The following is a 128262-nucleotide window of genomic DNA, read 5'->3' on the forward strand; positions in this document are numbered from 1 at the left end:
AGTGGTGTGGACACACCTGGGACAACGGGACTCGGTGCACAGGCAGGCATGTCCGTGAGGGCTCCAGAGGGAGCTGCGTTTGCAGCATCACACGCCACCCAAGCGCAGCCAATGACAGACAGATGCGCCCCCGACAAGGACAGACTCTAAGGGGCCTGCCTTCCAGTACCATCTTGGGAGCTGTTATCACAGCTCAGAAAGTTCAGTGTCAATTAAGGACAAACTTTGTCGTAGTTACCAATTACCAAGAAAGTGGCCCCACGCCAAAGCTGGCCGCTTGGTGTATGAGCTACTGGAAACAGTGCACCCCAAGCCTGGGAATCTTCCTACAGCCTCCACCCCAAGTCATCAGCCGTGTGGCCACATTTGAGTGAGAGCCCCAATAACCAGTCATCTTGGAAGCAGCTTAGGCAGCAGTGAAAGACGCCATAGCCTTGAGCCTCCATCTCCTTTAGCCTAGAGGAACCACGGGGCGGCTGTGGGTTGACGGGGGCGGGGCTAGGGGTGAGGCTTTGGCAACAGCAACTCTTTGGGTTCTTCCCGGCCTCCTAGCCTCCGTCCGAGCTTTTGCATTCAAGAACTTCCTCCTGCCATTGAGAGCCAACTGTGAGCATTACTGAACTCTAATCTAAACAGTCTCCAACTTGACATCCTACAATTCTAAATTCCACAGAGGGGACAAACTCTAGAAAGTCCTATCATGAAAATATTGGGGATATTCCAATTAAGGACCAAACTCAGTCCCTAAGCCATCAACTAACTTCACAAACAGGTGGTTGCCCACCCTTTAGACAGAAATAGCATCTTCCCCAATGGACTGCTGGTTTAATGAAGGTCTTACCTACAAAATGGGCCAGCTGACAGGAACCACTGATGAAAGAGCTCACCCACCTCCATGGTGAGCAGATCCTCTGTGATCCAGGGATGGCAGACAGCTGAACGCCTGCAGCCAAGGACATGTGCAGTGGGATGGACTTCACATGGGACTTCTGGCCACCATCCAAGAACTTAACGAACAGTATCTGTATATAAGCTCATGGGCTGTCACCAGCTGTATTATCAGGTCTTTGGGCCACCAGGACGGGACTGGTAAAGACATACCATATATTGGGAAGATAAAACTAATTACAGACTCAATATTTATGTGCAACCACATCTAGAGAAAAGCACTGAGATAAACACATATGGAAAAGCTAACATGTGTGGCCACCATCTCTACTACATATCAATGGACTGTGCTCAAAGCCACCATGGGTATGGAACCACCAGAAAGATTGAGATGCCCAATGAGAAATTATGGAAGTAGCTCTTCCCTGCAAAGATTTGTCTTATTCGCCAACTACATAGGACTCCTCCTCATGGATGACTCCTGCAGGGCCAGCTGCTCTGTCTTCATCTTATTTACAACTTGCACAAGGTGATTACCTAGTCTGTCCACTGAGCTCCTAGGCACACAAGGGCTTTTGCACCTGCTTTGACTTCAACAGATAAATAGGTGGATGTTTCCTGTTGTTCAAATCTGTGTAGACAGAAAATTTGGACACTTTGTCCCAGACACTCTACGGCTAACCTCCTCTGCCCACTGTCTACCTACCATAGCAAAGTGGCAACTCCTGGGTCCAGAAAGGAGGACGATCTGGCCCATCCCTAAGGGGTGATGACAGATCTCAACTGATCAGGAGTTAACATGTCCGACCCCAGAAGGAGGCCCAGGGGGAAGTGGGCCTTCCCCTATTCCCCTTTTACAATTATGGACAAGTCTCAGATGTATTTCCTCTCATCTTCCAGATCTCATCATGTCCAATATGTCACCCCCACCTAACCCAGCTGCAGGGCCCCAAGGGCCAGGGGTGAATTAAGACAAATTTGGATGGCGCTGGAGGTTCATTTGCTCCCTCATTTGGTTGCTCACTGGAGAGATGACTCAAAGGGTCTGGGTTAGCACAATGGAAAAACACAGATTCCAACCCCCGAAGAGCCCTCTTTCCTAAGGCCCTCCTCTAGAGAGCTTCCATTTTTAGAGTTGCCTGATTCCCTGTTGCTCCCACACGTACACGTGGAGCACCGTGGGGCAGGGCCCCTCTCTGCGGGTGGGCCGTTTCTGTCCAGCACAAACTACAGGCTAACAAAAGCTTAGGAACTGCACACACTCAGCTTCTCATCTGCTTGATTCCCCCTAAAAGGTCATACTTTTTATGTCTACCGAGAGGCACAGTGTCATATTAAATTGGAATCTTTCCTTATCAGGAGAGAACTTTAACAACCCATTCAGTGAAGGGACTCCCACGTAGATTCACACTTGGGTACAAATATTCTTGAATCCGAGGAGCCCATCAACGGGGGGGCTACCACTCTTTACGGTGAGGGCATGTACTCAAGAAAGGAGCTACGCGGGTGGGATGTCAAGACAGGATAAAACAGAGGCCTGAGAAGCAAGTACCCCTCGGGGCTTGTCCCTCTTGCCCCTTTATCACTGCCCTGAGAACACACTCGGGCTAGTCTGCTGGCAGGGTGTGAGAGACACAGGGAAGAGGACCAACCTCCCCTGGTGACGGGGAGCTGACCCAGAAACACAAGCTTTCAGCCAACAGCAAGCCTGTGCCCAGACCACGAGTAAGCCCTACCAAGGACAGAAAAACCACGCAACCTAAACCATGACCCAGAGACTCATGAGCTGAACGCTTTGAAGTCACTGAACCTGGGGGTTACTTAGTATGCATCATTATCTGTGATGATAGACACAGAGGCCCCAGGGTGGTTTAAATTTCAGAGTCTCCAACTCTACCTCCTGCCCCACAGAGGCTGGTTTTATGAAGAGCTGGCTTCCCCTCTGCTGCCCACGTAGATTTTAGGTTAAACCCAACGGGAGGATTTCAAGGGCAGGAGCAATGGGTTGCCACTGGTTTGTGCAGTGCCAATAGCAGGTTCCAACTGGCTTCTTTTTTTTCTTTAAGTGGAGGTACTGGGGACTGCTCTACCACTGAGTTATCCCCTCTCCCTCTAACTGGCTTCTGGTGGAACAATCTTTTTGTAGATGTTAAATGCTCTGAAAACAGATGAGGGTCTCCAGAAGCTAGGCCAAGTGTACAGGTGGCCGAGTCAGAACTTAGGACCAAATAAAAAGGGCTGAGCTACTGGGAACCAGGAGTTATGAACCTCCAAATGATAGCAGTGACCAGTGTGAGAAAGATTTGGTAAATCCAACGAGGAGAAGAATTAGCAGCAAAACAATTTAGGATCTAAATACAGTAATCTGAAAGAAAATACAGTAAATGAAGTTAAAAATTCAATGGAGCTGCTATACAACAAATTAGAATTAAAAATTCAATGACGAAGTTAAATATGGCTTAAGAAAAAAATGAGTGTTTGAGGTTACCATCCAGAAAGTAGCACAGAGAGATAATGAATTAGAAATAGTAAAGTGAGAATAAATGAAATAGAGGCTGGACACCACACATCTAATGGGGACTCTAAACTAGGGGGAGAATACAGAAGGCTAATTTCAAAGTGAAAAACAAGTGAGAATTAAAAAAAGAAGTGAGTACTGAGGATAACTCTGACAAAAGATGTGCAAGACTTTTACGAAAACTATGAAGCGTTACTGAAAAACAACAGAGGACCTAAATCGTGGAGATTTAGTTTAGTTCATGACTGTAAAGTTCAATCACAAATCATTTTTCCCCAAATGAATCTATAAAGTCACTGCAATTCCAAGAAAAAAATCAACAAGGTTTTTCTTTTTTTTTTTTTAAGGAACTTGCCAAATCCATCTTAAAAATTTATAGTAAAAAGTAAAGTACCTCTGTAACCTTCCTCTCTATTGTAAACCTAAAACTGCTCTAAAAAAATAGTCTAAAATTACGCTGTACAACAGAAATTGACACACTGTAACTGACTATACTTCAATTTAAAAAGTCGTTAAAATTTAAAAAGTGCCAAAAATAAAGCCATTTTCAACTCGCCCTATCAGATATTAAGATTTTATCAAGACTGTGGTATTAGCATAGGTGGAGAAAAACAGCCCAAGAAAGTTAGCAGCAGACTCATGAATATTCATAAACTTGGTAGATGACAGAGGCAACCGTTTTCTATCAGAGGAGCAGAGTCTCTGCCTGAAACAATAAATCACAGGGTGTGACACATCACATGCAAAAATCAAGGCAGAATCGAGTACTTAAACGTAAGATGCAAATCCGTAAACATTTTAAAAAGTAAAACATCTCTGATCTTGAGGTAACCTCAAAAGCAAAGTTAAAATACAATTCACAGACTAGGAGAAGGTATTTCCAAGGCATGTTATAAAGGGTAATATCTATAATAAGCCAAGAACTCTCAAATAAGAAAAGCTCAATATATTAAAAAAAAAAAAGCAAAGGATATAATGAACAAATAAACCACAGATGTGTGGAAGCCTAAATGGTCAACAAACAAATGAAAAGCTGATCGGGCTCACTGGTAACACAGGGAATGTAAAACAAAATGAGGCCCGTTTCAGTCCCAGATCAGCCAAAATGACAAGACCAACTAAGGTTAAGTGCAAGACAAGAGTGGGGAAAACAGCACTCACACTGCTAATGCAACTATAAACAAAACTGGTTCCTCCACTTTGCAGACCCATTTGGAAATATTTAGCCATGATGAAACTGCATATACCCTCTGACCCAACGATTTGATCTCTAAGTACACTCTCAACACATTTGCACAAGACTTCCAAGAACGTTTGTTCAATGCAACACTGGTTAAAATGATCCAAAATTTTAAAAAATTTTTCCATCAACAGGGGAGTGATCAGTAAACTGTCACATATACATAGGATGGTGGCATATACATAGGACAGAACACCAAACAGCAGTTAAAAGGAATGAATGAGAGTTACATGTATCAGAGAGATTTCAAAATACTATTGATTGAAAAAAGCAAGCTATGAAAGGATACCTGTAACACAGATAGCACAAAATAATATATTGTTTATGGATACCGCTGTATACATGTAATATAGACAATTAAAGAAGACGGAAAAGCTAGCCACCAAATTCAAGGTCGGGTTTAAGCCATTATGGAAAACAGTATGTAGATTCCTCAAAAAACTAAAAATAGACTCACCTTATGATCCAGCAATCCCACTCCTGGGTGTATATCCAGAAGGAACCTTAATTCAAAAAGACACATGCACCCCAGTGTTCATAGCAGCACTATTTACAATAGCCAAGACATGGAAACAACCTAAATGTTCATCAACAGTTGACTGGATAAAGAAGCTGTGGTATATTTACACAATGGAATACTACTCAGCCATAAAAAAGAATAAAATAATGCCATTTGCAGCGACATGGATGGATCTGGAGAATGTTGTTCTAAGTGAAGTAAGCCAGAAAGAGAAAGAAAAATACCACATGATATCACTTATACATGGAATCTAAAAAAAAAAATAAAGACAAATGAACTTATGTACCAAATAGAAACAGACTCACAGACACAGAAAACAAACTTATGGTTACCAGGGGAGAAGAGGGTGGAAAGGGATAAATTGGGAATTCGAGATTTGAAGATACTAACACATAAAAAATAGATAAACAAGTTTATATTGTACAGCACAGGGAACTATATTCAATCTTATAGTAACTTATGGTGAAAGAGAATATGAAAATAAATATATGTATGTTCCTATATGACTGAAGCATTGTGCTGTACACCAGAAATTGACACAACATTGTATACTGATTATACTTCAATAAAAATTTAAAAAAAAAAGCAATCGGGTTTACCTTTGTAAAAGGAAAGAATAAAATTAGAGGTGGTAGTACTTTAAAAATATAACTTTCTTTTTTTAACAAAGGCCCTTAAAGCAAATGTGAAACAATATTGTATCTACTAAAGCTGGGTAGTATTTACAATAGGCATTATCCTCTGTACTTTCAGTGCCTGACGTATTTCGAAAATTGAAAAGTAAAAGTAGCCAAATGCAAAGATATCAGGGAAAGAACAATACTTCCCAGCTCTTATTAAACCAATTTTCTGTGGTACACATTATTTGTAGAACTGTAACTCAGCGTACACATAAAACAGTTTCTCTACTTTAAATTGTTTTGGGGTAGTCAGGCTGACAAAAATTTCTTCAAATAGGAATTTGATTTCTCCTAGCTGGGGCACATCCTCTACATGCTTATGACAGACACCCTGACCCATGGCCCCTTCTCTTGCTAACAGAACCAATGCTGTTCACATATCAGATGGCTAAATGCTTCAAAGGGTTTTCACAACCCAAGGAGAGGAATCTTGATTACTTTAAGCTGATCACAGCAATTCTAATCTTCATGGTAATGAAAGATCTAGAAATAGGCATTTGATGTCTTCTGGTAAGACAAGTAGGTGAAGTCCACCGAAGGGCTTCTGTGAAAAAGGAACACCTTGGAGAGATGTGGAATAAACAACCTCCTCTCTTCTGCCCTTCGGACAAGCAGACAATGCCTAGAGATGCCGCCACCACCTTGCTACACCCTTGAGGGTCAATCCAGAGGCCAAGAACTCACAGTAGCAGATGGACAGGCTGAGAAACATGGAAAGACACCACAGAGCCATGGAATTTACCAGTCGTGGAACCGTCCTACCCAGACTTCTTGTGAAATAAACTTTCTTTACCATTCAAGACCCACTTGGGTAGGTTTCCTGCTCCATGCAGTTGACTGCATATTGATAAAATCGTGCTCTTTATCAAAGCAAAACACAAAACTCTGAAGAATGTACAGATTCCAGTGAGTTCTTGATGACTAACTGTAAAGACCTTGTTATTCTCATATGTCTGGAGGCAGGAATTTTGCAAACTACACAAATAGTTGGAGCTTTATCAGAATCACTCTAGTTTTAGGTGGGGGTATAGCTCAGGGGTAGAGCATTTGACTGCAGAATCACTCTAGTTTTGCCTACATTTTCCCAATCACTGAACAGCCCAAATGAGAACGTGCCTGTTTTGTTTTTAGCACTGGGAGCCACACCAAGAAATGGATTCGATTCCAAATTTGCTTCTTAGGAAGTATTTAAAGGCGTTTAGTCCGTAACATTCCTTTGTAACTCTTCACACATGGCTACCAAAAATGTTGTCTGCGTGCATATTCCAACTTTTCCAACAAGAGGGACAGCCCACAGGTGGGCGCTGGACTTGCATCTTTTCTACCTGCGCCCTACACCGGGTAGATCCAAAGTCCAGAATTCTTCGCGGGGATTCTCCAAGGTCAGAGAGCCAACTCCTGGAACTCTGGAGGAAGCTTCTGTTTAAATGTCATGCTTTTGTAATAACTGAACAACCACAAAAGTATGAAGAAAGTGGATTTATTTAAAAAGAAGACTACAAAATTTGACATTGAGAGAGATATAAAAGACACAGGATACATAATTAATAAATACAAAAATGATTGGCTATAAACAATGTAAAAATACATTTCCCGGTCTCCAAACAGAACATAAGCATAGCAATTATAAAATTTTTCTACTATATGCACATTCCCCTTATAATTTTTAAGAACCATTCTAAACAGTTTATTTGTAAAATAACAAATTTACCATATCCATTGATTTAAAAAATTATTTTAAATTTGAGTTTTATATTGAGTTTGCCCTTTTCTATACATAACAGTGGCTTTGGTCCCAAGTTCTCCTTGAACTTTTTATTTACCACAAAGGTCTTTTTATTCCTAATTCCTTCTACAATAGAAGAGGGAGGCTAATCAGTCATGGATCTGGTAGAAAACAGTGTGAAGAAAGGTTCTAGAGGGGCCAGAAATACCGGTGAATGTATCTTGAAAAGGAGAGGATTGGGGGGCCAGCTAAGAGGTCCATTTCTGCACCAGTGAAACAAATGGAAGTGAAACCTCAGAACAAGCAGAGCTTAAGCTCAGTGTCAACGTGCTGTGTCTGTGAGGCCAGCTGAGGACAGTCTGCCAAACTCAACTAAGCCCAGTGCACGGGTGGGGTCCCTGAGGTGGCCCAGATGGTTTGCTGTGAATCCCAGCTGGGTGAAGATGGCACTTAAAATGACAATGGTATAGTTTGATATGAAATTCCAGAACTTGCCTACCATGAGCTGCTTATCTTTGAAACAGTCTTTATTCTTAGACCCAAGACCCAGGCTATTTCTCCTTTCTTAGACGGCACGCCCAGTAAGAGCAGCATCCATATGACTGGTTTCATTATCTCCCAAGCAGGTAGGGGTGGCATCACCACTAGCACTAGCATCCAAACTCTGACACAGATGGATAAGGTTCTGAGTCAGTAAGACAGAGCAGAAGCCATGTCTGGCCAGGATGACCCATTTTGGAGAACCCATTTAGCCATATTCACGCAGTTGAAACCCATCAACAACACACAAACGGCAGATGAGAAATTTAAGAAGGATGGGATCATTTAACTGTCTCACTGAAAACACGATTCCACTTGTTCAGACAGAAAACCTAGCCCGCCTGGCCCGGGAGACTTCCACCAAAGTACTGAAGGACCTGATGCATGGGCTCACTGCCTTAACCCTAGAGTCCTGAGTCAGAAATCTAGCAGGAGAACAGGAAAAGCCTAGTTTGTGAACAACTTGGTCAGAAAGGTCTCCCTCAAAGTGCCCTATCTGGCCGGCTCCAAGAGAGTCTACCAGCAACAGATAATTCTTCCAAATGATCAGAACTGGTTATAAAGTGTCTCCCGAGAATGGTTTGACTACTCCCTTCCCTTCCACCTCAATGGTATGAACCTCAGCAGGATTCTCTAGATATCCACTTTCTCAAGAAGGTCTCCTCCAAAGAGAAACCAGAGCAATGCCTAAGTGGGAACAAGAACCCTAAAGACCTGGCTGCACACTCTACGCAAGCACAAGGGCCCAAGATTCTGGACGACCTAAAAGACAACTGGCACCAAGGAAGAGGCAGAGCCACAGGCCCTCCTGGGCCAGATGCCAAAACGGTTCTGATACGGAGACAGAAAGGGGAGGTTCTCAAATGAAAGATCAAAGGTTAGGGCTTTAAAAAGAAGGTTGGTTCCCAAGAAAACACTGAACAGAACCTGCGAAGCTGTACCAATTTCAGTAGAAATGATAGTATAGCAAAAGGGAACAAACCGCCGTCTTGTAGTATGAACTCATCTCTTCAGACGCTGAAGAAGTGGCTGAAGCCTGCTTTTACAACTACTCTCACTGTATCTGCAAAAAGTTTATCTTTCTTTTCTTTGGTCTTTAGGCACAATACCAGTTTCTTCCATTTTTCTATGTCAAATTATATAAAGATTTTTTTAACCTGCTCTCAACAATCAAAGTGCAGTTTGAACATGGGGTTGCTAATGTTGTTGCTTTTATAACATAAAGTATCAACATCTCCCACACATTTTATGTTAGGCTAAAAAAGGTCTAAGAGTTAATTATAATTATCCTAAAATGTTACAGTATAATTTTAAGGCTGAGTGAGATACAGTAAAGCCTGGGTATTATATCTGAAGGAAAAAAACCTAGACCAGCATTTAAAATATTGATCTTGTAAATACACACGTGATCTAATCATCAAAAGCAACGTAAACAGTCACAGCTAAACAAATTAAAAAATGAAAAAAAAAAAGAATGGATGCACTTAATTAATCATGTGTTTCCACAGCTATAAAGCATAATTTGGAAGCCAAACCTAGTGACGATGACAGAATAATTTACCATCAATTGAGCTCTGTGATACTTAAGAAACAACTGCTCTCACCTCCAAAAAGCAAAACAAAACTTCATCTGACACAAGTTTCAACTATTACAAAAAAAAATTAAAAACCAAAAACAAAACCAAAACCCCTCTGGCCCAATTTGCGGTGACTGACACACTGTCTGATGAATACTGATCAAACGATCCAACCGCTTTCCTCTCCCAAAGAAGTGGTTTACCAACAACACAACTTACACACGCGCTGCTGCCAGGCCCCAGGCACCGCACACTCACCGCCGTACGTGACACCTGTTCCCTGAGTCTTTAAGCGTTAAGTGGTTCGGTGACATGCTCGCTCCTGGGGGTAGCCTCAGGTTTCCTTGGCCGGGGCTCCTGGAGCTTTTTACATAGCATAATGATAAAGTCCAACAGGAACATAAGACTTGCCAAAAATCCAAATACCTGAGGAGGGAAAAGGGGGCACAGGTTATACGGGGAAGTCTGGAATATAATCTCACCTTTCCTACTTGGCTCTGATCGTGTTTCATATAAGCAAGATAATTCATCAATTTATCTTATACACAGCATTCTTAACTTTAGTGGCTAAAAAAAGTCAAGGTCATCAAAAATGGAAAGAAGCTATGACAACAACAAAAATCCAGAGTAATGGCCATTAGTCAAAGTCTCACAAAATACAAATGTCCTGTCTTGCATGTGTATGCATACGTGTCAGGTCCCAATCTATGAAACTAAGGTTAACAGATGAAAAACAAAATCCTATAACATGGTACAAAACACAGGATTATTAGCAATGGGTAGACTGACCCACAGATAAGCTAAGGTTTGAAATACGTGAGTAGGCAGCTGAGCCTAGGTAAAAATGGAAAAGGTTATTAATAGCAAAAGAGAAATTCTATTCTGAGGATACTTTTACGTTAAATTACCTAAACAGTATTTCCCAGTTGGCTGTCACAGTGCAATGACACAGTGACATGACGCCACTACCTACTTCCTCTTCCTGAAACCACTTCCTCATTGTACTCTTCTAACATCTGATCAAACGTTCTGAGAATTCTGTCACGAGACAGAAGACCACGGTTCACATTTAGCTTCTTCACTAGCAAAACCCGTAAGGAAACAGAGGCCAAGAAGCGATCTGTAGGAAAAGAAAATCGATGTAGGTAATGGCTAACGTCTCTTCCAACCCTGACTACCTCTCCACGAACTGAAACATTTTGTCGTCTGCACAGTCTCTCACCCTTCACATCCAACCCCTCCACCCTGAAGAAGATGCATTCTGCCTCATTTCCCTGGACAGCAACCTGAGCTCCAAATCCATTCATTCACGTGGGTGTTCCCGAGACATCCAACCTAATGTTCATTATCAAGTCCATCCCCCCTCACCAACCCAAGTCTCTTCTCCCCTCTGGAGTCTTTATTTTGGCTTGATGGCCTCTATCCCCTTATTTGATCAGCAAATATTTTCAACACTTTAAAGGCAGACCAGATGTCACCTTGTCTATGATGCCATCTGAGTCCATACAGAGCCCTCCATGCCGTGTAACTCAGATCATCTACTAGCTCTTTTCCTCACATCACAGTTTTTTAAAAAATGGACTCCCTCACTCATTTAAGTCTATATTTTTTCCTAATTTAAATAGTTGCAAAAGGTAATTTCCAGCATATTGTAAATACTGAGTTTTTAAACTACCAGTCACTTTTAATACATCCAATGAAATCTAAATACTGTAACAATCTAACACATCATCTAATTTCAAACACATAAACAAGCTCTTTTTTAATAGCTGGGGATTTCAGGACATGCTTTTTCCCCCACCATGAACTCAACACTTCCTCACCTTCATTTCACTCTCAGCACAGGATTTTATAGTAATACATTTTTATATTAGAAATTATTTCACTCACCACCCATCACCCTATCATGTGCTTCTACAACAAAATATGATTATAAACCGAAATAGCATAAGGCTTTTTTTTTCCCTCTTCAACTGGTTCCTGTATCCATGGCTAAATACAACTTATTGCTAGAATGAGTCAAGGTTCAGCATTAATTTTATTTCTATGCTTTTACACGTATAACTGTTAAGAAACCGTGTTTGCAAAAATAGGTAGATACCGCTATCCAAGTCTCTGAACTCCTTTTGAGTTGTTTTGTCACAAAAAGCAGTTTTAACGATCTATTGGCTGACAACTCAATTACAACTTCAACTTTGTTATGAACAAAGCATTAGTTAGAAACCAGCTGACTTGGAAGAGGACTTACTAACCACCTGTTAGTTGTTCATGTTCACAGTACTGGCACCAATTCAAGCCCCTGATCCTTGACTTGCAATTCTGAAATCCAAAAAGCTACAAAAACTGTTTCATGATTTACTTGGCTCAAACTGACACAAGATAAAACTACTTATAGTCCTTACCTCTCTCTTTTACTGTGAACAGTCACATGCTTCAGAAACACTAATACGCTGGATTACAGGGGGCTACCCCAGGCCCTCTGAAGGTGTGTAATACAGGATATATACAGTATTACCTTTCTAAAATCCAGCATATTCTGAATTCTGAAAAAAGGTGGTCCCTCAAGGATTTCAGATGAATACGTTTACCTCTCTCTCTCTTTCATAAGCTGAACTTTTGGATCATTTCTCCTGTCTACTCTCTACGCCTAAAACAGCACCTGCTATGTAAGTGTGTTTCTGTTGAACTGAAAAGGGGAAGAATATAAGATAATAAAGTCAATTCTACCACTTCCATTAGCCGTAACATGTTCATATGTGGAGTAAATGGATTTTTATTAACAAAACTAAGTCAAATTCTAAACACAGGTTCTAGGTTTTTAAGGCTATCATACTGACTTCCTTTCAGATCTTCTATTCAAAATTACACTAAAAAGTCAGTCAAAAGATAAACTACTCTCCCTTATTGTATAATCTGTCAAGTACTTTCTAACTTCTCTATTTCTAAGGAAACAAACAGAAGTAAAGACAAAAGGTACTTACAACTGCAGAAATTTCAGCTGAGGTATTGTCATGTGTTAAAGCGAAAATGATGGATGCCAACAAAAACACAATTCCTGTTCCCAAAGTAATATAAAAATCCTATATATAAACATAAAACACAGGAGGAATACAGCACAGTTAGGCTGACTGAAAACAAATGTTTTAATTTTTAACTTTTAAAAATCTTTCATGACTTACCTTTTTTTCCTTGACCCAAACTTACATAATTCAACTTCTAACTTTTTAATAAGCCTGGTATTTGATAAATACCCTGCAAAGGAACACTATCCACACTTTGAACAGGGCATATTCAGAGAGGACATCACAAGATAATCTTTTAATAAAAATAGTTCCCCATTATCACTTATATGTGGAATCTAAAAAATAAAATAAATATGAATGTACCTAACAAAACAGAAACAGACTCAGAGACATAGGGAACAAACTAGTGGTTACCAGGGAGAGAGGCAAGATGGGTGAAGAGAATTAAGAGGTACAAACTATTATGTATAAAAATAAATAAGCAACAAGAATATACTGTACAGCACAGGGAAATATTTCAACCTAACTTTATGGAGTAAAATCTATAAAAACAATGACTCGCCCTGTTGTACACTTGAAACTAATTTTAAATCAGCTATATTCCATTAAAAATAAATAAAATGAAATAAAAAGTTCCCCAAGAGGTCGTGCAAGTATGTGTTTATCCTTTTCTCTAGGACATATTAAGATCATCAAACCCAAAGGATTTCTTAAATCCCGTACTTCCAGCAAAGAAAAGCATTTTTCTTCCCTTAAAAAGTAAGCTATGCTAGGATATGGCCTCTCTGAGAGGACTTCAGTGCTTTTAAAGTACTTTGGAAAAGAGAGCATCAAAAGGCCGACCCATCTTCAACTAAACAAAATTATGTCAACAATTTGTTTTTTAGACACTTAAGCTTTCTGGAATAACATGTTGCTTTCAATTGTTCCAAGTGGGTTATCCAATGTGAGCCTGTATGACAAGATTATCTCCTACATAAAAGCCTCTACATCTCATCGTAATGTAGCGGAAGGTGATGAAATTCTTTGTGGGTTTTCGAGCGCTCTCCTGGGCAGTACCACACAGGGCTCTCTCTCATCATGCCAACTGAAAACATGCTTGACATACATACTTGATGCAGAGGAGAAACTGGAAAAATGACAGTCCAGCCACTCCAAAGTGTTTAAGTCTGGTATTTTGTATTGGAGGTTTCTGAAATACAATCTTCACTAAACCTATTATCAATAAAACTACCCCAAACAGAATTCTTATGCTGTCAATAGTTCACTTAACATTTATAAAAAACTTCACAGAGATTTTCTCTTTGCTTCTAAAAGAGGTGTTTTTCTGCAGTACTGTTTTTCTATTCCTTTGAATATGATTTCAAATCTATTACATACAGATATAAAACTCTCTTTACTAACATTTGGAGTACATTCAAGGAGATATTTAAACAAGACAATCATTTTGAGACAGAATAACAGACTGTTTGGTAAACACAGGTTCCTGAGCCAGACTATCTAGGTTCACAAGGACTCTGAATTAGTTCCCTAACGTCTGTGTGCCTTTGTTCCTTCATCTGCAAAATGAGAGTAAGAATAATGTCGTCTTCACAGGTGATTCTAAAGATTAGAGTTAATTCATGAGAAGTGCTCAGTTCACTGCCAGACAGACAGTAAATGTTCCATAAATGCTGCCTTTGTCATTTGTGATATAATCTGACCCACAACTGCATGGGACAGAAAAGATCCTCTCTCCAACAAGATTACTACTCCTGCCTAGACATCACCACCACCACACACACAAAACATTCTCTCTGAAACAGAAAACCTCTCATATAAAAATTTTAAATTTAATTATGTTAATAAGCAGACAGGAAAAGTGATTTTTAAACCATTCAAACATATATGAATTCCTCATGTTTGAAAAGCAGAATGTCTATGATTACAACCATTTTTAAAAATTAAAAATCACCTACAAATAAAAAAACAAAAGAAACACAGTAAAATGTTTACAAAAGTTACTTTAGGATTAAGTGACTAATTTCTCTTTTTTTCTCAGTATTTTAAAATCAGTATTTACTCTAAAATAACTTTTTATATGCTCAAGTATAATAAGGGCTTTACATTTTGTTTAGTTTGACTGCTGTACTAAACTGCAAAATACTATAATGTTGTTTCTTGTCAAAAAGATCAATGTTCTTAAATGCTACAGACACAGCACTAAAAAACTAAATACTTCTAAAAATCTTTTCATGGATATTGATACTATTTTGCCATTAGGGGCTAAGAAATGAAAAAATATTTTCAATATTTAATATTTACAATATAAATTGTCCAAATCTTACTGCATACTTACCTGTATGCAGATTATAAATATAATTAACAAAAATGCTAAGGTATTCTCTGCATCTTCTTTTTAATTTGAATTTCATAAAATAAACAGGTTTTGCTGTCATCATTATGCAGACTCCTACGGTGACGATATTTGCCGTAACAGCATCTAAATCTAGAGGGCGAGGGTTCTAGTAGGATTCGGCCTCCGCCAGGTGACATACTGCAAGCTGCAAGTCCTCTCCGGGGTTAAATCTCAGGTTATTTTTCCCCTTGCTGTGTCACTTTAGACAAGTTACTTAACCACCCTTAACCTAAGTTTCCTCAACAGAAAAGTGAAGTATTACTGTGTGAAGATTCTAAGCCACAGCATATAAAGTGTCTGGTGCTCAGGACATGCTGACAGCAGTTATTACCAGGTAAGATAATGGGACAGTTGGATACTGGCTACACCAAGAATAGCACAGACGTGCTCATCAAAGACTTGATGGATTTGATTCAGGCTCCACCTGTGTTTCAAAGTTATTTTCTACCTGTCTGGGATCAACTTTTTGGTTTTTAATTTTTAAATTAAAAGTTATATACACATATATATCTTTTAAGTTTAAATATATATATTATATATAATTATACATATACATATCACATTATACATACATATAATCATATGTTACATATGTATATATATGTATGATATGACTGTATGTATGTATAATTATGTATTATATATAAATATATAAAATATATACACACATATATATATTTTACTGAAGTATAGTTGATTTACAATACTGTGTTAGTTCCAGTGTACAGCAAAGTGATTCAGTTATATTTTTTCAGATTATATTCCATTACAGGTTATTATAAGATACTGAATATAATTCCCTGTGCTTTACAGTAAATTCTTGTTGCTTATCTATTTCATGTATAGCAGTCTGTCTCTGTTCATCCCAGACTCCTAATTTGTCCCTCCTTGCTCCCCTCTCCCCTTTGGTAACCACAGGTTTGTTTTCTAGATTTGTGAGTCTGTTTTGTATAGATTCAAACTGTATTATTTGTTTAGATTCCACACATAAGTGATATCACACAGTATTTGTCTTTCTCTGACTTACTTCACTAAGTATAATATTCTCTAGGTCTGCCCATGTTACTGCAAGTGGCAATATTTTGTGTTAAAAGAATTATTTTAAAAGAAGGCAATAGATTGTTATGGCACAAAATTTAAGATGTACCAAAGGGTCTATAGAAAAAAAGTAAATCTTAGATGTATTTTAAATATATGACCCAAGGCTTGCATCCCGTAAATTTAAAATAATAAAATCTTACTGCTTTGTATTTATACTGTTCTCTCTTATTTATGATAGTTAAAAATTACTCTAATTTTTATCTTTTCCCTCAAAGACATCAATTATTTCGTAAATCAACCCTGACATAGTCAATTCTTCACAAACCACTCCTGATAACTAGAATGCTATTGAAGTAAACTGCTCAATTCTTTCTTTAAATGCAGTAACGATGTACATTATCTCACCTGTCACCTCACAAATTCATACTCTAAGCAAATCGAAACACAGGGTCAGCAGACTAAGTCTTTAGAAAGTTATACATCTCTAATTCTGTGAATGTAAAATTCTCATATACACTTTTATTAAAAGGGAAATTTCTGAACAATGAACTTAACAAATGTCTCCTTAATTCACTTGTAGACAACTTTTTTTTTCATAACAAATCCAAAGCAAAATAGATGGAATTACACGCTTTCTTGTTTAAATGCTCTAGACATACATCACGTTAGCTCATTACTCTCTCATGTCGAGCATAACGCCTGGCCTACAAGAGGTACACAGTGAATAACTGTAGAACCAATGAGCGATGCTCTGAAATGTGAGAGATAAAAAGAGATAAAATCCTAGTTTTTAAAAACACCTAATGTGAATTAGGTTAAATCACCAATAATGAAACCACTGGCAGCGTGCGTCACTCTCACTCTAATTTCATTGCCCCCGTCATCCCACTTGGCAGGGAGACCACGGCTGCTCAGTGGCAGAGCTGGGACAACAGGCAGTATCTTTTCCTGTTGCTGACTTGTGAAAACATTACTCTGGAAACAATAAAACAACACAAGACTCCCAGATACCCAAGTTCTTTAGGGATTGCGTTTTCTTATGCTTACCGATGACTTGACTTTCACGAGTTCAACCTTCTCGTAAACCGGCGTGCAGTACACTATCAGCATGAGGAGGCTCAGCAGAAAGGCACTGCAGCTCACAAATTCAAAAAAGTAAAGCCCTCCACACAAAGTACACTGTGACACAATCTCCTCACAGATAAAGGCCAAAAGAGACAGCACCTACAAAAGAAAGCAAACATTTTGCTTAAGGGCTTTTCAGAGAAACTGACCGTACCCAGAAAACACCATCCGTTCACTCAAATATTTATAACGTGGACACTGTGGCAAACAAGATTACTGTATGAACCGGATCGAAACAAAACTGACAGTCTAGCTGCCTTGGAGGGAATACTGGGACCCAGATAATCGACCACCTACTGTATGCTGGATGCCAGAACCCAAGAAACACGGGGTGTCGTTATGAAAGCACACTGAAGAGGCACTCAACCTGGGGGTCAAGAAAGGCTCCCTGAAGGAGAGCTGAGTCCAGAAGGGTGGCAGGGTCAGTATGGGGAGTGGAAGATAGGGGAAGGGTCCAAGCAGAGGAGCAGTGCAGAGAAAGACCTAGAGGTGAGAGAGTGTGGTGCCTTCCCACCCCAACCACACATGGAGATCCACTCCCCCAATGAATCGTGAAAGCAGGGTGATCAACGAGGCTAATGGGTCCAGTGAGAGGGGAAGGGGTGGCAGTACAAAAATGATGAAGTGAGACTAGAGGGGTCAGCAGAGGCCAGTTCTAAACTTCTACTGGTTTAATGAATCCGGATTTTAAGGGTTTAAAGCAAACAGGTGCCACCATCAGGTTTCTGTTTTTAGCAGTTCTCTAGCTACAATACGGAGAAGGGACTGGGAAAAGGGCAAAGCTGGCAATGGACCTCCAGTTGGGAAGCTGATGTCAGAAATCAGGGGAAAGACAGTAAACAGGGTAGTAGCAACGAGGAATGAAATCACAGAAAGGGGCAAAGCCTCATCAGACAGGAAGAATACAAACAGAAGAGGAAGTAAGATAATGTTATGTGTGCTTAAACACCTTAACTTAAAACAAAAAGCACACTGATTTATTCACCCATCTTTTCAGTATGCGCCTACTGATTGCAATTCCACCTCTTGTTTTCTGCATTAATCACTTCCATAGTTGATGACAACCACTTCCAGACTGATGTTATTTGAAGTGGAGCACTTGAGAAGCAACACGCAGAATCCTTCTACAGTTGGACTAGTTTTACCAGCCCTTCACAGTTGCCATGCTCTTACTTAATTCCATGGTATTTTAGTCACTTTTTTGGGGTCTTTCCAAAGAATTCAATTTATTTTCATAGAAACAATTCCTTTCCACATTCAGTTTTAGCCTGTGTAGTACTTAAGTGTTTGGCCATCAAAAGTATAATTTTTTTTATGCATTGAATGGAAAACAGCTAACTAGCTAACTCTGGCTACTTTGGCAACTCAATTAAATGCAAGTGGGTTTGAATGGCGTGTCCACTGTTGTCAACTGTGGTATTAACACACTGGTGCCTCACTGCAGAGGTCAGTCTTTTCTTCTCTTTAAGAGGCAAGGGTGCTGGAAAGAGAACAAGTCCCATTTTAAATTTGCTGTGTATCGGGGGTCTGCAGAAGTTAGATGGAGCGGGCTAGGATGCAAAAGGTGGGGGACAAGGAAGATAGCTCAGTGGTAAGAGTGCATGCACAGGGTCTTGGGTTCAATCCCCAATGCCTCCTCTAAAAATAAATCAGTAAACCTAATTACTCCTCCCCTCACCAAAAGAAAAACAACATCAAAGAAAAAGTAGGAGGCAAAAGGATAGCTGGGTCTGGAGCTCAGGGGACAGGTCTGAGGTGGAGATCAAGATGTGGGATCACCCAGAATGAGGAAAGCTGGCCTCGTGCAGGACTGTGAGGAAAGGCTACACAAAGGGGGAGACACCAGCAAAGGACAATCAGGAGCAAGGGGCAGCAGACCAAGAAAAAAGTCCTTCTACAAAGAGCAAGTAATCAAGAGCACTGACTGCTACTCAGAGGTCCAGGAAGAACAATACTCCAACACTTCCCCCAGACTGAGCCGCAGGAACACTGCTGGTGACAAGACCACCCAGGACGCTGGGACTACAGTACTACATGCTGGAAAGTGAGGGGGACACAAGGCAGTGGAACAGAGATGGCCAGTCACCAAGTGCAGCTTCCAGCAGCCAGATAGTAGCAGATGAGGTCAAAGCGAAAGGAATTCCAAGACAGGAGAGAACTGAGCATGTTTAAATGCTTAGACAGAAACCAGTAAGATTGGTGGATCTAAAGACAGAGGAAGACAAGCAGATTTCTAAAGGTGGGATTTAGGGTTCAAGGTGTGGGGCTGACTCTTCTCTAGAAATAGGAAGGGAGAGAGGAGAGAGGTTCATTTGGGCAGTTTGTGTGGGTGTTGTGGGAGCTAAGGGAATTTCCTTCTGAGCATTAAAATCATCAAAATGACTGACAACCCAAGTCAGAGACTATCGGGAAATGCTGTCTCACCCAAGGCAGGTCAGCAGAAGCAACCAGATGTATTACTGGCAACAAGACTGCTACCCAAATCAACAGATATGTTTTACAGTATATAATAAAAATTTTATCCTACGAAACATTTTCATCAAAGCAAAGGTCAATGGTACAGCCACTCTGGAAAACAGTTGAGCAGTTGCTTTAAAAACTAAGCCTGCAGCTGCTATGTGAGCCAGCAACTGCGTTCCTACACACTGCACGTGACCATAATAAATGAAAACTTCAGTTCGGGCAAAAACTGGTAAATATGAATGCTCTTAGTATTTTACTCATAAGAGCCCCAAACTGGAAATAATCCAGACGTCCTTCAACGGTTAAGCAAACTGCCAATCCACACCACAGAATACTACTTAGCAATAAAAAGGAACAAATGTGATGTATGCAACAATCTGGATGAATCTCCAGAGTGAAAAAAGTCCAGTCTCAAAATGTTACAGACTGCATGATTCTATTTCTATAACAACTATGCTTAGAGATGGAGAACTAAATTAGTGGTGCCAGGGGACAGGGGAGTGGTGTGGCTATGGAGGGGTGGCAGGGGGAGCTATGTGGTGATGCAACAGCTCTGATTCTTGACTGCGATAATGCTTAAGAAAGCTACACTTGATAAAGCAGCAAAGAGGCGTGCGCGCGCACACACACACACACACACACACACACACACACACACGAGTGCATAGGACCTCCTGGTACATTTTTTGGGCAAGTTCCTGTGACTCTATAATTTTTTCTCACTAAAAAGTTAAAAAAAAAAAAAAGTCATATTTAAACTGGCATCTAAGCCTGTGAGGGATCTCCCCCCTCCTACTGGCAATACAAAATTCGTATATCCCCACAACTGAAAAGAACATATAAGGATGAAAACAGATCCTATTGTTGTGATTTCCTGTAAGTTAATGAGGCATAAATAGTCCCACACATCCCAAACAACTTCCTCCCAGAAGGCAGATTTTGGTGAGTTCCCAAATGTTACACCACAAGATATAAAGTGACACAGCAAGACAAATCCCAGAAGGTCACTGTGTAAAAGTACTTCATCTCCTGCAGTTACAATTACAAGAGTTTTTATATGTCATTAGTATAATCAAACACCAAATGTCTAATATTCCATTTGCTTTATTCTTGGCTCTACGTTAAATCTTGCCCAAGTTTTAGGAGTTTCTTTGAGAAATTTAAAAAATTTATCTGAGGTGTATGAAAGTCAATTAACTGAGATGGTATCAGCCTAAAACTCTAACTGGGGGTTGAGAATAGCTGATCTTGAACCATTCTTATTACAACAATGAGATTATCTGGAACACTTATCAGTGTAGGCTGTGTGACAATGAAGTCTTATCTGGAATGCAGACACAGACTGCTTATCTATTCTCCCTAAGAAAAGGGCAGGATCCAGCTGGGCCAGAAGCAATCAGTGACAAGCCATTACAAGTCCTATTGCAAACTTATTAAAGGAGCCATTCTTACTGACCTTAAGCCTAACAGCATTAAGAGGTGGGCTCTGCATGGACATCCTAAGAGACTGAAGAAGTACTATATCAAGTTCGGACATTTACTAGTTCCTATCCCCAGTTATTCCTGATGCCAAGAAATCAGAACTACAAGCGATATTCAGTGTCAAAATTTCTCCTGACTCTCCAGACTCCCCATCTCTGATGCTACTAACCTTGCTTTAAAATCTGCCACAGCACTGTAGTCTCTAGTACCAAATAAAGTGATCATTTCACAATATGTACAAGTACTGAATCATCATGTTGTACACCTGAAACTTATATGTCAATTATACCTTAATTTAAAAAATAAACCAAAAAAAAGAGTTATGTATCCAACGTTGTAATATGTACAGGAACGCACAGATGACAGAGCAACAAGATAAACGCACAAGAAACAGCAGGACAACAATAATTTTATATCTCATAATTGGAGCATTCATTATACATAAATTCAGGAGATCTCACGAAAATGTTCAGATCCACCTGAACTAACAGCAGCTGGAGAAGGATGAGTGGACGAGCAGGACTCAAACCAGGGCCAAGAGACATGGAGGATCTGGACAGGCAGAGGGCATCGCTGGTGGGCACCCCAAGGACAGATTCTTCACCAAGGCAAAGATTTGCAAGGAAGAGTGATGAGGAAGGAGGGAGGGTATACTCAGTGGCAGAGTGCACTCTTAGTTAGCATGCAGGGGGTCCTGGGTTCAATCCCCAGTACCTCCACTGAAAACAAATAAATAAGTAAACCCAATCACCACCACTCCCACCAAAAAAAGAGTGATGAGGAAAATGGTTAAGGAGCTGAGTGTGGTTTCGTATTATTGTGCCAGGGAGCATGGAATTCTAGATGCAGGGATGGCCTGTCTGGTTTGGTTAGAAGACAGAAGCAGAGGACTGGGTGGGGCCTGAAGGAACATCACAGTGAAAAGTAGGAGGGAAAAGGGCAACTAGCAAGTCACAGGAAGTGCAACACTTCTCAGAAAAAATTCCTTAAAAAAGCAAGGAAACACACTCCAAATTGTTCCTCTAACACTGATGCTGAGAGTGTGAGGGCTGAAGTGTGGCTTATTTTAATCATAATTTGTAAGTAGACACTATTTTTGTATTAAAAGAGAAAAAAACTGTGAATGGGAAGAATTTCGAGACGTGTGGTCACCAGCATTAAATACCAAAGTGATTAAAGATAGGAAAAGAGACAAGGTCACTGAACTGGATAAGGAAATGATGATGCAACCCATAAATTAAAAGGCTCAATGATTACTTTTTGGTAAACAGTTTCGTTCTCAATGGCATGAGACATTGTACTGAATACTGCTTACTGAATATTAAGCTAAGCACCTAACAGTACATATGCCCAATGGCACCTTCTAATGACGTAAAATTTTACCCAAATATAATTAAGGGAATTATCTAGCTGTTAGAGGTGGGAGGGCCCTGGGAGAGCCCAGTCTCCCACCCTCACGGTTACAGATGCTGGAATTAATCTCTGACAGACTAAATCCCACCTGAGCCAGACATAGACAAGAACCCAGCCAGGCCTCCCGACTCCCACCCTGTCCTTGTTCCCCCCATAAAACACTGTTTAGTAAGTTCATTTTATGACTACGTATGTTTGTGTAGGTTTCCCCTGTAAGACTGCAGTTCTAAAGTTACAGCCATTGTTTTGTGAACTTCCCCTTTTGCTGTTAAATCATATATTAAAACCAACATGCTAGGGTCAACACATTTGGGAAGTCTTAGTGACTAAAGATGGCCTTACAGTTCTGGTGATTCAAACATTCAAATAATGACTACCCTCTGTCTCTTTCCATTTCAGTTTCACTACTTTTCCTGAAACTTCAGATTTCCTTAAAACGAACAGTCACCATATTAAATATTAATTCTCTATTTAACAGTCTACTACTAAAAAATTTCTCATAAAAAGAACTATTTAACGTGTGCCATTAATTGTAAGTCTCCATCTACAAAATCTATTTAACGTGTGCCATTAATTGTAAGTCTCCATCTACAAAAGTCTGTGAATTTTCAAACTTGCAGTTAAAAACCTTGTAGTGATAATTTGAACCTTATAAGGTTCAAGTAAACAAATCTGTCAGCCTGAAGTTAGGCTAAGCATCCACTGGCTTAGGCAAATATTTACTCAGAAAGGTTCAAAGATACAATTTGCTGACATAACAGATCTTCTTCAAGGTAAAAATAGAGCATTTCAATTTAGTACATACCAATTTTGACTTTTAAATAATGAAAAGAGCACCAATAAAAGATAAACTGCCCCTAAGTGATTTGTTTCTTGGCACTTACAGAGTAACATTATTTATAATCTAATAAATTTAAGTCACTGGTGAATTCTAAATCAAACCCCTTGCCTGAAGACTCATTGTAGTTACAGTACTGTGCAGCCATCAGGACATCAACTGGGACCATAAACACAAGGTCAGCTTGTTGTAGAGAGCACATCACACGTCCTTAGATCACTGCACAAGTTTACTAGCAAGGAACCAGGTGGTCAAATGTCAATTCTCCCTTTAAAACAAAAACAAACTCCCGCAAAAATAACAATAACAAAAACCTCACAAAATAAAACATGGGCATAAGGACCAATCTAAGGATAGGATAAACTGATAAATAAGCTGACTGTATAAATTTAGAACTTCAATGAGTCCTTACAGTGACTTCTCAGCTGAGTCTCTATTTCTCCTTCAGCCCTGGAAGGTAGATAGTTGCTGGGGGAAGCTTATGTTTTGGACAAGACTTTGACAAAATTAAGGTATATCTGAATGGCAGGTACAGCCATATAACTCCAGGAGTACGTACCTCAAGAACAAGCCACGCTCTTTTATCTCTAACCGTCAGTTTGCAGGCTCCCCTCCTTACCATTTGGTGCCCAGCTCTGTACTAGCAAGCACATCCCACAGCCACTAAGGCAGCCTCAGAGGTTTATAAAAACCTTAAGTGTGGAAAGAACCTCAGAAAAAAATCCAATTCAACCTCCTAGGACTTCTAAGAATTTCCTAAGTACGCAGTGTCTGGTTTTTAAGTTTTAGAATGAGATTCCTTTCTCTTTTGGGGTCTCTTAGAATCTGATAAGACTTACAGGTCCAGAATAATGTACTCAAACACAGAAATGCACTGTATTTTGAATAAAATGTCACAGAGCTTGCAAGTCCCTTGTTAAAGTACCTCCTGTTTTGATTACAGGTTTCTCCAGTACAGCTGTTTCCTTATTGGAGCTGTGCAATTGTCTTTAATTAAAAAATAAGTTATCTAAAGTAAAATAATCTAAGGGTGAAGGTATAGCTCAGTGATAGAGTCATGCCCAGCATGCATGAGGTCCTGGGTTCATTCCCCGGTACCTCCACTAAAGGTAAATAAATAAAAACCTGGGAGGGAGGGTATAACTCAGTGGTAGAGTGCGTGTCTAGCATACACAAGGTCCTGGGTTCAATCCCCAGTACCTCCACCAAAAATAAATAACTAAATAAACCTAATCACCTCCCTCCCGCAAAATAAATAAATAAAAATTTAAAAACAACAAAAATAAAAACCTAATTACCTCCACTCAAATTAAAAAAAAAGAAATAAAAAAAAACTAAAACAACATAAAGGCAGAATTCGAGTTTCGGCAAAGAAGACTTTGCCTGTTGCCCCAGGCTGGATAACAGTTTTCATTTACCCCATTATATACTTTCTTGGGACTTCCAAGAAAGTCTTGTAACATTCCAAGTTTCCCGTAAACAAAAAAATGGATTTCAAGAAGAGACATTAGTTTTAATACTTTCACTCCTCATGGATGATGGAGAACAAACAGGGATAGTCCAGCAACCCTCTTGAAGCAAACTCATCTTCCCCTCCTCTCCCCATCCAAGCCTACCACCCAAACTTCCAGCTGTATTCTATTCTGAGATATGGAACTACAACTTATTAAAGTATAAACAAGGTAATGAGAAACTTAGATTTGCCAGTTCTGACTAGAAAGGAAAAATAAAGGCAACTGACCAGTACTGATGATGTCTTTTGAGCAGTAAGAGTGCTTCAGATGAATATTAATTCTTTTCTGTTCTAGATATAGACTCATAGACATAGAATACAAACTTGTGGTTGCCAAGGGGGCGGAGGGTGGCAAGGGATAGACGGGATTTCAAAATTGTAAAATAGATAAACAAGATTATACCGTGTAGCACAGGGAAATATACACAAGATCTCATGGTAGCTCACAGAGAAAAAATGTGACAATGAATATATATATGTTCATGTATAACTGAAAAATTGTGCTCTACACTGGAATTTGACACAACATTGTAAAATGATTACAAATCAATAAAAAATGTTTAAAAAATTTCTTTTCTGTTCTAAAGAGTTCTACTACTTATGTAAAAACATTTTAGCTCTAAGGAGGAGAAACATAGCTGATATCTAAAAGTAATGTGAAGGGAGGAGGGTATAGCACTCAAGTGGTAGCCTGCATGCTTAACATGCACGAGGTTCTAGGTTCAATCCCCAGTACCTCCTCTAATAAATAAATAACTAAATCTAATTACCTCTCCCTCTTCCCGCCCCCCAAAAAAGTCATGTGAGAGCTGACAAGAGGAAGAGCAGAAGGAAGCCCTTCTGGGCTGAAGGAACAGCCCCTGCAAACGAACATGGGAGAAGGGACCCCTGACGCCTGCTAAGAACAGAAAGGAACTAAAAGGAGCTAGAGCCAGACCCTCTTGGGGTCCATAAGCCACAATGTCACTTGCCTCCAAGGATTTCCCAATTATTCCCAGGGGTGATCGTTCTGGCAGCTAAAAAGTAGTGTCAGTTTTCTGACCGCTATTTTTCTAGTCAACAAAAGTAGGTCATCTGAGTTCTAAGAATGTAAGTTCTGGTTATCCGAGTTCTAAGAACTTAGGTTCTTCCCAAGGAAATCAATTGGCTATTTTTACTTGGGATGGTTAAAAAACAAACGCACAAAAAAATCAACCAGTAACCATTCTAAGCAGTCTGATTTTTCCTCTTGCAAAAAATGTTGTTTACGGTTGGCTAAAACAGAACACCGGAGCTCAGTATGTGTGTGATCTGAATTAAAATTTAAACCTCAAAGATGTTTTGATGTTTTCACTAATAGGTTTAAGGTCGTTAACTAATGCCTAAACTGAAACACAATCAAATTGAAAAAGAACTATACCATGCTCTAGCCCTGCATGCAAACACAAATAAAGCTGTTCGTTTGACTCTGTATTCGGTACACACATACTGCTCTTTCAGAAATAATAATTTTCCAGTCAATATAAAACTTCTGGAAGACAAATCACTGGACACACACATTTCAATGCAGTGCGTAGTATCGGAAGACTGTCCAACAAATTAAACTGCCCCCACGGGCTCGCACCAGGAAAACCGCAAGAACCAGAGAAAGATGAACAAAAAGCATTTCATAGTCTAAATACAGGCACTCTTGGAAGATAATGCAGAGTAACAGCCAGGAAGAGAAGAAGGTCGCTACGAGGACGCGAGAAAGAAGTCTAACTGGCTGACTTGGGTCTACTCCGACGCATTTCCTGCACCCGCCTACGGTGCTCGGTGGTCCTAAGTCGCCACGGGGGACCCTGCAGGGGAAGGACCTGGAGGGTGGCGGACGCGGGCGAGAAGTGGGGACCCGCAGGGGGACGCCCCGCCCCCCGGCGCAGAGGGAAGGAACTGAGGGTGTGAAAACGCCCGTTCCTTAACAGCCAGATTGAGAGCAGCTGGGCAGCCTCCTCGCCGTCGCCCCGGCCGCAGACTCACCAGCTGCGAGAATTTGTAGCCCCAGCGCCCCTTGAGCCGGCCCAGGGTGAAGTAGATGGCGAGGCTGCTACGGGGGCCTCTGGCGGAGGCCGGGTGCGCCTCTGTGGTCTCTCTGTAAACCCCTCCGTTCTCCATCGCCCAGGGCCCAAGAACGCAGGGCCGGAGCAGACGTCGCCGACTTCACAGATTCCGCCGACTCCGCGGGTATGGCCGTCACTTCCTGGCCCTCCGCCCACTTCCGGCCGACTCCGCCCTGCTTCCGGCCGATTCCTTTCCCCAGTCCCGCCTCCGCCCAGCCCCGCCTCCGCCCAGCCCCGCCCCCTGCCGTCAGGCGTTACCCTTCTTCTAACTTGTAAAGATCTGGGGAGAGGCTCAAGAAAAGGGAACAAGCAACAAGTGCAATCGGCCGAAGGACCGCATGAACTCGGCTCATCCTGAAAGGGCTGTTGGGGTTAGGTTTAAGCAACGGCGAAGGTGAGGAGATGTAGGCAGAGGCAACATACAATGTAGGGAAATTGGGGAAAGCATAAAGATTGGATTTCATTGTAAATGCAAGGAGTTGTCTGGAAGGATTTTCAGGATTGCTCCCTCCTCCTCTCTGAATTCCTTTTAGGCTAGCTTGTCAAAATCGTTTGAGTTGTCTCTCGTTCACCAGCTGCTAGAGTCACATGTTAATTTTGTGTGAATTTAAACTCATTAAGGAAAGTATACTTTAGCAGCCGAAGGTGATTGAGTTACATACCAGGCACACCTAGTCTCTCCACAATAATATAATGCAGGTACTGTCATTACTTTCACTTACAGATGAGAAATCCGAGGCTGAAAACAAGCAGGAGGGCCCTCCCAGGTACAAAAGTGTCTCTGCGTCTCCTCATTTCTTGTTTGTAAAAAATGCTTTAGTCACCTAGGCCTTCTGTGAGTTCCAAAGGGCAGATTCAAACAGTTACTAATTAGGGAAGTGAGAGAATGCAGAAACTAAGGAAAAGCAGTCAAGAAACAACAGGTCAGTATGGAAACAGTCCTAGCTCCTCCTCAAGGGATGTACATAACAATCTGACACAGATCTTTGAGTCCTTCTGCAGGAATTCCCCAACCCAGGCGGAGGATGGTGACTACATACAGACCCACAAGCACTAGACCCCAGACTGGTTGGAACCAGAAGGCTCATGACTAAGATTCCTGAAACATCATGCTGTTATCTCACCACCAACCAATCAGAAGAAGGTCATACCCCCTACAACCTTCACCCCAAATGCTGTCTTTAAAACTGTCCCCCCAAAACCATCAAAGAGTTCAGGTCTCTTGAGCATGAGCAGTCCATTCTCCTTGCTGGGCCCTGCAATAAACGCAATAAATGCTCTATTTTCCTTCTCTGCAACTTGGTGTCAGTAAACTGGCTTTGCTGCACAGTGGTAAGTGGACCCAACTTCAGTTCAGAAACAAGGCCAAGAGGCTCAGTATCATATCCAAGGTCAAACAGTCAGGGGCAACTGGAATGTAGCCAAAACTATCCTCCTGTCTTCAAATGCATTCTAAATATCTTGCTGAGGGCAAGCAGCCACCAATCCTTCCAATAAAGCCAGTGTTTCCACCAGAGCTACAAGAATTCACTGCCTTGTTATTCTTCAAGTCACCATCATCCCAAATTAGACACCTTGGTATCTGAAATTTACTTTGAAATTCATCCAAAAGGAAAAAAAAAAAGATGAGTTAATGAATAGAGAGGTGGATACAAGGAGAGACTTGTGATAAACTACAGTAACATGTTAACGTAGTATATGGGTGTCCACTGTACAATCATTTCAACTTCTCTGTTTGGATATTCCCAAAATAAAATATTGAGAGAAAGCTACAAAGAAAAAGGACACTTTGAAAAAGGAGAGAAGATGGACAACTCTCTCAATGCTCTTGGTTTAAGGGGCACTTGGGCAATTCTGTAGGGGTCTCTGCTTCTCTTTGTACTTATAGGTGGATAAGAATTCAGCCTGTGATTCCCAAACTTTTGGGTGCATTAAGTATCTGGGAAGTTAACTAAAAATAAAGATTCTGGGAGATCCAGCCCCCAAAGTGTCTGGATTTGGGTGGGTCTTGAGAATATACTTTCAGAAGGAGCTCTCCAGATGATACTGGTGGGAAACCCATCCATACGGAGGAACTGCTTTATAACGTGATGAGGATGAAAGCTACCAGATAGGAAACACAGATGCGACTTAACTTCCTATACTCTGATTGATTTGGGGGGCCCAGGATTTAGAGGATTTAATATCCTTGGTGTTACCTGAAAACTAGGTACGCCTCTTGGTGGGTGTCAAGCCAATAGACATGACCAAATCAAAAATGGGGAGAAGGAATGATTTATTATTACCTGCAGCAAGGAGAACGCTAGGAGTCTTTCCCAAAGCAGCGTCTCCCTGAACAGCAAAAACTGGGGAAGTTTTAAGCTAAGGGTATGTCCATAGTCATGAAGCAGCTGGAGCAGAGGAGAATTCACATAGAATTGGGGCAAAGGTGGACAGAGTCCAAGTCTCAGTTGATTGAAGTTAGGAGGGTCAACATCATCTATCATTCCAACTTCCACCTGGGTAGGGGCCTTAGTGGCCACAGAACTCAAAGATTCATTATTATGTGTCTCCCTTGCGGAGGAACTAGGACTCTGCTTTCTCCTGCACTATTGTTTGACTGCGTTCCCTCTGTTCCTGCATTTCTTTGCTTCCTTAAGACCCTGGATTGCTGAGACCTGTTCCAGGGCAAGCCTTTTGACCAGGCTTAGATCACAAAATGCCTTAGGCCAAAAACGAATTCTCTTCTGTCAAGAAAGCCATTCCTGGTTCTCTTCTCCAATGGACACCCTACCTTATCTGCTTACGCTGCCAGTTAAAAAAAGTATGCATTGTTTATGTTTCTTAATATGTTAAAAGACCAAATGAAGATTAGAGGGCTTTGTGAACAAATACTTGTAATAGTTGGCCCTCTGTATCTGTGGGTTCTACATCCATGGCAACCAACCATGGATAGAAAATACTTAAAAAAAAATTCCAGGAAGTTCCAAAAAGCAAAACTTGAATTTGCTGCATGCCAACAACAACTTACATAGCATATATGCTAGAGGTGATGTAAAATATGTGGAAAAGTGTGCATAGGTTATATACAAACACTACACCTTTTTACACAAGGGACTAGAGTATCTGAGAGTTTCGGTTTCCCAGGGTGGGTCCTTGAACCAATCACCCCTGGACACCGAGGAACGACTGTATTAGGGAGCCCTTTTGATGAGAAAACTTTCTCCCCCACAGAAAATTTTCGTCTTCATTAATGAATAAGCAACAATGAATAGTTAAATGCTGGGACTTGCTACATTGAAATAAGAAATCTTATTTATAAAGAAAAGATAAACCAAATAGCAGAAAGGAAGATTTGTTTAAGTTTTGAAGAGTATTCATTTTTCTCCTTTACTATTAAATAGGCATTTTTTCAGTCTTTTTTTTTTGTATTTTTTTTAAATGAAGGAAAGAAAATATTCACAAAAAGAGGCAGTTTGGGAAAATATAATTGGATGAAGTTTTAGACATTCAAAAAATAATTTGTTGCTACTTTTTCAGTGGAAATTCTAAGTTTTTGGCAGCTCCTACTCAAAATACTTCAACTGGCTCTCTTATCTGTGTGAGTACAGTCAGGCAGTAATGTGGATACAAATTCCGTATCATAGGTACTGTCCCACAATGAGGCCACAGAACTGTCCATAAAGGACCATGCCACAAAATAGGTAGCGTATGTACCATAAAAGAGATACAAATTAAATGTGTTGTGAATTCAGAGCCAAGAGAAATGACTTCCAGCTAAAAGGATCAGCATGGTGGAGCCTCAAACTGGGGATTACAGAATACTTAGGTTTGGATACACAGAAACAGGACAGAGGGGCAATGTGAAGGAAGACAGGGAGAGCCCATGGAGGCACAGAGAACTCTGACTTTCTACTTGTAACTCAGCCATGTGAGGTTCTTCCTCCCTCCTTAACCCAAGATTCTATTTCTTCCTTGTAAAACACTGTTGAAGACACAAAATATAAAACATAGAGTGTGAATATATGTATATGTAGGCATGACTGGGATGTTGTGCTATACACCAGAAATGGACTATAGTCAGTGTAACAGACTATACTTCAACTTAAAAAAATAATAAAAAATAAAGAATATACTTTTATTTTACCATGTAAATAATTTTGAAATATGACAATACATTCAACATAAGCAATTTTAATACTGTCATCTTATATGTGAGAGAGGCAGCAGAGAAAAGAGTACCACGGGTATTTTTACTACAGAGGAATAGTTTACCATGGCCCTCAGGAAGGTGACATGGGGAGTCACCACAAGGAATGAAATCGCAAAAAAAAAATCTCATTCCTGCAGCTCTGGGAATCCTTGGGTGGGAGCTGTGGAGGCAGGACGAGGCTGTGGAGCCTGGCAAACAGACTGCAGAAGTGCACCAAGGTCTGTTCTTGCCATCTTTTTTTTTGTTTTTTTGGTCTAGGGTAAAAAGAGAATGAGAAAAAATGTCCGAAAATAGTGGCTCCATGATGTGCTAAATAATGGAGCCTTAAACTATGAAACCCATTGCTCTCAACAAAGACAAGACAAGACTGTTTGGAAGATGCCTTGGGCCTTTCCCTCCAAGGGTTCCTCCCTCCTCAGTGTTCCCAGATGTCAGACACTGTCTCTCTCATCCCTTAGGGGTACATATGCCTCTCCTCCCCTCTCCCGTCTCCTCTGGCCTCCTCCAGCCCTGCCATTTCCTTGACTCTTCCCACATCAACACTCCGTCCCAGAATCTGCTGAAATATTTGCACGACAGGGCTCAGGGCTGTGAAGTACCAAGCCTTTCTTAGTGCCAGAAGTCAGTGTGGAGAGGGAGATGAAATAGGAAAGACTAAGTATTTACCTTCCATCCACATTGCCACCGTGGTTCTCTCAGGCTATGATATTTGAAAACATTCCAAGATAAGAAGTAATACCTAATATAAAATAAAATGTATTGTCAATTAAGAAACATTTTTCATATATTATCAATGGTACTTAAAAATGTCATATAGAAAAATTTAACTTTTGCTCTTTTCTGAAAATATTTAAACTTTATATAATAAAACACAAAATGATACTAACATTATGTTATCAAACAAGAATGTGTGTGTGTCCCTGTATACATACACTTTTGGGTGCAAATATTACATGAACATTACTTACACCTACACAATGACCTGATGTAATATAACGTATCCATGGTACAACAGTATATCTGCATCATATTAGCCCTCCTCCCTCACACCTTTTTTTAAATGGGGCCCATTTTTACTTTATGAGACATTCATACTCAGTCAGCAGTTCCAAGATGTATTTATTTGAATGTCTTGGTTTATTTATGGAGAAAGGAAGCAATGTTGTGATCCATAGCTGAGTTCTTGCATATAACTGAGAAGTGTAACTGATTTGGTCAAAAGTGTCAGTCAAGTTACAACATAAAAAACTGATTTTAGAATTATGAGGGTGGAATAAAAAAAAAACATTTTCCATGTTGAGTGTAACTTACATCACGTGAGCAAAATCTGCCAATCAACTAAGAATGGGAAATAAGGGAATAACTAAAGTTATGGTATTTAAACTCATCCATTTAATATGTTTTTAAATGCTTTAGCTTTGTTCAGCTTCTCTAAGAGCTTCCAGAATTGAACATCACTCCAAACTCACTGTCACATCCTCATCTGCATAGTAGGGCCTCCTTTGGGTCATGTGCTATGAAGTAATGTAACCAGCTTTTCAGTTCAATCTTATTTTATATCTAACATTTCAATTCAGAAGTTCAGAATTAATTTGGAAGATCCAAGGAATATTGCCATTCTTAAATACGTGGAAAATTTACATGTGAAAAAATATTCCTTTTAATGAAATTGAGAGTTCAGTCTCAGAATTCTCACCTATGAATGTCCTCAAGATGTACACCAACAGTATCATTCCTACCCACCTTCTGGTTTAGCACTCATGGTTTACTATTACAGAGCTTGGAATATTCAGGGAGAAATATTGCTACAGGCTAAAGCCTAGGAAAATTTAAATAATTAGTTTAAAGATTAAGTTATGTCATATGGCAGATCTTGACTATTCTTGCACTCAAGCTAGAATCCAGTGTTTCATTTTGGCAGTTATTTTAAAGGCCACACTCTAATTATATGCATGCATAGCCTCTTCATCACAGAATTTAGAATAAAAAAAAAAATAAACAGATATAATGGGCAGGAGGGAAATAGCTCAGTGGTATAGTACATGCTTAGTATGCACAAGGTCCTGGATTCCCCAACACCTCCATTAAAGCATCTATCTATCTATCTATCATCCATATATCTATATATAATGTACAATTTAAAATATATTGAAAGTCATATATGAAAGCTAAATTAAATATTAATATTTAATTAGGTCAAAGATTCCTCAATACATAAGTGATACTGGTAGAAATTTAAAGTGCATTTCAAATAATTCTTCTATCAAAGATCTATTACTGCAGTATAGGGGTTCTCAAAGTGTGGTCCTAAGCTCCCTAAAGGGGCTCCAAGATTATTTCAAGGGGCCCAGGAGGTCAAAACTATTTTAGTAATATGACAAATAATACTAAGTTAAATAATTTTAACTTCTAAATTCTAAAGAATTCCTAGAATTATAGCTGACCATTGAACATTATCGGGGTTAGGTGCCCCAACCCTCCATGGAGTCAAAAACCCACATATAAGTTACACTTCGCTTTCCATGTAAGCAGGTCCACATCTGTGGATTCCACCAACCTCAGATCAGATAGTGCCCTACTGTAGTATTTACTATTAAAAAAAAAAAACCTGTCCATAAGTGGATCTGTGCAATTCAAACCCGTGTTGTTCAAAGGTCAACTGCATACCTGTTTTTAACCTTTTTCTTCTATATTCTAAAGAATGTATAATGAAAATTCCCAGAGGCTATGTGATGATGCCAGTGGCTTTACCTGCCAATATCTGTGCACCATTACTACAAATATCAACATAGTGAAAAAGGCAAATAACATCTTAACATTATTATTTTCATAATAGATTTGGACTTGAAAGCACTCTAAAGCACTTCCCACCAGAGGGCTCCACATTCCACACTTTGAAAACTACAGTATTAGGGGTATGAATCTTGCCAGCAGGTGACAGAAATACGGTATAACAATGCAGCATTTTCAAATTAATTCCAGCCGCAATTTAAGATATTGTGAGTTATCAAATGTAATCTTGGACTAGGCAAAATCTTCTTAGATATATTACAAAAGCACAAGCAACAAAAGAAAAAATAAATTGGACTTCACAAAAACTTTTATGCTTCTTAGGATACTGTCAAGGGGGGCAGGGTATAGCTCAAGTGGTAGAGCACATGCTTGGCATACACAAGGTCTTGGGTTCAATCCCCTGTACCTCCTCTAAAAATAAATAAACATCTCCCCCAACCCCCCCCCCCAAAAAAACCAACAGAAGAAAGAATTAGAGAAAGCCCAAAAGCTAGTAGAAGGAAGGAAATAAAGATTAGGGTGGAGATGAATGGAGTATACAAAAAAAAAGGATCCTGTCAAGTTAAAAGACAACTCATAGAATGGGAAAAAAATACATTTGATAAGAAACTTGTATCCAAAATGTATGAAAACTCTTACAACTTAATAAGATGATAAATAAGCAAACTTAAAATGGAGAAAGGAGCTAAATTGAACATTTCTCCAAAGAAGAGATACAAACAGCTAATAAATACATGAAAAAATGTAAATCATCATTAATCATCAGGGAAACATAAATCAAAACCCCAGTGTTATACAACTTCACATCCACTAGGATGATTATAACCAAAAAGGCAGATAATAATAAGTGTTGTCAAGGATGTGAATGACTTGGAACCCTTAGGTCTTCTGCTCATTTTTTTTGGATATTGAGTTTTATGAGCTGTTTATATATTTTGAATATTAACCCCTTGTCAGTCACATCATTTGCAAACACTTTCTCCCATTTCATAGGTTTTTTAATTTTGTCAAAGATGTCCTTTGCCGTGCAAAAACTCTTAAGTTTAATTAGGTCCCCTTTGTTTATTTTTGCTTTTATTTCTTTTGCCTTAGGAGACTGATCCAAAGAAATATTGCTATGACATGTCAAAGAGTGGTCTGTTCTCTTCGAGAAGTTTTATGGTTTCTGGTCTTACATTTATGTCTTTAAACAATTTTGAGTTTATTTTTGTATATGGTGTGAGGGAATATTCTAATCTCATAGTTTTATATGTAGCTGTCCAGTTTTCCCAACACACTTATTGCAGAGACTATCTTTTCTCCATTGTATATTCTTGATTCCTTTGTCATAGACTGACCATAGCTGCCTGGGTATATTTCTGGACTCTCTGTCCTCTTCCATTGATCTATGTGTCTGTTTCTGTGCCAGTACCATAGTGTTTTGATAACAAGTAGATGGAGTTATAGAGCAAAAAAAGAAGTTATGATACTGCTACAGGACAATTAACCAATTTAAAAAGTGGATATACTTTCAAAAGTAAATTCTTTCCTAGAAATTAAAGCTATGACCAGTCCTCCTACATAAAAATTCATTCATTGACTCAACAGCTTATACTGAACATGTTCTATATGACTGGCACTGTACTAGTCACTGGGGATTTAATAATAAGTATCAGTTATCTTGAAATAGAGACTTGGATAGAGTTTTGTTCTACATGAAACAGTGGCTCTGTTTGTTGGAATGAACAAAGGTTTCTGAGAACAGTTGATATTTGCCAGCTATATTTGCCAGATGAAGTATGTGTGAGCTGAGGTCTGCTTGGAAAGAATACTGTGGGGCAGAGGCAAGTAGTAGAGAAAGGACAGACATCTTGTTCAAAGAAGGTAAAAGGTTTAATGTGGTTTCAAAATAATAATGGTAGTGGAGATTAGACACAGGCTAAAGTTATCACTGGCCTTTTCAAATATGAAAAACCAAAATTTAATCAATCTTATTCTCTCCCACTAACATGAGTAAAATGGATAATAGAACTCTAAAAGATGAACTACCAAATGTTGGTAATAAACACTCCACTAAGTTTATTTCTACTATCCATTTCAATCCTCACAATAATTCTATGAGGTAGGTTTTTTTTTCATTACCTTCCATATGTTGATGGGGAAATTGAGATACAAACATATTAGTAGCCACGTCAACATCACAAAGTTGGTAAACGATGGAGCTTAGATTAATATCCAACATTTGAGCTCTGAACTCTCTTTTCTTGACGTCAGATCTGGCAAAGAGAAGTCAGCCCATATCACTTTAAGGTGTTTCAACCTTTCCTAAAAACAAGCTTCAGGTTGCACACAAGAACTTGGAAGAACTGCAAATCATGCTCTCAAAAGGTTACAAACTGTATGTTTCCATATTTATAACACTCTGAAAATGATAAAATTATAGAGATTGAGAACAGACTAGTGGTTGCCAGGTGTTGGGTGCAAGGCTGTATCACACAGGTAAATCTTAGGAATACTCCCATGAGGTGGTCAACTCCCATCTCACTGTTTTCTTTTGAGCTCCTGATGGTTTTCTTCTACCCCCCAGATCAGCTTTCCTTTTCTTCCAAGCACACTGCTACAGCTCTTTCTGGAGGCTTACCCATGAAAATTCTTCCTTCCAATCAAATGAGGATAGGAGACACGAGCTAATTTTCTCTTTGCTCCCAGGGGACTGTCTATACATAACATTTTTATGTCTAACACATTTTTTTCTCAAACTCTGAAGAAGGAAATATGCACTATTTTCTAATTATGAACAAATGTATCAGTGTGAAGACAAGAGGCCAACATGTCCATCAAAGAGCAAATCCAATCACTGCAAAGGTTGATTAATCATTTGCATCCTCCCAGCCCCTCCATGACCCTTGCGCGCCAGGTGAAACCTGGGGTCCAATGGACTCGACCCCACCCCCGAGCCCGTCCCCACGTTACACTTATGTTTTGCTTGTTTTGGCTTTGGGGGTAGGGGAGAGGTAATTAGGTTTATTTATTTCTTCTTTTAGATGAGGTACTGCGGTTTGAACCCAGGACTTCGGGCCTGCTAAGCATGTGCTCTACCACTTAAGCTATACCCTACCACCACCCCCATGTGACAGTTAGACACTCAATGAGGGGAGGAAACGGCTCCGGGTCCCCGGCCTGGGCGGACTGCTATGCAGTTAGGTGGATCTGGGGGGAGATGAGGCCCAGTCCCCCTCCACAGCCTGGCCCTCACCTGGGTGGCTTCCTCTCCTTCCAGTGCTCCGAGGTGGGCAAGAGCCACTGCCGGGATCCCACAGCCCCCCCTTCCCCACATCCTGTCACCTGGTCCTCCCGTCGCTCCCCAGTCTAGTTACCTGTCAGGGTCCAACAAGCTTGTAAAGAAATCACATAGCGACAGGCGGTTAACAGCCACTCACAGCGACAGGCGGTTAACTGGTTGCGGCTCGGGGCGTGTCTGAGCATGCGCCTCTCCCAGCCAATCAGAGGCAAGGGAGAACAGCCGGACTCCTCTGAGTGGCTAGCCTGGAGGCGCGAGTCCTATAGCTAGCCAATCAGAGACAAAGGAGCTCCAAGGCTGCACCTCCAAAGGATATGTCCCTTGGGGCCAGCTTCGCAGTCCGTCCGTGCCCAGGCGGCCTCCAGAGCCGCGGATGAGAGGCCAAGGAAGGGAGGCATGTCTTGGGGGTTCCTATGGGGTAAGTGCCACGGGAACATTTAGACGTCTCACTGTTGCTCTCCTTCAGGGCTCAGCACTGTGAATAATAGGAGGCTGAGAACTAGTGCATATCCCGAGCCTGAAGTCACACTGGTTCCATCTGCCATAAATGCCCTTCTCGCTTTCCTTCCCAGTTGACTCCAGCTTTTCCTTCAGAGGCCAACTCAATGCCATCTTCTAAGCCTCCTCAAACCTGGCAGATTCTGACCTCAAGCGGACCCACCCTAGACATTCTGCATTGAGACTACTCTGGTTTTGTGCCACCCGTACTCCATCAGAGAACCTTGTCTCACAGCCAAGAAGTGGAGACAGATTGCAAAATAACTTACAAGGGCTTTGGAGTCTGGGGTTAAGCTCACAGCCAGGTTTCACAACCTCTAAGCTTTGTGGCCTCTGGGAAAGGAATTAACCCCTCTGAGATCAGCTTTCTCATCTGCAAAAGGGAGGAAGATGGGAAAGCCTCCATTTGAATTGTTGGACAAACTGATCTGTAAGTAAAGGGACAGATAAACCCAGTGGAGGATCTTGAGATGGAAGGCGGTCTCAGAGCTCATGGAGGAGGAACAGAAGTGTCTACTCCTCACCCTGACTACACAGATGAAGGATCTTGTGTCACTTGCCCAAGTCCTGACAGCTAGTGAGTGACAGAACTGGGATTCAAGCCTGGGTCTGTAGTGTGGTGACAGGAGGAAACGGGCACAGGGACCACGAGGCCAGGAGAGTAGAGACAGCAGAGAACGAAGGAGTTGTGCAGGTTCTGCACATAATGGATTGAAGCACAGTGAGACTGGAAATAAAAAGGAATGGGATCATTCCAGGAGAAATGACAGGATCTAGTGAGAGATCGGAGGCAGGGCACACAGTGTGTGATCCCCACGATGGCAGGGGCTTTGGTCTATGTTGTTCACATCAGTATCCTCAGCACATCAAACTGCCTGGGTCATAGAGGCATTCAAGAACTACTTGCTCCAGGGTGAAGGGTATAGATCAGTGGTACAGCGTGTGTGAGGTCCTGCGTTCAATCCCCAGTACCTCCATTAAAAAACAAACAGAAGAAATATTTACTCCAGAGCAGGCGATGCATAGAGTGAGGTGATAGCCAATGAAACAAAAAACATAGTTGGAATTTATACTGCCTACAAAATTCTAAATACCTTACATAGCCTTGTTCATTCATTCTTCATGTAGGTATTGAGTGTTTATTCCATGCTGGACACTGTGTAGGCACTGGGAATACAGCTGTGCATGCTCAACAGAGAAGGAGGGGATAAAAATGACAAATTGGGAAACAGGTAACATAAGCCAGACATAAATGCTAGTAAAAATTGAGAAAGAAAACAAAGAGACTTGAAATATCCAAATATTTGACTATTGAATGAACTAGTGAATGAATAAAAGGGCATTGCCCAAATTCTAGTTTGAGTGTGTAATAATGGGGTCTCCCACCCACCCCTGGGGGGTGCGTGAGGATGTGGCTGGAGGAAGCCAGCTGGCAGGCAAGAGAGAAGATGGGTTCAGTTTTACAGCTAGTTTGTGGTGTTGGCAGAGGTCCCTGGAGAACTGACAACTATGAAAATGAACTCTTAGGTTCACAGTCATACCTACACACATGCACATAGTGGGCATAATCAAACATAAAAATAAGCAGAAAAGAACCTAAATGAGTAAGGAGGAGGGTGATACCAGGCCTGTGTCACAGCTGGGCAAACTGCCCACCCACCAAAGATCCTTCCTCTGTCCCCAACATTGGTTCTTACTCCTCCAATGTGGGCTTCTGCCTGCAGTTTGGTCTCCCTGTCCTGGAGGGAGATCTTGCTGGGAGAGAGATGATGTTTTATGTGGAAGGTGTAGCAATAACTGGTGTGCTGGAATCTCGCCAGAGCCTGTTTCTCAGGGAATCTGCTGGAACTGGCTAGAAACCTCAACGTGCTGGCACGCGCCCAGCCCTCCCCGCATGATGGATGTGGGACGGTGTGTTCTGGGTGGATCCCTCACCCTGTCTCTCCTCATTCCCATCACAGATCTTAAGGTTATGGGCACATTCCTAAACTGAGTCCCCAAACCTGATGAGAAGATCTCAGTCCAGATTAGAGGCCATCGCTACCCAACCCAACCCTGATCTTACTAATAAGCATTTGTCCCAGTGCTGGACTCTCCCAGAAAACCCTGACTTGACCCCGATCTTACTAAACATTTGTCCCGGTGCCGGACCCTTCCAGAGAACCCAGACTCCTCTGGCAGAAGGTGGTCCAGGCTGCTGTTGAAATCTCTTCCTGCAGGAGGGTCACCCCCTGCCCAGAACACAGTGTAAAAAGTTAAAAGTTTCAGATTCAATGACGGCTTGGTCCAGAGAAAATAGCCTTTAGTCTTTCATAGCAAGGATAGCACATATTACTAGAAATAGAATTCTGGATGTTATACGTGATAACCATTTGAAGACATGTTGGGAATGCTTTACTGTAAAAGTTGCCAAGATAAGCCTCAATCACTAAAATCAAAGTTGACATCTTTTGAATAAAACACCAGGAAATGACCCCACCCAAGAAAACAAAGTTGTTGTCAGGCCACCTGTCCCAGCAGGCCCCAGAAGGGCTTGGTTCAGCAGAAAGTACATTCACATCACGAACCCACCAGGCAAAAGCGAGGGAAAAGTGGGTGGATACTCAGGACAAGCCATGCATCTGTATGACTCTGGACTAACAAAGTCATGTTTATATTTGTCAATTTGGCAGGAATATTCTCTCCCAAACCCAGCTCCAAACTCCTTACATCTTATTCTTCACCACCCAAAGGGTTACCCAACCTCCTCATTTCTCCTAGGAATCTTTTCCTTCTGGCACTAGGCTAGGCATGGAGATCAAGAGTAAGCATAGTCATAAACCTGCCTTTAAAAAAAAAAAAATCAGTCTTGTCGGGAAAAATAAGATCAACCCTAGAAAAGGTTTTAAGTCATCTTAGACAATGCTGAAAGTAAACTACCATTCCTGGATATGAAGAGTCAGAAGGAATGAGGCAACGTACCCCAAATCCTTTTTGCAGACGGGAAGAGGGACCCAGCTTGTATGTGGAACTACTGGCGGTCAGCCACGGATTTATTTAGTCCCCAAATGGACTTTGCTTATGTTCATGAAATAGTTCACTTTCCACACCATCTAATATTTACTCCTCACTCCGAATGCATGAAGTGTTTGGGTTGAGGGGAGGCCACTGTGAAAGAATATAGAAAGTCCATGATGAGAAAATAAAGCCTGTACATACATTTAATTTTATACATATAAAACCCTGGCACCAGGCCCTTGGTTCACTTTTTAAAAAAAACTCTATTCTTTATCATTCTACTTACTTTTATTCTCTTGGGGAGGGGGAGGTAATTAGGTTTAATTATTTACTTTTTTATAAAATTTATTTTTAATTTTTTGAGGGGGGAGGTAATTAGGTTTATTTATTTTAATGTAGTTACTGGGGATTGAACCCAGGACCCTGTGCTTGCTAAGCACGTGCTCTACCACTGAGAAATATCCTCCCCTCATATTTGCTTATTTTTAATGGAGGTACTGAGGATTGAATCCAGGACCTCACGCATGCTTTACCCTCTCCCCCACGTACATTTATATACAAAAGAACAACAGTGCTTTTTTATCTGAGACAGAACTACTGAGGAGGCCCCTCTGTGGAAGCAGCCCTCTAGGAAATAATTCAATGAACACATAAAATTAAGCTTGAAGAAAGATAATTTTATGTCACGGTTCTTTTCAATCAAGAAAATAATATTATTTAAAAAATTACTAACTTCTATAAAAAAGAAGTTTGACTTTTTATAATGAATGACATGGAATTTTGTGTTTCAGGGGAGCAAATGGTTGATGCACGGGGAGGGGTCACTTTGCTGAGCTGCACAGGCCACCCTGAGACCGTCCCTCACTGGGACACTAGCATCTCTGCTTCAGACCCTGGGGACTCCGGGGTCTTACCCTGTGTTGCTGTTGTATTTATTTGGGGCAGTGTGGTATCCAAGGGAAGAAATACACACCCCTAGTTTATACCCCGTTCTATTCTTCCTAAATTTTAATAACTAGCACTTGTTGCCTACGACACATAAAACTCATTTTTAAGCAGGATGAAGTCTAGCACTGCACACTTAGGGAGAAAGAATCTATGTTGAAGGTAGAGAAAACAAAACTTTCAACGTGTCTGAGGAAAATGGAGAGGTAGCAGGTGAGGTGGGGGAGTCCCTTGGCTATGTCTCATGGAAATGACTGTACACCCTCACTTTATACCCCGTTCTGTTCTTTCTAGAAATGCAAAGCTCTCTCATATTTGTCTCCTATTGTCATGCTTCCTGAGCAAATCAGGATCCTTCGGAGGAAAGGGGAAGTTCTGAGTTTCTCTTCATTTTCTCGGTCACCCTCCGTGTTTAGTAACCATACAGGGACTGGTTGCTTTCAGTTTTACAACTCCCCCTTCTAGCAAGAAATCTGACCTATAACCCACCCAGCCACGTAAAGCTCCCTGAACAAAACATACATCTGTAACAAATAGGTAGTATTGTTTTGAGCCTTTTTCAGACGTACAAGGTAAACTCTGTAAAGTCATCCCAGAACCAGCTCCTTGTCCTGAACATTTTGACTTTTAAATGTACCCACAGTTAGCTCCTGGTCATTCATTTCAGCTTCCATTGAATAAACGTATCAAATGCACTCTTCCAATGTCTTGTGCTACAATTCGCCTTCGGCATATTCTCGGAGGTGACGCTACTGGGTCAGAGTGTACAGTCCTATCCTCAGGTTTATTAGCTCCTGACCAATTCCCTGGCTTGGGGCTGAATTCCTTCAAAGTCCCACCGGCTGTGGAAGACTTCCTATTTCTCACCAACACTTGCTATACTGAGACTTTTACATTGTTATCAAACTGATGAAAAATATGAAATGGTTTCTTATTGTTTGTTATTTCTGAGTTCTAGTGCAGTTGAGCTCTGTGAATTACTTAACCAAATCTTTTTGTTTTTTTGGGTGGGGGGAGGTAATTAGGTGTATTTATTTACTTTTTGAGGAGGCACCCGGGATTGAACCCAGGATCTCATGCGTGCTAAGCATGCATTCTACCGCTTGAGCTACACCCTCTCATCTGTTTGTTGTCTTTTAATTGGGTAATATTTTCCCTATTGATTTGTAGTTCTTTAAATGTTCTGGATATTTACTTGTTAGTTATACCTTGTTAGATATCTTCTCCCAGATGGAGACACATGCTTTCATATTTTTATGTTGTTCATTGGACAGATTTTTAAAGTTATTAAAAAAAACTGTACCTACTTTGACAATGAGTATTTCCAGAGTTGGCTGGTTGTGCAGCCCGGTGTCTGCCTCTCAAAGATCCTGGCTGGTGATGCCGACTTCCAGAATACTGCCTGTGGCGATGGGAGTGGGGACCAGAGCTCTGGAAGGGCTCACTCACCCTGCTAATGCCAGTCAGTCTGGTCCCGTGCCAATAACAAGGCCTGAAAAAGCAACCAGATCTTTTCATTTAAAAAACTTTTTACTATGGTCAGATGTATTGATTTATCTGTTCTCTGCACTTTTCACATTTAGATTATTCATATACCACAAAATTCACCCATCGCTACTAAAGCCATCACCATTGCCTAATTCTAGAACAGTTTCATCATCCCCAAAAGAAATCCCAGGAGGGTGGGGGGGCATGTGGGAAACTTTATTTTCCCTTTTTTTGGAGGGGGAAGGGGGAATAATTTGTCTAAGCAACAGGTAACTAATACAGAGTATATTCCTTGGTGGGAGGGGAAGGGGGCTGGCAAATTTCATTCATTCAATAAACAGGGAGGAGCTACTACATGCCAGGTGTGATGAATGTTATAAACTTTTATGTAATCTTCTAATTTTTAAAGCTTTTTTCGTTTGGGGGGGGTTCTTTAGGGGGTTTATTTACTTGTTCATTCACTCATTCTAATGGAGGTACTGGGGATCGAACCCAGGACCTCATGCATGCTAAGCATGCACTCTACCACTGAGCTGTACCCTGCTGGTATCTTCCTCCTGATTTTGCTACAAACCTAAAACTGCTCTAAAAATTCTTACCAAAGAAAGGAAACCTAATAGGGTTAACTGCAAATTTGCCTCAGCCTCCCAGCCCCTGGCAGCCACTTCCTATCTCCACATATTTGCTCATTCCGGACATTCCAAATACATGAAGTCATGAAGGCACCTGGCTTCCTTCAACTACCTTTTCAAGGTTCACACGTGTTGTAACATGCATCAGGACCCCATTCCCTTTTTATGGCCTAATAATATTCCAGTGTGAGGATATACCACCTTTGGTCTATCCAGTCATCAGTTGAGGGAGATTTGGGTTTTTTCCACTTTGGGGCTATTATGAAGGTTACTCTGAACATTCATGTTCTAGTTTCTGTGTGGACATGGCCTCAATTTTAGTGGGTCTGTACCTGGAAGCGGCATTGCTGGGTCCTGTTTAACACCTTGAAGAACTGCCAGATTGTGCCTAAAAGCATTTGTACCAAGAGCAACATATGGGGGTTCCAATGACCCCATCTACTGTGTTTTTAATGACTGGCTGTTAACTTGCAAGGACAGATGTAGTCACCCTCTGAAGGTTTGGGTCCTTGGAAGCTCACCTGACTCTACTGGAGGGGATGGAAGAATCAGAGGGCTGAAGATCAGGCATTGATTTTCTAGAGTTTTCCTTCTCTGCACCTCCCTCAAAAGTGGGTTCTGCCTCATTTTATTAGCAGCTTCTCCTGGGGCTTTGGAGGATTAAGGAGAAGATTCCTTCCCCTAAAAAGAAAAAGAAGTGCATCCATCCAAATTTTTACATTCAACATTATGTCCAGCTAGAGATAAAAGGGAAATAAAAGCGACAGGCCTGAAAAGGGGGATGGGGACTGGGGTCCAGTGTGCAAAGTTGTATACGCTGTCCTGAGTCTTCGAGGAAACCGCTACTCAGGGCGTGTCACCGTGTTGAAGCTGAAGCAATCAACGGGCAAAAACCACTTTAAACAAGTTTACACTGTATAGCACAGGGAAATATAGTCAGTATCTTGCAGTAACTTACGGGGAAAAAGAATACGACAATATATGTATGTTCATGTATGACTGAAGCATTATGCTGCACACCAGAAACCGACACATTGTAAACTGACTATATTTCAATAAAAATAAAAACAAAACAAAAAAATCACTTTAAATGCTCCATGTCCACACAGGCAAGTGGAGAGCAGAGGTTCCCTGGCCGGGGACTAATGATTGGAACCTTAGAGAGGTCCTTGTGCAGCAGGGGTACGACCTCCCACCACTAGAATGTCTATAAACTTATTGCAGCCGAGAAGGGACACCAAACAGGAGGAAACTGGAGGGGAACAAGTGGAATCCACTGTGCTGGTCATCTCTAGTTTACCAGATATTCAGAGGTCAAACCTAAGGCTGATGAGACACAGAAAGGTGAGCCAAGCTGGGGAAAATTTAGTTTCAGTGAGAAGTGAAGTGTCCAAGTGAGCTGTGAACATGCAAGGTACAAAAGAATGTTCTTCTTCATCCACCTGGCATCTCTGGTACCCTGCCGGAGAGAGGATGAACTGGAGCAAGCTGCTCATGACCACCCCAACCCCGCTCTGGCTGGAGCTCACACTCTAGTAGCTCCCCCACCCCAGGCAGTGGTCCTAAGGACAATGCCCACCAGAGCAGTGGCATCTGTTGGGGAAACTGGGTGGGGGGCCCTGGTAACTGGGAAATCATATACTTGCCCTCTAGAGAAACAGGTGCCCGTGAGCTCCTTGGAAGATGGATAGGCCTGGGGCTGCCAGGTCTGAAATTTCCAAGAATCCTGAAGTCCAGCTTTCACAGCGTTTAAGCTCTTTTAACATTTCCTCGTTTGAAATGCTGGTATCCACCTGTTTTGAAAACACTGCTTGGACCCCATCTGGCCCACCAAACAGAGTGCAACCTCCAAGCCATCCACCGCAGGCTCCCTGTGTAGGGCTGAGTGCACACCCTTGTTCATTCTGGATTAAAGGATCACACGGACACACTCTTTCCATGGAAAAACCCTCTTGTTTATTTGATTAAACAAAAATAAAATAAGCTGCATAGGAACAATTTTAAAGTCCAAAGAGACACCAACTTTGTTTTAAGGCTGCAGTAGCTGATACGGCATCTCCTTGCTACCTTCTCCAGCCTTCTCTGTGGACCACAGCAATACATTCAGAAGCCTGTTAGCTAACACAGGAGTTTTTGAACACTTTTCCATTGGTTCTTCACCTGCTCATTGCCTGTCATGCCTGAGGCCTGCAGTACGTCATTTAAAATTTAAAAGTAAAAATCCAGAGGAAAAGAAAACAAAACAAAACAAAACAAAAAACCCCACCCCAAATAAAAACCCACCTTAAAGGTTTGGGGGAAAACCTTCGCTTCCCCATTCTCCACTTAATTGTCAGGATCTGCACTGTGGCTGCAAGGCCCATTTTTAAAAGTGTCAAGAGGCCGTCAGCACCCAGGTGGGCTTGCAGCCTGGTTTCTGTGGCCCAGGCAGCTATTCCGGGGGTGCAGATCCCTTAAATCGTGTCTGCCTTGGACAAATAAAAAAATTTTAAAAAGAAAAGAAAAGTTTACCTTAGTCATTCCAACATCAGGCAACATGCCCATGTCAATTTCTCCAATTCTGCATTTACTTTTCTCACAAAAAAACAAAAAAATACCCCTCAACCAGAAGCCAGGTGTTCTACACTTAAAAATTAAAGCATTTTGCTGACCGGGCATGACAGCTAATGGACAGTATTAAGCAAGATTCGTTTAAAAAAAAAAAAAAACCAACTAACAACCCTCCCACCCACCCGAGTATACCTACCATGCTAGTTAAAAACAACATCCCCTACCCACCCACCCTCGCTGTCACCTGCATTGACTTTAGGGGAAAAGGGGGGGGGGAGTAAGAAATTTTACCGCCCTAAGAACACCCCAGAAATGTGAAAAATCTTCCTCTGAAAAGACAACTACACAGAATGCTAGAAACACAAAGAACTATTCCAGAGCTGGTTATTTAAAGAAAGTAAACACTTTGCTACACACATTAACATTCAGTCAGTGTGCTCTGAGATAGAGCCTTAAGAGAAATACTACCTGAGCTTGTAAGTTAATACAATCATTAAAAGGAGGTCTACGACCATGTGGATACACAAACTTTTAGAACCATTACTGGTTAAATGATGATGGAAAACATCCCACCAGACTGGCTTGTTAACCCGTAAGATCAGTTTTAAAATTAGGCATCACTGAGGTATTTCTTCACCATGACATTTGAAACCAAATTCACAAGACTGACAGTGGTCTTGGGACCCTCTCTTCCAACCAAAACCAAAATGAGCTGGGAGGGGAAGGGAGGTGGGAGAGGCCATACAGTATATCATGGTAATGTGCTTCTCAACTTTATCAAGTATTTCTTCAACAAGCAAAGGACAAGAACAACCCGTCAAAGAACATGTTACCTTTGGTAGGGGGAGGAAAAAAGCAAATAAAAGAACCCACCAACCAACCTCAAAACAAAAGAACACACAGGGCATGGTCCGCACTGAGTGAAGCAGTGACTGTTCCAATGTCATGATGAGGAACATCCTGCTAGGTCCAGAAAAGGTACAAATACAATCACGAGGTCCAAAGGACGCGCATTCCCTTCAAATAAGTGATGTTCCCGAGACCCTTAGAATTGCTCCCAAAAGGGTGTATTAGCAGACATTCAAAATACAGATAAAATATTTTCCTCTTGAAGAGGAAAAAAAAAAGACCTAAAGGTCTTCATTTGCAGTTAAATCCTCAAGTAGGTCAGATGGACCAGTAGTTTCCTAATACTGAACCACGTGGTAATGGTGTGCGTGACTCCTAGCCGGGTGGGTGGGGGTGGAAAGGCCAGATTGGTAAGACTTGGATTTATGACTACGCTTGCCTGAGTATAGGAATGTTTGGTTTCAAAGTTTCTTTCTCAAGGTCAATCAAACGTTTCTCCCGGGAAACGTCAGTTTTGGATTTACATAAGTATTTCCTTCCAGAGGTAGCTCCCCACTCCCACCCATCCCCCGGTGGATTAACACTCTTCAGAGACCAATCAGATGTTAACATGAGGTAGATGACTTTCTGGCCAAAAGTGAGGTAGAAACTAAACAAAAGCAAACGGGGTGGGGGCGTGTCCTGTGCCCTGGCCCGCAGGCAGCCGGAGAAAGCTGGGGCCTCTGGAGGGCCCGTCTCTGCGATCCCATCACACGCGAGTACAAGACTTAGATTTTTATACAGCCCCAGACTGTTGGAAACTCAATGAGAGTGATGTAAATAAATACATTTTGGCACCACTGGATTTTTTCTTTTTAAACAGAAAAACAAGCCCGTAACTTTGGCATCTCTTTTGCTATCTACCAGAACACAGCATCTTAGAATCTTCCAAAGAGGAAGACAACACACACACAATAGGATTCTGCTGCTTCAAGCCTAAAACACTCCCCCCAGCCCCCACCCACCCCCCGTCAAACCATTAAGCTTTGGCTTAACTAGAAAAAATAGACTGAGCCAAACCCCCACCACCCTTACAACTCCATCACAAAGTGCCTTCAATCTGGCAACTTGTTTTTTGGCCCAGTGCATAATTTAGATTCTGTTTATGGTACCCTTCTCTGTGGTTCCCTGATTCCCCAAATAAGTTAGACTTAAAAGGGTATCCTATCCATCCATCCGTCCAAGTCAGTGCACTTGGGGTCCTGTCCGGGCCACTGGGCTCCAGACAACTCGCATGCCACCTGGCAGCCACCGCACAGCACAGGTTCTGAGACCACACTGCTTCTCATGACCAAATTCACAGAGGAATAATGGGAAGGAAACAAACAAACAAACAAACAAAAAAACAAAAAGCAAAAACAACAACAAAAAAAACCAGTAGCACTTTTGAAATGTCAGTGTTAACCAAAGTGGTTTTTATCTGTGGGTTAATTTCCTTTAGCCATCTCAAAGCCCAAACCTATCTATCCAAATCCAACTGGCATCTCAAACCAGAAACTGAGCTTACACCCCACCCCACCACCTGGCTGGATCAGACATACATGCGGATAATTGTCCAACTATCCCATTTCCTCAATAGAAACATTTTATCCTCCTCCCTCACAGCACCCAGGGCCTTGTGTTTTCACCACGTTAAAGACTCCCTCTTCCACACAATTCCTGCTCCCCTAGCAACACCTCACAATGGGCAGAAGGAACGCAATGAGATACATTTATTCTAAACAGCCTCCCTCACACTAGGGAGGTCCAAACGTTGGCTTTTCTTATCTTTCTTTCATTTGGAGCATTCCACATCATACAGGAAACACACTCCAAAGTGCTTCGCACCAATTCCTGGGGGTCAGGAGTCAATTGGCGGCAGCCACAGATGGCAATGTTTTAGAAACAAAAGCTTCCCAAGTGTGACCCTGTTTCTCAAGTGGCAGTGATACACCACGCTGGGTGCAAAGAGGTAAGGAGAGGTACCACTGCGGAGGGCAAGGCGGCATCGCCCACCTGCATGCTCAGGGGCGGGGGACACCTGCTAGCTTGAAGCCTACAAATTGGACTGTCTATTAATTTAAGCCCTCATGATTTCAGCCATGCATGGAAACGCTGGCTTGACAACCAACCAAATCCACAGAAAAATGTCAAATACGTAGTTTTAGTTGCTGCTACCCACCAAGAAAATTTCCCACTCAGGTCCCACTGTTTCCCACGTATGGGGACACTGGGAAGGAAGGCTCAGAGTGGAGATGAAAAATGAAGACAGAATAATCCAAGGCAGTGACTACCTGAAATGACTCAGCCCAGCCATACTTGTGACTCTGAGAACACTTTAAAGAATGTTCTAGATGCACTGATTCAATAAGAAAAACTTTCAAGCATTTAAAACCAGTTGTCTTTGGTGTTTAAAGGGTGACTGGTTGCGGGGGCAGGGAGGTTGAGGGATGGAGGGTCTGCACCATGTTATTCCAGAAGAAAAAACGGTAGAAGTGTTTAATTACATGAGCTCTTGACCAGTCAAAGAACTCTGGAGAAACACAAAAGGCAACTGAAGGAATTAAAGATGGATTGTTAACTTCAAAAAAGAAGAGGCGCTTTTACAAAAAGCAAGATCTGCAGAGGCCTCCCCAGCCTGGGACACAGCAGCTGGGAGGCAGCAGTTCGAGGCTACTTTCCGGATTTTGGATCCTCTCCTGCATGCAGTTCGCCTTTATGAAACGAGCTCTCCCCATTTGTGTCGCTCAGCAACCCTAGAATAAAGCCACGGGAAGAGATGGGGGCTAAGAAGTGGCCAATGAAATGCCCACAAGAGCGTGTTGGGAAACGCAATGTGCTTTGCTGGCAAACACTCTTCCACACCATCCCCTTTTCTTTGGGGACGACAAAAACAACTGTTTCACTTATCAGAATTCTGTTCGGTAGAAACTACATCCATGTTACAAGAGTAATCTCTTCGATATAGGAGAAGAAACTGATCTGTTAAGTCTTTTTATTTAAACAAGAGGTGTCACTGGAAAGCCACTGTCATCTGAGAGCGCCTTGTCCTCCTGGGGCGTGCTGCTCTGGAATTTGGCTCTTATTTCAGTATTTGAAAGACAGCTAACGCCCAGAAGCACAAGGTTCTGCACCCAAGTCCAGCTCACTAAGAACCAACCCTGTAAAGTGACAGATGCCGGCCCACAGTTCTACAGCGGGAACCTGACTTACGTTTTCTTTCTTTGGTACCGAGACAGAGGTTGGAGAAAAGATCATGTCCTATGTTTCAGGTTGGGGCAATTTGGTTTACAAATCCTTTACATTCAAAGGCCTTAGAGGGGGTGAGGAGGGATATTCACGTTAACCACGAGACCCCCATCAGGGCTCGGGGGGGAGCAGACTGCTCTGTAAAAGTGACCTGAGCAGAGGGTGTGGGGGTGGGCTGTTCCTATGAACCTGATCTGCAAACATCCTACTTCCCTGAACTTCCAAAGCGGGAAAAATTGTGCTTATAAAACAAAACTGCATTCCTTTGCCTACTCTTCTTAGGAACAGAAATGCCTGGCATTAACAGAACAACATTCAACCGAGGGGAGGGCCAGACCGTGCCTGCCCTCCGCAGTCTGGGGGTACCTTGCCTGTTTCTCCTGCTCTCTGCTGACGGACTGAGCACACGCCCGCCCGCTCTCGTCCACATGCCAGTCTGTGTCCGAAATCCCTCTTTCTGAGAAGGAGGTTAATTTTCTTCTTCCTCCTAGTTCTTTATAACCAACAGCAAACTAAAAACACTTAACTTTTTGAGAATACTTTAAATCAAAATTCCTAAACTACATCTATTTTTTTAGAAACCAAAGTTGTGAAGAGAAAAAGTTCTTTGGGAGGTGGTTTATCATTTTCAGTTTTACTATTTTGGTGTAAGGTGGCTTCACGCCCCCTCAACACACGTACACACACACCCCCTCCCTTAAAAGAAACAAAGATTACATACCCTAAAATATGAACAGTCTGCTTTTCTTGGCTAGCAAGCCACAGCCACCCCTTCCAGGAATAAGAAAAGATGCTAATGCTGAACAAGCTGATAAACACACTGAGGTATAAAATGAGAACACAGGAAAGTTCTCTGTTGCAGCTTTAAAAAAAAAATCCCCCAAAAGATCAAGATCACACAACACAACCTAACCCCATAAACACAGTATTCTCAAGAACACAAATACACTACAATTAAGCATCTTAAATCCTATTTTTCCCCGTTTTATAGTTTTTCGGTTTTTTTTTCTTAGTAGTTTTCTCGTGTTTCCTTGGCTCAATCTACAGAATGCACCCCACCGCACATATCCAGCGCCCTTCCAGCCACAGAGACGCCAGTCTTGTGCACGTCCCGCCCGGCGGAGGGAGAAGGGATGTGGGCTCTGCTGAGTGGGGGGCGGGTGGAGGGCAGAGGGCCTGCTGGAGAAGGAGACATAAAGGTTTCTGAGGTAGATAGAAATCACCACTTCACAGGCTCAATCCCTGCAGAAAAGGTAAGTACATTCATCTGTAAAAAAATAAAGATGAGGTAGGACGTAAGCAATGTTGTACTTTTCTTGTTCTCTTTCAACAAAAGAAAAAAAGAAATTTCCCTGAGACGGTTTCTTCTTTGAAATTCAAGAGGGGAGAGATAAAGACAGAAAGAGAGAGCGAGAGAGACGGACACCGCACACCCCGAACACAGACGCCTAGGAGATGTGATCAGAAGACCAGGATCCGATTGTTGCCGAAGTCCACCACCACGATCATCCCGTCCGGCGTGACGGCGATGCCAGAGGGGCGGTCCATCTGCCCGAAGCCGCTGCCCTGGCTGCCGAACTTGCACAGGAAGCTGCCGTTGGACTCGAACATCTGTACCCGGTGGTTCCTGGAGTCGGCCACGATGATGCGCCCCTCCTGGTCCACGGCCACGCCCTGCGGGCGCAGGAACTGCCCACTGCCGGTGCCCTCTGAGCCCAGGAAGCGGGCCGACTGGCAGTCGGGGTGGATGACCAGGAGCCGGTGGTTGTTGAAGTCGGTGACCACCAGGTGGCCCTCGTGGTTGAAGGCCACGCCCCGCGGGGAGTCAAAGTGCTTCCAGAGAGCCCCCTCGAAGCCGTACTTATTCAGGAAGACCCCGTCGGGCCCGAAGAGCTGGATGCGGTGGTTCCGGGTGTCAGAGACGAGGATCTTGCCCTCGGAACTGACCGCCACGTCCCAGGGGTAGTTGAACTGCCCGTTCTTGGTCCCCTTCTCGCCAAACTTGAGGAGGAACTGGCCCTCGAAGGTGAAGACCTGGATGCGATGATTGTCCTTGTCTGCCACCACGATCCTGCGGGAGGCGTCACAGGCCACCCCGGCCGGCCGGTCGAACTGCCCGGGCCGGGAGCCCAGCGAGCCGAACTTGTGGTGGAAGGCGCCGCAGGGCTTGAACACCTGGATGCGGTTGTTGCTGCGGTCGGCCACCACGATGTAGCCCTCCTTGTCCACGCTCACGCCCCACGGCCGGCATAGCCGGCCGTCCCCGTCGCCCTCGCTGCCGAAGCTCAGGCCTGGGAGCCCGATGCCCACGTAGCTGCGGCCAGACTTGACCAGCACCTTGAATGGGCTGTTCTCGATGTGCTGGTTGCACAGGGTGACCGACACCAGGTGCTCACCCTCCAGCTGGGGCCGGTAGCTCACCACGTATGTCCCGTTCTGCTGGTCGCTCACCTCGGCGCCAAACAGGTTGCCGTCAGGGCCCAGGACCACGGCTGACATGAGGTCGCCGCCCGAGAGGCGAGGCTCCCCGTCATGGTCATAGCCGATGACAGTGAAGGAGGCCACCTTTCCCTGGAGGGCGCGCTTGAGGCCGTCACCCGTGGCCTTGGTGAGTGGCGCGAAAGCCCCGCTGCTGACGAAGCCGAAGGACTTGATGGCAAGGTACAGCGCCTGGTCGGGGGGCGTGAACATGACCCGGTCGTCCTCCTGGGGCTGCAGGAGGCTGCGTACGGTCTTGAGCTCCTGCACCTGGGCCAGCATGCGGTCGCGCGCCAGCAGGATGTCCAGTGCCCGGCCCTCCTCCAGCACCTGCTGGACGGCGCTGATGGTGCTCTCCAGCTTGCTGAGGTTTTGCCGCAGCTTCTCCACCTGCAGGTACAGAGACTTGGCTTTCACCTGGCGGATCTTCTCTACCTGGAGGGAAAGGTGAGAGTCGGGAGAGAGGACACAGGAGCTTAGAGTCAGGACAGAAAGCGGCACATCAGCTGACCCCAGCGACGAGGAAGCCTCATACTGAGGGGGAGTCTGCAGAAACGACGGGTCTGCACTCTCCAAAAATGGCCAAATTCAAAGGCAGAGGCAGGCTGAGGACTGTCCCCAATGACAGGAGACAGTGACGAAATACAATGGCTGATCCTGGGTTGGGGAGACTGCTATTACCAACACTGTTGACGAAATGTGACTCTGAACTGAAGATTACATATTAGTGTTGTATCAAGATTCAACTTCCTGTTTCTGATCAACTGGGATTATGTCAGAGAACATCCCTGCTCAGAGGAAATAAACTGAAGTATTTAAGTGTAAAAGGGACAGCATCTCCAACAAGCCAACTTACTCTCAAATCACAAACATACAGAGAGAGAGAGAAAATGATGCAAACAGAGCAGGATGTAAATCACTGGTGAATCTGGGTAAAGGATACATGGAGTCCTCTTGTTATTCCTACAACTTCTCTGTAAGCTAGAAATTACACAAAAAGAAAAATCAAAAACAGCCATATAACAAATGTTTCCTGGGCACCTAGTCTGTGCCAGGCGCTGGAGGTACACACGGCCAGTAGAAAACATACAAGTCCAGAGGGAGGGTACAGCTCAGTGGTAGAGCACGTGCTTATTAGCATGCACAAGGTCCTGGGTTCAATCCCCAGAAACTCCACTTAAAAGGAAAGAAAGAGAAAGAAAGAGAAGAAAGAGAAGAAAGAAAGGAAGGAAGGAAGGAAGGAAGGAAGGAAGGAAGGAAGGAAGGAAGGAAGGAAGGAAGGAAGGAAGGAAGGAAGGAAGGAAGGAAGGAAGAAAGAAAGAAAGAAAGAAAGAAAGAAAGAAAGAAAGAAAGAAAGAAAGAAAGAAAGAAAAGAAGAAAAAGAAAGAGAGAAAGAAAAAGAAAGAGAGAAAGAAAGAAAAGAAAGACTAAGCCCCACTGAGCTTATAAAGTGACAGATACTAAGCAAGCAAACAAAGAAATGCTGCAGGACAATTTCAGAGAGTACTGGCGATTAGAGTAGAAATAGCGAGTGAGTCACTGTGATGAGAGGCCTGGTGTAGAGACAGGGTTGGCAGAGACAAGTGGGTTTGATCCTGCACTCCCAACAGACTGAGTCTTCAATGCTCCTACAGGCAGAGAGCCTGAAGTCTCTTGAAAAATCTCCCTCCCTCCTTCACACATGTACACACACAATGAGAGGGAGAAAGACTGTGGGTGCAGAGTAAAGGGATGTGGTAAGGATCTAATTCAAGATGACAACCCCCCACCCCTTCCACGTCCCCTGTCTTCACTGTTTTCTCTCCTCACAGGTTTTGGAAATCTTCAACGGGGAGCCAGAGATACCAACTTTTCAACAACCATTAGCCTGCATTATTTCCGAAGGAGCCCTCTGAATCTACAATGCTGTTAAGACAGATAAATGGACTCGGACCTGCCTCTGGGGCTCTCAAACCACACTATTAGGGAATATAGGTTTTTTATTTGACTGATGAAACTGCCATTTCTTCATTCTTTTGCATGAGATAACTAAAAGCCCTCTAAGTGATTTCCCTTATGAGGAGAACAAACAGGTCGCCCAGCTGGTCTGTGCTGTTTTGCAAAGAGGACCAAGACTTCTGAGTGCTTGAGTGATCTGAAAGCCACAGAAAGTCTCTATTAGAATAAAGTGTCCACTGTTGGGAAGGCTAGATTTTAATCAGACTTTCCCTTTGGGGGTGGATGATGTGATTTTTGACCCCATTCATGCTTATTCATCCGTCCACTCTGGAAGGACACGTGTGTGCAGAGAGGCCCATGTGGGGACAGGTCAAAGTAAAGCTTTGTCCTTTGGCCTTGCACTGGGCCAAACCTCTGGGCTTTGGTTCTGATCTCTCAACTTAGTGTTTACAGCTACCCCCTCCTCAAGAGGCAGCCATGTCCACCGGAAATGCATAAGCCACAGGAAAGAAGAGGTCTGTCCCAATACCTAAAACTGGTCACCTGGCACCCAGGTATCTTCAATGACCAGGAATGCAAGAAAACAAAACGTTTTATAACAAGGAGGTGCCCAGGCAGAGACAGGCGGGAAGGAGCAGAAAAATCAGGAATGAGTGGAGGAGAAGAGGGGGACTCCCACAGGACTACGGGCGAGGTACCCCCGCGAAAAGCAGAGACAGACGGGACTGAGGTGTGTCCACAATGAGCAAGCTTATTTCGGAGTTATCCACGAATGAGTTTTCAGGCAAGGGAAGAAGTTTATTACACAAAGAAGAGACTGGCTCTTCTTCCGGATTTGCTAATCCTATGATATTAGAAAACAAACAAACAAAAACACCTTGAGCTTCCTATTCCTCCTGAAAGAGAGCTGCCTTGAGAGAGAGGCTGCAAGTCAGCCCCACAGGAGGGAGGGGAATGAAGGTGAGACCTGCAGAAGCCCCTGCACACAAAGGCCTTTTCATCAGCAAACCCAGAAGAGCAAGTCTGTGGCAGAGTTCACCACACAGCTCTCAGGTTGCAAGAAGGGGGCCCGTTCCAGTTATAATTAACATTCGTGGGTGGCATGAGACCCGCAGAGCATGGGGACATCGGCGTGTCTGAAAACCACATCAGGCTCACAGAGGTGCTTGAATAACTTATGTGAATTAAATCTTGGACTGTTTCCATCCAAGGACTCGTCTCTTCTGTCAATGGGCAAAGGAGCCATATTCCTGGAGAGGTCAGAGAGTCGGAAGGCAGCTGTGCACGCACTAACTCAAAGGAAGAGGCACTGCAGAAGCAGCCCATGCAGCCAGCACTCCCACGCAGGCCAGGGCAGAGCGCCTGGCCAGGGTCACTTCCAGAAAAGTGAGGTGCCACCTCCCCCGTCACATCGATTACATGAGCCAAACAAGCACCACGCACCCAAGCGCACCCTTTCTAATCAGCTTCTTATAGTCTTATTTGGGTGTTTGGAGAACGTGATCACGGTGGAACTGGCAAGGTACTGGCCCAGGCTCGGCACGTCCCTCTCTTGTGCCTGAGTGGGGACGGAAGGTCAGAGGGGGCCATGACACATGGGGATGTGGGTGGGGCGACTCATCTCTCCAGCTGATCTCCTCTAAACAGCCCACCAGCCTGTTCAGTGCCTAGCCCTGCTCTAGCAGGAAGGAAGGGCACCAGGCTCCCCGTCCCCAGGAGGGGAAGCTGGTTTTCCACAGGGGTCAGGGAGCACAAGCAGCCAGGACACCGAACTAAGGGTGTGTCCAGCAGTCTGCTGTCCTGACAATAATCTCAACCCTGCTCCCCCCTTTCTGCCCCCTTGAGTGTGTGCAGGACAAACCTGAGACTCCGTCCTTCCAGTCTCGGGGACCCGACTGCTTCTGGAAGGGCTTCTGGTTTGTTTTACTGTTCAGAGGGCACCCGCAGTGTTCACGGACCCCTACGTCTCTCTGCCAACAAACTTGGGGGAAGACCACCAAGTGTTCTGAACTCAGAGCTGGGGTCCAGGGTGTGTGGTACCCAAAAGACGTGCGGCGGCTAAGGGGGGCCCCGGGTGGGGCAGCCCCGTTACCTTCCACAGCAGCTCACACTCCCGCTCCTCCAGGGCCTTCTTGTGTCTTGCAGTCACAGCCTTGACCTCCGACTGTACCACCTTTGCCTTCATCTCCACCTGCTCGGCCACCGTCTGGGCCTGCTCAATGCTCAGCTGGAAAACCAAAAACAGTCAGTTTCACAACACGAGAAGGACCTTCGCTCCACCCTGAAGTCTGCTTTTTTTCCAGCCCCGAAAGTGAACATCCTGGGCCCCCAAACCGGGTGACCCACGTCCATGGAAAGAGAGCAGGCCCCTAGGGGGAGAACGGCATCTGTCTGACTGTAACTGAAGGAGCTGCTTGGCAAGGGCTGGGTGTCTCTGCAGGGGAAACGGCACCTCCGCAGTGAAAGTTGGGACTATTGAGAGCTGATCCAACACGGGGAAACCAGTGTGGCTGGGTCCTTGCCCAAACCCGGGAGCGAGGACCGGGTGTGGAATGGACTACTCTGGGCACACGAGCAACGTCCCACAGACCGTCCAGCCCTCCTCCCCACCGGGGGGAGACCCTCAAGGCGGGGTGTGCACCAGGCTGCAGCCCAGTTCAGAGGCCACGCCAAGTGCAAACTGGGAACAGTGTCTGGCCCAACCGAGAAACCGTGCCCGTGGCCAGCCAGAGACCATCTACACAGCCCTGCGCCCCCGACCCCGTGCCACCAGGCCTCGTAAAGCAGCCAGTTCAATCAGATGCATTATTGCCCATGAAAAATTAATCCCAACAGAAGGCCTGGCGTTTTCATGCAATTACACGATGGGTCTCGAAAAGCCACGAGGATTTGTTTGAGATACTGAAGTATTAAATCAGGGATTCCAAACCGACTGCTGAGGTGCGACAGGTTTTAGAACAGGTGTCCCAGATTAGGAGGGACCCAGGGAAGCTTCACAAGTTGGGAACCTGCTGGGACTCAGGAATCAGCTCTGGGTTGACCTGCACAGGAACACATGTCAAACTGGCAAAGTCCTGGGCAAACCAGGCCGGATGGTCATCCCAGAAGTCAGATAAATCCTAGCCCCACCCCCTACTAGTTCTAAGGCCACAGACAAGTTCCTGGCCCTCTACAAATTTGGGGTGAATGTGAGAAAAGTGCAGGACAATGTATGAGAAGAGCTGAGTCCAGCAGCTGGCCCAGGATAAAATACTGTTCCTAATGATAGTGCTCAGCTGATAAACACCTGCACCAAAAGCTCAGCCATCCCTTCCCCTCACCCTACTTAGCTCTCATCATAGAAGCAGCATCATGCACCTGGGCCTAGTCACGCTTTCTACCTTGTTTCGTTTTTACTTTTAACGTAAAACGTCCTGCTAGCGAGCCTGGCATACTCCACGTGGTGCGGTCATCACCCTTCTCCAGCTAGGGACACCTCTTTACACCAGAGGACAGTTCCACGCCCAGGAAGTAGTCGTTCTCCACCTCCCTGGCTCTCCCCTGGTACGTCCCAAGTCTACTCTGCCTCTCTAAGATCTGCCCGGCCTGGGCATCTCACTCAAATGCAATCCAACAATACATGACCAGCCTTATTGTTCTGAACGTGCTTCCCGCGAATCAGCTGTGACTCGTTGGGTCATCCGTAACTGGGACCCCTGACTTACCACCTTCCATCCTCTCGCAGTCTGGGAGACCCACAGTGCAGCGCCCCCAGACCAGCCACAGCCGACACGGCTGACTGCTCACTGCCCCCTCTGCCCTAATCCCTGTCAGGCCTTGGCTGATCTGGGAGGCTCACGGGTTCTCCACGGCCTGGAATGCCTTTCTCTTCCAAGCTCACCGTGAAGTTTCAAAACCCAGCTCAAATGCCACTTCCTTCCTTCCTAAAACTGGAAAAGAGTGACACCAACCCATGATTCCGCCCCTTTACTCTCCTGTCCCAAGTGTCAGGACATAGGAAACCAAAGTCTACCGTACTTACCACGGGGTTGTAACAGGAACAATGTATACGTTTAATATTTACTCATGTCTATGGCTAGAACCATGTTTACCAAAGCACGAAGTAACTTTACTGGGTTGCATACTGTCCTCCCAAAATTCAGCTGCACCTGAAATCTCAGAATGTGACCTTACTTGGAAATAAGGTCTTTGCAAACATAACTGGTTAAGATGAGGTCATACTGAAGTAGGGCGAGTCCTAAACCCCATGACTGATATCCACGCAGGGCCATGTGAGGGAGGAGGCAGACACTGGGGGCGGTACAGGTGCAAGCTTAGGCAGGAAGAAGGACGGGAAAAGTCTTTCCTAGCGCCTTCACCAGGAGGACACCTTGAGTTTGGACTTCTATCCTCCAGAACTCTGAGAATAAATCCTATTGTCTTTAGTCACCCAGTTTATGGGACTTTGTTCTAGCAGCCCCAGGAAACCAAGACCATAGCCAACAAGGTCAAGTAGATGGGAGACACTCAAATCATCCACAAGGTAAAAAAAATCAGGCTCGCCAATCAGTAAGTATGCGTGTAAGCAGACATCACAGCGGGGTTGGTAGGTTGCAAATGCCTCCAGCTGTCAGTCAGGACTGATTCAGAAAAAGAGGAGCCTCACTAGACATTTAAACAGAGACAATTTAACGTAGGAAATCTGGTTAAAGCAGGAAGCGGAGAACTGCCAGGGCAAAGTGCACACTGAGGATGAAGCAGACAAAAACTGCAGTCGGCAGCTCCCACCCCCTGGGCTCAGAGGACAAGGAGAAGAAAGTAGGGGTTACAAGGACCCAGAGGTATTGGGTGGGGGGAGGCCCAGTTCATTCTGAGTGGCGAAAGCTAGAAATTTGGTGCCACCTTCTGCTGTCAGGGTGGAAAAGAGCTGCTGCTAAGAACAGGAAGTCAAAAGGAAGGAAGAAGTCCCTTCTCTGCACTTCAGGACACGTGGCCTGCAGCCCCAGCACCACGGGCATGACCGAGAAAGGGCAGGTTGGTGAGGTAATTACTGGTTCACCCTGTTTTCAGATGTGTTGGCTCTTCATTAGCACAGAGCTGGTGTCCAAGTCAACATGTATCCGAGGCAACCAAGCTTCTGTCCGTAACATGTCTTAACGGTCCCTCAAAGGAAGGCCCAGGCCGCAAACTGCCTTCTGTTTATATTAATGTCGTATTACTTATCTAACTCACCTTCCACCTAAATCAAAGATATGGAAAGAGCAGGCCCCCCATTCCTGCAGGACAAGAACTGGCCGGATGGAGAGCAGTGACCACATCCTGTGCATGGACCGGGAGCGCTCGCCTGCTCACCCGCCCCGTCCCACCTGCCTCCCAGCCAGGCTGCTCCCAGTGTTTCCTCCCAGGTCCCCAGCAGGCCCTTGGGTTTGGAACTCCAGTTCTGTGACAAGAAGTGTTTCTTCCATTTTCCAAAAAGGTAGAAGGGGTGCAAAGCTCTGGCTGCCCTTTGAGTCACCCCGTTCCTAGAGTCGTAAAAGCTCCACGTGCAGGACAAAATGGATCCTACGTTCCCCTCCAAATCATGCACAACCCAGGCAGGCACCACATTCCTGAGACGTGCAGACCAGGACCTGCTCGGCAAGTCCCCCTTATCTCACGTTTGAATTGAAGAACATATGAGGCATGGCGTTGGGGGAAATGGCAGAGGGTTAAAAGGGCTGGGGAAACTCCTAAAATGGAAACACATACTTAATGTAGCAGAAAGGAAAAAGGGAAGGAAGAAGGGAGGATCATCCAACCAGCAGGGGGCTTGAGAAAAAATGTTATCTAAATGTTAACAGATTCAATCATCCAAGGTTGAGAGTCTCAATCTGGGCAGGCGAGTCAGTGATGCCAGCTGACTGGTGAGTGACGGCCACTTAGCACTGGGGAGGCGTCTGAGGCCAGATCTGGGTTTCACAGAGAAGAGTGCAGACAGCGATCAGTGACGTCTGCTAGGAGAACACTGGTGGCCTGATGACAGCTATCGAAAGTGTCCAGATAGAAGATAACAGAGGATGCGAGTGTCACCCATAAACTCAAAGGCCACCATACCAGATATGGGCATTACTGTAGTTCACTCTAAAATGTGACTGTTCATCCCATTTACAATCTTTGAACTTACGATCATCTTAACACTGTCAGTGGGTTTCTTCCCTTTGTTAGTTGTATGTAAAATAAATGTGTATCTTACAATTAATAGCATCTTAAATGTGATGAAAGTAAGAGCAAGGAAAGAATCAAGGCTCCCTTGCATGGAGAGCAGACCATGTACATCCCCAGGGAATCAGTGCACCTTTATGAACCCCTCTCCTTACATCAGTGACCAAAACTGTTGTACTTTCAGGAACAGTCAGAAGGAAGGTAAAAGGATGTTCTAAAAAGCAACAAAAATGAGTGGCTGTCCCAGGAAGACCGATAAGGTACACCATAGCCATTCTCCACGCTGTCTTTGTTGTGGGCAACTCAAGACCCTCATCGGGGTAAATTCTCTTCACAAGATGATCTAGAATTACTGAAGGATTTAGTTCTGGGTATTTTTTTTTCCCCCGGAGAAATGAGACTCTCAAGTTAAATGTAGACAAATTATGAGTTTCTCAGAGTCCTAACTTAGGAACTGTGGTTCACAGTCAACTGTACAGCTGACACTTGTAATTTAATACTGGATAAAAAAACAAGATCGTCAGTTGTGCAGCGGCTGGGGGCGGCGGGGTGGGTAGGCCTTTTATATATATACTGATCCCATCCAGGAATGATTTATTGGAAAGCTTACACACAAACTAATCTTGCAAATCAGAGGATGAGGCTATCGGGACTGGAGGAAAATCCAACAGAAGGTGACTTGCATGCAGGATGTACTACAGGAGAGGAGCCAATACAAGTCTCAAGCCTTTGACACCCACACAAACACATCAACTTGGATCAGTGGTGTGATTCCGGGTCCCGAGTGGCTGAAGAAAGGCAGAAACATCTCTGCTGAGTCTCTAGTGAGTGTATATTATCTCTGACTACAGAGGAGAAGCTAAGACACAAGCGTCCTTGGCTGAAGAAAGGGAATGAGTTCCTGAAAAGGTTTTTTTCTGAACAAAAGCCAGTAAGTGGAAATTAAAATACGCAAACTCGCAGTGGTACTGGGTCCGGATATACTGTAAAATGCTACTGATACTCATTTAAAGGATTTAAATCTACCTGCAGACATGGCTGCTAGTATCCTTTACTTTTGGGGATGTGTTCAAGCTCATTCATCTGGTCCAAAGGGAGCTCCCAATCATATGTCCCCCGGCAAGGACTGTCTGCAGGCTACTCAGTGTCAACATGATCAAACAAAACCAGAAGTCGGGGACCAAGGTAATCCAGGAAGTCTGGTTAACTTACAATTTCACCTGTCCCTTCAAAATAATTATGCTTAGCATTTAAGTTTGGTTCTCCTCATTTTGGGGCCAATGTTTACTTTTTTAACTAGGTAGACAACTTACATGCAATAAAGGAAATCAGGAAGAGGGTAGGGCAAAGATAGCTGACTGCTCACAACATTCATTTCATCTTTACTACCAGCACTGATTTACTAGTAACATCAGAGCAAAAGTTAACAAAAACTCTATCTTATCTAAGTCTATAGGGAGCTGGGATGAAAACTCCCTTGCAACTGATGTTGTCATGGGTGTTGGCCAAAAGATAGAAGAAACGTTATGCAGAACTTCTGGGAAACCTCTAAAAGGTGGGTGTATGCCCCCTTCCTTTCAATTGTCCAGAGCCTAAGAATGTGATGGCTTGAGTTCCTGCAGCCATTTTGGGCCACAGGGATGAATGTCAATACTTATGAATGGTGGGATAAAGCTGAAGAATTGTCCAATAACTGTTTGTATCCCCAGACTATTTTTTTAATAGGAGAGATTAAAACCTTGAGTATTTAAACCACTGCTTTTGGGGAGCAGAGTGAAGGCCAGTTTCTCATTGCTAAGTTCCTTTCCTAACTGATTTAAAAACAAACACACAAACAAAACCAAGTCTTAATCTACGGCCCAGAAAGCAGATGAGCAATTAGTTGGGAACACGGGCAGAGGGAAGGATTACCCTAAGGATAAGGAACCTTTTTGGAGGTGATGGACATGTTCATAATCTTGCCTGTGGTGATGTGTTCTTGGTTGAAATCCATGCCAAACGTATGCTATGCAACACAAAAACGTGCAGTTTATTGTGGACCAGTTTTCCTCAATAAAGCTGAAAAACGTCTGCCTCACTGCCAGCATAATTGAGAAAACACTACTATTAATATTTTGGTCCATTTCTACTTCCTCCCACAATTTTTCTGTGTGGTGTTTTCTGGGTTCTACATAATTTTTCTTGAATCAACGTCAGTTTGCTCCTTTTACTTAACACGATGTGTGTGTGTGTGAGAGGGAGAGGGAGAGGGAGAGGGAGGGAGGGAGAGAGAGAGAGAGAGAGAGAGAGAGAGAGAGAGAGAGAGAGAGAGAGACTTATTTCTTTATTTAGGGGTTGGTCATTAGGTCTATTTATTTATTTGTTTATTATTACGGGTTTTTCCCCCAGTGGAGGTGCTAGGAATTGACCCCAGGACCTGATGCATGCACTCTACCACTGAGCATACTCTCCCCCCAGTGTGTGTTTTTAATCCAAACTATTTCTAAAAGTGCATGGCTTAAAAAAAAAAATTCTAAACTCACACTGGTGACCATACATTAATGGTGCAGGAGCTTCAATGGATTATCCAAACTCCATTTTCCATTTTAGAGTCCCTGGGGTTTTTTTTAAAAATGCTCCCCCGACTCCATGTAGCCCTTTAACCCAGCTAGGGTTTCTCTTTGGTATTGCTGTGCTAATTTCACTCTATTCCGTCTCCCTCTTTCATCACACTTTGGTTTGGTATCTTAGTTTTCTCTTAGAGTTGTTAGCAAAATAAAGTAGATATTCTAGAAAGAGGCTTTATTTCTTGGATCTGTCAATTTGCCATGACAAATGAGTAGCTTTTAAAAGTTCCAAAATGACACACTTCATACATGAATATGACCAAGAGCAAATGAACAATGAACAAACCTAGGACAGTTTCTTAGACAAAGGACTTCCGGGTCAAACTTGCCGTTTCAGCGTTCTCTGTGAAAGACATCTCTCCTTACCCTGTGACCAGGATCATTGTGTCTTGTGCTTTAGGTGGATTAAGTGGTTTCCTTTTTTTCAATTAAAAAAAAGGGGGGGGGTCAATATGTCTGTTTTCAAGAAACATTACCACCCCCCGCCAGACTGTACGGAAGCTGATGGCATCCTTCCTTCTCCAACGTTCACATCAAGAACAGGAGACAGTCTTCACGCCGCCTTTGCTGTACTCCTTAATGTAAGTGCTGCTAAGTGACAACATAAAAATCATGTGGTTGGGCCATCTACCTCACTTAACATTTTGACCAACTGCGCCACGAAGCAGTGAAGCACCGTGCAGCCAGACCAGTGTTCTCTTCTGGCATTTCCAGGTCACTCCTTTAGCCTCTGAGGCACATCTCAAAATTTCAGTGTCTGTCATCCTTTCCTATGCTTAGTAACCAACAAAGGAGAAAATACCTGTATATTCACACAAATCCAAATAACCTCCTTGTATAAATAAACGAATGTACAGCTTGAGCTACACAGTGGCGGCTCTTCCTATGTCCTCCAGGTGTACTTTTAATTAAGATGACTTTTGGATTAGTCCCCGAGACTGATGCCTACAAAAGCTCTCAGAACACTGCTCTCCCCTTGGGAAAGAGCGAAAGCTCTGTTATTTGCTGAACACACACAGGACACCCCCGCCCCTCACTCTCACAACCCTCCAGCCTCAGGGACACACAACTGACTGCCCCCACCCCGATGAGGAACCTGGGGGCAAAATATTTGTTTATAATGAAAACGGTCACACCATTCTTCTGACTTTGTGGACAGAGCTCACATGGGAACAAATGGACTTTTTGGCAAGTGGTTTTTGAGCAAAGCTAACTTGTCCTCAGTCCTCACCTTCCTGCCCCTACAGGTGTGAGCCAGCATCAGAGTTAAGTCAGAGGAAAGAGTGCTTTGTACCAACACCCGAGGACTTCTCTTTTAAAGGGAACGAACCCTGATGCTCTGTGTTCAGTGGCCCCCAGAGTCTTCTAGGAATAGTCAATCGTTGAGAATACATTAAGAACTTTCAGATAGAAATGGGTGACCAATCATACACCAATCTTCAGATGACTGGTTGAATGCAGATTTTCGAGACTTACATGCACCATGAAAGAGTGTACATACATGTACACACACACACACACACACACACACACACACACACACACACAGCACGGTCACAAGAACTTTCTAGGAAGATAATTCACAACCTATGCAGTTGATGTACCTGGGTGTAGGCGTAGAGATTATTAACATACCAAGCCTCCCACCTCCCTCTCCCCCAAGAACCCACCTGTCACCTGGCTCCTCTACACAAAACCCCCCGGGATCCAGTATTTCCAGCAGCAGCAGGCACGGTAGTAGCAACTAACACTTGAATTTCACTCCTAGGGTCCCTTCACTACCCCCGCGGCAGACGCTCAGCTGGTTTCAGAAAGTGGAGCGTGGCAGACAAAATCTTCCAACCCTCTACTTCTCTCCACGAGAAGCCCAAATTTCCACTTCCCCGCGATTTCCTGACTTTAACCACAGATCTCCCCTTCAGCCTTTGGCAAATCACTAACAACTCACTCTTCACCCCAGAGTGGCTGATCCCACAAAGCACAGGGAGTACCAGGAATTCTCTCAATCATGTTTCAAGACCCCCTCCAGTGTTCTGTCTCCAAGGACAGGAAGAGGTCAGTAAGATTATACCACCATCTAGGGGGTGGGACCTAAACACCAGCAGATCTTTTCCCTCCCAGGTGACGCCAATACCAGAAAGGAAGGCGTCCGACAAGGTCCTAACTGCAGTGGCATAGAAACAAAGCCACAAACCACTTATTTCATCCACAGGGACAGAGTCACAGAAAGAGAACAGAAAGGCCAGCACTGCGGCCTAAGAATGACAGACTAAGTCATCCCAGAAATACAGACCCTCAAACTTCCTATTTTATGACATGACTATCAGATAATCTGACTCATCAGAAAGATTACTTCAATATCATGCACAGGAATGTGACAGAAACTTATGAAAATCCTAAACCATCTCTCTGCCCCGTCCTTTACAGCACATGATCAATTCTGTAGCATTTCCCAAAAAGGTCTTATTTTTTAAATAATTCACATATTCAAATGCTCATACTAGGCAGTTTCTTACTCACTTTCTGCTCGAGGATTAGCAATGTTTCTTGACTTTCAAGCTTATCCTACAAGACGAGGATAACAACCTATGATTTTTTGTTTTCCTAAAACCTTGTCACCTGGATCAGAGAAGTCTCAAAATCAATTCAGCCACACTATTACCTGCCTCTGTAAGAGAACTTCACTGTGTCCCAAAGTTACACGTGTCCCCTCCTAACCCCAAAGGGATGGGAGTCAACAGAAACAAGGGTCCAAATTACCAGGACGTGACCTTATTTACACCCCAGGAAAGCGTCTGAGACGCTGACACTTATATAAAATTTCCCAGGCTCACTATTTCTTACCCATAAATAAATAAATCTGAGCAGCAAGATCTCTGTCTGAGAAGCATGAAGTGCCCCGTCTTTCTGTAGTCCTGACTGAAGCATGCTAATGTCCACTTGGATCTGGGGAGGGGACCGGATGGAAAGCAGGCAGCTGACGTGAGGGGGGTCCAGCCTAGGTGTCTGGAACAAGCCCTGAGTGGCCAGCAGCTCTGGCTACAACACTCTCATCTTCACAAGACTGTGGGGAGGTCTCCGTGCACACCTGTGGGTCACTGTCCCTTGGCTCCAGACACTGGAGTCTACATATGTCTGGAAGGGAGCGCCAGAAAGAAGAAGGGGAGGAGGTGAAGGGTGGGGAGGGACTGACCTGGATGGCCTGGCGGCCCTGCTGGGCGTCAGCCAGCAGCTGGATGGTGAGTGCCCGTGAGTCCTGCAGCGCCTCCTGGAGGTAGACAAAGCTGTGGCCGCCGTGCCGGCCCACCGTGCACTCCCGGCAGATGGGCACCGAGCACGTGTCACAGTAAAGGTGCAGCACCTGGGGACCAGAGAGGCAGCAGGGTTAGTGAGATGCAGGATGGGGAGGGAGGATGACTGAGTACTCTGGCTCCCGGAACCCCGCCATAAACAAGCACACCCCACAGGGAGCACCAGCCCTGCAGTCAACAGCGAGCACAACAATAAGAAAAAACAACCAACTCCCTCATTCTACTCCAGTACCATTCAGAACCATAATGGAGACACTTCAAAGGCAAAGACGAAACAAAACAATCTCCTGGCATAAGAGATTTCCCTGTATCTCAGATTAATTACCCCCCAAAGTTTCAAGATTCTGTTTCCCCGGTATCAGGTTGGCGGCGGCAAAGCTTCCCTCGCCACCCCAGCCTCTGGTGTGTGAAGCCAGGTTAGGGGCGAGGATTCACGGCCCTCACAGCACAGCCTGCTGCCCCTCCCTCCCCATCAAGGATCTAGATGATGGCAGCCAAGGCACTCAGCCGGGTGCGGGCCTAAGCTACTGGAACGGAGGCAGAAAGAAAGCCAGCCAGCCTCTTGCCTTTCCTCTTCCTGCCAAGTCGTTCCAAGGAGCCGACCCTGGGAGGCAGTCTGAGCCCACAGGACTGCTTTGTGTGATGCTCTGTGTTTCCCCGGGGCCCAGAACGCTGGGCAGGGGAGAGAGGGCCTGCCACCACCTCCAGCTGCTGGTAAGTCAGGAGCTCTCAAGAGCCACTGCTCCTTGGCCCAGAAACCGGGCGGCCCCGGCATATCCCTCCACAGGGCAGGCTCTGCGGAAATGTCCGCTGGACTGCTTTCAAGACCAGAGCTTCAACCTGTCTCTGGTACACCTGGGGGTGAGGGACAGCCAGCCAACTTGCAACAGGCAGGGAAGTCTTGTCCAAGAAAAGGGAAGGAGGGGGGTCTTTCAAAGACACGAGCGCTCAGTCCCTCGAAGAGGTGTGCAAGGCCACACGGGGAGCAACGGCGGGGCACTCCGACGAGCTTGGTCCAGCACAGGGGCCCTGGAGACCTCATCCAGAGCACACAGCACCTGGCGGACGTGAGACTCAGGGCACTTCTGGGAGCCGAATGCTGCGGCAGGGAGCAAGGGCTGGAGGCGGCCCTGAGGTCCAGAAACTTCCCATGACTGAAAGCCCATGGAGTGAGAAGGCTGCTTCACTCATTATCCAGAGGTTATCTTATTCCAACCAATGTCGTGGCGTGGAGCGTGTCCACAGGAAGTGATCTCCCAAATGGCTGTCAGGCAAGCAGGCCTGGCTCCACGTAGGAGGTGTGACCCAGCAAGGTTTAGGCTGCTTCTTGGGGAACTCTGGGATCCAGAAATAGGAAAAAGGAAAGATTAGGCTGTCACATTTCTACTTTTAAGAAACGGCTGGTGGGGAGGGAGGGTACAGCTCAGTGGCAGAACGCACGCTTAGCATGCACAAGGTCCTGGGTTCCATCCCAGTACCTCCTCCCCTCTCCCCCCAAAATTAAAAATACAATAAATATTTTTTAATGAATGAATGAAGGAACGTAATTGCGCCATACCAAAAAATGGTTGTGATATGGCAAGTTTTTGGGCTGTATTTTATAGCAGGAAATGTGATCAGGTTTGTAACCTTTACTGCTGATTTTGTCCCATGAAGTATGTTTCCAGCAACCATGGGAGACACTGCCTTCTTGAAGGCCAATCACTTTTTGAAGAAGGTCCACCATCTAATCTTTATGATGTGATAAATCTAAAATTCTCAAGCTAGCCTTTGATACTAATTGAAAAATGCTCAAGTGGGTGAACCTGGGGACACTGCTGGACACTTTTCGCAACATGGTGCTAAAGCAATTTTCTCATCACCTTCAACAACTCAACCACATTCCTCCCCTCTGCTCTCCCCATTTGTCACGGGAATAAAGGGATCACTAGGCTCATGTGAAGTGTGAAAATCTTCCACCACTATGTTCCCTGCTCTTGACAAACAGCTAAGCCATCTCCTTTTTATCTCTTCTCAGGATTTACCTTTTCTCGGGACAGCTGTGTGCTGGGTTTAGCATCCTCAGTCTGTGGGCTCACGGATATGTAAAGGCTCATCTGCGCAGGGCGTGAGCAGGAAAGAACCTCAAGCCCCAGCCAGGCACTACCTGGCCAGGATACACTATCCGGTCACCTGTCTGGGCTTCAGTCCCACATGTGGAACACACGGGGGTCTGACAAGGTACCTCAGGAAACCCCTTCCGCTCCGGAAATCCCAGGAACCCTATCTTTGAGGACACTGGAAAGCTACGGCTTTGAGTTATTAATTCTGGGCTGAGCCAGAAGCCAAGTTCCAGGTGCCAGTTGTGCAACTACAAGGAATTGGGGCGATTTTTCTGGGCTTTGGGTTTGCAAAATTCAGAGCCTGGATGACGCTGTGCATGGGAGCTATCCTACAAATGGTAGGTTTTAAAGGATTCTGCAGATGAAAGGGCTGGGGAAGAAATCCTGGTCATGATGGGTGGCGGCAGGATGCCCGAAGCCCGTGTTCCCAGCCCCACCAGGCCCAGCCTGGAGAGCCCAGATCCTCTCAAATGGGCAACTGGGTCCTGGGATGTTATCCTGCCCGACATCATCTCACACGGGACTGATGCTGCTCTAAGTGCCTAGAACACACTGTGACTTTCTAAAGTGCTCCCGTTTCTGCAGTTCCAGGCTAACTGGACCACGGAGATGGGGCTGGGGCTGGGCGTAGGGGGCACCCAGCTAGTGGATAATACAAGACTCTGGGTGGGTTAAAGCAGAGCCCCTGTGGTGCTTTTCATTAACAGACCACTGATTTTTTTTTAAAGAACACATCGTCTAAACCTGAAAATGCCATCACATTTTGTGAACTTGCTAGTGAAATGTTGGAGTAAAGCTTTGGGAAGATGCTGCACTCCATTTAGAAGCTCCACATCTCAATTTCTAAAGTCAAAAACCTACAATTTTAGGGCTTGTGAAACTCAATGAACAGGCAAGGATGCATATGGGTGCAACTCTCTCTGAAGCAGCTTATTTAAGGTAATTTTATAAGAATAAACTGGAGGGCTGCTCAGAGGGTCCACAGCCAGGAATGAGGCAGAGGCCATGCAATGCAGCTCCGGGAAGGGGGCGGGGGCAGGAGCAGGGGCAGGGGCAGGGGCAGGGGCAGTCCTCCGGTGGCAGGAATTCCAGGGCCTGGAGCAGCCGGTCTGGGGCTTCCCGGGCAGATGCTCGGACACGCCCCCTCCCCCCCCACATGGCGACAATCTGGCTGCCCCAGCTGAATGGAGCAGGCTCGACCCCTGACCTTGCAAGTGACCACCCTCTTCCCTGCCCCCAGCTTCCAGAATGCCCCACCCACCGCCTTCCTCTCCCAAAATTTCTAAAATACCAGGCGGAGACAAAGACCCAGGAATGTGGGCCCAGCAGGAGAGGAAGGGGGGAGGTTTCAGAAATAAGTAAATAAATACATAAATAAAAACACCAAGCAGGCAGGTTTACCTTAGCCAGCGTGTGAATTGCTTTGTTAATGAAAAACGGCGCGCGTGTGTCTGCGTGCGCACGCGCATTCCCAGAATCTACTTCTTTATACCACATGTGATCCAACGAGAAACACCCCACCCGCCCCCAAGTCCTGCTGGAGCACCAGGTTAAAACACAACTACCCGCACCAGTGAGGTGAGCAGAGAAAGGGTGGAGGCGGCCGCTCACCGTCAAGATGCCCCCGCTGAAATAATAAACATGAGTCGCTGATAAACGTATTTTTGGCGATGTCTTTGACGGGGGACGCCTAGCCTCCCACAGACTCAGGCCTTGACAGAAGGGGCGTCCACCTGCCTGGGAGGGTTTCTGTGTGTCTCCACCACAGACTGAAGCGGAGGAGGGCTGGTGACAAGCAGAAGCCTTATCTGTCCCTGCCACTCAGCAGGCTCTCCTACTTACAAATGGCACAAGGAGTGAAGCCCAGCCATGAAACTAACTCTAGTCAACAACATCAAACCAAGCTTTAGAGGCGGGGAGGAGGGTACAGCTCAGTGATAGAGCCCGTGCTTAGCATGCACGAGGTCCTGGGCTCAACCCCCAGAGCCTCCATTACTACCTAAGTTTAAAAAGCTAAAGATCTAATCTGTTCTTAGAAACAATAATTAGTACATATATGTAAACTAAAAAAAATGTGCAGTATACTGTATATACGTATTTACATGCAACATAATGTGTATGTGCAGCTGAACTATAATTACACATAATAAAACTGAAAAAGGAAAAAAGTTAATAAATAAACCTAATTACCTACCTCCCCCCCAAAAAAATTAAAAATAAAACCAAAAAACCAAAAAAACAAGCTTTACTTGATTTAGGGAAAGCACACTGAATGTCGGGAGCTCTTAAACCCGCAGAAGAAGCCTTTCTGCATCCTGGGCCACGTGCTGTGGCCTCGGGCGCCTGGGAAGAGAGCAAAGAAAGGAATCTGGCCCCTCCTTACACCATCAGTACCAGCTCAGGACAGCAGAGCCCCGCTGAGGACAAATGACCTCTTTGGGGAGAGTAAAGGGGTCTGGAAATCTTTTTAAAAACTTAGACAAGGAACACATATGCATTTTCAATGCAAAAAAACCCACACAGATGCAAACAGTTTTTTTCAAATCTCCCCCAATTTCTCATTCAGTTGTTTCTAACTTTTTTTAACCTGATCATTCAAAATGATGCTCTATTCTATGCAAACATGAATTGTTCGTTAAAGATGCAAATAGGAGAGTGCTATGCTAGACTTTTTTCACTTAACTATATTAACTTGGAGAATGTGCTGGGTCCACTGGGTGTTTTATGAATGGTTGTGTGGTATGTCTGTCAATGTACAACTCATTTAATTAGTACCTGCTGATAGGATTTTACCCTGTTTCCCAGTTTTTGAAAAACCACAAGCAATGCTGCAGTGAATATTTGGGGTGGGGGGAGTAATTAGGTTTATTTATTTATTAGAGGAGGTACTGGGGATTGATCCCAGGACCTCGTGCATGCTAAGCATGCGCTCTACCACTGAGCTATACCTTCCCCCCTGCAGTGAATATTCTTTATATGGGTCTTTATAAAGCCCAGAAATTTCAATATGCTAATATATTCAACTGCTATACCATTTGCCCTATGAGAAGGAAAAAAAAATCTACTCACAAGTGTGGACAGGAAGGCTTTTTTAATTTAATAACTTGAAGTCAGGTCAACCAACATCTCCGTGAGGAACCAAGGTTGTCAAGTGCCAGTTTCTGTTCCCAACAAGACCGAACATACACGGTGAGGCCAGCTCAGGGACACCAGGGAGACAACGGGGGACTGGGGAGCTGAGGTCCACTCTGCTGGGCTGGGAAGGGGGGAAGATGGAGGCTGAGACTGAAAAGAAGCCCAGAGCAGAGGAGCAGCAAGAAAGCAAGGCTTGTGCTTTGTGTCCTCAGAAGTGGCCGCTAGGAGATTCTCCCAAACACAAAAGGCTGGGGACAAGTGAGGCTGCTTACTGGGACGACTCCAGGGGGACAGTGCAAGGGGTCTCAGGCAACGTACAGGCTGAAGGGTGTTGAGGATAAACAGTCCCAGAGGGTCTTTCAAACATCCAGTGAAACAAACACGGGGAGCTGCAGACAAGCCCAGAAGCCCTCCTGCGACCCTCAAGTCCAGCAGAAGCTGGAAACCAGAACTTTTTACACAGTTGGCAGCAAAAACCTGAACTGGCATGGAAATGATTCCTAATTTTAATCTATACCATCTAGTGTGAGTTTTCATATATTTCACTGAAGAAACAGAGGGCTAATATTCATTATTTTGTGGTGCTGTTTCATACTATCCAGTTCCCAAAATCAGAAATTTTGGGTGTCGAGGCACACCTGATCCCAAGAGCTGGGCTAAGAGACTGGACGTGAACCTGTCGGGCCAGGGAGCCGAGTCAGGTTCATCTTCAGCAAAACGAGCAATGGGAAGAGCTGAGACCCTGGAGGTGGAGGGGGTGAGGGTACACACAGAGAGCCCACGTGGGGTCGGAGCAGCTCTAGACCCAATTTGTCAGCTCCTGTGGACAAGGCCAATCCGAAAAGGAAGGGTTGGAAGCAGGAACGCCACTGGCTCCAACGACAACTTCAGAGCCAGTGTGGTCGCCAGTGCCAAAGAGAAGCACAGTTCCGTGATCAAGTGTTGCTCACCTGTGATTTCTGCGCCACTCCAAAGCCACATCGTGACCCCTCTGCTATTTTTTGGAAGAAAATTTTCACACTCCCAAATGACCACTGCTGCTCCTTTTCCCTACGCCGACCAACCACCAGCTACACCTAGCGAGACCCAGCTCCTCTGGCATCCCAAGCCACGAGGCTTCCTTGAGGCTCCCCTTCCCCCATCACCTGCCCCCCTGCTTGTGGGACGGGGTCCCAACACCCCAGAGCCGGGCGCACCAGGTCCCCACTTTATATACCAGCAATATTTATATTTCGTATTTTATATTCCATGACTCAGGGCCCTCAAATACACCGTCCATTCCCCCAGGAAGAACCCTCTCTGAGCATGCAGTTTTTAGTATAAACACATGCAAAAAGCAGAACCATGGGTTTTATAAAAAGGCACAGATAGTTTTATAAAAAGGCACAGATAATTAGAAGAGTAAGATGTGTTCCGAAGTTTTAAATTCGGCAGACCTTACCTGCGGATTTGGTAAAAAGGAGAAGTAACTCAACGTGGGGAGGGAGGGGTGCTCACAGAACTGTCAGATTTGAAAGTACGAAAATGAGTTCACCCTGGAAGAAAACCATTTCCCCTCTGGCACCGAGACCCCAGGAACAGTGACACCCTGGCCAGCACAGCACACGGCTCTGTCCACCAGCTGTGCCAGAGTCACAGGCAAAATAGCTGTACCAATACTTCTTACCACAGCTCCCTTCTAAAACTTAGGTTGCAGCAGTACATCTGAGTTCAAAGGGCCTTTAGGAGGAAAGAAAGGACATATAACCCAGGTGTGTGTTTTTCTGGGATCCTGGCTCTAAGAGGGATGGGGTGGGGTGGGGGCTGCAGTTAGTTTTTCAGGGCAGAAGAAATCCTCCAACTGAGCTGTATATAAATAAGCCCAGGTATCGAGGTGATGACGCGGGTAGGAAAACGGTTAGCAGGAGACAGCGCTTCCCACGCTGAGCTACTGTTAGCATTCCCCACAGCCATGTGAAACCCCACAAAGAAACACATAACCTATAAAAGTTTAATCGAAAGTCACAAAACACTCAGCGCGGGACAACACACATGGGGACTCGACAAGAAGCCAGAGGGGGACACAGCTATGCCTCTGTCCACTCCCTTCTGGTACCCAGAGCATCCTCCTGCCACCAGCCCCGCCTGGCAGCTGCTGGCATCACTGAGCCTCCTCGGGCACCTGCATCCCTCCTGCTTCCTCCCTTGCCTCACACCCCACCCCCACCCCCACCCCCGGGCTGCTGACAAACCAGTTCTCCATCCAAACTCTCCCTGCCTCCAGGGGGCCCAACCTGCACCAGCTCCTTCCTGCTCTGGACTCTTCATGGTCTCCTGATTTTCAGGCTGGAGTCCTGTGATCTCTGCCAACACACACAGCTTGAAGCACATTCATGGCCACCACGACCCGAGGCCAGCAGGTTCTGCCCACAGCGTGGGGTGACCGATGTCACTTCCGTCTGGAAGGCTCTGACACCAGCCCACAGTGACAGAGGGTCTAACAGCAGCAAGTGACTCATCTCTGCTGGAGGTTCCCTCCAACAGACCCAAGTTACCTGACACAGAGTGACACTTTGGAACATGCCAGAACTGTGTTTTGGATAACTGCCTACCAAGCAGTTTTTAGCAAATTAACTTGTTTACTTAAATTTGAAACAAAAATTTTTTTTCAGTTCAAAAATATAAGCAAAACTTCCCTATCAACAAAGACACAGGTATATCCACACAACAGACTATTTTTAGTGATGAAGATCAATTACTGATTTGGGCAATCACTCAGATGCTTGATGGAAAAATCTGAGAATCAAGAAAGCATATCCTGCATACGTCCATTTATATTAAGGCAAAACTAAGGTTAAAAAAAAATTAAACAAGTTGCAGATGACTACTGTGTAGCACAGGGAACTATATTCAGTACCTTATAACAGCCTATAATGAAAAAGATATAGAAAGGAATATATATACATATGTACAACCGAATCACTATGCTGTACACCAGAAATTAACACAGTGTAAACTGAGTATACTTCAATAATAAATAAGTAAATAAATAAACAATTTTAGACAGTGAAAAAATTTCAGGCGAGAACAGGTATGACTGGGGGGAACTGAAAGAGAAATATTCTGGAGTGATGGATATGTTCTATTACTTTGGTGGAAGGAGTGGGTACGCAGATGTATAAAACTGTAAAAATGTGTACTTGTTTATGTAAATTACACCTTAAAAATAATCACTGAGGGGAAGCCCTCCCACCTACCACCTGGTGTTGGTGGGGTGAAGCTGGCAGCCTAGCCCCGGCCAGGCTCTTCATCGCTAAAGACCTAATAAATACTCGCTGAGCCCATAAATGAGTTCCTCCAACGGCCCCGCGTAATTTACTTCTAATGGGTTGCTACCATTCTTCCCACAATGTTCCCATTAGGCATTATTTTTCCTGTGTCCTCCACTATAAATATTATCTTAAGTTCAATCTCACAAGAGGCAAGTCGGACCAACTCCCTGGAGGTTTGGATAAAATTAGAACCCCGAGTCCGATTTACAGCACCACAGGCGGCCAGCGGTCACACAAAGCCGTATGAAATCATTAGTGTCCCAGCGGCCGCCGCGGCGTGCATCTGACCTCGGATGTGCTAATGAGTGGCCCAGGCAGCTTCCCGCAGCAAATAAAAGAGATTTGTTCCAACACTCAGATCACTGCCCACGTAAACTGTAGATTTTTAAACCAGCCATGAAAGGACAGGTTTTGACACAGACACACAGTTTCCCTGTCGCCTCCAAGGTTGCAAAAGCAAGACCCAGCTTTAATCTGCTGGGTTCTGCACAAGAGTTGGTGATGCTTACAGGCCGACTTTAAAAAAGGACCAGACTCTGTAGGTGGCCGTGTAACTCAGTCCTCACCTCTTAAACAGTGGGTGACGCTGTGCACCTGAAATCTTTCACGCCCCCAAAGTAGCAAAAGAGGCCTCAATGGCCAGCGTGGCTGCAATCACATGGCCGGGCGGACTTAAAGCAAGGGAAGGCACTTATCACCTACAGAAAACTGTCTCCAGAAGGAAGCAGAAATACTCAAGTATAAAATTAATCACAGAAAAGTTTAAAAATATTACCGGCCATATTTTATCCCTCCAGCACAATAAAAATGTTCCTTTCTCTCCCCAGTTCAGCAAGTTCTATTACCTTGAGTAGCTGGGCACCTACATTAATGTTGTCCACCGCTTTGGGCAAGACAGGTCAACTCTAGCCTTCCAGATGGCCCCAGGTTACACTCTCGCATCCGGTGACAATTTTAAGAGCGGGCTAACCTTACCAAGCACTGCCTCCAAATCAAGAGGTTAACCAAGTATTTACTGCTACAGGAATCTTGTTTGAATCCGGAGTTGTTCACAGGCAGGGATTATTTACATGAGGAAGGGGACCAATCAAGGGAGCAGTAGATGGCCTCTGTGAATTCTCTCAACGCCAGCCAGTGCCGCTCCTTGGCAAGGACTCCTGTGTGTCTGCAGAGTGTGGGGCCTGACTCCAAGCTCCAGGCCTAGGCTTTTTCTGAGGCACTCCTCAAAACTGCCCCATCGACCTAATTAAACATAAAAGCTTTTCCACAGAAAAGGAAACCATAAACAAGACTAAAAGACAACCTACTGAATGGGGAAAATATTTGCAAATGAAGCAACTGACAAGGGATTAATTTCCAAAATAGACAAACAGCTCAATATCAAAATAAACAAACAAAAAAACCAAACAACCCAATCAAAAAATGGCCAGAAGACTTACACAGACATTTCTCCAAAGACACACGGAAGGCCAATAGGCAAAAGAAAAGAATGTTCAATGTCCCTAATTATTAGAGAAATTCAAATTAAAACTACAAGGAGGTATCACCTCACACCAGTCAGAATGGCTATCATTGAAAAGTCCATGAACAACAAATGCTGGAGAGGGTGTGGAGAGAAGGGAACCCTCCGACACTGTTGTTGGGAATGCAAACTGGTGCCGGCATTGTGGAGAACTATATGGAAATGATCCAGCAATCCCACTCCTGGGCATATATGGGGAGAAAACTCCAATTCGAAAAGATACATGCACCCTAATGTTCACAGCAGCACTATTTACAGTAGCCAAGACATGGAAGCCACCTAAATGTCCATCAATAGATGACTGGATAAAGAAGTTGTGTATGGGTGTGTGTGCGTATGTGTGTGTGTGTGTGCGCGCGTGTGTGTATACACATATACATAATACATGTACAGAGCAGAGGAAGACAGATATATGATATCACTTATATGTGGAATCTAAAAAAATGATACAAATGAACTTACTTATAAAACAGAAACAGATTCACAAACATAGAAAACAAATTCATCGTTACCAAAGGGGAAAGGGCAGGGGAGGGATAAATTAGAAGTTTAGGATTAACAGATACACACTACTGTATACAAAATAAACAAGGACCTACTGTATAGCACAAGGAACTAAATTTAATACCCTGTAATAACCTGTAATGGAAGAGAAATGAAGAATATGTGTATGTACAACTGAATCAATTTGCTGTACACCTAAAACTTGTGAATCAATTATATTTCAATAAAAATAAATTTAAAAATAAACAAAACCTGCCCCATCGAGGAAAGCATTAAACAGAGGGCAGACACACTCAGGAATCAGTGGAGCTTCCTCTGTGAGCAAGAGCAGAGGGGCCTCAAACCTGAGCTCGGAGCAGCTGCTGGGGGAAAAAAGAAAAGCCTCAGTCTTGTCAAGAAATGGATTTTTTAAAAACTCTTTTCAAGTTAGCACTTCGTTAAGCAATTAATTTAAAATCACACCCTCGTTCACCTCCAAAAACAGGAATCAAAATCGCAGACACCCCCACAAATGCAACAGAGCCAGGCCAGGCTAGGAGACCGGCTTTAAAGAGTCATCCACGTGGAGACACGGAGGAGCAGGAGCCCGGGGCCGTTTCTGGGGTGCAGGCAGTTTACAGGGTGTGTCTCCCCTTCCCTCCTCCGACCACTGACCTGGGTCCGGTGGGAATAAGAGGCCAGCTGACATATGAACAAAGCAGGACACCTCAGAGGAAGCACCACTAACATTTAAAGACCTTTTGCAAGAAGAACGAGGGGAGCAGAAACCAAGCTCAAAAGGGAGGAACCGGAGCCTAGGCAAACCAGAGGAAACTGGTCCAGCAGGGAAAGCACTGGCTGGCAGGAAAGCTGTGTTCCAGTCTGCAGTGACCTCACCTGGGGAAAGAAGGGCCCAACCAAGGCAGGAAGCACAAGGCACAAACAGGGATGAGCCCTCCAGCTGCAAAGGATCAATTCAGCAGCCAAAACAGGCAAATGGGAACCGTGGCTGGGCTCCACTAAGACCAGCAATGAGGTGCTGGCGCCTTGGAGCTCACCCATCCCGCTTCCCACTGCTGCACCCAGCTCTTAACAACTGCGGCTTTAAAGAAGCATTAATTACAGCAGGATTTGGCAAGGAGTCGGAGAACCCCAACACCCAGGCCGGCAGGATTTCAGGCAGGGGAACACCAAGTAACGGGTAAAATAAGGTACACTCTGGAAACAGATCAATGCCAACACTGCCAGTAAAACCACTGGAGTCAAAAGTTTAGAAGCCAGAATTAATTCCCCAGATCACTCACCGTGCACGAATGAATGGTCTAGGGAGAAAATGACGATGAGGAGAAATAATTTCAACTCTCAGATATGGAGCTTCCTTAGAAATCCCACTTCATCCCAACAAACGGAGCCTGCGCTTCATCTCTTTGGAACTGCACCTGTGCACCTGTCAACAGAACTTAATGGATGACCTGCTGACCCTGACCCAGCAGGTAATGCAACCAGGAGCCCCTATTTTCTGCCAAACATAGAAGTGAGGGGCAGAACACCCCCCCCTCCGCCAATACCTCCCAAGCAGATACTCAAGGAGAAACTCCTGAAAAGGACTGAGGTGGAAGATTTGTACATCAAATTAAAAAGAGCACCCTGAGCACCTTGGCCCAAGTGCAGGGGAAGAATCTGGAGTAGATGGGAGGGGAAAGTTAGCTGAAGGTCAAGGACCAGAGGGGAAGGAAATGAGGGGCTGGGGGAGGCTTCTGGATCTAAGTGGCAGCCGGGTGGCCTTGAGGGGACAGCCTGCCCCAGTCGCCTAGACTTTGGAAGGAGACCAGGGCACAGCCTGAGGGAACCTCTGAGAAGTCAAAAACCTGGGTTCAAACATGGATGTGGTCCTTCCTTCTCCAGCTGTTCTGGCTAAGTTGGTCACCGAGCTGTTCCTGCCCACAAAATGGGGAAAAGGCACTTCACCTCTCGGGAGGTGGAAAAGAAAGTGCATGAAATCCAAATGGCTGTTCTAACAGGAAGGAGAGGGTAGCACCTGCCTGTGGGGGCTCCAGCTTGGTAAGGGGTAGGGCACGTTAAGTCAATTTCCAGGGGCCGTTTGCAAGGCTGGAGGTGTTAGCAAGGCAGGACTGATCAGGCTGTAGAGCCACTCCAATGGCCTTTTCAGCGTTCTCCAGGGCTGCGATTCTCTTTGCCCACTGAATGGAAGGAATGTTGAGCGGTTCCATAAATTCGACTGGGAAAAGCATACTGAATGTGACCACCTCTGTCTCACATCTCCAACTTCCTATGGGGTCACAGCACCTGCCCACGAGCCAAGGACCCTGCCCCTCCACTCTCATCGGTCAAATCAGCCCCTTCCAGGCCCCAGCAACAGTCATTTTCAGTATGACTCCCCAAAGCACACGCATTTCCTTAACTGCACCCATTCTCGGCACCATGCCCTTCCCCTCAAAGAGGCTACAGTCCACCAGGAGGGACGATGAGGAAAGCCAAGTTCAGGGCTGAGGGAAGAAAACCAGAAAACCCTGGGCTTTCGATGGTAATCTCAGCAGACCTTGGAGGAAGGGAAGCCTGAGCTTAGTCTAAAAGTGCAAACAGGAATGGGTGGGGTAAATGGTCCAGACAAGGAAGGCTCTACCTTCTCAATCTGCCTGCCAAATTCAGCGCTTCCAGGACTGCACCCGACGGTTTCTTTTTCATGCAGAGTGCCTTTTAAAAAGTCAGAGCACAGCCCCCTCCTTGATGCCCTCCAGGGGCTCTCCAACCACTCCGTGTGGCTGGGCCGTCCTGGACTCCTTGACACAGGCTCCACCTGCTGTTCCTCCTGCCTGAGAGCCCTATTCCCACCCCCTGCTGCTGCCCTACCTACAAGGCTCTCTTCTCAGTTCACTCTCGTCTGGGAATCACTTCCTCGGGGAGACACTTCCCCTGACTAGCAGTGGTGTGGTCCTGGGTTCCCAGCTTCCTCTGCTGAACTTTCTCTTCACTCCCTGAAAAGAAAATTCAGCCCACGGTCTGTCCCCTCACTGGAATTTAAGCCCTGCAAGCGCTGGGAATTTTGTCTTGTTCAGTGCTTCATTCCCAGTCCCTCAGTGTCTGGCACATGGGTGCTCAATAAATATTTGGATAATTCTATTTAGGTGGGGGGGGGCACTGGATCCCACCAGAACAAACAGAAAAGGGGTGAAGACCGCCTCCTGCTCGACCAGCAGGGCTACAGCAGCTCCCCAGGTAATAGACTGATTGACCCTGCTTAGCAATCAGACCAACTGCCGACGATAAACACCCCACTGCAAAATCAAAACCAAACAAACAAACAAGGAAAATGGAAGGGGGAAGGAGACAGGGTGGGAGATAAAATAGAAAAACTTGTGTCAAGGTGCACAGGTCTAAAACTGTGAACAGAAATCTAGGTTATGATAAGGAAACCCAGTTCCCATCACTGGGCACTGGTATCGGGGTGAATTTACGAACTTGTCCAGGAAAAGCCACTTGTGCACAACTGAAGATGGCTGCACATCTTTTGCTATTCTTCTCATCAAAATACAAAATCAGCTTCCCCTCTGCTTGAATCTGGGCTGGTCTTGCAACCTCCCCTGCCTAGCCCAGTGCAGCAGCCACACCATCAAACTTGATGTGCTTGGTCAGAGCAAGCACTCAAGCTATGAGAAACCCAGGCTACAAGGAGAACCTGCACTCGGGCCGACAGCCTGCGCTGGACCCTCCACCTCCAATAACAAGGACAAAAGACTCCCTCAGCTGAGTCATGAGAAACAGTCAGTAAGCAAAACGCCATTTTAATTCAATCCATTAGGAAAGACAGAACCGTTTTCACTGAATTGGAGCGAGAATGCTTCCTTTCCTTCTTTCCCAGGGATCGAACAGACGAGCCAGGGTTCCTTCCTAGCTCTGCCCACAGCTAACCCCATCAAGACTCCATCTGTGGATTCCATTCCGGACCCTGACTGGGCAGCATCCACAAGGAGAGTCTGAGGAAAATTCAGGCCTCTGAAACCCCAAGAGCTGGTCACAACCCCTCGGAGTCAACAGCCTGCTAAGCCGGACCACAAGCATCTTACTCCCATGTCTGAGACCAGATCTATGAACAGGAGGTTCTCCAGAAATAACTACCCATGAGAATTAGGTGGAAAAACCACTGAAGTGGGGGAAAGGAGGGTTCAAATCCCCAGTAAGCTTCCCAAAGGGCCAATCCTAAGATGTCTTTCCACGGGGCTCCCCCAAGCCTCTGTGTCTCCCACATGCTTTCGACAAAACCAAACCCCTGATCTGACACACCTGTGTGTGGGTCCAGAGCTATAATCTTATTTCTCACCCAAAGAGGGCACATCACTTCTCTGGTAAGCAAGAACCTTTACAAGCTACAGGACGTATCCTGATATGTTCAAGCCACCCAGCTAGGAATTCAGCACTCCCTTGGAAAAACAAATGATTTACGGCATTGTGTCCGAGATCAGAAGCAAACTCAATGTCCATCAATAGGCGACTAGTTAAACAGCTGTTAAATAGACTGATTACTGGGCAACCATGAAAAAGAATGAGGTGATTCAAGGAATAATCTCCAGAATACATTATTATGGAAGAAATACGGAAGGAGTAGTGTACACAGTGCGCCATTTGTGTAAAGGAGGAAAACAGGTCCAAGTGTTTCCTGTCCACCAAGTCTACAGTGAGGGGTCCCTGACTGTGCTTACCTGCCATCAAACACTATCGTGGAGCATTTTTCAGGCCACGCCAAACTGGGACATGTCTACCTAGTTAAGTTATCCAGAACTTAATGAAACTGTAAATATTTGTAGCAACAAATATTTCACATTCCTAAAATATTTGCTAAGCTACATACTTTGTTTACACTAAACAACTAATACCAGGTATTAACCCGATACACTGTAAACTGAAAAACAATATAAGTAAGTACTCACAGTACGACCTTAATAGAAGAATGGGGGGGCGGGGAGAGGCGTGTGCTTTCTTTCAAGTCATAAAGTCAAGAATGATATAAACCAAATTGTTAACTCTGGGTTAAGGTGACCAGCAATTTAATTTTTAATAATTTTTAGCTCCCACACAGGGCATCTACAGGAGGCTTGAATGAAGCACAGGGCTCTCTGCTGAGTTCTGTCTGTCCGAACACTGTCAGACTCAGGAGGAACTGAGTAACAGCAAACATTTCTCTAAGCATGCAGCAGGGTCAGCTCTAGAGAAGATGCTTACAAGCATTAACTTGTCTAGTCCTCATCGCAGCCCTGTGGTGTATGTAGCTACTATTATTATCCATTTGACAGATGAAGAAACTGAGGCAGGCAGTAACTTGCCCGAAGACATGATTAGAAAGCGGGAGAGCCTGACTCCAGAGTCAACCATGGGGCTTTGCCATCTCTACGAACAGTAACACCCTCTCCCTGCCAACTGCCTTGGAAAACTCAACTTCCAGCTACTTAACCTGGGCTTTGTCATCCCAGGGCACAGGCATTTTGATCATGTACCAACAACCACTGCTGACATCAATCCTCCAACTGATTTTTTTCAGGACTCCCAAACTCAACAACCCTCAATGGCTCCCTACTACCTGCAGGTCAAGAATAAACTCTCTCTCTCTCTTTATATATATATATATATATATATATATATATATATATATATGAAAGCATTGAAAAGAATGAAATTTTGCCATTTGGAACAACATGGATGGACCTGAAGGGTATTATGCTAAGTGAAATAAGCCAGACAAATACTGTATGATATCACTTACCCGTGTAATCTGATAAACACAACAAACAAGTGGATAGTAACAAAAAAGCAGCAGATTCACAGATACAGAGAACAAATTAGTGATTACCAGTGAGGGTTAACAGAAAGCAGTAGGGAATTGTGAGATACAAGCTATTTTGTATAAGATAAACCACAGTAATATATTGTACAACACAGGGAATACAGACAATATTTTATAATAACTATAAATAGAGTATAACCTTTAAAAATTGTGAATCACTATACTGTAACCTATAACTGTACATAATTTTGTATATCAACTATACTTCAATAAAATGTTCAAATAAATTTAAAAAAAAAAAAAAGAAGAAACTCCTCAAGCTTAGCACATCTTACTTGAACAGCACATTGCCAAGGTACCCTAGAATGAACTTAGCAGGATGAACCCTCTCTGAGTCACCAAAGATTCTTGTCCTGCTTTGTGCCCCTGCTCCTCAGGGGTTGCCTCTGAGGGCCCCACCTCCTCCCAGCTCTCAGGGAGCCTCTTCCCTCTGGGCAGCATTTAATCGAACCACCCCTCAAGTTTCTATAGACAACCCCCTCAGGCATAACCCCGTAGTGGACACATGGTGAGACGGGAAAACCTTTTCATCTGCCCCCAACCCCCACCTCGCTGGTCAGAGGGAAGGAACACAGCTCTCAGTGTCCTTTTCCAGGATGTGCCCCCGGGCTCCAAGTTTAGGCAACAACACTGTCCCTGTCCCTAATTTCACTCAGGCCCCACAATCCAAAAGGCTACCCCCAGGGGATCTGTGATCAATTTGGTCCAAGGCTGAGGGCCAATCATAAAAGAGCCGGGTCCAAGATGGCAGCTGGTCCAATACAGGGCCTTTGTTCCTCCAAGCTCCCGCAGGCCCACTCCAGCAAGAAGTTCCAGGCACACTCTCCCTCCCGCCAGCAAGAGGGAAGTTGATGGAAGAAGGAAGCTGATGGAAAATTCCTTCCCCACCCCCCAAGAGATAGCTGTTCTTATGCCTGGATGGTAAAATGAGGTTTCCTTTTTTTCCCTTTTGTAACTTTAATACACCCTTCAGACCACGCCCCACCACCATCTTGCCACCCTGAAATCATTAGTTCCTTAAAGTACATTTCTGTGATTGTCACACACAGGAGGTAATTACTTTAAACCAGAATTGCCCCCATCCCTCCCAAAGCTGCCAGCTCTAATATCATTACCAATCGGAAGAAAAGGTGTGGATAACACCAACTGAGACTTCAAACGGCTTTGCATTAGCTGAGAGAATTCAGCTGGGGAGGAGAAAAGCACACAGTCAACTCTGCACTCGCTCGCTCGTTAGGGACTCCGCTCTTGCGCGTGCTGTATGCGATCAGCTATTACCAACTGTGTTCATCTGGTAGCAACTGTATTCCGTTTCTCTGCTATTTATAGGCTGAAGTTTAAATTTCAGGTTCTAGGAATTGTTTAAAAAGTAGAAGTAGGGGTGGGGGTGGAATTGAAAACACTTATCAAAAAGAACAAATTTTTTTTAAAGGCCTGTTCACAAGAGTCCTAAAACAACAAAAACAAAAACAGGAAGGTGGAGAGGATTGTTTTAAAAAGTAATAGTGGTGTTCATTTTGTGTATTTTGATAAACAACTTTTTCTACTCAACCCCCCTCCCCGACCCCCACCCTCGGGTTAGGTTCCTAATGTGAATGGGGTGGCTGGTGGGGGTGGAGAAATGACTTGAGATTTCAGGATTTGATCAATGCAGCATGTTAGGGGCAGAGCACAAGGTCAAAAGGAAATGATTAATCCCACAAGAGAAACAGGCGAATGGAGCAGGGAATGGCTCCCCTACAGAAACCTCACTAATAAATAGGTCAAAAGATACTCTGGTGAGCAGTTTTCTCCCCAACCCAGACTCGGCAGCTCATCCTAAAACAGTTTTTAAAATCCAAAGCGCATTCATCAACTGACACGAGCTAGTGTTCCTTAGGGTTATTTTTATTGGCCGATTACATTCCAGCTGTTGCCAGAGGGGGTCCAGAATCGAGGGAGAAAGACTCCAGTCATCTGGACGACTAGACACTATGACAATTTCCATTACTGGCGGGAACCACGCTGTCATTAATGCAGACGGGGATATTTCAGGCCTACTTAAAAGAAGTCAGCAGTCCAGACATACAATATCCCTTTGAAATGCTATGACATCAACACTCTGAAAGTACATAAATAGGTCAAACACAAGGGAGGGGGGAGGGGAATGGCTCACAAAAACCCTCTGGGAGACAATTTTCCTCTTAGCTTTTTTTCACCCTTTTAAAGCTTGCTTTTAGAGACTGCCACGCAAAGATTCGTATTTCTAATTAATGATGCCCATCTTCCCCCTCTAACCACCACGTTTGCCGACACAAACCCCAGATTTGCACGCTGTCAACCAGCTCAGACGGCCTCAGCAGCACCCTCCTGCCCCATCCCCTACCTCATTCCCCTGAAGCACAAATCCAGAGGGGAAGGCTCCCTCGCCGCCAGCCTCAGACTCAATCCTGACACCGCCCAGGCTGGGTGCGGGTCTGTTCCACTTTTTAAAACTCACGGGAACAGATGACTATCCTGACGGAGAGGCACTCAAGACATCCCCCAAGTACACTTTGAGTCACCAAATCTTACAAGCTCCCGGGAGCTACCCTCAATTTGTGTGCAAATTATGAGTATGCACTTTCTGTGTGCACTTGTGTGCAAATGAGTGTCTTTCTGGGGAGAAGGAGCACAGGTGTCAGATTCCCAAAGGTCCCTAATTCCCAGCCCCCCCAAAAGTAAAGAACCCAGTCAATGCACTGAACCCTGCCACTTCCATCAGGCAAAAAAGTGGGGAGGAAGGGGTCCTCCCTAGGATTAGAACTCGGTCCTTTAGGGCCCCCTACCCAGGCTCCTTCCTCTACCCATGCTGTTTACAAATCAGTCCTAGGAGGGGAGCCCAATGCCAGGTTTACGGTCCAAGGTAAGCAAGACGACTCAGCCCCATCAGAAAAGATCTGGTCCCTTTTGACCTTGTCCATCCAAACTGAGGCCCATTTTCCAACTGACAGTTTGTAACCTGAAGGTGCACTTATCACGCCCATCCCCTCAGCTCTCTGCTTCCGGCCCCCTGACCTCCCAGGGCCAGGCTCCCTAGGATCCCATTTCTTAAAACAGGAGAGTCCTTGAAAACGTTTAGTGTCTTAACCCTCCCCCGACCCCAGACACGGAGGCTGCAGGGAGCTCACTCACTGAGCTGGCGGTGAAGGTGGAGGGTGCATGGGTCCGTGGTAGGCAGGGCCCCGGCCTCTAACTGGCCCCGGGGAGCGGGGGCAGGAGCAGCAACCCACCCAGTACTGCAGCCACAGGCGGCTTGCATGGTGAGCAGGGTTTTCCTGCAACCTTGGGTCCCAGCTGCTCCTCCACTGGGTCCACCTCAGCCTGGCTCCTGGCCCAGGCTCCAGCCAACTGCCACCACTGGTAGCCCAAGAGTGAAGATGAAGAACACACAGCATTTTAAAGATGTGCGGCAAGGGGAAAGCAACCCCACACTCCTGTTCATGGATGAAGGACAGTGTATTTTTGAGCCTCATTTCCCAAAGGAGCACGAAAAGAAGCAATATTTAGAAAGATGAAACAGTGAAGACAGGGCAGAGAATCAGCAAAAGCCATCTCCTTGTGTCTTCAGAGACATTCCCAACCACCCGATGCAGGGATGACTCAGGACCCCATCCCTGGGGCAGAGGGGCGGTGCCAGGGACAGCAGGGAGAAACCAGCTGACTTCTGCAGAAACGTTAAGAGTGGATGGGCCAGACTTGTGGAACTCCCTCGGCAGGATTCCTCCGTCCTGTGCAACCAAGAGGGCAGAAACGCACCCTACCCTGAGGTGCACAATTGTCAAAACTCAAACATTTCAGGTGGTGCGTGTAGGAATGCACCCACCCTTATTCCTGCGCAACAAATAAGGAAATCGGGGCAAAGGGAGAAAGGAGTAAAACCTGTACGAGGTCACACGATAGCAGGTGGCGCTTGGCTCTTTGCCACTTTTGCATAAGTGACACTGAACTCACTCCTTCCAAAACATGTCCTGTCAGAAGAGGACAGAGCCCGCAGACACAGCCACCTGAGCTCAGACAGAGCCACAGACTCAGAGGCTGCGCAGGAGGGGGCAGACCCTAGGCAAATCTGTCTGGTTGTCAGCACATTCATTTGTCACAGGAGGAAGGGGCTGCACTTAACTGAGTGCAGAGCTGAGCTCACCAGACACTCAACACATACTTGCCAAACGGATGGATACAGTGAGTCAGGCACTGTCTTTACAAAGCGCAACTAATGAGGCATAGTCCCATCTCCATTTTACACAGGGTGGAAACCCAAGTCACATGTCTGGCATGCAATCTGACCCAAAAACCTCATGAAAGACACCAAGGGGCTTTATTCTCTCATGGGGCTGGGCAAGTTGATATTATTAATCCACAATATGCACATCTGGTTTGTAACTGCATTTAATACTCGGTCACCCGGCGCCCTCTGTTCTGAGCTTTGTACATGTAACCCCCTACCACTCTTCTACAATGTGCCAAAGGCAGAAGTACAGGTTCACCAGAGAGCTAATTGCTGTATAGGCAACACTGAAAAGAAAGAAAGGAATGAGGGGAGGGAGGGAGGGAAGGAGAGAGGGAGGGAGGGAGGGAAGGGAGGAAGGGAGGAAGGGAAGAAGGAAGGAAGGAAGGAAGGGATCAGCCAGGCACCCTGGAGTAGCAGCAGGAGCTGCTCAGGAAGCTGAGGGACAAGGGGACTGAGAACTAGCTGTGAGCAGAGCAGCTGCACTCTCCTTCCATCTTTTTTGCCCCGAGGGAATCCTACATCTTTGCAAAGTTTCTGTAGGTCTAGTTCTGTATCAGGAGCAGGGTAGGGGCCACTATCTCCCACATCTCCACCCAAGCAGTGGAATTCACCTTGGGCAGTGAACGGCAGCCCTGGGGCTTGGTCTGGGGGACATAGCCACAAGCTCACCATTTCAGCTTTGTCTTCTTCCCTCTTTTTGGTCCTAGGCAGAGTTCTTTTTCTTCTTCTTCTTTTTTTTAACTTTTTAAAAATTGAAGTACAGTCAATTTACAATGCTGTGTTAATTTCTGGTGTACAACATAGTGATTCATTTATACATATATATTCATTTTCATATTCTATTTCATCATAGGCTATTACAAGATATTGAATATAGTTCCCTATGCTGTACAGTAGGTTCTTATTGTTTATCTATTCTATATATGGTAGCATTGTCTTAAAATTTGTCTTTGTCTTAAAATTACTCCCTACCACAGCACAGCAGCAGCTATTTCAATACAACCTTTAAATAAAAGGGACACTTGGGGAAGATGTGTCCCATTATGAACATTCCTCCATGCACTTGTCAATGGCTGCTCTGCTGGGGGTGGGGGCAACAAATGAATTCAAGGTGGCCTTTGCCACTGTAAGGAGTCTGGATGAAACAACCAGACAGAGGACTTACGGGGAGAAAAAAAGAGAAAAGCTTTATTTACTGACTTAGTCTTTCAAGGAAACATGGAGATTTAAAAAAAAAAAAAACCTGGGCGATAGCACAGTATGAACAGATACCTTTCCCACAGAGGAGCAGTGTAGCTCTAGAACTTTTATTTCTTAAGCCCAAACGAAAGCTGAGTGTGCACCTCCACAAGTCACGGGGAGGAAGGCCCGGGCTGCTTCCACCCTTCCTTTCTCCTGCAAGTGGCCCTGAGACCCTTCTGCAGCCTCCCAGCAGCCTGAGTGCCTGCGCAGGCCTGGGGCCCTGTGCCCTGCAGACCGGTACCTGGAAGGCCTCCAGGTGGCCCCCGCGTGGCTCAGTTTAGACAGAGGAGGTGCCAGCTGGCAGCAAGAGCAGCAGCTGAAGACCTGGCAACAGACGCAGCCTCTCCCTTGGCAGCTGTGCGGGCTCCGGGAATCCCGTCCGGGGTGTGTGTGGGTGTGTGTGTGTTGGTGGGGGTGCCCTGTTCCAGCTGCTTCTGTCTGTGGACAGCAGAGGTCCGCAGTCACAACTGTGGCAATTTCACTCTGACCCAGGCAAAAACATTCGCTGTATTCGTTAACCGGTCTAAACTGGATTTTCATCTCCGTGGTAGTAAGATCGGAGAACTTTGGGAACACAAAGTAATTTCTCAGAAACAGAGTGGCCCCTGACTCTTCAAAAGTGGTTCAGAAAAGAGGACAGGATCCAAAGTCTGTAATGTTACAGCCTGCAGTTGAAGCAGCAAGAAATGCTATGTTAGAGCGGCACCACTATCAAGGGCCGCTGAAATCAGGGTACCTGCCTGATGATCAACAGACGTGGTAACTCAGCTCCAGTCACTTAGGATAAATGACAAGAGAATTTGTGATTGATATTTGGGTCTTAAAATGCTAATACAAAAAACGAAACAGTGTGCTCAGGGCTCTGCTGTGACCTTAAATCCCCTCTCCCAAGGAACCATTTAAATCTCTCTCTCAAATGGGCCACCTGCATTAGAACCCCAAGGTACTTGTTAAAAATGCAAATCAGAACCCCACCTCACTTTTAAAGAATCAGAATCTGTGGGGTAGGGAGCCCCAGGGTTAATCAACTCCCGTCACTGTTAAACAGGAAAAAGCTGATTTTAGCAAGAAATAAAGACTGAAATGAGAAAATATAAGCATGCTCAGAGTAGGCAGTCACTAAAAATGCTCTCTACATAAAATAAAGCTTCTGCTCTCAAAGTTTAGGACACTTTTCCCTCTTTATTTCACCTCCAGGCACCTTAACAGAAAAGGTGTGTGTTATTTGCACATCACTAAACCCAGGAGAGCCTCCTGGGGCTGGTGTGGGTTTCATGGGCAGGGCCCTGATTAACACTGGTTGCTGGCCCGGGGTGCTTTGGGGTTTGGCTGCACACTGTCCCAGGAGGGCAAGACACGGGTTTTCAGGGAGGTTCTAACAGCCCTTGGGGCAAGGACTCCTTCCCAGAATGTTACTTGTCCTTAGCTAGGCTGGAACAGAAACTCAGCAGGTAATGGGATAAGTATGCAGGCGGGCATCCCCGGCGAAGATTAAAAACAGTTAATTAAAACCCTTCAGAATGGGGGAGGCAGGGCACTAGTTAGAAAGCAAGGAAAAGAAGAGATGCCTGCCTTCCCAGCTGTCTCGCCCCAGTAACATCCAATGTGCAGTGCACCCCAGCCATCATTCCACTGGCCAGGTCCCAGCATCCCTTACTTAAAGGCCATTCTGTAAGCCTGTCCCAAGAGCCGGGCAATCTCAAACACTTTTTTCATCAAAAAATGAAGCTTACTGAGGGGTAACTGCTACATCTTAAAATGCTGATGATGAAACAAAGGGAATGGGGTGGGGAGGGATTCTCTGAAATGCAACAATCACTCAACCCTCTGTTACAGGCACCTTCCCTTTTCTCCCCCAACGTACCCAGTCACGCAGGCCAGATGTGGGGGGACTGCAAACAGCAGGAGCGTGAGGTCCCACCCCTCCAGGATTCCCCTGTGCCTCTCAGCGCCCCCATCCAGTAGAACCCAGTACCCAGTGGGCCCTTGTTCAGTCACAATCTCTCCAGCCCAGGCCCAGCTGGAAAGGGCTCAAGCCACCACCCCAGTGATCCTCTGAGGCCTCCCATCCCACTTCCCAACTACAGAAAACCAAGGGTATCCCCATCAAACAGCATTTATTAAGCACCTAACTGCCTAGAGTCTGGGCAAAGATTCCGAGGGGCCTGGCCCCTGCCCTGGGAGAGGGTCATTTATGACCATTAAGACCAGAGTAAGGCAGGCTCCCCAAGGCCCATAAAACTCCCAGGGAAGGAAGTGGGGATTAACCACTTCCTCTCACCCCTCAAGAAGGGGTTTCAAGCTCTACCAAATTGCAGAACAGAAGGGTTCCCAGGGTGGGAGGAGACGGGGACGCGGGTCAGAAGATCCTACACATGGCCACAGCCCCCAGGGGACACAACTGACACTGGGGTCTCTCAGATTGCTTTGACTTTCACAAGTGAGGGCTTCAGAAGTCCTGTTGCTCCTGCAGCAATGCGGGGCGCATAACAGCAAGTTTCCTCAGCACCCCTCAGCACGGGCCGGACTCTGTCCAGGGATGGACAGAGCATACATGAGGATTATGTGCTTATTTGACAAGTACTACGCTGGCACAATGGCTTAATTCTTTTAAGCTTACAACTCCCTCATCTTTCATTCATTTTTTTTAAGTAAAAGTAGATTTATTTAGAGAGACGTACACGGGGTGGGGTTTCGGGGGGCAGTTAAAGTAAAAGTAGATACACATTCTACAGAGTGCAGGCTGTCTCGGAAGGCAAGAGAGAGGCTCTTTCACTCAACTTTTACTGAAATTTATTTCAGCAACTCTTACCCATTTCTAAGAAAAGCAGCTTAGAAAGAAAGCCAGTAACATGCAGAAACAAATCTGGAGAAGGCATGCCAATGAGACGTCCTGGATTGAAACCAGGAGTTTGGCTCGGAGTTTCCCGGCAGTCGAAGCAAAATGGGCAATACTACACAATTACATCATTGTCAAACCATGAGTGTGAGAGAACCAATAATAGTCGTCCTGGCAGCAAATTCAGACACAGCAATGCCCCTGTAAGTCACCCTCTCCTCAACAGTCCCAAATAAGCATGTGTAACCTGCTCTCTGGGTTTCCTTATCCCGTCCTCTCTGAGCTGTGCAAATCCCTGCTGAAATCCTATAGGGTCAATCTTTCTTCTGGTAGAGAAAAGCAGATACAGGTGCCCAGAACCCCTACGGTGTGTGGAAGAAGTTCCCTACCAAATCCTCTTCCAGAAATCCGGGAACTACTCTCCCTCCTGTCGAAACCCTTTGGACAGGAGACATGAGATATCCTACCCCTGTAATGACCTGGGTGGCGGCAGGGCGGCAGAAGGGGCAGTGTTCGGCAGCAATGGATCAAGAGCAGGGGGAAAGAGCTACGCTTTCTCTGACTCCTAAGCTGGCATTTGGTTTCCAAGGTAAGCCTCCTTCTCTCTAACCAATTTTTGGTTGCCAGGACCTGCAGTGACTGGGGTAGGGGTAAGGAGGTCAGAGAGATCCTATTCCAGGTATTTTGTCCTGTGACACACTGCAGTCACCTATGAGGAACTGTGCAACAAGGGTCGGCAGGACCCAGATGCAGAGTGGGGGAGGGGTGGTCCCCTGGGGAGCCCGCCTTTCAGGTTGGGAAGTCTGGCCTCTCCCAATAGCTGTAAGAGGAGTGTCAGAAGCAGAACTGCCATATAAAATACATCACCACCCGGTTAAATTTTAATTTCCGACAATTTCTTCTCTAGGTGTGTCCCAAATATTGCATGGGGCATATTCGTAACTAAAAAAAGTATTTACTGTTTATGAACTGAGCCTCTTGGGGGGCGGGAGGCGGTAGCTAGAGCTGGCAATGCTGGTCAGTGGGCCTCCTGGTGAGTTCTGGGGGGGGTCCCCCTTGGATGGAGCAAATCTCGAGAAGGGGAGAAGGGGAGTCTGGAAATTTGAGATTAATCCTCATAACAAGTTTTATTTTTTTTAATGAGGGGAAGAGTCTTTAGTTTGATTGCAGTTAGGACAAAAGCTGGCTCACTTAATCCAGCCCGAGGGTGACTGAACTGGGAGATGCACCCCCTCTATCCCCACCCCTATGGAGCCCTGAGAACCACCCCCCAGAAGCGGAGACCTAAGGCTTCAATGGTGCTGGCCACTCAAGCCAAGGTGATCAACATTCCAGGAGGCAGCCCTTGGCGCCCTTCAGGAGGAACAAAGAGCCTGGGGAAATTCCTGCTGCCCCAAGCCTGGGGGTGGGGTGGTATCCAAACAAAACGGGGCAGAAAAAAGCGCCCCCAGCAAGAGGCCCTAGAAAGAGCCCACACCCTCCACGTCCAGTTAGAGGAATGAGGGCCCGAGGAGAGACTCCAGCGCAGATATTAGAACTGGACCTTATAAACACGGAAAGCAATTTGGGGGCTGAGTCTCTAACCGGGAATAAAGTTCAAGAGAGAAAATTCTCTAAAGGAAACAGACCAAAAAGCTCTGCATTTAATCATTAACTTTATCTCGAGGGTCTCTGTATTCTTGCTATGGACTGGCTTTACTGTAACCAGTGCAAACATTTTACTGTCCTTCAAAACAGAGAGGGTGGGATTCGCGGGCTTCTTTTTCCTGCATCGCCAGAGATGATTCCAGGTAGATTCCAACCAGGGAGCCCCAGCCCAAGACCTCCGGAAGGGGAGCAGGAGGGGATGAGAACTGAGGACATCAGCGTGTCTCCCTCTCCCGTGTGCAGGGGCACCCACCTCTGGGGACCACAGTGGACAGATCTTCAAACAGCTTGAGGGGAGAGGAGAGACATGGGCTCTCCAAGACCGTGGTAAAGAAGTCTGGGGACAGCTGCAAGGGTCTCCATTGCTTTGAGGGCAGAGGTGGTTCCCAATATTCCCATGAACGTCCCCTCTCACCGCCCCCAACCACAGGTTTTAAAGGGGGGCCAACAGTTCCCTGGAGCCTGTTTGAATTAACTCGGTAAACACTGGTTGAACATTTGCTTTGCAGATAAAGTTCTAATCACCAAAGGAGTCCTCAGCAAAATGCTTCCCAGTCTTTCAAATGCTCTCAAAGGCTCCAGGTCTTTTTTCCTGGGGCACCACCCTGGTCCTCCCCCTCTGCCGAGGTACCTGAGTCCCTCCCCACCCACCACCCACCTCTGCCTGCGCCAAAAAGAGTTCGTTTTCATGCCTTGTACCCAGTACCCTCTCCTTACTCTGTCCCAGCACAGCTCAGCAGCGTGCCACTACCTTCAGCAGACCCAGTTCTCCCTGGGCCAGACACCATGCAGGAGGAAGGAGGAAAGTGCAGAAACCAGGGGTGGGGGAGGGCTGTAGAGCTCAGTGGCAGAGTATGTGCTCAGCATGCATGCAGGAGGGTCCTGGGTTCAATCCCCAGTGCCCCCTCTAAAAATAAATAGACCTAATTACCTCGCCTCCAAAATACAGTGCAGAAACCAGCTCTGAACCGTGACAGCATCGGAGGTGAAGGACCCCACCCTGCCACTGCAAAACTATGATCAACTTTCTAAACTGAAGATGCAACAATTCTGCACACAGGAAACAGCCTGAAACCAGTGCAAGGCAGTTCCAAATGACGGAGGTTTCCAATAGCTGCTGGTTCGGGGCAAGGAACTGTCCCCACCCCAAAGTGAAGCGCGTCTTCTGGAACCACTCTTTATTTTCTAAGAAGCTCAAAACCAACACTTTCCTAAAAGGAGGAGTCTTTGGACATGGAAGCCACCAATGTGTCACCTCCAACTGACTTGGCAGGCCTGGAAATCTATGGAATTTTTGTCCTAGACTCAAGGACAGGACAGCTTCTACTCCCCTCCACCGACCCTCTCCTCTGAGGACCCTCCCCTTTGAGGGACACGCAGGAAGCTGGCACTCTGCTGTTAGAACTTCACTCCTCCATGGCCTCACCCTTTCCTGAGCCCTTGAATTTAGCTATCATACTTAACCAGAAACAATTTAGTATTTTTACATGTACCTCACTCATCAGAACACCCCAAATCCCTGGTCATTCTATTTCCCTTTATAGTGATGTTAAGGGTCCCCAGAAGGCAACCTCCGTTTTCTTCCTTTGTGTCCTCAAACACCCGGAGAGAGCCAGGCACATGGCACATTCAATAAGAAGTGTGCTGATGGAATGGAATTCACTTCCACATTTTCCGAGCAATCCTGGAGGAATTTGCCTCCCAGCAGGCAACTGCTTGCTGGAAAACAATGTTCCCTGACCATTTGCATTGTGGCCCTGAAATAGCAAATGTTTAAAAGAGGTGGAAAAAAGAGATATAATCTGGGCCTTCGCAGAGGCCAAAATGCCTCAGAGGTAAAAGTTTTTTTTAGGGCGTTTCACAGCTACCCCACATCAGCAATAAACCAGGACATCAGCCATGGCAAGACTCGTTCACATCCGAAGGCCCACGTCTTGCTCTGGTTTCCATAAATCCTCCGGAGACCCATGGCCAGAGCAGCATGCCAAATTCTCCAGAGACTACCGCTGAAGGCACTGCTGCAGCCAGGAACCTTCTAGGGTGGTGGAAATGTCCTGCCTCGATTGTGGCTGTGGTAGCACAGATTATACATTTGCCAGAATCCATCAAAAGCTGTGCTTAAAATGAGGGCATCGGATCGTGCCTAAACTACACTACACCTCAGTAAAGATGGTGTTGGGTGAACAAGCTGAATATTGTCATGCAAGGGTGTACCAGGTTATTAGACTTAAAAAACAAAGCAAAACGTAGAACCATAGACGCAGTCTACAAGTGAGAGTTTGAAACAGCTTTATTCACATCAGTGTATGCACACAATGAAGGACTAAATAAAAGACAGAGTCATAATGCTGCAAAGGCATAGGAAATACGGCCAATGATACAATCCAACCTGCGACCGCAGCAGTTACTTCTGGGAAGTGGAATTAGCAAGGTGTGTATTTCTTAAAGATTTAACCCTTGCCTGTGTTAAAATGACTACTTCTCTTCCAGTTTAAAAAGCCCAGTGAAGATAAAAAAAAAAAAATAAGGGGAGAAAGGCGGGTCCGTAGGGCCCTGGACAATATGAGCGGTACACAGTTAGGCACCAGAGCAACACGTGCTCCAACCCTGACGGACGTCTCACAGGAGCACTGGCACTCATCTGCTCTCTGCTTCCTTCATAGCTACCAAACATCAAAGAGATTTTTGGGAGAGCACCGGTAGAGGACCACAAAGCATGAACACTCAACGTACGTACATTACACTGCAGCCCAGTTGGCACTCATGGAGTAAAGGCCTTAATACCCGCCCTCTCCACCCCCAGCTAACAGCTATATTCAGAGCTGTTTCCCAGAAATGTGTAAGGTTCAGAGAAAAGGGGGAAATGAGACCGTTCACTAGCAGTCAGGACATCGGGCTCATCATTTGTTCCAGACAAATTTAGATCCTCACCTCCCACAAGACACCAAGACTGTATTCTAAAGTAGGATTAAAGCCACAAGATGTCGAGAAACTGAAAGACGATCAATCACACTAACATTTAAAACGTATACCAAGTGAACCTCACCGAGGCAAGCCCAGGAATCCTCTGCAAGAAACACCTGGGACTGAGTATTTATCCAAAATCCCTACAAAATGGTTTTTGAAAAACCCAGGAGAGACCGACCCAGGATTCAAGGCAGTTCGGGGAGGAAACCCAAATGGTCAATAAACAAATGAAAAGACGCCCACCCCACAGTAATCACAGAAATGCAAAGTAAAACAACAGGACAAGCCATTTCTCCCAGTAGATGGATGGCCACAAGGCCGAGTGGGTGGGAGGAAATGTGGCTGGCGGAGAGGCAGGCTCTCAGGAGCAAATTAACATTTCAAATGTGCCCCTTCAGTATCTCAGCACGTCCCTGGCTGGGGGAGGGGTGGGGGGTGTCTTCCCACTACTAGTAACAGGGACACAAATCAATGGCAATGGCCAATGCAGAGAAAATCCTAAAGAGACCAGCTAAATAAACTGCAGACTACAAACACCAAGTTTGGAGCAGTAATGCCAAGCAAAGTACAGAAAGATGTCTACATGTTTTTAAGGCTGTATTTCTATACTTGTGTGTGTTGAGGGGATGGGGGGAGGGAGTGGCTGTTAACATTTGGAAGAAAACACACACCCAGATCACACCCTTCGGGAAGAAGTGGGGCTGGGGGAACTCTTCTAATCATTTTCTACAGATAATCTGAACAAAGATATTTATGTGTTACTTGCATAATTAAATCAGGATTAGAGTTAACTGGTCCAAGTTACTTCCTGAGAATACAAGGCAGCCCCGAGGAAAATCTCCATTTTCCATTCATCCAGCAACTATGAGGTAAGGATGGTGCAGGAAGGAAAGAAAAGTCAAATAAATGGTCACAGAGACATATTCGGAAAAATTAACACCCAAAATGACAACTGCTGTGAAGTCTAAACAAAATGTCAGTTAAGGGGAAAAAACAAAGACAAAACTTTTCAGTGCTGTTCAAAGAACACAAATTTCAAACAAAATTGTTTCCTCTTCTCCCCTTTGTAAACCCCCATCAAGTGTTTGCAAATGTTCTATAGTTTTTATTATTAAGCACTCATTCATCTGGGGTTTTTTTTTTGTTCAGCGTGGCAAACCTGTCTGCCTTTAGCACCTAGATGGGGTGAGACCCTCACCAGGTGAGTGACACCATTCCCAAGTGGAAGCGAAATGAGAAGGGCCTGGCGATGTACCCCCAAGTTAATTTTTTACTTTTGTTTTCTTCATCTGCTGAAACCACAGAACATTATACCTTGGATACTCTGGACTCCCCTCTACGCAACACCCCCTCCTCCATCATATTCCATGAGGCAGCAACAGAGCCTGAAATGCAATCCTTTCCCCAAAACCCTGAAAATGAGTTCTGTGAGGCTGGAACAGACACTGATGAACATTAAATTCACACAAATTCTGCACTTGGTCCTGCAGCAGACCCTACACAACCAATTCAGGGGAAACTACAAATGCTGCAAACACCAAATGTCAACACCATCCCTCCTTTTATGAGAGGGGAATGTCTGCTTTCCAACCTCAAAACTAGCTGCAGGAGAAGCATTTGCACAGGCTGAGATGCCCGGGTACATGCAGTGCCTTTTTTTTTTGGCATGTTTTTCTATGTTACTAACATTTAAATATAATTAACAATGACATAGACAAGTTTATACTGTAGAGCAGAGACAACCATGTTCAATATCTTGTAGTAACCTGTGGTGAAGAATGAGAATGAATGTACGTTCCTGTACGACTGAAGCATTGTGCTGTACACCAGAAACTGACAAAACACTGTAAACTGACTGTACTTCAATAAAAATAGATTTAAATAAATAAAATTAACAGTGATACCTCAGTTCTTAGATATCACGGCACATCTGTGTTTTTACTGCACAGTGCACTTAAGGACAAATAGTAAGATTACAGAATTAGCAGCTGTTGAAGTGAGCCCAAAATGTCGTCTAGAATTAACCACTCTCTCTCGCCAGGAGAGGATTTTGCTGTCCATTCATAAACTGGTTTCCATTGATCACCATAAATATAAACCCAAACATGAAAACCCCTTTCCTCTAGTCACCTTCAGTTGAAAGTGGAGACACTTAAACCTTACTTTATCCACATTACATGGAAGTGATTCTTCCCAAGGTTCCCTCAAAGCTCCAAGTATCCGGACTCATCCACCGCTGATCAGAGCTATCTTTTTCAATTTTTTATTGGCACCCAGGTGACTTTTTAAAAATCCAATTAAATTGGGAAAATAAATTCTCCTCTTAGAATACCTCTAAACCCCTCAGAGCTCTGATAAAGCTAGCAACAAAGAAACTAAGGAAATAAAAACCAAGGGAAATTTTTCCAAAAAATTATTAACAATAAATAAAGGGCAGGACTGGGTGCTTCCACTGCCCACCCCCGCCCCCAGCACTGTTCCTTCACTTTGGATTTGTCTTCGCTTGCATTTATATATAGGGCACATGCAATTTTTAATCAGAAAATAATTCACTTGATTCTCAAAAAAGATAGCCCTGGGCAGACGGAAGCAAACGTTACCACCCTACAGAAGGATGAGGAAAGCAGGAGGCTCATGGCCACACAATTTTGCTGACAGATGTTCCGGATCAAAACGGGGGCTCCAGAGGGAGAAAGAGACCCGACACCGCCCCTACTCCAGGCATTAACATAAATAGTCACAGTCGCCAAAAACAGGAAACTCGCGTGCCCTTCAACTGGTGAATGTGTAAACTGTGGTACATTCATACAATGGAAAACTACTCAGCTACAAATAGGGAGGGAGGAACTGCTGGTACCAGCAACCTCGCGATGACTTGTGAATGCACGGCCCGGCAAGTGAGAAAACTCACTAAAGGATTCAACAACAACAAAGATTCAGCTCCATTTCATAACCTTCCAGGGAGGACAAAACCATGGGGCTGGAGAGCAGGTCCCCGGCTGCCCGAGGCTGGGGGCCCGGGCATTTACGGGCTGATGCAACTGCTCTGTCTTGGGAGCAGGAGTGACTGCACACTGCATGCTTGTCAAAAGGTGCAGATTGTACGCCAAAAAAGGCGAAGTTTACGATGTGTACATTTACCTCAATAAACAAGAACAATACCAAAAACATCAAATAGGAAATCACCAGAGTATAAAGAAGTGAAGTCTTCCCTCCCAGCCTAAAGTTATGCAGCACGAACTGCAGGACAAAGCCTGGGATGGGGGGGCGGGGGCGGGCCGCCTCCAAGGCAGAGGAGAGGAAGGGGAAGCAGGGAGGGGGGCTCCTTCCTGCAGGACTGAGGCTCCTCCCCTCACTGGAGGCTGTGACCACAATGGGCCCAGACAGCCCAGCTCACCCCAGGGCAGTACCCACAGATGCCCCTAGGCGCCAGACCAAAACACAAATCAGGGCCTCTGGGGGAGGGAGGGAGAATCCCCAGGCCTCCGGGGTGGTGTCAGCTCCCGAGGAAAGGGGTTTGGGGCTATTTCGCTCACTACTGTTTCCCCGGGCCTCCTACTTTACCAAATCTGTCTTCACAGAATTTCAGGTTTGTCTACACAGAAACTGCACCCACGTCATTTTCACTTAAACTGTGTAATAATCCACGTATGAAGGACACACACAGGTCTGCCTCTCTTGGCCAGCACACCACTCACTGGACAGAGCTGGGCGGGGCGCAGGGCGGGGTGCCGCCTGGGGCGCGTGCAGCTGGCTGGCAAGAGTCGACAGCAAGCCGGCCAGTCACATGGACGGGGACAGTCGGCACTGCTAACTCTGCACACGTCCCGGTTCTCCTTAGCCTGAGGTCTCCCTACTATTTTCATGAAACTGTCAAATGAAGTCCAGTACCAAGTGATGCCGCTGGAGCACTGGCCCAAGCGGGCGGCACCTTCCCAGCTGTGCTGCTGAGCTCCTACTGTCTCCCAGCCTCACACCCATCCTCTACTTTCCCCGCTGAATCCCTGTGACGCTGACAAGAGGGGCTGCTGGAGGAGACAGGACACGTTCTCTTGCCTGCTTCCCAACAGACTCCTTTACTCCAGCAACACTGGGTCGTCACTCCAGGGGCGGCACCAGATTCCAGTCTTCAACACTGAAGAACCGGCTTCATCGTCCCTACCCAGAAGCCAAACCCACAGGAACCCTCCCTAAGTATTATCGACTCCAACCGCTCCTCTTTGGATCTCCCAGGCCTAGGATGGCAGCTGCTGCCCACAGCTGCTACTTCCCAGTTACTTCTCTTTGCATTTCAGCTTCCCAGGTTAACAACTCAAATAACAGGCGACAATTTTTTACATTAAATTATCTGTTGAAGTAACTAAGGTGGCTCTGGCTCAGGGACTGACAGTTATTTCCTCTACAGATTAGTAACCACGCCACTAGGGATGGGGAAAAAGAGAACCCTAAAAATACAACTACCATATGATCCAGCAATTACACTCCTGGGTAGGTATCTGGAAAAAAATGAAAACACCAACGTGAAAAGATACACGCACCCTAATGTTCATAGCAGCATTGTTTACAATTGCCAAGAGATGGAAACCACCCAAGTGCCCGTTAACAAATGAAAAGATAAAGATGTGGTACAGATCTCCAATGGAATATCACTCAGCCGTAAAAAAGGAACGAAATTTTGCCATTTGCAGCAATGAAGACGGGCCTAGAAAATATTATGCTCAGTGGAACAAATCAGACAGAGAAAGACAACTACAGTATGACATCAGTTATTTGTGGAATTTTAAAAAATAAAACAAGTGAAATAGCAAAACAGATTCAGACATGGAGAACAAACCAGTGGTTGCCAGTGGGGAGAGGGGCAAGATAAAGGCAGGGGATTCAGGAGATACAAACTACTAAGCGTACGACGGATAAGCAACAAGAATACAGCACAGGGAGTTACAGCCATTATTTTGCAATGACTTTTGATGGAGGATAATCTATCAAAATACTGAATCACTATGCTGCACACTTAAAATTAATAATATTGTAAATCAACTGTACAACAAAAAGGGGGAGGGGACCCTAACACCTTTCTTAGGGACGTCAAAAGGAAAAACTAGGTAGAAGATCTAAATTACACACTCTCCTCTAGAGTCAATCCAGTGCAGGCTCCTAGAAACCCACTCCTGTCTTTCTCTCCACTTTCTTCCTGTAACACACCATCCTCCAAGTTTCATCTTAAATTCCTCTTTCAGCCCAAACTCCTAGATTTCCTCTGGTGATGTAAATAAGACCACGTTTAGGGCTGTCACGTAGGAAGGTAAGAACCCCCTCCCCATTCACCTACTTCCTTCCAGTTCTGTCTTCTCCAAGAGACAAACCAGGAGGCTCAGGGAGGGAACAGATCTCAGACTGTTCTTATCTGTCTTCAGCAAGGAGCACGATTTTCAGCAGCAGACACTCAAATAGCTTGATGACAAATCTTAACACATCAAGTCCTATTGGCAATAAGGAACTGCCCAAATTATTTCATGGTACCAAATATTGCTTGGCCATCAACCAGGCAATATTTTTTTGAGAAAGATAAGCAGCATATTTAACTTCACAAAAAAGGAATTTTACCCGTTTGGCTGCGACTTGCAGGAAAAGCTGAAGACAATTTTTTTTCCACACATGGTTATGTACGTGTATATTGAAACACAAATTTTTCTACCTCCTTCTTCAAAGCATCTCTGTGTAAATTATAACACCCTCTACCAAAGGTCTCTGAAAAGGTAACTCCTACCACCCCTACTTGAAAAGTCAGGTTAAGTGACTTGTCCAAGGTCACACCACTACTGCAGGGTAACACTGAACTGTAAACCCAGGTCTTCTTACTCTAAAGCTCGTGCTCTTGTTACCAAGAGGCTACAAGCATTTCCCCATTTACTGTTGCCCTTTTCATCCCCAAACTCTCCCCTCCTTTTGCTTAATGTGAGAGATGACATTTACACAGCTGAGCATCTTCTGAGTCAAACCCAACCTGCGTTGCCTCTGAGAACCGACAAAATCTTCCTGTCATTGGTCCTTCAGTCCATCCACTAACACCAACCAAGGCCAGATCTGGTGCAAGAGCTCGACCAACTACCGCCAGAGTGCTTGCTCTTAAGTGCTGACGCCTCGGTGCAAGGACGCTGGGGCAGGGGCAGGGGCAGGGGGCGGCCTCCCCTGCCCAAGGTCACGGATGGAACAGGGCTGTGTCAGGCTGTTCGGCAGAGGAAGCACCTTTGCATTTGGATACTGTAGAGATCTCCTGTGAGATGCAGTCATCAGTCCTAGAAATCAGTTAAAACGCAAGGCTTCTTCCTTGCTCAATTATTGTTCTGGCGATACTTTGCATTGCGTTAATCCTGGAAGGGGAGAGGCAGTCACAGTAATGACTGTCACAGTCACTTTTGCCAAGAGACAAAAGAGGACCGTTTGTAACTATCTGTATGCTATTTAATTTCTCTGTAATAGTTCAGAAAAGATGAAAACAAGATAAGACACAAGAAGCTAAAAATCCCAGCAACATATTTAATACTAAATATCAGATTTTTAAGGACTAGTTTCAAAATAAATTTTTGCCAAATATTATATATAAATAGCGCTGTGAAGAGGGCCGGACCAGGCAAGTTCCTGGTAAGTTCCTTTCCACCACCCCAGCCTGTCTCCCCCTTTGTAAAGGAGCCATTTTTCCACGATGATTTAAGGCCTTTCTTGTAATAACTGACGTTTCCTCTTCAGGGACACCTGAACACACACCTGACAACACCGTGAAATTAAAGCTTATAAAATATTCCAGTCCCTGAAATCAGGCTGTTCCCTTGAGCAAGTTGATCCGTTTCCTTGAAAGGCCAGGGTTCCAAAAAAGATCAAGACTTTAAAGATTAATGGTTCTCAAATACATCCCATAAAATGTGAGCAGAGAAATTGGCCTTCCATCTTAAAAAAAAAAAAAAAAAGCTGAGGGCACTGATGTAGCCTCTAAGGACACTCATGCCTCTTTGCCCCTCGGCTCGGGGAGCCCTGGAACCTTAAAATGGTCTAGAAACCAGAAGTTAAAGTTGAGTTCCAGATTTTCTAAAGTCAAACAAAGTTTATGCATGTTTCTCCAGTTCACCTAGAATCACCCGAAACAATCACTACATCTTTCCACTTAGATCACAGCAAACTGACAGAGAAGCACAGCTCAGCCACAATTTCCAGCGCTGACAATTAGTTTTCTTCTACAGCACCCCCTTTTGGGGAAAGAGGGCGGGGTGGGGTGAGGAGTCAGCTTCAATACTCTTCAACAGTTTATTAATAAAAGCTATTACGAGTGTTTACAGCTGCCTTCTACTGTGGGACCCTGCCATGACGGTTAACTGGAATCCTCACAGCCCTGCAAAGTGTTACTGCTATTTTATTATAGATGAGAAAACGAAGGCTGAGCAAGAATCTCGATCTAAAACCACACTAAGAGTGCTTAAGTAAAAAATAAAGCTAAATAAACAGACATCTTTAATCAGAAACATCACAAAAACATTTTCCCAACTACGACTAAAACTTTCCTTACCATAGCCACTTTTCTGCTCAACACACATTCAGAACAAGCTTACAGATGATCCTAAGACAGGAAGCTCTCCCTCTGACACTGATCCCAAAGAGAGGCAGAAGGCACAGACCAAAATCTGCAGAGGTGGTCTATCTAACCCATAATCGCGACAGCTAATGTCACCTATTCACAATTCTCATTTTGTAAAAACCTGTGCTGAAGAAGTCATATCAGACCCATAGTTAGTAGGAAATCTACACGTGCAGATCTTTTTAGTACAAAAGCATTTCTGTAATTATCTCAGTTAATCAAAGATATGAAAGTTTGCAAAAACCCACTGGCATATCAAGAGAAAAACACATTTTTAATTGGAAACAGTTAAGGTTAGAAGGAAATGTCCGACAAAACTTTCCAGAAGTAACAATTAAAGGATATAGCTGCTGACAGAGGACAGAGGCTGGGGGGACGGGGGGTCCTCTCAGGGACTCTCAAAATTCAGAGTGCGGGAGCTGGGGGGACGCCCTCAGTCTACACAACTGACTCTGACCCACTTTGTACTCCTGTGCACACTGCTCCGCTTCATTCAAATTCCATTAATGTAGACGGGATCTGCAACTCAGCAGAAGCCTGTCTGACAATCACAGTCAAGAATTATCCCCTTATTCATGATCACGGATCCCCTTCTCAATATTTGCAACTTCAGGTTGCTAACCTATTAGTAGTAACTTTATCACCAAAGAGAACAGTTCCACCATGTGTGTGGAAAATTGTTTTGAACAAATTACCAACTTCTTGGGCGCACTGATCATTAAACTGGGGTCATCACGCAGATTTACTCAAAATAGGACTCACTGGGTGGGAACTGGTGCTCAGGTAAGGAACTGTCTGGGGGGGTAACAGAAAACCTGTATTAAGGAGGACAAAACACTGGCCTGATGTCTTCAGATTGAATACCAATCTCCCAAAATCTCACGTTGGGTGTGGGTGGGAGATGCAATCCAGCAGCTGGGGGTCTCTCTGTTCCCCCTCATCATTCCACCCTCCCTTCAAAGCCAACTGTAAGCAAACTATCTAAAACATGAAGGAAGCTGGAGAGGCAATCTGAAGAGGGGAAGAATTATGCTGGAATAGGGTTTAAGCCAAATAGTTTCGGATGTAAATAGCCAAAGCTCAGCCCCGCACCCCTCCCAATTTTTCTGTTAAAAAGTCAAGAGTTCTGTCAATCAAAACAGTCAGTCTGGTTTCAGTCAGCTACGTTTGTGGGTACAGAAAAAACCTCAAAGGGAGAAGAATAATTCAGTATTGAAGCAGCAAGAGGTCACATCAACGGAAGAGGAAGATGGCTCGAGCTCCCTCCTACAAGTCACAAAGCTTGGAAGGTCGAGGAAATGGGGAACAGAGTGGGCTCCAATGGTGGCATGGAGCTCCCTTTAGGTAACTGTAATTCTTTATCAACATCTTTCCTCTGCTCTCTTCCAAAACAAGAAACGGCCACAACAGCCTTTAGTGAGCCAAGCCTTTAACTCTGTTAGTGTTATGCGGAAAAGGGGGGAGGGAACACCACTTTGAAACCGCCTGCATGGTAGAACTCTTCTCAACCTCTCCCTTAAGTGTCCTGAAGGAATGACATAGAAACGGTCCTTTATTCACAAAGAATGAATACATCTGAAATAAACCAAGCCCAGCGTGAGGAACGGGTAAGAAAAAGCAACTCACGTGACTTAAGTTAGCACCAAAGGAAATACAACTTGGAGGTGACTAAACTTTACAGCTATAGGATTATCAAAGAAGTTAAAATTTCTCATAATCAGAAGAACTTAAACCCTTTCTTCTGGCAAACTACGTGAACAAAAAAAAGCATTTTAACCATTTCACCTCATTTTTATCTTCCTCCAAAGGTATTCCCTTTCCATATATGCACAAGTTGCTTTTAAAATGAGAATATAAATAGCCAAACAGCTTTGCTCAAAACTGTACAGGACAGGAGAAAGTTGCTTCCATTAAGCAGTGCTTCAGGAAAGTATGTTTTACTGCTGGTTTTAGCACCCTGAAATCTGAAAGGGGCTCTCTCAAATTAATATTTTTAAGTGGCTAAAATGGGAAGGAACACGTGGGGGGAAAAGGGGGACTTTACTCAGTCTTCAAACACTTTCAGATTTCTTTATACCATGTACAGCTATTTAACTTGAAAACACCTGAATCATTAACAGTGTGCAGTACTATCACAGGAAGAACGAAGTCTGAGAAAGTGCCTGTTTTCTTCCTAAAATATCTTCATTGTTTCCAAAATATGTATCCCTAGATGGGAAATAAAGATCTTGCAGACCAAAAGCAAGTCTACGCAGCCCCAAACCAGTGTTTACTCCTTAGGAAGGAAAACCAGTCACAAGCCTCCCCAGACAGTGCTAACACTTCCTCGGCCTCAATGCTACCAGCGCCCTTCAGGACCCCGGGCTGTGCCTGGAGGCAAGCGCTCCATCACAGGCCAACCAGCCAGAGCCCACCTCCCTGGGAGCCATGTTGATAAAACCCATCTCGGTGCACTTTAATGGAGGACAGCATATTCCTCAGCTCCAACGTGAATATTCAAAAAGCCCACAAGTAGATTACACGTAAAGCTAAGTTACTAACATCTCAATAATGAACAATTCTCTCCCATATAGTCTCACCAAGCATTTTCTTAATTCAAAAGATTTCAATCTACAAACATCTCCCTACCTGCTGGACTGGGTTCAGAGCAGGAATCTCCAGTTACTTCCAAGGTATGGAAAGTTCGGTTTTCTGGTGAATAGGTGAGCTGTATGTGCAAAGCGGACACACATGCACCTAGCCTACATAACGGGTCAAAAATGGGGTGCTGAAACAATGAGAATGCATATATCTTCACTTTTTCTCTTGTCCTTACCCCCCCCAAAAAAAGTCTGCATATAAGTTTTACAATTTACACAACACATGCACATGCATTTTTAAACTTCCACTGGGTATGCATGCCTGAAAAGCTTAGACTCTGGGAGTGCAGAATAAAATGAACATTGGTGCCAACACTAGCACAATCGTCATTTACAGTGACTTATTTGACTTATTCGAAGTAAGATCACAAGACAGGAATTCATTCCACAACCAATTATTTTAGGCAGCAAACCGCCTTCCTCAAAGTGGTTTGAGGCTGATTTTGAGAGTGGTGTTCAGGGGAAAGACAGTCCCCCTCCAAGCCTAGAATGGCTCAATATTCAGGGTCACATTGGGTTGGAATTCTAGGACTTATCTTTCCAGGAACTCTATTTTTTTTTTAAGTCCAATGCAGGGACCAAAAATTAATTCTACCAATACTTGCACCCCATTTTCCATCTAGGAGACTCAGGAAAAATCACCCCCCCCACCGCCTTCCTAACTGGGAACAATATTGATACCCTTGGTGTGACAGTTTACAAAGTATCCCTCAAGATGGCAACTGTGTCACCCCCCTCCCTCCAGGGACAAAGTCCAGGGAACAAGAGAACAGGAACACGCTCCTACCCCACTCTCTCCATTTACAGAATGAACTCTCGCCACGTACAGAATCCTGACGCCCAGCCCTGAACACACACCCTTTCTGCTCCCAGTGTCGCCTCGAGGCAGCACAGGGCTCACATCCCATTTGCAGTAACAACATTAAAGGGCACCTTGGGCGGCTGCTGCAGCGCGCTCCAGTCCCGTCCACCCTCTACTTCACCTCGCAAAGGGATGCAGACCCTCGCCCAGTCCCGCTGTGCCCCCCTGGGCCCGCGCCGCCTCCCCCCACCTCTCCGGGGCCCCTGTCTCCAGTTCCCCGCCCGCCGATCCGTCCGTCCAACTGTCCATCCGCGGGGCCTGTAGGCCTCTGGAACTGACCACCCAAACTATGTTTTTGAAATGGGCCAAATATAGAGTGGGAGCAAACAACTCTTATCCTTTTGCTGGAAAGCTCACCTCCCTCCTTTTAGGTTTTAAAGTCATGTTTTAAACCAAAGGCTCAGGCTACCTTGTCAGTCCTGAGGGCCCATTCCCAGGGAGATGTTCAAGGAGAGTCCTCGGTAAGAGACCCTACCAGCTGCCCCCCACACCCGACCTAAAATTAAATGGGGAAAGCCAGGGTTGGGGGGCCCCTTCCCAAGGTCAGGTAGCATCAGTCCCCATAAGGCAAGGGCGCTCTGAATTATTTAATGGAGCCTGTTGAGACGGGAAGCAACTCAGGAAAGTAGCACATTTCAAAAATTGAAGTAGGTTATATGTACAGTACGTGTACATTTTACGATACGTGGATTTAGGCATTCAGATCGTCACAATCAGACAGAGGACAGGAAGGTCATCCTCCCAAGTGCCCTCAGACTTCTTTTCCCAACCAGAAGAAAACTAAATTTTTTTTACAGCAACAATATTCCAAAGCTGTTAAGGGTCACGCTTTTGGAAGGAGAGAAAGAACTGAGGCCGTGGGTGGGGCCCCCAGGTGAACCTTCTGACTTACCTCCTAACACTTCAAGTTCTCTATTCACCCCATTGTTTTGTCCCTTTAAACCTGAATTTTCTAACATCCCAAATTCAAGAACCACTAAAGAGATCTAAAAATAAACTTCCAAGTTTCCTTCCTTTAATGAAAAAAATCAACGAGAAGTAGAATTTTTGCTCAAAATTGAGCAAGTTTCACGTTTCTAAAGGATAGCTCGTCTAACAATGTGATCCCTTAATGCTTTTGCTCAACTTCAATCTAGCATTGCACAAGTTAAAAAATCCGATTTTCAAGGCATCCAGGTACCTTCCAGGGTGAGGGGAGTGCCACTTCTCACTTAATCCGCTCCCATACCGTTTGAATGGTTTTATAATTTAAAAAGTGTATAAACCTTTTACAAGTCTGGCAACACTGAGCATCTACTGTTTTAGCCCAAATAAAACGTATGTGGATCTTTAACTGGGAATATAAATAAAACCTGACATTTAAACTCAACTGGTGGGAGGGAGGGTTCAATCAACGCCCCTGCCAGGAGGGAAATTGTGGCGGATTCAAGGCGCCCTCTCCCTCGCCTCCCCCTCCTCCTAATCTTCCCAGTGAATTGGCTCTCTCTCCTCCATTCCTGGGATTCGGATGATCGGTATTTGACTCAATCCATTTTTGAAAGAACTTTCTGGAAACATTCACCCATGAATGTGGGAAAACTTTGAAGGTTAGTTCACTTGAAGCTTAAAAAAGGAAAGAAGAAAAAAAAAACTACCCCCTATGTTTCATGCCTAGAAGGAAACTTTTTAAAAAATGATGCGTCCACAACAAGTACATTAGAATTTCAACTTTTTTCCAATAGGAGAAGCCGGCTGAAGGCCAGCAGGCAATAGCTCCGCCCTCCTCCCCAAATAACAGGTTAGGAGCCGAGCTGGCTGCGCTGGGCAAGCCTCAGCCGCGCTCGGAACCAGCACGCCCGCTCCACCTCGCAGGCAGCCAACTCCCACCCCGACTTTGAAATCTGCTCCCCTCCAAGGCGAGACCATAGCACCAGGTCTCACCGGTCTACAGGTACAGATTGCATTAAGTTACCGACCCCCTCAACAGAGGGTGCGCCTCAAAACTTCCCTCCGCTGTGTCCCGGTGGATGGAAAGTAGTCACATGGTGTGAAAAAAAAGCAACAAAGGTTTTATTCCACAGCCAAAAAAGAGCCAAATCAAGCCCAAAGGCTGCTATGCAGCCCTGGGACTCTGCGCGCCGGGTTCGAGCCCCTGCAGCTGGGTCGGCTTGTTTTCCATGGGAAGTCGAGCCCCTGGTTGAATGGGGTGGGGACACCTCCCAACCAGGGAAACCGGTTCCCGTAGGGATCGAAGCCGGCGCAGCCGGGGACGGCCCAAGGACTCCCAGCTAGGTGAGGGCAATGGGCAAGGTCTCCCGAGTCCGCTTCTCCGGGAGCAGCGGAGGGCCCACGAGGCCAAAGGGCGATTCCACACAAGGGAAGTTCGGCGGCCAAAACACGCTTTTTCCAGAACCGCGGGAGTAGAAGGTCTGAAAACCCAAGGCCCCTTGGCCCTCAAAGATCCGTAGTTGCCCTACTAGCCAACACAAGGAGGCAACGACTACCAGCGTCCCAACAAAAAGTACAGTCCTCCCTCATAAGCGCGCACGTGGAAGCCAGGTCTGCACACGCACACGCGCTCCACAACCACCCACTCACCCACACGGCCATCTCTTCCTGGCTCATGCCGTACCTAAAGCAACAGTCGACAAATTCTACAAACAAACCTGGGGGGTGGGGGGGCCTAAAGCAGAGCCCTCACCAAGCTGGAAGGCCTCTAGCGTACCCGCACAAGGAGACTGCGTCTACACACACACACACACACGCTTCCATCCCGTGTCTCACTAAAACAATAGTCTGCACGCTTTATCAAACAGAAATGAAGAAAGTCGAAGTCCATCAAGAAGAAGGGGTGTCTCCAGCCCCGGGAACCGTCGGGGAGTAGATGAGGGACCCTAGCACATAGAGGCCAGGTCTACACAGACACACATCTACCTCTTTCCGGCTCATACCTAACCGTTTTGCCACACAGAAAATGAGATACGGAAGCGGGGGACTTCACGTTTTGGGACCCTTCGGGGAGGCCCGCACAGAGACCAGATCTTCTACATACAAAACTTCCCAGGTCGTGATCTACTTGGTGGCAAGAACTGCCACGTAGCCAAACGAAAAAGAAAGAATCCGGAAAGGAGTGGACACTTCCCTGGCTTAGGAACCGGTTCGGAGGCCGCCGCGAGCCCGCACGCGGCCCCCCGGGGAACAGACCCGCGGCCCCCGCACTCACCTCGTCGTCGTGGTGCTGGCAGAAGCCGAGGCGCTCGGGGAAGACCGAGAGGATGGAGAAGGGCGCGCCAGGGAAGGACGGCCCGAGTCCGAGCTGCTGCGCCGCGGCGGCGGCGGCGGCGGCGGCGGGGCCGGGCGGGCCGCGCTCGATGTAGTGGTCCTTGGTGAGGCGCACGCGCTGGTGCGCGCGGACGCAGTTGTCGCACAGGTGCTCTTGGCAGTCGAGACAGCGCGACGAGGCCGCGTTTCCCTCGTCGCAAGAGCTGCACCCGTGGGGCCGGCGCAGCAGCAGCGCCGACGGGGAGGCCGCAGGGCCGCCGGGGGCTGAGCGGGGAGGCGCGGGCGGCGGCGGCGCGGGCGGGAGCGGCGGCGGCGCCGAGGCGGCCGCGCGCGGGTGCGCGTGGTGCGCGTGGTGCCGGTGGTTACTGTGGCCGCCCGCGCCTGCCGCGGCGCCCGCCCGCCCGTTCTTGGGCGGCGGCTCGTCGGCTGTGGCCACCACGGCGTCGAGCAGGTTGCTGAGGAGGAAGGCAGACGACGGCAGCGCGTCCATGCCCGCCGCCTCGGCCAGTACGACCTTCTGGTCGCACACGGGACAGCGCAGCTTGAGCGGCTCTCCCGGCGCGCCGCCGCCCGCCGCCGGCAGTCGGTGCGCCTCGAGGCACGGGCGGCAGAAGGCGTGCAGGCAGGGCAGGACGTGCAGGCGGCGCGCCGCGGCCCCGGGGCCCCCGCCGCCGCCCCCCGACGACGTAGACGTCTGCGAGGACGACGACGACGCCGACGAGTTGGAGGAGAGCGGCGCCGGCGAGCCGCACATCTCCTTGCACAGCAGGCAGATCTGGAAGTCGGTCTCAGGGAACGAAGCCATTTGCAACCAGGCCCGAGGAGGGAGGAGACCAGAGAGGAAGAGGAGGAGGAGGAGAGAGCGGACGAGGTGGGTGGGGGAGCCGCCGACTCACTCAGAAAAAGGCATCGATTAGGCCTGCAATCCGGGAGCCCGCATCAGAGCGGCGCGGCCCGCTCGGCCTCGTCTTGTCCGGCCCGCGCGCTGCCACCCCGACACTGCGGGCATTAAATGCCACTCTCCAGAGGCGACACAGATTCCTCCCGGAGTAGGACGTGGGGGCTGCGTGCCTTCCGAAGCGGGAGCGCCGGAACAAGTCCCGACACGCGAGGGGCGAGCGGGGGCAAGGAGGTCAGAGGACTCCCTGGAGCAGCTGCAGCTTAGCTTCTCGCCAGCCGTGGGGAGTCCCCGAAAATCGAGTCCGCTGTGCAATCCCAGTTCCGGTGGGAGAAGTAGAATTTGGTTCGACGAGTATTTGGTGCGTGGCTTTTCTTTAAACGGATTTAGTTAGTCTCTTCTTGGGAGAGGAAGGCTCCCCAAACTAGCAAAGGCGGGAGCGGGGCGACGCCGAGCCCGTGTCCCCCCGCGCGACGCCAGCCGCCCCGCTGCATGACGCGGTGGCCAGGGGCTCCTGGGTGGCCCGGCGTGCGGCGCTCCGGGCTTGCGCACGGCCCGTTGCGGCCTCCCTGCAGGGCGGTCGGCCCCGCCGCAGCTGCAGCTAGTGGGGGCCGGCCGCGGCCGCACGAGTGTAGTACGCACGCGCGCCCCACGCGCCTCGAGTCTCCCGCGCGCCGGCCTAACCCGGCCGCGCTGCCGGCGCTTAACACGCACGCGCGCCCCACGCGGCCCGGGGCCCTCTCGCCCCCGCCTCGCCCGGGCTGGGCGCCTCCCGCGCGCTCCTTCTCTGGTTTAGCCGCGCCGTAGCGCGGGGCCGCAGGTCCCCGCGGGCCGTCCTGAATTATTCATCGGCAGGAAGATATTAGATGTACTCGCTGCCCGCTCCGCGCGAGCCGTCGTGCAATGCTATCCGAGCTCCGCGCGCGCCCCGCGCCCCTCCTCCTCCTCACGTCCGTCCTCTCTGAAACCTTGGCAGCGAAGGGGGATCACATTTCCTTTGTCATCGGGCCATTTCGCCCTCGCTTGGTCCCCCCTCCGATCCCTAGCCGCGGGGACGGAGCCTCCACCGGGCGCGCCGGAATCAGTGGAACCGGCTACGGCCCGGCGCGGGGAGCTCGGGAGCCGCGTGGTCAGCGCCGCCGGCCAGCGCCCGCGTCATCTTCTTTCTGAAAGGAGTCACCGAGCAAGACTCGGGTGGCCCGGCCGCGCTGCGTCTACCGGGCTATGCTCGCGCCGTGCGCCCGGGCCTCCTGGGGCTTTGCACGGCTCCCCAATTCGGGGTGCGTGCGCGCGCGCGCCCCCCTCTTTCTCTGCTTTGCCGCCTCTTCTCCTCCTCCTCTCAGTAGGCTGGTTATTGGGACTGATCGGAATTCGGAATCCTTTTAATCTCCAAAGGAGCAAACTCACTTCCGCCCGAGTGCTGGGAGGGGGCTGGGGGAGGGGACACAGGGGAGGGGGTTCCAGGCAAACAGGAAACATTAGCCCTCACGGCACGGCTCGCTTTTGTGTGCTCCCTCCCTCCTCCCTCCTCCCTCCCACCTCCTCCCTTCTCCAGGCCGCTGGGGAGATGAACGCCCCCGGGCTTCAGTGTGACGACCTTTGAAACCTTCTGAGCGAGGAATGGAGAGGGACTCTTCCGTTTATTTCAGAAAAGAAAAAAGATTTCATTCTGAATCCTGGTTCTACAGAGGCTGATATACACTGCCCGTGAGATCTGGATTCCCCACCATAACCACCTTTTTTCTTTTTCCTTTTACGTTTTTTTGGGGACTGCATGTCTGTGATCAACACCAAAACATCAAGCATTTGTGTGCAGTCGAAATTAAACAAATCTGAATTTTGATCTGCAGAGGGGTCAGTTTCCTTTTGAGTTTTACTGGGGGGAGGTGGGGGGCAGAGGGCAGCTGTTCAGGGGAGGTTCCTGGTGACGGCCCCACGGCCATCTGGGTGGTGCCCGAGGCTGCCTGGGCGGTTGGTTCTGGGAGTCGCACTCGCTCGGTCCTGGAAAGAGACTGACTTGGGAGAGTGTAGAGGGCCACAAACCAGGCTTTAGAGGGTATCTGGTGTGGAGGCCTGCGGGTGGAACAACTGTCCCAGTCTTAACACCAAGCTGTGAGTGACATCTTGGGTCCCACTTATATAGGCAGCAGCCTGCATGAATCTCAAAAACATCATGTTAGGAGAAAGAAACCAAACACAAAAGAGTTCATTCTGTGTGACTGCATATAGAAGAAATTCTAGAACAGGCAAAACTAAGCTGTGGGGATGGGAAAAGAACACTCGGGTGAGAGAGTAGTGACTGGGAAGGATGAGAGAATCTTCTGGGGTGATGAAATAGAAATATATTTGTGTGTAATTTGTCAAAACTTGTAAATCTGCCGTTTAAGATCTGTGCAAAATTTCACATCTGTGTAAATTATACTTCAATTAAAAAAAACAAACTTGATGTCCAACCTAAATAACCATGCCTGTATCATAACAATGAAATAAAAAAAGGAAAACTGTGTATATACATCCCAGCTCTTTCTCTTTATTGGCTCACCAGAACTCAGGGAGTTTTCTAAAGAAACACCCCTTAAATCAACCTGCCGGACAAGCATGTAGAAAGCCCCAGGCTGCAGAAACACCACCCGAAAGGGACAAAGCCATCGTGGGGGCCAGCGCTGTCGGAGATGGTTAGAATTCCAGGTGAGGGCAAGCCATGGCCCGAGCCCTCAGCTGCCCTCAGGAGTGGTCTCCTCAGCACCTGGAGCCAATCTGAGCTCAGTGAACATTCACCAAGATGTGTGAGCAATGCAAAAGTTATTATCAAATAAAACCAGAACATATGTCAATTTTATCTCATTAAAACTGGGGTTAAAGAAAGGCAAGTATTAGCTCAGTGGCAGAGTACATGCTTACCGTGCACAAGGTCCTGGGTTCAATCCCCAGTACCTCCATTAAAAAATAAATAAACCTAATTACCTACCCCCTCCAAAAAAAAAAAAAAAAAAAAGCTCCTTCTTTGTCAATGAAAGAGAAGTAAACATTTTATACTTTAAAGATTAGAGAGGAGCTTTTCATGCAACCATCTTCTTCCACGGCTTGAGACCTGAGTGTAAACACGTGCAGGCTCACATGTGAATTTTCCTACAGAATTTTGTCCCATTCTGGCCTTGCTTCAGCAGAGGTGTTGTATGTATCCTTTCACTGTTTCTTTTTCTTTCTTTAATTTGCTTGCTTTTTTTTTTTTTTTTAAAGGAAAACAGATAGGGGAGGAGAATCTCCAGAAGGAAGATGGCCCCAGAGGGTCAGAAAAGGGATGGGCCAGACCTGCTGTCTCTCCCTTGGGTTGGCCCCACCCACAAGCATCTAAGAAGGTTTTTTTTTTTTTTTAAAAAAAAAAAAAAGTATTACCAGAGTTGGGGAAAAATTACCACTCCTCCTGGTCCTACAACACTAAATATCTTGCCAGTGGCTAGCGGAGGTGTTAGTCAGCTGAGAGAGACATCTTGGAGGAGCAGGAAGGCTGTAACTCCAGAAAGAGGAATCAAACTTGACAGCAGTTGGTGAGTTTGTTTCCTGGGGACGATTGCGCACAATAAGCCAAAAAGAAAAGGAAAAAAAACAAAAAAAGGAAAGAGAAGGAGCAAAAGGGTTTTGATTTCTCTACATGAAGTAGCTTCCCTTTCTTCCCTTTCTTGAACTGACGGGACATTGCCAGGAATCAGGGCTGCAGTGTAAATTGTTAAATTAGCACATTTCTTATTTCCATTAAGACTAAATTTACCCTAGGTGGGAAAGAGGGAAATTTTTAAAGCAACTACTTTAACCTCAATTGTACAGCGATACAGTTACGGGTTTTTTAAATATGGTATAGTGATAAAGAACAAATTAGGATTTGACTTTAATAAGGTTATAGCTTTTCCAGGAGAGGAACAGGAGCCACATATCCAGATGAAAGGCCAAAGACAGTCTCTTGCTATAAACTAGTATTAAATTTTTCATTGCCATCCTAGCTAATAAACACCCTTTCTTAGCAAGGGAGGAGCAAGCAGCCATCCAGTTTTCCTTAATATTAGAAAGGGAGTATATATATACCTTTGCGAATCCTGAAAATAAATCATTTGTATTTAAATAAGCAACCACTTTTTGAAAGAAACCAGTTCTGAAATTATGGAGGCAGTAAATCTGCATGCTTTCTCAAATTCATTTGTAACCATGTTTTGTTTTCAAAGATGACACTGGCCCCTGCTGCTCTCAGACCTGGGGATGGGGTTCCACCACACTGCCATCTGAGTGACTCTGCTTCTGCTTTTTCCATCTGATCCTTTAATTAAATATCTGATGTACCCGCTTGTTTTCATGTCAAAATTGCACCTTTCACCATGGTCCTCAGGGTGCATTCACATAAGTTTTAAATACATAAATCACCAGGAAATTCTTTTTAAACATTAAACAAACATTACATCACAATAACTATTTTAAACCATGGGGGCGGGGGTTGGGGGAGGCAGTACCAGACAACCAACCCTTGAATCTTTGCCTGCAATCTGCCAGTGGAAGGCGGATTGGAGTTCCACACACCGGGTCAACTCTTAACTCTGCCCTGACTCTGGCCTTGGAGTCGTTATCAGAAGTGTGTCAGCTGCTTTCAACAACCCGGAGTTCAGAATAGCAACAAATTAGAGGATATAAACTCTGGTCGCCTACAACTTTATAGGCTAGGGTAAAGAACCTTGAATTTTACATGTGAGGTTAAAGTCAATATCCAGCTTTGGGAGTTAAAAGTAGTTCAGCGTTCAGCCAGGCTTACATCCCAGCTCAACAGCCTTAACTCTGTGGCCTTGAGCAAGTTACTTCACCTCTCTGTGCCTCCGATTTCTCGTGCACATAACCGGACTGGTGCAAGCACCTAGCCCATCAGAATTAAACGAGCTACTAAATGTACAGTGCTTAGTACAGTACCAATGACCTGGAAGCACACATTTAAACATTAGCTTTTTGTGGGGGAGGGTATAGCTCAATGGTAGAGTGTGTGCTTCGCATGCATGAAGTCCTGGGTTCAATCTCCAGTACCTCCATCAAATAAATAAATAAACCTAATTACCTACCCCCAAAACAAAAACAAACAAAAACAAAAATTTATTTTTTAAAAAGAAAAGAAAATGCTACAAAAATTTAGCCTTTTGTTTTCATTGCTGTTATTACCATCATTACTGTACTGCAGAGTAGTTTACAAACTGCCTGCCTACCCCTTAAATGTGCTGTTGCCCAGTCGCTACCCTCCACTGAACCTCAGCGTCTCATCCTCCTTCCCCTCCATCATAGTTGGAGTCTTGCCTCCCGCCGCTCACAGCTCAAGACCCCATGGTGGCTGCCTGTGGCCCACCATGTTTAAGCTAAGTTCTCAGCCTAGATTTTCTAAAATGCAATGTGTGTCTTTCATAATAAAGGGGCAAAAAACTATAAAAGTCGTTTTTTTACATAAATACAGCAGAAAATCAAGAGATACGTAAATCGGTACCTACTGATCTGTAACTGCGGAAGCCTGACCAGCTTCTCATTCCAAACAGTCTCTGATTTTGTAGCTTCGAAAGACTATCTGCCATTTAAGTTATCCCTGTTTCAGCCTACCCCTGACCCTTACTCATTCCACCTGCTCCAGACTTCATGCGCTCCCTCTTACCTGAAGAAGTCAACTCAGACTGCTTTCCCTCTCGGCCAAGAACCTCTCTGCCCTGTCCCAAATCTTCCTTTCCATTGCTTTTCCACACAAGCCCTGCCAGCTGTCCACATACACCCAACTCAACAGCTTAGGACCCATGATGTCCTTCCTCTGACAGGGCTCTTCCTGAGGCCAGGAGTATCGCCCCTCCCCCAGGGTCTGGGTGGCCACTAGTGTATGGCAGAAGTGATGCTATGTGTGTTCTTCAGAACTGGCAGCATCCACCTGGGTCTTTTGTAGCGTGAGCCACCATGTAAGAAGTCTGACATCCCTTCTATACAGACCACATGGAAAGTCCCTGAGTGAGGGAAAGGGGCCCATTGGAGCCCAGCCTCCCAGCCGTCTCCACCAAGGATGCAGGCATGTGGGTGAAGCCATCTTGGACCACCTGGACCATCCCAGCTTGAATACCACCAAGTTGGTGCCACCGGGCTTCACTCACTGATCCACAAAATTGCAAAATATGATAAAATGGTGGCTGTTTTAAGCCACTAAATTTTGCGGTCATTTGTTACACAGCAATAGATCACTGGGACATGCCCACCCGCACCTGACACATATTCTCTGCCAGATTAACATCCCTGAGTTTCTTCTTCCTTTCTTGTTTCCTTCCTTTTTTCTTTTCCTTTCCTTCCCTTTCCCTTTCCCTTTTCCTTCCTTCCTTCCTTCCTTCCTTCCTTTCTTTCTTTCTTTCTTTCTTTTCCTTTCTTTCTTTCAACAGCTTTATTGAGGCACAACTGACATATAATAAACTACACACATTTAGAGATAGTTTGATACACTTCGATTTATGGATATCCCCATAAAAACTATCACCACACCAAAGTTTTCTTGGACCGCTTTCTTTTTTAAATTTTTTTAGTTTGAAGTTGATTTACCGTGTTGTGTTAATTTCTAGTGTACAGCATAGTGATCCAGTTATCATATATATATTCCTGTTTCATATTTTTTCATCGTTGGCCATCACAAGGTATTGAATACAGTCCCTGTGCTCTACAGTAGGACTTTGTTGTCTAATTTATGTATAGTAGTTAGTAGTATCTGCAAACCTTGAACTCCCAGTTTATCCCTCCACCCCCACTGAACTTCCCCCTGGTAACTGTAAGTTCGTTTTCTATATCTGTGAGTCTGTCTCTGTTTTGTAAATAAATTCATTTGTGTTCTTGGACCCCTTGATAAACCCTGCTTTTAACCTCTCCCCAAGCAACCACCCATCTGCTTTCTGTCACTATAGATAAGTTTGCATTTTCTAGAGTTTTGTATAAATGGAACCATATAACACGTATTCCTCTGCACCATTTCTACTTTCTTGAGGGGCGGGGATCTGGCTTCTTTCACTCAGCATATTACTTTGTGATTAATCCATGATGTCCGTGGATTGGTAATTCCTTTCTTTGTACTGCTGAGTAGATGGATACACTGCAATTTGCTGATCCACTTACTGTTGATGGGACATTTGGGTTTGTTTTCAAGTTTTGGCTATTACAAATACGGTTGCTCTGAACATTCATGTACAAGCCTTTGTTTGGAAGTGTATATCGTTTCTCTTGAAGAAATACCTATGCGTGGACTGGCTGGATCACAGAGCAGGTGTTTGTAAACTTTTCAAGGAACCACAAAATGGTTTTAAATAGTGTTGTACCATTTTACATTTCCACCAGCAGCGTATGGGAGCTCAGCTTTGTCCACATCCTCACCAAAACTTTGTATAGGCAGTTAGGTTTTTGTTTAATTTTAGCCATTCTAATAGGTGTATGGTAGTATCTCGTCATGGTTATAATTTGCATTTCTCTAATATCTAGTGATGTTTCTTCTTCTCATTTGTTTCTTTCTTACGAATCATAGATCTTCTTTGGTGCAGTGTGTGTGCAAAGCTTTTGCCTTTTTAAAACTGGGTTGTTTGCTTTCTTATTGCTTGAGAGTTCTTTATATATTTTGGATATGAATCCTTTATGAGACACATGCTTTGAAAAGATTTTTCTCCAAGTCTGTAGCCTGTGTTTTCACTCTCTTTTGAATGAATTTTACATTTTGATGAAGTTCAGTTTCTCTATTATTTTTAAAAACTGCTTTAGGAGAGTATAAAACTGATCAAAGAATTAAATTGGGTGACCTGGGTTTACTCTAAATATGTTTATTTGTTTGTTTACTTATTTATTTTTATTGAAATATAGTTGGTTTACAATGTGTTAGTTGCTGGTGTACAGCCTAGTGGTTGGGTTATACACACACACACACACATATATATATTTCTTTTCATTATAAGCAATTACAAGGTATTGAATATAGCTCCCTGTGCTCTACAGTAGAACCTTGTTGTTTATCTATTTTATATATAGTAGTGTGTATCTGTAAATCCTGAATTCTCAGTTTATCCCTCTATTCACCCCCTTGGTAACCAAAGCTTGCTCTCTATGTCTCTGAGTCTGTCTCTGTTTTGTAAATAAGTTCATTTGTGTCACTTTTTAAGATTCCACATATAAGGGATACCATAGTATTTTTCTTTCTCTGTCTTGCTTACTTCACTTAGTATGATGATCTCCAGATCCATCCACGTTGCTGCAGATGGCATTATTTTATTCTTTTTTATGATAGGTAGGATTCCATTTACCATAATGTTTTTATCCAGTCATCTGTCAGCAGACATTTAGGTTGTTTCCACGTATTGGCTATTATAAATAGTGCTGCTATGAACATTGGGGTCCATGTGTCTTTTTGAGTTAGAGTCTTCTCTGTGCACGGGAGTGGGATTCCTGGATCATAGGGCAAATATATTTATTTTTTGAGGAATCTCCTTACTGTTTTCCATAATGGCTGCACCAAACTATGTTCCCACCAACAGTGTAGGAGGGTTCTGTTCGATAGGTAGATAGTAGATAATAGATCACCAGAGGGCCCCATCTATTCTTGTCATCCCAACCAAGGAGCCAGACTTGTGCAAAGTCATCTCTGGATGATTCTAGCCTCAAACCCTTAGAGTCAACCTAGCCGTTCAAGTCTTCCCAGCTGAGATTTCAGGCATTGTGAAGCTGACACAAATAGCCCATGCCTTGCCTTGTCTGAACTCCAGACCCACAGAATCTGTGAGCACAATAAAATGGTGGTTGTTTATGCAACTAAGGTTGGGAATGGTTTGTTAAGCAGCAATCCATAATCAGAGCATTTACCATTATTACCATATGAAAAAATGTGCCTCTTCAAAATAATGAAATACACTGTATTTTGAAAGTAGAGCCAGGAAGATCTGCTGGTGGCATGGATGAGAGAAAGATAAAAAATCAGGAAGCGCAAGTGGGGATGACTCCCAAGCTTTTGGCCTGAGTGATTGGACAAATAGTGGTACCATTTCCTGAGCTACAGAATCCTGGGGGATGGAGTGAGTTTATACCTATCATAGTACTAAAACAGCTGTGCAACCTACAGGTAGGACAGAAGACAATTCCCAGAGAAGTCCTGACCGGGCTGCTTCTGGACCTGTGTGCCCTCAGGTCTGTTCCCTGCCCTTCCCTGCTCTGTTCTGAGTCACAGAGGCCCTGATCCTTGCGGCCCCCCTCCCCAGGTTCCTGAATCAGCTGGCTTCTGGCTGGGTCTGGCCAATAGGAGTCTGGCAGCTGATTTGGGAGCCTGAAGAAGGGTAACACCAGGTGTTCTGCCCTCTCTCTCCTTACCTTGGGTAGCAGCTCCAGTCTCCAGCCATGGCTGCAGCTCTTTCTGGCTGCATCTTGAGGCCCGTTGGGATTGTAGCTTCTGGCCAGGGAACCCTGGGTCCCGATAACTCTGTCCCCTCCTTTGATCCTCCAGCCAGGAGGAGTGGCTGCAGCTTCCTGACCTCTGTGTTCCATCACCTGTCCTACCAAACCTCTCCATTAAATTCCCTCTGTTAGAAACCTGTGAAGTCATTTCTGTTTTGCTGGGTTGCCCCTGACCATGGCGCTGCAGGCTGAGGACTCGGGTGAAGGCCTGCTGGCTCAGGTGAGCAGCAAACCCCTTGCCCAGCCCCACCCGGGCAGACTCCCGGGCTCCAAGGTGTTTACCAGGCCTTCACCTTGGGATTTACTCATTCCTGACCTCTGTACTTTTGTACCAGACATTCCCTCCGTCCGTGTGCACTTTGTGGTTTCCATGCATTGGAGGCAATGCCCCCTTCAACCCCGGCTCAGAACCCGTGGCCCCTGTGGCCTCCTGTAAGCCTGTCAGCAATGACTCACCTGTCGAGCCTCCAGCTTGTGGCCTTGGCTCAATGTACACTTGCTGAAAAATCGCTCTGTATTGCATCCTGTCTCCTGCCTCTGTGCTTGGCAGACTGTCTCCTCTCCCATTGCTCACAACTTCCCTTTACTGGAAAACTTCAACTCAGCCTTCAAAACCTACTTCAAGTGTCCCACCTGGGGAGTAAGTGATTTCTGGTAGGTTTCCTCCCCAGACCCAGAAGCAAACTCCTACCTTACTGCTGCTGTCCGGATCCTGTCAAACCACACTGCAGTCATCTTACACTTACGTCTTCCAGCTACGCTTCGGTCTGGGCACCAGGGGCCTCAGGAACTCTTGGTTGAATGCTGGCTCTGGGCATTTGGATGACCATTGATTTCTGGTGATTGAAGGCAAGTGCCTTAGGTCTCCCCAGTCTGGTTGCAAGCCTCTCTGAGGAGGATTCCTAATTCTTGTCCAGCCTCTTGGTACCTATTTCAGGGCATTTTTCAGACAGGAGGAAACCAATAAATGCTGTCATCAGACGTGACCATTTTGTTTGTTTCCTTTCGTACCACATCTTTTCTTTCTTTTATTTCTTTTTTAAATTGTAGTTGATTTACAATGTTGTGTTAGTTTCTGCTGTACAGCCACAGTGATTCAGCTATACATACAGATATTCTTTTTCATATTTTTTCATTATAGGTTATTACGAGATATTGAATTTAGTTTCCTGTGCTGTACAGTGGGTCCTTGTTGTTCATCTATTTTATATATAGTAGTGTGTATCTGCTAATCTCAGACTCCTAATTTATCCCTCCTCTCCCCTCTTTCCCCTTTGGTAACCATAAGTTTGTTTTCTGTCATATCTTTTCTTTCTTTCCTTCTTTCTTTCTTTCTTCCTTTCTTTGTAAGCTCTAATCTCTTCTTTATTTAGTTTTACTTATTTTTATTTTATTATTATTTAAAAATTTTTTTCAGCTTTTTTTGGGGAGGGAAAGTAATTAAGTTTATTTTTCTCTAATGGAGGTACAGAGGATAGAACCCAGGACCTCGTGCTTGCTAAGCATGCGCTCTACCACTCAGCTATATTCTCCCCCCACTTATTTTTATTTTTGCTAACTTTGTATATTGAAATAATTTTAGTTTTTAATTTTTTTTTTATTTTTTGAAGGGGGGAGGTAATCAGGTTTGTTTGTTTGTTTGTTTATTTATTTATTTATTATATTGGAGGTCGTGGGGATTGAACCCAGGACCTCGTGCATGCTAAGCATGCACTCTACCACTGAGCTCTACCCTCCCCCCCAAGAAATAACTTTAAATGTAGAGAAAAATTACAATAATAACACAAAGAACTGCCATATATTCTTCACCCAGAGACCCTAAAGGTTAACATTTCCCCATTTGCATTATCACACCCTCTCCCTCCCCGTACATGTTGTTATACACATGTAATATGTGTATAGTATATCTGTATATATATGTGTGTGTATCTATGTATAAAATACAGATAGATGTAAAATAAAATACAGATACAGACAGAGGTGAAACTGGCTTTTGTGAACCATCTGGGAGGGTAAGATGCCCCTCGCTACTCCTAATCACTTCCTGGTGCCTTTCCTAAGAACACGAGCATTATCTTATGTAACCAAAGCACAGTATCTGAATCAGGAAATTCAGCATTGATACGCGACTATTATCTAATCCACAGACATATTCACATTTCACCAGTTGCCCCAATCATGTCCCTTCCGGGCGCGTTTGTTTTTCCCTCCCAGGACCCGGTCAGGGGCCCGTCCCTCCAATCCCCTTTAATCAGCGCAGGTCGCCAGCCCGCCTTTGTCTTTCAGGACCTGACATTTGTGAAACATCCAGGCCAGTTGTTTTGTTTCCTCACAGGTTTCAGAATGCCCCAGAAGATTTCACCTCTCACCACGTTGTTACCAAACTCTCCTCTTGTCCAGACTCAGGGGAGGACTCTTTGCAGAGCCTTGTAAAACCTTAAATAAACTCCATGAACAAATTCCACTTTGACCACTGTCTTGTTAAAATTCCTCCCAAAAGTTAACTCGTTGGGCCCAAAGTACCTTAACAAAAGCCAGGCTGGACTTCTAGTCTTCCCCTTTCCTCAAAGGGTTTTATGTGCTGTTTAATGATTTTTCACAAATAGTTTTTCTTGCCCTTAAAAGTCGGATTAATTGAATTTTAATTCAGTAGGATCACCCTCTAAAATGAGAGACCGTGGCCCTGCAGGCCAAGTGCTGGCCGCCAGACCCAGTAGGGATTTCAGAGGGCGGAAAATCCTGCCACATGGCGTCCTACACTCATCTCTGTTTTGGATCATAGGGAAGAAATCCCTTTCCCTCCTCAGCAGAGGAAAATCTGGATGGCCTACCAAGGGAAGCTGGGCTGTCCTGGCTCCGTCTGTCACCTCTCACGTTTGAGGCCCCTGCCTTGGATGGGTGGGGGGCCTGACACCACTCTCCTGGGCACCTCCTGTCAGCAACACGCTCTTCTTTTGTCCTGACCCTTGCTGAACTTCACTCTTACATTTAACAACAACACAACAACACAAACGTCTTATTTTGATTAAAGGTTTTTTGAACAACTAAACATCGTTGGAATTCCCCCAAATACAGAAGACTACCAAGAAAAGCCTAGACTTTCTCTCCTGAATTCTGGCCTCAGTGTCCCCATCCGCAGGCGTTTCTGGCTCAGGCAGGCTTCCAGGGGTCTTGACCCTTTTTGCTGTATGAGTTTTACTGAATGAATCCTTGAACGAGGGACCAAAGCTTGTCATTTACCCCCAGAATCCTGTCCACCATTTTCCTGATCGCCTGGCCTGGACTTGAGTTAATGACGGATGGATAGGTAGACAGACAGACAGAAATGGATGGATGGATGGATGGATGGATGGATGGATTGATAGATGACAGACAGGTAGATAGAAAAATAAGATAGCCCATACTCAGGGTGCTAGAAAACATTCTGACTTTAAGTAGAGAGGATAGTCATCACAGAAATACCAGGTAGCCAACAGCCACTCTGTTTCTATGGCCTCTGAGGGGCTGATAGAGGCTAAATGAGGGGCTGCCAGTGGCCTCAGAGTCCTCATCCATGAAGCCACTGTTTGGTTTTACAGGGTTTATTGCACTGTTCTTATGAAAGGCCTAAAAGGAAGAAGAAACCCATTGCCAGGGAGAGAAGGCCTGGAAAAGTCAGAGGCTCCAGACCAGGGGCAGCCAGAGGAGGCCCTTTGCCACCTACTCCTTCCTGAGCACATTGGCTTCTAACAGGCAGAAATCAAAAACTCAAGGCACCCCTCCTAAAACGGCTAGAGCCCCTTGGCTGAGCAGCTTCTCTAAGGAAGCACTTCTTAACATCGCCTGCAAAGTGAGCCTTACTCTCATTCTAATTGTGGAAGCTGAGGCCCAGAGAGGGCAAGCAATGGGCACACAGTCACACAGCTAGGAAGTGGCAGAGCTGGGAGCTGAATCCAGAAGTGTCTGATTTCAATACTTTCCCATGAAACCATCCTTCATTCTTTCCCAAAAAGTAGAAGACAGCTGGATTCAGGGTCTCCAGAAGGCGTTTTATAGTAGCTTCTACATCTTTTTTCTTTTATTTTTTTATTGAGTTATAGTCATTTTACAATGTTGTGTCAATACATTTTCTTAATTTATCTTTATTTTTGGTAGGAGGAGGTAATTAGATTTATTTATTTATTTTTAATGGAGGTACTAGGGATTGAACCCAGGACCTCATGAATGTTAGGCATGTGCTCTACCACTGAGCTACACCCTCCCCTCATAGCTTAATTTATTTAACCTTCACTGATCTGGTACTTAGTAGGTGCGGTGCCCTGTTTCTAGAGCTTTATAAATATTACCTCATTTAACCCTCATAACAGGTCTATGAGGTTCATATTATGATCCTAAGTTACAAATGAGGAAACTGCAGCACAGAGAGGTGAAGTAACTTGCCCAGAGTCACACAGGAAGCAGTGGAACTGGGATTTGGATCCAGCAATTGAGTTTCAGAGTATATATGTTTCCTACCTTCCCTAAAGCCAGATCCAAGAAGAGGAGAGGGTGTATGAGAAGATGCTTCACAAACATATTAGAAAGCAAAGTGGGACACCTCCCAAAATTCATGGAAAGGAAACTCATCTTTTGCCCAGTTTGAGTGTTGAGAGCTTCCCTGGAAGTCAGGCCCGGACAGTGTCTTCACTGGGCTCATGGCAACCCCATTCTTCCCGGGGAGCCCTTTCCCACAGGCACAGCAAAAACCCTGTCCAAGCAGGCCCCTTAGCCCTACCACTGGCTGTGGCAGCAGGGCCATGGGGCCAGGACTGGAAGGCCGCTTCCTTCTTTACACCACCTCCCACCCACGCCAGACTCTGAAAGCCCTGTGTGAGCTCGAGGTCCCCAAACACCTGCCCCCACCTGCATGTGGATTCATCCTTAACTCAGGATTGCTGTCCACCCTGCATTTCACCAGATGTGGGTCAGACCCGAATAGCTGTGGCCATCCCCTTCTTTCCACTGTGGTACTTCTCGGGATCCCAACACTTTTTCTCCAACCAGTGTTTTGGGTGTGGCCTGGGGCTGCAACCACTTCCCACATCCCCCAGAGGCCTCCCTTTCCAGCATTCAGTGCTAAGGAGAGCCACATCACTAAAGGGCAACACAGGAAATACTTCAAACATAGACATCAGAGACTGATACCTGTGGAGTCATTATGGAGCCATATTCTGTATCCAACCTTATTATTATGTGTGTTTGAGTCAGACCTTCTTAAAGAAAGAAAACATTATAGGAACAGTTGAGACTTTCTATACCCCTCCCTGACCCCATCCTCTTTTCTTCCACCTTAGAGCTACTACTGTTATGAATTTGGTGTTTATCAGTTTCAGGCATGATTTCTTACTTTTAGTACATGCTTATGAATCCATAAACAATATAATAATTTTGCAGATTTTTAGTGTTTTTAATTGTATTCAAAAGAACATATTATTCTACAACTTACTTTTTGTGCTCAACAGTATTTTTTTTTCTTTTAAAAAAATTGAAGTATAAATCAGTTTACGATGTTGTGTCAGTCTCTGGTGTACAGCATAGTGATTCAGTCATATATACATATACACATATATTCCTTTTCATATTCTTTTTCAGTATAGATTAATACAAGATACTGAATATAATTCCCTGTGCTGTACAGAAGAAACTTGTTGTTTATCTATTTTACATATAGCAGTTAGTATCTGCAAATCTCAAACTCCCAATTTATCCCTTCCCACCATCTTCCCCCTCTGTAACCATAAGTTTGTTTTCTATGTCTGTGAGCCTGTTTGTTTTGTAAATAAGTTCATTTGTGGCATTTTTTAAGATTCCACACATAAATTTTTAGATTCCATTTTTCAGATTCCACATATGATGTCATATGCTATTTTTCTTCCTTAGTCTGACTTACTTCACTTAGTATGACAATCTTCAGGTCCATCCATGTTGCTGCAAATGGTATTATTTTATTCTTTTTTATGGCTGAGTAGTATTCCATTGTATACATATACCACAGCTGCTTTATCCAGTCACCTGTTGATGGACATTTAGGTTGCTTCCATGTCTTGGCTCAACAATATGGTTTTTTTTTCTTCAACAATATGTTTTTGAGATTTATCCACAATGATATATGCAGCTCTAGCTCTTTAACTGTTAAATGCTGTGTAGTATTCCATTATATGAATATACCAAAATTTAGTCATCCATTTTCCTGTAATTATATATTGAAACAAGGTTCTGGTATTGTTTTGACTCAAAACATATCTAATGAACTTGTCATAATACTGGAACTTACCTGTTTTAGTAATAAAAGTACAAAACTATTCACAGTATATATATATTTTTAAAAAGGAGCAATACAAAGTTGAATTTCTCAACCCAGAAAGAGTGCCATTTTTAAAAGGGAAATATGGATGTCCTGGAGCTTGCCTTATTAGGTTGTTTGGGAGCGATGTAGGGGGTAGAGGTGTTGGAATTTAAAGAGACAGGACAGCAAGAACAGAAAACTTAAGAAACCACAGTCCAGGCTTCTGAGGAGAGGTCCTTCAGAGATCCTTCAGGGACGGGGTGTCAGGAATGAAAAAGTGACCAAAAAGGTTAGGGGAATGTTCTGAATTGAAGACTCAAGACAACCAAATGCAATGCAGGGTTCTGACCAAGGGGAAAAACAGCCACTAAGGGTGTTCTGGGAGCAAATGAAGAAACTGAATATGGACTGTGTATTATTAAATTCTTATAATAAATTATTACAATACAATTACTATGGTTATGCAGAGAATGGCCCTGTTCTTAGAGACACGGGCTGAAGCATTCAGTGCTGAAGTTTCATGTCTACAATTTACTCTCAGAAGTTCACTTGAAAAATAAACATAGAGAAGAGAGGGAGGAAACGAAAGCAAATGTTAGCCGAGTGTTAACTGGTGGATCTGGGGTATAAAGGTGTTCACTATGCCACTTTTTCATCTTTTCCATGTTTAATCTTTTTCCAAATAAAAGGTTGAGGGAAGATAAGGTGAAAACCCAGAAATGCAATTCCTAGTGCCTTCCAGAGAACTGATAGCAAATAGTGACTCACCCTCCCCTTCCCCAAAATAACAT

At 45.2% G+C, this 128262-nt stretch overlaps 2 protein-coding genes and 2 long non-coding RNA genes across 4 annotated transcripts; 1 reads left to right on the forward strand and 3 right to left on the reverse strand.

The window, feature by feature from the left end:
- Nucleotides 1–7310: 7310 nt before the first annotated feature.
- Nucleotides 7311–27211, reverse strand: CMTM6 (CKLF like MARVEL transmembrane domain containing 6). Its single transcript, XM_015236232.3, has 4 exons — nucleotides 26984–27211; nucleotides 17199–17375; nucleotides 12671–12769; nucleotides 7311–10115 (listed from the first exon to the last, which is right to left on the reverse strand). Exons 1-4 carry the CDS (start codon nucleotides 27116–27118, stop codon nucleotides 9978–9980), a joined length of 549 nt encoding a protein of 182 aa, XP_015091718.1. The 5' UTR covers nucleotides 27119–27211; the 3' UTR covers nucleotides 7311–9977.
- A 4009-nt stretch (nucleotides 27212–31220) lies between these two features.
- On the reverse strand, nucleotides 31221–37502 carry LOC140686703 (uncharacterized). Its single transcript, XR_012060508.1, has 4 exons — nucleotides 37405–37502; nucleotides 36170–36303; nucleotides 31922–31994; nucleotides 31221–31509 (listed from the first exon to the last, which is right to left on the reverse strand). It is a non-coding gene; the product is annotated as an uncharacterized lncRNA (long non-coding RNA).
- Nucleotides 37503–37652: 150 nt separating this feature from the next.
- LOC140686553 (uncharacterized) lies at nucleotides 37653–39182 on the forward strand. Its single transcript, XR_012060378.1, has 3 exons — nucleotides 37653–37746; nucleotides 37901–38403; nucleotides 38955–39182. It is a non-coding gene; the product is annotated as an uncharacterized lncRNA (long non-coding RNA).
- Nucleotides 39183–51172: 11990 nt separating this feature from the next.
- On the reverse strand, nucleotides 51173–111872 carry TRIM71 (tripartite motif containing 71). The gene is made up of 4 exons (XM_072940936.1): nucleotides 110752–111872; nucleotides 66950–67117; nucleotides 57063–57197; nucleotides 51173–53467 (listed from the first exon to the last, which is right to left on the reverse strand). Exons 1-4 carry the CDS (start codon nucleotides 111613–111615, stop codon nucleotides 52016–52018), a joined length of 2619 nt encoding a protein of 872 aa, XP_072797037.1. The 5' UTR covers nucleotides 111616–111872; the 3' UTR covers nucleotides 51173–52015.
- Nucleotides 111873–128262: the final 16390 nt, after the last annotated feature.

The sequence above is a fragment of the Vicugna pacos genome, chromosome 17, assembly GCF_048564905.1.
Source record: "Vicugna pacos chromosome 17, VicPac4, whole genome shotgun sequence".
NCBI lineage: Eukaryota > Metazoa > Chordata > Mammalia > Artiodactyla > Camelidae > Vicugna > Vicugna pacos.

Bases quoted from the DNA above. Each gene is read 5' to 3' on its own strand.
- TRIM71 (XM_072940936.1), bottom strand. From the start codon at position 111,615: ATGGCTTCGTTCCCTGAGACCGACTTCCAGATCTGCCTGCTGTGCAAG. The intron at 57,198-66,949 runs GTCAGTCCCTCC...TTGGTTTTCCAG, and splicing joins AGGGCCGCCAGGCCATCCAG to CTGAGCATTGAGCAGGCCCA. The intron at 53,468-57,062 runs GTAACGGGGCTG...CTTTCCCTCCAG, and splicing joins AGTGTGAGCTGCTGTGGAAG to GTAGAGAAGATCCGCCAGGT.
- CMTM6 (XM_015236232.3), bottom strand. From the start codon at position 27,118: ATGGAGAACGGAGGGGTTTACAGAGAGACCACAGAGGCGCACCCGGCC. The intron at 12,770-17,198 runs GTAAGCATAAGA...GTTTATATATAG, and splicing joins TCGTGAAAGTCAAGTCATCG to GATTTTTATATTACTTTGGG. The intron at 10,116-12,670 runs GTAAGTACCTTT...TTCCCTCCTCAG, and splicing joins CAGCTGAAATTTCTGCAGTT to GTATTTGGATTTTTGGCAAG.